General features: G+C 38.1%; 1 protein-coding gene across 5 annotated transcripts; it reads left to right on the forward strand.

Annotated features, from left to right (window-relative positions):
* Positions 1 to 70,816: 70,816 nt before the first annotated feature.
* On the forward strand, positions 70,817 to 121,645 carry cfap20dc (CFAP20 domain containing). Of its 5 annotated transcripts, XR_011991913.1 has the most exons (19): positions 70,817 to 70,901; positions 71,153 to 71,200; positions 71,332 to 71,393; positions 71,606 to 71,695; positions 75,527 to 75,620; positions 76,716 to 76,788; positions 79,672 to 79,786; positions 83,458 to 83,614; positions 85,747 to 85,893; positions 89,035 to 89,171; positions 95,610 to 95,745; positions 99,791 to 99,934; positions 102,364 to 102,677; positions 109,642 to 110,025; positions 113,083 to 113,328; positions 114,981 to 115,042; positions 119,517 to 119,611; positions 120,010 to 120,751; positions 121,262 to 121,645. XR_011991913.1 is itself a non-coding variant. In XM_023805462.2 (18 exons), the coding sequence occupies exons 3-18, from the start codon at positions 71,373 to 71,375 to the stop codon at positions 120,126 to 120,128; spliced, it is 2,334 nt and encodes a 777-aa protein (XP_023661230.2). In that variant the 5' UTR covers positions 70,817 to 70,901; positions 71,153 to 71,200; positions 71,332 to 71,372; the 3' UTR covers positions 120,129 to 121,645. The 5 variants fall into 5 exon arrangements, 4 of the variants coding, with proteins under 4 accessions (XP_023661230.2, XP_023661231.2, XP_023661234.2 ...); XM_023805462.2 differs by having other exon boundaries at positions 120,010 to 121,645; XM_023805463.2 differs by having other exon boundaries at positions 99,818 to 99,934; positions 120,010 to 121,645.
* The last annotated feature ends 251 nt before the right edge of the window (positions 121,646 to 121,896 follow it).

Genomic DNA, 121,896 nt, shown 5'->3' on the forward strand with positions numbered 1-121,896 from the left:
ATCTCTGAAACACTTAAAGATTAGACATTTAAGGAAATCTCCACAAATAAAAAAATTAACATATGCTCTGAAACCTGTTTGGTATTAATCTTTTGTAAGTTATGCATTACTTTCTTGGGATGTATTGTAAGCTTAAAATGACCAAATGAATGTATTATTTACAAATATATTTACAAATGGGCAATTAATTGCCGTCGAACTTGGATACCACAGCTGTTGTCTCAGGAGTGCACCAGGACGCAAATCCTCTTCATGTTGTGGTGGCTGAGGGGGAAGGGGGTGCATCATGTTTCATGGCAGTGTTGTACAAGACACAGCAGGCCAAGATTATCCTAAAAACCTAAAATAATGAAAAGATGGCTAAAGATTATAAAATGCAAAAAAATTATGAATGAATTTGGCTGAGGTTGTCTATAGGCTCAATGCTTTTGTGAGACTGAAACACAATTTCTCAGCTGATCTCTTCATACAGATTCTGTTCATACCTAAGAGCAAATCCTAAATGATATAACACGGGAGAATGTCAGAATCTTCATGAAAATTGCACAAGTGGGTTTTAAGAAGGAATTTCTTATTAAGAATGGTTGGTGCATGAGTCCCAATGTACCTTGTTGTCTTTCCCAATGTTAATATCACATCTGGTCCAGAATCGAGTTAACTAGCCACAGGCTATCAAATCAAATCATATAAAATCAAATCAAATCAAAATGCATTTACTACACTGGTAGTTTCTCTGATAGCTCATTATAGCAAGTGATGAGAAATAACTAAGAGAAATAGCAAAGCAGTTAAAATGTTTTAAGAAAAAATTTAAAATAACAATAAATAAAATGAAAATGTGCAAATTGACCATATTGATGGTCTGATCAGCTATTGTGGGAAGTAACTGCCACGGAGCTTGTATGTCTATGCTCCAATACTCTGGCAGAAGTGAAAACAGTTTGTGGTTGGGATGGTTAGGGTCATTGTGGATGGACCTGGCCTTCTTGAGGCACCTACTTTTGTAGATATCCTGGAGGTCAGGCAGGTTGTGGCCAGCGATGCTCCATGCTGCCTTAGTTACTCTCAACATGCCAAACCTCTTTAGTCCACAGAGGAAGAACAAATGCTGCTGTACTGTTTCTATTATTACAGAGGTATGTGTTGACCGGTAAAGGTCAATGTAAATGTTGACCGCCAGGAACCTAAAGTAGCTGACACTCTCCACTGTAGTATGGTTGAAAGGAGGGGATGGTGGTCGATACTGGTCCATTTCGAGTGGAAGACCACAACCAACATGACGAGAGAACAAAATTTTTACTTATACAACTTTATGCACATTTCTAGCATAACTTAGCTCGACTAATATTTCTTTGTATTTCTTAGAGAACATGGCCACTTCGACCCACAATCCTGGGATGTGTTAACGTTTTTGTTTTTTTTGTTTTTTGATTCAGCAGAAACGTTACTCAGTCAAAAGGTCGTCTTCTTTTTTGTTAACCTACTAAAGATGTCGCTTCTGTATTTCCACATGTTCTCTCGCTCCCACAGACGTTCAACTAAGCATGTAGTCCATGATTAATAAATTCTGAGTGGCTCTGTGTATCTATATTTTATTTCAGTATTTTATAGCAAGTGGGACTGCACTACAGATATTAAAAGGTTTCCGGTTTGTTGCTTGGCATAGTTGATCTCCTTGTTGTACTCTCTCCCACTGTATCATTAACCATAATGATAATTGGATCCTCAAGTTTAGGTTCAGACTCTTCAGTTTCATCTCTTTCCCATGGATCTTCTGTCAGGACAAGTGAGTTCTCCTCATCTCTGTAAACTGGCTCAGATCTCCTCAAGACAGGCCAAAAATTCTGCAGGTAAGTCAAGTGTATTAGTAGGACTTAATGGAATATCTGAGATATCTTCTATCTGCTCTTCACATAGGGTTTCTAGTACAGGACTGTGTCTTAGAATCTGAAGAGTACCAGATCATGGACTATGTCATGAACTACCTGCTCAACTAATAAGTTTGGATATGGAGGTGAGTGACTCACATTATAAGATCTGACATTTTCAGATGACCTTTTGTTGGTATACTGTAGGTTCTGATAGACCTTGTAGATTGTATACTCTGGGGTTCTGCATGGTGTGCAGTGTAGTCATCATCCAAACAGTTCTGAACACTTCTTGTAACTAGCATTTGTGGTCTAATGTGTTACAGGATGCTTTGGTTTAGGCTTTTCTATGGGGCTGGATGGCAAAATCCACATGATAAAAGAAGATCTTTATGTAGGACCATTCGTGCTTTCTGGTCTCACATACACACAGGCAGATCTCCTGCTCAACCGGCAACAACGTACAATACTCCCATCTGTGCGTCAATTCATTTTTCCCTCTCAGCCATATATTTCTGACCAAGACATAGTCCCCGTCATCCAGTCATGACTTTGTAACGTGCGTATCACCTGGATCACGGGTGCCCAACTCCAGTCCTGGGGGGCCAGAGCCCTGCACATTTTTGGGTTTCTCCTGATTTAACACACCTGATTCAACTCCTTGTATTAATTACCACACAGCCCTTGAGCTGAATCAATTGTGGTGGAACACAGAAAAAACTCAGCTACACAGGGTTCCGGCCCTCCAGGACTGCAATTTGACACCCCTGACCTAGATCATGAAATCCTAAAATCTGAAATGCTGTTTGTTTTAATTCTACTTCCTTATATTAAAATTCCAATTGTGATTCTGTACCCTGTTTTCAAACAATTTTATGAACTGAATTTGAATTTCAGCATCATTCTCAATTCAGTTCTCAGTAGTGCACTGTCCTGTTACAATGGGTGTTGCAATAACAAGCCCTTTTTGCATTAATTTAGTCTACATTATAGTTTTATATTGCAACATTGATCTCTTATTATATCATTGTCATTATGATGTTGCCCAAAATAGCATGTCAGTGTGTTTTTGTAATCTATTTTGAGCGATCTCTGTTTCTCTGTGACAGGACAGCAGGCAAAAGTTCAAATAAAGAAGGACATAGAAAATAATGAGTTGGTCGGAGCACTTGTAAATTTACAAGCAAGATTACGAACTACTTTCGGTGCAATGGGATTTGAGAAACACTCACCAATTAACGAATTATCTTAAGTGCTAGATAATGAACTACTTAACATTATGACGCTTTCTGGAAACCCATCACAGATTAGAGAAGACTGATTTTTGTGGCGAACACCGCTTCCTTTGGTGTGTACTTTGGGTCTTATGATTTTGCAGATGGTTTAGATGCATATAAAGCTATATAACACACTAAAGGAAAGGGGAAAAACTGGAAGACCATAATAGGACCCCTTTAAAACCACTGACAGGTGAAGTAAATAACATTGATTTTCCCATTACAGAGGTGCATATATATGATCAGTATTACAGTTCATTGTGAGGCACACATGCTATGGCAACTTAGCCTAACTGGAACTGCAAGAGGAAACTCACCTGGTATGGTGGTAACATGCAGACGTCACACACAGTGTAAAGACAGAACTTAACCCCCCCCCCCAACCCTGTATCAGCAAGGCAACACCCCTCTGAGTCATCATACATCAAAGTATCTTGCCTGTGGAACTTAACTTCAATAAACACCTACAGTATATGGTCCTGTAGCGTTATTCAACCTGCAAGTGAACTTCATCTCCCTGGGTTATTCATGCAAATAATTGAAGAGTACAACCTCTGAATATGAAAATGAAACACGAATTCAAGAAATTCAGGAGTGACACCTACAGTAGCTACATTGAGCTCTTTCAGAAAACACTTCATAAGGCGTTTTAGCCCATTAATCATCTGTAGAAATGTTATATACAATCACATTTGACATTTTGTTTTTGTTTTCCTTTCTACAGTATTTTCAGTTTCTCCATAATACTGAAATGAATTATGTAAAACTATACATTTTGCAAAGATTGACACTTCAAGCAAGGAGTAAAATGGATGTTTCAGGGAATGAGGTTGAAATTAATTGAGGACTGGCTCTGAAGAGGAATTTCTGGTGTCCCAGGGTGGATGGAGATGGCTGCCAGGTTCCTGACTCGGTTCCAGGTTCAGGAGATCATCTGTGATACCTACAGACAGTGCAGCATGTAGGACGTCAATGACCTGGCACTGTCACGCGAGCAGTTTTAAACGAAGGACAGAGGCCAGCAGAGTGGTTGCAGCTAGTGCCGAAAGTCGTCTCTAGCTGTGTGGAGTTAGAGGCTGAGCTTTGTGACCAAGCATCCTGTCCAAAACAGGAGTGTTGAATCTGACAAAAATAAGCAGCTATAAGATGCTTATCCAAGAAAGGACCCAAAAAAAGGAGATGCTAAAAATGAGATATGTTTAAAATTCCATACATTACATCAGTGTGCTTGGTAGATATTGAGTACAACAAAATCTCGGATTGCGAGCATAATTCGTTCCGGAAACGTGCTTGTAATCCGAAGCACTCGTATATCAAAGCGAATTTTCCCATTAGAAATAATGGAAACTCAGATGATTTGTTCCACAACCCAAAAATATTCATATAAAAATGATTAATACAAAGTATAAAGTAAAAATACATGAAACAAATTAACCTGCATTTTACCTTTGAAAAGCATCGTGGATGGTATGAGGGAGAGGAGAAGAGGAGGGTTATTTTGTAGGACGACTTTAACTAAAACTAAAACGGAATCACTGCTATCTGTTGACTCACTGGAATCTTTTTCTTTTTGTGCGACTTTAACAAGGAACCTATCCAATGACAGTTGCTTTTGCCTCCTTTTTGATTTCGCGGAAATGTGATATTGCATTGTCGTTAAACAGATTAATCGCTCGCACTGCTATACCCTTATTCGGGTGGTGCTTTTCTACTAAATTTTTACTATACGAGTGAGGCACGCCGACTGAGACCGAGCATGGGAGACGATTACCCACAATCCCACAACGAGAGAGAGAGAACCATCAGCTCAGTTGTGATTCCATAACGCTAGGCAGACAAAGCGTATACATAATACTCGTATTGCAAGACCTCGCTCGTTTATCAAGTTAAAATTTATTTTAAAATTTGCTCGTCTTGCAAAACACTTGCAAACCATTTCATTTCTTTGAGTAATGCAAGCAACAGCTTAACATATGCTGATTACCAGATAAATATTTTTGAAGGTCCCAGCATGCTTTTGTAACATTTATTCAATTACTCAGATACAATACTGTAGGATTTAAGTTGTTTGATGGTTCTTTTAGTTACACATACTTTCATATAATAAGCTGAACTAGTACATAAAAAAAATTACTGTACTTTACTTGAAAGTATTTAATTTTGTACTAAGGAATGTCAATGGAAAAGGACAGACTGTTTAGTCACTGAGAAAGAATATCATGCTAGCAGAGGACTCTACAGCACAAGAAGCAGATGTTACCCTAGCCCTCACTGATGCTGGTAATGTTAATATCCTCCTGAAGGAAATTCAAGATGGTAATAAAATTCTGTTGTAAAGGAGTGATATGAAATCACCCCGAACTGCAGACATGCCTTACTTGTTCGAAGTCTACTTTCAATGGCTTGTTAGTGTGAGTAGCAGGGGCTGAGCAACACTTTAGAGGATTCAGTCTGCAAGTTGAGCTGACTAAACAATTGCAACAAGAGAATGAACCCTGCGAAATGAAAACAACCTTTTTCAAAATTTCAACAGGCAAAACAATGTTAGGACATTGGGAGAGTTTTTTTTCCGCTTGTTTGTTTGTTTACTATTTCCTGTATAAGCGTCGATGAGTTTTTGCGAGGGTATCAAGAGCAGTGACTCACCCAAGCTCTTTACAGTCCGGCTACCAAATGTGTTGTGCAGAGTTATTTAAGTGAACTTTTATGTTGCTTTTTTGAGTAAAGATGGTTAAGGCCTAACAATCTTCAGATTTACTGAGTCATAGTTGACAGAATCTCCCTTTATTGGGCTATCAGTTTATTTTTGTTATGACTTTTACATGACAGATGACATGAACAGAACAGATTAAGAATTGTGCCCATATATGCCCTTAATAATTTATCTCATCATAGTGTGTATGTCCTATTATCGTATTTTATTTTATTTGAATGATAGTTGTCAGCTAAATTGATGGTCAATAGTTAAATTTATAAATAAATCGTTTTAGGTGTCTGGCTTTGTAAGTTTTGCAAGTGAGAGTTGTGTGCAATGAGAGAGAATGTGTGATTGTTTTGATTGTCCAAGGAAGGTTATCAATGAGGAGTGATGTTTACTTTTGTATTTGTACAGTGTTGTTTTCTCTTTTGAGAGGCACCCTGGTAGATATGGGAAGATGTAATGGCGGTTCCTGTGATCACTCACTAAACCAGAGAAATTCAGATGAGTGTCAGATAACTTACTGTACAGGATGATAAATCCTCTGATATTTGTCACACTTACCATCAATGATTTGCATAGCCCAGTGGAATGGAAAAACTTACAATTAAGTATAGTTTACCTGCAGGAAATGCATATGATGGGTGCCAAATACTAAAATTTGGACAGAGAATGAGTGGAACAGCTCTGTGTGTCTTCATTTACTACAAATGCTAGAGGGGTAGCAATATTGATTAATAAAAATATCCACTTTAACCTCCACAAAAATGATATCTAATCATAGTAGCTGATACAGTATGTGTGCAGGGGTGGATGTACTCAGAAAACTGGATTCTCATGTACATCCAAGCCCCTAATTTTGACGATCATCAAATTATTGTATATACTGAAACCTTTACATTGAAACACAGTGCTGAGCTGAATGCTCCTGATTCTGAAATTACTTTCCTTTTGAAAATAAACCAGAGAACCATGACTAATGGCTTATAGAGAATAATAAATTAAAATATAATATTATAAATGCATACCAAGTTGAAAAGGACGTACACCAGTAGGTCAAAATAGTGTTATCATGAACTTTGCAAAAAAAGCACGTAAATGCTTGCAAAATAGAGGAGACCAAAAGAATTATCAATGCAATAGAAATGCCTGTTGGTGAAGTACCCTTTATCCCATGTATGATATCTTTATGAAATATTATACAGACCTTTGTACTTCTCAGTCAGAAACAGGCGTTCCCAAAATTGACTCTCCTCTCCTCAGTAGACCTCCCACAGCTGATGATAAGGATAACATAGAGAATCCCTTCTCTGCCCCAGAACTATAAGAAGCTATCAACTCCTTGGCTGTCAATAAGAGTCCTGAAGAGGACAGTTTTCCCTCTGAATTTTGAGGCCTGAAATGAATGTGAATGTGAAGTCTGGCACAATCAGCAAAAGCATTAGTGGTGGAAATTGGCAGAGACCTCTCAGTTCGATATTATATCAATATTTGTGTCCCAGTTTGTTCAGTGGTGCTGATTATTGGTGATAATGCAGTGTCAGAATACTGTAGAGCAGCACGTTCATGCCAGTAGTTTTACTCAAAGAAAAACATAGTGTTATGTTAATTATCTCACAATAGCTTGAAGGCAACATTATGATTATTTTTTTCATTTTGGACAATTTGAATACGACAACCTTGATGGAGGATTTCATCAACACCACACCAGAATGAAAGTCCATTTTTGGGAGTGTACTGTGCCCATCCATGTAAACTGTCGTGCTATAAGGTGTGATCTTTGGCTTTTTGATTGAAAAACAATGCTTCCGTCACTCAGCACATGTAGTTTTGTAATTTCAAAGTATGATAGTTTGCAATCAATAGCTGGTATGTTGAGTGATCAATAAGTCTCCACTCCAAATGGTTTCAAACGTGTGGTGCCATGTTTGTCATCATTCATTCCCTTGGCAATCAGTATATCAGGCTCTGGTTCACGTTGCTGATGCAGTGAGAGTGATGGTAGCCAGCCGGTGTTTTCATGTTTTCATAGTTGACATCCTGTTGTTAGCTGTTGATAGCAACTGATGATAACAAAATAACTTCAGTAAAGTCTTTCTGACTTTCAGCAGGGCTCAAAATTTGGTCCCACACCTAACAGGATTTTTAATAGTTTTTGCTGAAGGACATTACAGGTCCTTCCAGTTACTTCATTTTCAATTTGGAACGCACAATGAAACGAATAAATACATTTCTTAACATAGGAAACGTATATTTACAGGTAGGTGCTCAGCATGGAAAACATTATGCTAATAGTGGCTGTGAGTTGATTACAGCTAGCACTGGAGTGCTAAAATACTGGCCCGTTTAATTTAAATAAGTAGTTTGGTAATGTTTTGGTTTACCAATAAATTACACCAGCATCAGAGAGAAAGTAGTTGATAAGACCAAGACTATCTGTTGACCCTGTTATAATAAAATTGGATAAGTTGCTGGAAATGCATCCAACATGCTAACTCATTTGAGACAATCATCCAAGTGTATGGCTGGAGTGCAAGGCAGTAAGGCCGGGCTGGGATGATAACAGTTTGAGTTCATAAAGAGAGCTCTCCAATTTCTCCACTGTAGATAAAAATGAGATGCAAAAGTTGAGCCTATGGGAGCCATTTTAGAGCTTGATGAAATTTTTGAAACCTAAAGGGAGGCTGATATGAGATTTTGTGTGTCTTTTTGCTGGAGAAAAATATGTGACAGGGGAAATAAGTCATAGAGCCCTTTTTCCACCTGCACAAAGTGCAATGCAAAAGTGGTTTTGCTAGTTTCATACCAGCGCATCGTTCATTTTCACGGCATGTGCGCACATCATCAAAATAGCAAATGATTTTGCGCCCGTTTTCCTCTCGTAGGAGTATTTTTTAAATAAGGCGTGGCTGAGCACATGTCGGCACTTTGCCATTTTAAGGAAGTGAAGTGACATTGCGCTTTTGACCAAAGAAAACCACGTCTAAAATAAGTGCCGCTTTGTTAAATGGTATTTAAACAGCGCGTCTTAGCCTGCATGACGCTCGTTACGGTCTCAGGTACGCCCTCAAGGTGCCCTAATGGGTTTTTGTTATTTTATTTTATTTCATTTATATACACTATTGTAGAGTACATCTGGTCCTTTCACGTAATCATACTGTTCAATGAAACAGTAAAAGAAAAACAATATTTTAAGTAAAGAACAAACCATATCATTAAAAAACCTTTCAAGTTCATTATTAGAATTAAGCACACTGCAATTGCACGGACATTTGGATTGCTGAAAACGCATTTCAGATATTTACATAAGTCAGGTGGAACATTGCAATGCAGCCATCGTAAGCTCATTGCATTCTTTGTGACATGTTGTAAGTTGTGTAAAATTGCCACGCGTGATGGATGTCTGTAGGACATAAATGAGGACACATTAGAGGACTTCAGAAGACGTGATGCTGAACTGCATGTGCTGATGCCAACAATGGAGCATTGTCCAATAATTAAGAGAGTCAGGAGAACCTTTTTGCACCTTGCCCTGGTGCAAAGTCAGTTTTTTCCAGCGTTAAAATAGCTAAATGAATTTGGACACGCCCATAAATGTTAGTTGTGCTTTGTGCTTTGCTTTAGATCATCAAAATAGTCCATAGTCTCATTTTGGCTTTAATTGTCTAGGGGAAATAAATTAAACAGTTTTTAGATCTCTTTTCTGATTTTCTCTTCCTCTGGAATATGTCTCAAATACGAGCTGGAGTATGAGTCACACAAAAATGCAACTTGAATTCGAGTCCTGGAATCAAGTGATATCAAGGAATGCTCATGAGTACATAATGTTCCAGGATAGGCTCCGGACTTCAACGGATACTTTACTTTTCATCAAAATTGGCAAGATACTTTTTCTTTAATTGGTAATACTTTACTTGAGGGGGCACTCATATTCAGTAGTGACTACTAAAGTTCATATCATGAACAAATATAGTAGCTACTTAGTTAAAGAAGTGTCATGATTCATTAATGACGAACAAACATGAGATCAGTATTTTACTTGTCATTCATTACTTGTTCCTTCAGCAGTTCCTTAGTAGTTCCTTCAGTGGTTTCTTCAGTACTCCACAAAGATTTACAGAATTAACAGATATAGCAATAAATATAGTAACTTCTTCAGATATAAGATGTGTCATGATTCAATGATGATTAACAAACATGAGATCGGTATGTAACTAATACTTAGTTTGTGGATAATTAATGCATATAAGTAATAGCTATATTATTTGTGCCCCATCAAGAAAAGTGTTAATGCTTCATCTGCCATTTTTGGTTAATTGTGAAATTGTAATTGGCGAAAATGCCCAAGCACAATACTGCTCATTCTTATGTGCTTTCATCTGGTGTTGGTTCCATTTTCCCACATTCTGGAGTTTAGTTGAATTGTTGTCTTTATGTTGCCTATGTGTGAATTTGTGTCCTGTGGTGGACTGGCATCCTGCCCTGTGCCTTCCGCAGGAGGCGTGCAAATGTGGACAGATGAATATTTTTAGAATTATTTATCTTTACAGGGTGATAATATTTGTGCCAATAAAGGTTGAAAACAAATCTGAAATTGACACATTATTTAAAAAAATGAGAAATTTATTGAAATAACTAATTCAAGAGAAAATCATCTGTTTAACTTGTACAGTGAAAGCATATTTGAGTTATGAACAATTATTGATGACTTTGTAATTTAGTCTCATTGTGTATAAATGAAAATATATATCATACTCTGCAGTGGCAGATTAACTGGTTCAAAGGTCCCTAGGTTACACTTTTCAAAGGCCCCTCTTCTGCCCCCACTCCCCAAAAAACCCAGCCATATGCAGCAACCAGAAAGAGTGCAACAGAGACCTCACTGAATAAATGAATCTCAATAGCAGTAACCTTAAAACACTACACTCTGATCCAGTGCATGCCAACTGCATCCACGATGTGCACTCAAGAAACACTTAACATAGATAACATAGACCATAGGTAACTTTACACAGAGAGGCATATTCCAAAAGAATATAAAACAAGTTCTTAGCATTAGAATGTTTTATGAGAGATATTTTTTGCAAAAAATAAAATGAAAATACACTACGGAAGCGTATTACTGCCACAACATAATAAAAAAAATATTGTAACGTGGAAACAGGGCCTCCGAGAGAAAATCCGGGGCCCGGTACGAAGAAGGTGTGTGGGCCCTTATAAAAAAAAATCCATGCACATAGAATGAACAGGTGAGAACACTCGTTGATAGTCACTTTCACAAGTTTTTGTGCATTGACCGCTGCCAAATACCCTGTGACCCACGTGCCTTTTTAATTTTGAAACTAAAAAAGACAATAAAAAATAAATTAATAAATGTTCAAATTACAGTGATCCCCGCCTATCGCGGAAGTTACGTTCCAGACCCATCAGCGAAAGGTGAAAATCCATGATATAGAAAGACCATATAAATAAACATTTATATATATATATATAAATTATGTTATATATTTAAATATATATATATTTAGTTATGTTATAGTTATTTTAAATTATAATAAACTTGTCTAGCACGCGTAGTGACAAATGAAAAGCATATGTACATTTCGTTATGAATTGCGACTCTGCATGTCTACGTATTCCTGTACATAGCAGTATGTTTTATGATTTACTAGTGTATTGCTTAAATGTTATTTATATGTTAGTTATTATAAATTATAATATTGCTCTAAAGTTTTTGTCTAGCACACTTATTGAATTTTTACTTATATTTTTATTTATATAAATTTATTCTTATACCGTACAGGTATATATATGTTATTATTACAGTAATACATTGTTGTTATTAATAGTTTAGCATAGGAAAAATGCTTATTCCAACATAAAAAACTTTCAAAAACCCATAAAAAAAGATCGCTATAAAACCGCAGATTTCCGCGATAGAAAATTACATAGGTTCCACAGAAAAATCCGCGATACAGCGGGGGCGCAATAGCTGAACCGCAGTACAGCTGGGGATCACTGTATAATAAACGCGTTGTACTTCATGGGCCCCCTTGAGCTTCACAGGCCCCGGAGTGATGTACCGGCCGCAGTCCCCTCTCCTCGGGTCTGCGTGGAAATATTACATTATAATGTGAAAACCTTACATACCCTGATCAATTTAACTTTTAATCCTATCGGGATAGGTTTTCTCATTATAACATAACATTTTCATGTTTTAACGTGATAGGGTTTCACGTTAAAATGTGATGTTTTTACGTTATAACATGATAGTGAGAATATTTTTTTATTACCTCATGGCAGTAATACGCTTCCGTAATACACATCTCCACTTTGCCATTTAATTTCACAGTCTATACACAAAAATCCTGGCAAAATGAAAATTAAAATGAAATTTTAATTTGTACAAAGGCTGGGAATAACTTAAGCTGCAAAATAAGTTGCTGCGAATAAAAAGCTAAATGAATTGGAAGCTGCAAATAAGTAGCTAATTTAGGCCATGTGTGATTTTGCCATTAGTTCAGGGAACATGGGCGGCCATGTGCAAGGAACACAACGACAACAGAATCAGCAACTGCACTGAGAAAGTGCAGCAGTGATCCATAGCTCCGCCCACCATCCACTCCAATTAACATATATTTGCATGTTATAAACTTGAAAATCAAAAAAAAAAACTAGGAAATGAAAAGTCAAATTGGAAAATGAAAAGTTAAATTGGAAAATGAAAAGACAAAAATGGTTTTTAATTTAATTTTTTAATTTTTCATATCTGACTCATACATGAGAGGAAAATTCAAATGCAAATTGTGCTATTTCATTTTAATTTTCATTTTTGCACAGACTTTGAAAACTAAATGGTAAAGTAGAGATTGTATTTTCTTTTTATCATTTTCATTTTATTTCCCATAAAAAATTGAATTTTAACCAGTCACCAACTAACAAATAAATAAATGACCAAACAATGATCATTTATTAAAAAAAAAAAAAAAAAAAAAACATGGTCATAATAATCACTCTGGGGCCCAAAGATACAACCTAGGCAAGCCTGTTCTTTGGGTGTCAGTGTGGTTCAGTGGGCTAAGCCTGTGTGCCTATAGCCAGAAGGATGCTGGTTCAAACCCACTCTCAACCCAACGCAAGGCCCTTCTCCCCCCCCCCCCCCCCCCCGATTCCTGGGTGCTGCTACAGGTGGCTGCCCTTCACAGACAACTTACTCTACAAAGAGCAAGTTGAGGGAGGCATAAAGACAATTTCCCAACAGGGATTAATAAAGTATCGGTTATTATTAATCAGCTTGGACACTCTGAATATATACTATATTATTAAAATGTTTATTATGTCACACAAGGTGAGACTACACAAGATTGATCAGGGTCTGTGAATCATATGGTTATGACCACTGGATTAACACCTTCTCTATAAAATAGGATGCCTTTTTGCATGTAGTGCTGTATGCATCATTCAATCTTTAATTTAGTTACTCTCAGCAATTTCTAATATTAAATTGCACTATATCGTATTATATTATAGTAATAAATAATAATAATAAATACTTATAATTTATTATATTATTATAATATAATACATTTAATTTATATAGCAGGTTTCAGTAATAAAGAAAGAAATATTGCATGTTAAAATAGTAGCTGAAAAAATGGAGGAGAAAATCACCAACTACAAGATATGATCAAAAGTATTGTTTTTGTGGTGCCTGGAGCATCACGTCACAGCTAATGCAGCCAACAGAGTGTCACCAACTAGCATCTGCATATATCCTGATCTTATTTGCTCCTTGGTGTGCAGACTACACGTGGGGAAATAAGAAGAGTTTGTCATATTGCCAATCAAAAAATAAATGTTTAATTTGATTATATAAAGTCAAGGAGAAAAATGCAGACCATTATCCATTCTTGATCTACAAAGGCATTTTGAGTTTAGAGACAATATGTGTTTATTACCATTTAATTTCTGATGGAAATTTTTGTGTGTGACCAAGATCTTAAAGCCCTTTTGTTCTGTCCTTCTTGGCTGGTCTATACAACTAGTGCTTTCACAGAGTTCATTATGCTTGAGTTGTATTTTGACTTCACTATGTGAGTCACACAACTTTAAAAAAGCATCAGCCCTGAGAGTCTCCTTGGTCACTAACACTGTGTGAATATAAATAGTGCATTACGACTGTAAAGTTCTACTTTCTACTCAGAGGTATATCTCTGAATAAGCAAAAGAAAATTTGTTTATGTCACAAAAAAAATATTTCAAGGTAGTTATACCAAGTTCTTGAAATTAAAGATTACTTCAGTCCAACAGCAACAGTGATAATGAATTGTTTAATTAATGCCTTCACCATCAGCATGATGTGTTCATAAGTTGAGACAATATTGATTAGATTTTCAATCTTAATACTCTATTTTGTGGAAAACTGCAATTTGTGTTTGTTTAAATGCTGAGTCTGATCATATTCAGAGTTCCTGTTTCAAGGACAAAAATTTGGTATTTGAAGGAGTGATTCTGAAAACCACTTGGCTGCATTATAAAATTCGGAAAATATGTTTCTTGTGGCAAAGATCAAGCCCTAATACTATCCTATTCCTCGGAAAAATAATGAGAAGGGCAGAAAAAGTCATGTCAGTCAGTGGTGTAGAAGCAAAAGTTTCATTTACTTTATTTAAAAGTTGTAAAAGAAACTCAGGTTCCATACCTACAGGCTCTGACTGAGGGAAATCTCTGGAGCTCAAGATGATTCTGGAATTCCTGGCAAATTTGATACCAGGGTCATGTCTCAATGGTCTTAGAATCATCTACTGACTACTATGTATTGAGATCCAAGCCTGTTTAGGTCACAGCTGTCTGATAATGAATATCTTATTCAACCCTGTCACGATTCTACCAATAAAATATTTACAATGACTGCGTGTCCACATACTGTAAGAAATAGGAATTTCCATGCATCCAATATTTAAATAACAGACAGCATTAAAAACAAGAAAAGTAGTGAGTTAAAATATTGAATTGTGTGTTTAAAAAATACAGTTATTCAAAAATATTTTTTACTGTTCATCTTGTTAGAATCAGGTCAATTGAGGTATTTAATGCGAATGTTCCTAATGGGTCGGAACCATTAAATTTGATGGCTACTGAAGGACAGCTCTGTGAACCAATAATTTAACATAATACATTACATTTGGGTAATTTATCTGATGCTTTTATCCAAAGTGACTTACAGTAGAGGGAATGGTGATTCGTATGTGTACTGTAACTTATGTGTGCTCCCTGGAATTTGAACCCACAATCTTTGCATTATTAGCACAATGCTACTGAAATAGAGAAGACCTCCAAACAATGCCAGCATCATGTCACATGCAATTTGTACATAAATTCAGAAATATCTACCAAACTATGTATTTATAGCACAATTTGGTGTCAATTGTAAATAAAGATTACAAGAATGTGGAGATCTTACTTTAAATTTTAAACACCCTAGGCTTTGTTCTCTGGAGACACATCTAGGTTGATTTTCTATTATTAGTGCATATTACAAGCATATTGTGTCCAATCAGGGCAACCTGAAATGAAAGTACTTGACAAGTTGTCAAAAAACATCCTCTGAACAACCTTAATATCTGTTTTCTCTCTGTTTTGATCAGCTGATTAAATGTTTTATAATTCTATCAGTATCCATCATGTCATGGAATTTGGGAAGAAAGGTTCTAAGTTTTAGGGATTTTTATTGCATATTGTTAAAAAAAGAAACCCCTGTTATCCCTGACAATTCAATTGGAAGTTATATATATTCAGCATCTGAGTAATATAATATTTTTAGTTTTTGACTACACCTTATCATTTCCCTCTGGTAACTTACACTCACTGTATACCACAATGTTACTATTTTACTTGCAAATTACATTTAGCTTGTTTGGGTTATGTGTTGTCTTGAAGGCAACAATGGCAGGTCATCTAAGAATAACAATATGGGTGTAATAAGAGCACTGCATCATGGCAGACGTCTTTTTAAACTCTTTAAATGTTATTGCTGGTATTAAGATAAATGCATTTATGTGGTTATTGCGCCCAAGAATTTTTTCACCAGCGACCAGCAGGCACAGCGATTCTTAAGAGGACATTCATCTTAATCACTGGGATTGCTTTACAGGCATGCAATGAAATAAACAGTTTGGTCATTGTGTTTTAAACAGGACAGTACTAGCTAAACTCTCCTGTCATATCTTACTAACATGTTATGACAAACAGATATGACAAAAAATATGAGTACCCGAGAGAGAGAAGACCATATGAGTATTTTAAAATCATCAGTATGAAAAATTAACAAATGATTGTGAATGCCTGGTTCACCTAAAGCAAGAACCTCAGACACAGTACACATAATATTATCTATGCATTCAAAGTATAGAATATGGAATCACATGCATAGTTTGTACCAGTATGGTTCAGAATAATTTGAGTCTGAATGGGAGTTTACAAGTTACAACATTTTGAAGATGAATAATATAAAATGCTGGTGCTCATTTATAAACATGGACAGAACAAATGTTTTTGATATTCTGAAATATTAAGGTGTTAGAACCAAAGCACCCAGTAAGATTGCACTTATACAGAAGATTACAAAATCAGTGCTCCCAGTTAAAGCTGACAATTACTAATAAGTAAGCTAATAAGCATTTTAATAAATGGGTGCATGTATTTGCTGTATGCTGTAGCTTGTATCACATATTGCTAGTTTTTCTACATTAAAATTTGCTCTTCCTTTTCAACCACTATCTTCTAGGGCTGTAATGATGCATACATCCATTGTGTGCCATTGGGTTACATCGTTTTCAGTTTGGAATGTACAATGAAACAAATACATGTCTTGACATGAGCAGAACCTAAAATTACAAATAGGCCTAATCGATTAACTGTGCTAATAGTGGCAGTTAGTTTATCATGGCTATTGCTGGTTAACTTGCAGAGGCTGTTTTTTGCCTTGCTCTGACCATACACACATGCGGATGATTGTCTCAAGGTGTTGCTCTGGTGCCACAAAGCTACAGAAAGCATGCAAATGAGATCCTCAGTGTTTTATGACTCTTTTTCCACAACTGGCTACCTTGGAATTGTGTGTGTGATGGAGTGTAACCATCCCAATATCCTTTTTGCAGATACAGTGTCATGTCTAGGTGTCCCATATACTATGTGAGGACAGGCATCAGGCACTCAGGCAAACAGGAGTCATTTAAATCAGAGAAATAACCTCAGTGCTGTCACACAGACCCTGGAAGAACACTTGTCTCTTGTTTGTGTTTGTGACAAGTTGTTCCTTTCAAGGAACATTAACCACATTGGCTAATTTGAATTCATTTGTAAACTGATAACAAAGTAATTTCTTCATTAAACTTCAATGTAGAACAGAGAAATACTGGTATAGTATTTGATAGACATAAAAAAAGAAACAACCATTGAGACACTGCATTCTAATTCATATGGAAAAAACAGCCTTAATGCATTAAAAAGGATTGAGATTAAAGTTATTTAAAAGTTAAATTATAACAATGACTTCATAAAGTAAAGTGCATAAAGTCCACTAATAGTTATGAACATTATAAACCATCTTTAACCATCTGGTGTGACATTATAACATATTTAAATTCTACAATTATCTGTCAAATTAGACGTGAGATCTTGCTGATGTGGGCCTCTGCAGAAAACAAATGCAAATTGTGAAATAAACATTCCCTGCCTTTGTGAATGCAGGTGTGGATTTAACAGCATCTCTGGACAATATTTCCAGCTCAATAATTATCAGTGCATCATTGTGGCAGGGAATGTTGCTAGGGCCAGTAATAATGAGAATTGTTTCCCCTTAACATATGCTGACACAGACACTATATCTAGGAGTCTGTCGCCACAGAGACAGCTTTGACAGTCACATATGTGGTTCCAAGAGTATCAAGTTGTGGCATAAATTAAATATTCCAAATAGCTGGTCCATTATTTCAGAAACAAAAATAGAACTCTTAGAGCAACTTATTGGAATAGCACAGAAGGCATATTTTTATATACAGAAATTTTGATGTATTTGGTTCCTTTGACATTAAGTTACATTTAATGTCCAATTATATTTGTTTTTCCTAAAATAAAGTGCTTTTGTCCAATGAAAGGCAAAAATTCATACACAGAATTGCATGTTAGAAAAGCTTATTTCATGACGTAAAAGATAATAAATACCCAGCTTCCTTTAACTGACCATTTTCGGTTTTTTTGAGAGAGAGAGGGAGATCACAGTGAGATGAGGATGAATGCTTGAATGGTATGTGCATGGTTGATTTCACAAAGCCTCAGAGGTGCAAGAAAAAATTTTAACAAAAAAGAAAAAAAGATTGTCTGTATTCCTATGTCATGTTGCTGGGAATGCAAGACACTGAATTATCATGCACATACAGGTCCTGCAGACACTGAATTATCCAAGTCATTATTAACTAAGAATTATCTGAATGCCTTGCCAAATTAATTAGTTACTACAAACATATGCTTGTCAATATAGTTTATGATTTTTGACTAATTGTTCTTATTACTAAGCACTGTTAGGTCAGTGTTGTGAACATTTAGTCCTAAGAATGTGTTTAGAATATTTAACATTGATGTTGAGCTGCTAGCATCCATTAATGTTTTTAACATCTGCCTCTGTTGTAGCCATCCTCTCGTCGGCTCATTTATGTGCATACCACTTAGTGAATAATGTTGATTCTGATTCTAAATTTAGAAAATAGGGACCATTCCAGGGGTATTTTTCCTGTCTTCCATGCAACATTGAAAAGATGTTTCCAACAGTATCTAATGCTTTTTACATCTCTGAACCAATTTCATCTACGCCTGCACTCTTTCCACTATAGGGGTATCAAAAAAATTGCCTAGAATGCTCTGATACCATGTGCACTTACGAACATCATGGTGTTAGAATGTAGCTATGGCAATCCATGACTTGCACAGAAGTACAAAAAAATGTTCAAGTTTCAGTTCTAGAACTAGGAGGCCATTCTTCCTAATCATGCCAAGTACCGGTACCATTGCCCATGTAAACATTTAAGTCCGCAAGTAGTACTGTACAGTACAATCTGTACACAATGCCCTTTTGAGCACCTCACCCACTTTCTCTGCCGGATACTCCAACCTGCATTTTGATGCATTCACACACACCACAGAGTCAGAGACTGCAACTCACAGATGCACAGAGGTAAAAATAATCTCCACATGCACAGAAACTCAACCCCCAATCAAGAGCTCTCTTTCCAGTAATATTCTACTGTCCCAAATACAGGGTCCATTGTCAGGGTCTAATCCATCTGTAGCCTTCCTGCCCATGTCTGCCACTCTCACTGCCCCTGACCCCCACACTTCATCGTGTGAGTGGTGAACCCACAAAATGGATACACATACAGTAGCCATTTCAGGCTAAGATGAGCTGGATTATATTTGTGGCCTGGCTCTCCATGCCTGGCTCTTGGGACAAGTCCCAGTAATTCTATTCTGGACATGGTAAGCTAGTTCTTCTTGACACCTTTCACTGGGGCTCTTACTTGTATTTGTAGTTTCTCTGGCCTCTCTCCACAGACGACCTACTTAATATTAGTTTAGCCCTCCATGCGTGGCAGTGAGTACGAGTTGCGTATGATAACAGCATTCACCTTTCTGTAGTTTGTGTTGTGTTATCACTCTTGGGTACTATAATTCATGATCAACTCCAGGAACAAAAGTTAGCTTAAGCTAACCAATGGCCAAGAAGGCAAGACACATCCTAATACATCAAAGACCTCTTAACAGGGTTGAGGTGATATACATGTTCCTCCGTAGGCCAGATCCGATTGACGTCAATGTCATTTTTCAGTAGAGTTGTCTGTCCTGTCACATCATTAACCCTATGCCGCCAGCAGTATGAATAAATTTCGCCAAACCATTTACAAATCATTTTGTCATACAAAGATTCAAAAAACACTCCCCAGAAACCTTGAACGGTCTATTTTATATATAGACAGGGACTAAATATAATTTTAGAGCTTTATAAGGAGAATAAAAATAACAACAGTGACTGACACGAGTGTCTGAGTCTTGAAGCAGTGGTGATCACCCACCCATTTGCAAATAGTGTTATTCAAATGATAATGATACAATAATCCTGCAGTTGTTACTGACTCAAGAAAACACGTGAAAACTCCCATAAACAAGAGCAGATGTCTGGGTTTTGTTTATTCTCACTGAGGAGCTGCAACCTTTTATTTTGTGATGTGAGTTTTCACTGAGGAAATGCCGTAAAAATACATAGCTTCAATTCATGGATAACTGTGAATTCGGGTATGCAGTTACTTTGAAAATTATAAAATGAGATTTCTAATTTTGACTGATACTGTAAAAACTTGTCTTTATGAATATTTGCAAACTGTTGGTAACTAAGTTGTTCTTTTAATGTTATTCACTACCTTTATGAGATTTTACTGTAAGTATAAAACATGTTTCTCAAAATACATGTCGTAAAATAGCTTAAAATAGTATTGATTGTATTTAACGTAAAATATTATCTTTTGCAGTAAAAACACTGCAATCTAGCTTCAGGTTACAATGATTTTTCAGTCGTGATGAGCAAGGCATGCTGTGTTGTGAGGGCCAAGTCATTTCATTGAGTGAGAAAAAATGACACCCCCTACAACATACATGTACTTGGGTAGTTGACCAATAAGTAGGGATAAAATGGTTACTGGTTTCATGTTAAACCACAGATTTTTGCTGTATGTTTTTTTTTTGGTTGTTTTTTTTTTGTGTATCGGGATTTGAACATTTGCACCGCATTTTAACAATACGGCGATGACCATGATAATTTAATATCACAATTATAGTGACCAACACATTAATATTATTTCATCGCTACAAATAAGTGCTCAAGTTCATCCTGTTCAGTTTGCATGACTTTGCTTGCAAAATATTATCAGCTTATCCTGCTGGACAACATACACAAGCACTATTATCCTGAGATAAGTTACAAGAGCTGGATGCGTATTACTAAATACATATGATACATTACACAATGGTCTGCACAGTTAATTGATGGGGTATGAGTATGTTTTTTAGGTCCAAGCAGAGTCAGGTACTTCACCTCAAACGGATCATGGGTTTTTACATATGAAAAGAAAATCTTCAGCACCAGCATGAGTAATTATAGCAGGAGGCTGTTTGGTTACACTGCATATCCTTACTACTGAGAATCTGTAATTCTGCAAAAGTTGTATATCAACTTTGAACTTATTTTACAAGTGTCCGGGTTACTCAGAAATCAATGGAAAGACAAGTCTTGATCACAGGCTCATTTTTGATAAGATGTGCAGTCTGGTACGCAAAAATATACTATACTAGCATCAACAAATTTTGCAGAATTCGCCCCACCTTTGCCTCATTTTTGTGCTCATAATGGGGACCGGGATGAAATAAGCAAATTGCAAAAAAAAAAAACACAAAGATGTACCAGTTTCCCCATCTTTATAATTTTCCGGGCAATAGGTACACAGCATGGACTTAAGCGTCTGATACAATCTTTCCAAAGCCCTTGCAATTCTGGGTGATAAGCACTTGAAATTTTGTGTTTGACTAAGAGTCTTTGCATAAACACTTTAAACATAAAATTCATGCATTGATCAGACTGCATCATCCTAGGTAAATTTAATAAGGAGAAAAATAGCATGAATACGCACACGAAGGCAGGGGCCATAAGTTAATGCATGGGGAAAGCTTTTGCATTGTGGAACACAACATGTTCAGGGTATCAAACTGATAAGGGCATTTAGAGTCTTCTCAATTTATAGTAAACACGATGTTAATTGTCATAGAGGCTGGGTTTCTAAATTATCAGGAAGTTCATGATACCTGGTTAATCAGTTGAACATTGCAGACTAAATGCAGCTTCAAAAATGAATTGTGTTGACAATGGAATTTGACCCTCAGGGGGCCCCGGTTCTACTGGATCCTACAGATAAAAGGTTTGATTTAATGGCTGCTGCAACATCTATCATGGACCCAAGTGTCTACCAAGCTCTTAGTTTTCAAGTCATAATGCATTATTATTCCTTTGATCGCAATAACACATGCGATATTTTAACGAACTAGGAGAATAGCATGAACAAATGTTTTTGATAGAGACCTATAGTATTCTGTCCTGGTTATGATCAAGGTGACAGTTTAGGTTTTAATGTCACACAAAACCTCAGAATTCCCAGGTAACTTCAAAACATTCAATTAGCATCTCACGGGGAATTTGATATTACCTGGTTTATTTAGCTTATTTCAAGTACAAAAACAACACTAGCTCAATTAGTAAAATTATTGCATGTCAGACTACAAAAAAAAGCCAAATTATATTGCATATTCATCTCTCGGTAGAGGTATGTAGACTAAAAATGATCTGGGGTGATGACATATGCAGGGTCTTCTTGGCCAATCCGAGTGTCAGACTTGTCCTAGGCAGTGGCGGTTCTACACGGAGGCCTAGGGAGGCCCGTGCCTCTGTAGACATGTCCCTGGCCACCCCTGTGGCCCCCCTGTGCTGACCAAATAAAAAAGTATGAATTTATTATGATTTTACACACGAGCGCCAAAAGCGGAACTAATGCGACGCATCGTTCTACACGGGTAAATTAGAGCGGCGCACCTAAACACTGTGGTGCTGCTCGGTGAATGAGAGCGCAGCAACAGCTAGAACCACTCTTGGATAGTGGAGCTACGATTAATTTCTTCTGTAGCAAGAGTCGAAGGAAAGCAAAACAATTTCATCTCGTGAGTGACTTGTTGTTCTTGCACATAACCGTGTTACTTTTGTTTTTCACACTGATAATGATATCAAGTTTGGAAATGGCTGGTCTCGAGATGTTTAAAAACTTGGTAACACTTTTATATTTGTTACTGTATTTGTTAATCTTTGTTAACGTTAGTTAATAAAAATATACAGCTGTTCATTGTTAGTTCATGTTAGTTCACAGTGCATTAACTGATGAGAGACTCAGTGATCTTGGTGTCCTGAGCATAGAGTCCAGAAGGGCCAAGGCTCTGGATCTTGATGTATTTGTGGACCGTTTTTCCAGACAGCACAACCGCCGTATCCTGTTGCTCTAGTGTAACGTGTATATATTTTATTAAAATTCAATTGATCCAGCATTGTTGTGCTAATTCAAATACATATGTGTGGACTCAACTGTCCACAGTAGTGGGGCTTCCATAAATAGGAAATGGCACATAGTTGTACCCTTTGTTGTACCCTGGAGTTTTGTTCACATTGAATTGACACACTGCAGGGTTCCCGCTGCCGCTCGTCACTCTCGTCATTGACGAAAACGGAACCCATGGTGACGAAGAAAAACGGCATCAAATCGTCACTCTGGCGAATTCAATTTTCAAATGATGAATTTTTAATTTTTGAAAAGTCGAATTTCATTTTTTCCCAATTTTCAACCGTAGCACCCGTAGCGCCTAATCAAAACTGGCCCGGCGCCCCGGACACACGATCGTCGATCATCCATGTCAAATGAGCATGGGCTGTTCTAAAAGTAGCAAATGTTATCGATCGGTGTGGGGACATTCTAAAACGCTTAATGTGGTTTAATGTACCAAAATAGCGACCAAAAAGTACCAAGACAGCCACCAAAAATCACTATATTTCTCACACATATATCTGGTCAGAAACACTTTCACTTGACAAGAAATCTAAACCGAAATGCTAAGAATAAGGACTTTATACTACGTTAAGCGTTTTCCCCTCCATTGACGCCCATTATAAGGAAAAGGCTTAATGTAAAATAAAGTCCATATTCATTGTATTTCGGTTTAGATTTTTTGTCAGGTGAAAGTGTTTATGACCAGATATATATGTGAGAAATTTGGTGATTTTTGGTGGCTGTCTTGGTACTTTAAGTTACATTAAGCCTTTTCCTTATAATCATAATAATGGGCGTCAATGGAGGGGAAAACGCTTAGGGTAAAATAAAGTCCATATTCCTTGTATTTCTGTTTTGATTTTTTGTCAGGTGAAAGTCTTTATGACGACCAGATGTGTGTGTGCGAAATTTGGTGATTATTGGTCGCTATTTTGGTACATTAAACCACATTAGCCGTTTTCACATTAAGCGTTTTAGAATGTCCCTCTCAAAGGTACTATGAAACACCGGGAAAGTATTAGCTTACCTTATATATATAGTAATTAGAACATTATTTCCGAAATGCGTACTATACATCATGTTTTCAGCACGCAAATTTTTACACAGTATTCACGATTCTCCCAACCTTATCAAGTAGACTCGTGACTCGCCCATGCCGTTAGTTGACCAATCACAGTGTGATTGTCAGAAGAGATGTATATTCAGTAAGTTTAATGATTAATTTATTAAGAAACGGCGAGAGAGTGACTAAAAAAAACGGATGCTGAAAAAAAGTGAAGAATTTGATTAGTAGAATCAAAAATACAAAGAAAAGTGAAGAATTGAAATCAAACTCCAGGGGAACCCTGACACTGTATTTGTACCCTTATCATTTTTTATGGCCCTACCTCTTTTGCACCTGCACTTACTCTTGTACAAAATAAATGTTTGTATGATTTTAAAGTAAAATAAAGTTTATAATCTTTAAATATCATTTGTTGTCATTTTTTAATGTGCCCCTCTGGTTAAACACTGGCCCCTTCTTGGCCCCCCTAGTAAAATTTGTCTAGAACCGCCACTGGTCCTAGGTAGTCAATAAACTTTGAAATGTTTGATCAATTGGTATTCACCATTAGGCTCTCCATATTCCAGGCTGAAAAAACTGACGAGGTTTAATGCACTTTTTTTCTCAACTCACCCCTCTTCACCAAAGCTTCTTAATGGAGACTGAAAATAATATGAGGATACAAGAAACTTAAAAGGCCCTGTTTACACCTGGTATTTACATGCGCCCTATGTGATCCAATCGCAAGTGGACAACATTAAATACGTCCGTTCACACCTGGCATTAACATGCATCTCTGCATGCGTCTTGACTGACCGCCTTTAATCGGATCTCATTTTCCCTCAACTTATTTAAAATAAGTACGTAAATCACTTCCTTATGCAGAATCTTCCAAATACTAAAAGAAGAAGATGGAAGCCCATTTCCATCAGTAAAAGAAAAAAAATTAAATAGAAAGTCAAAATTACGAGATAGAAAGTCAAAATTACGAGATAGAAAGTCAAAATTACGAGATAGAAAGTCAAAATTACGAGATAGAAAGTCAAAATTACGAGATAGAAAGTCAAAATTACGAGATAGAAAGTCAAAATTACGAGATAGAAAGTCAAAATTACGAGATAGAAAGTCAAAATTACGAGATAGAAAGTCAAAATTACGAGATAGAAAGTCAAAATTACGAGATAGAAAGTCAAAATTACGAGATAGAAAGTCAAAATTACGAGATAGAAAGTCAAAATTACGAGATAGAAAGTCGAAATTATGAGGTTAAAAAGTTGAAATTATGAGATACAACGTCATAATTATGAGATACAACGTCATAATTATGAGATACAACGTCATAATTATGAGATACAACGTCATAATTATGAGATCAAAAGTCAAAATTACGAGATAGAAAGTCAAAATTACGAGATAGAAAGTCATAATTACGAGATAGAAAGTCATAATTACGAGATAGAAAGTCGAAACTATGAGATAGTCATAATTACAAGATAGAAAGTTATAATTATGAGATTAAAAAAAATCGAAATTATGAGATACAAAGTCAAAATTACAAGAAAGTCATAATTGCGAGACAGTCATAATTACGATTAAAAAAGTCAAAATTATGAGATAGAAAGTCATAATTACGAGATGGAAAGTCGAAATTATGAGATCAAATGTCATAATTACGAGATAAAAAAAGTCAAAATTATGAGATAGAAAGTCATAATTACGAGATAGAAAGTTGAAATTATGAGATAAAATGTCATAATTACGAGATAAAAAAAGTCAAAATTATGAGATAGAAAGTCATAATTACGAGATACAAAGTTGATATTATGAGATACATCATAATTATGAGATCAAAAGTCAAAATTATGAGATGGAAAGTCAAAATTACGAGATTAAAAAAGTCAAAATTATGAGACAAAAAGTCATAATTACGAGACAAAAAGACAAAATTACAAGATAAAAAGCCAAAATTACGAGATAAAAAGTCATATGCTTTCACACATCAGTCCAAATATCTTTAGCTTGAGGTCTCATTCAGTTTGACATAAGAATGGATGACTACATTGAGGATTACTTTAAACGTGGCTTTACAACTGTCACGGTTCGCGGGTGAGCGAGTAGGGAAGCAGGCGAATGGAGCCGGACTGACGGGCAAACGGGGTTTATTAAAGGCTGACAGACGAGGAAACGGGACCAACGCATGACACTACAATGACAAGTCTGGGGAAGACTGACTCAGACGAGGACTAAATACAAAAGACAAGCTAGACTTAACAGGACACAGGCGATCACAATTAGGGCTGAACACGAGGTAACGAGGTGGGCGTGGCACACATCAGGAGCGGACGGAGCGGATCATGACAGAACCCCCCCCAAAGGCGCGCACACCGGGCGCGCCCGAGAGGAGGCGACGGACGGGACGAGACCGGGGGAACAGGACCTGGAAGACAAAAACCAAAAACCATCAACGAAGAACAGGGAACAAGACAGACACACAAAACAAGAACAAGGACGAAAAGAAAGACAGGACCTGACACAGAACAGGGAAGGCAGACAGGCAGACAAGGAAGGGAGACACAGAAGGGGAGAAAGGCGGAACAAAAGGGCCAGGAGTGAACGAAGGAGACAGAGAGGGACGAGGAGCAGAGACAGGTGGGACAAAGGGAAAGGGAGGAGGAAAAAGGGGAGCACAAGGGAGCCCAGGCGGGCGACGGGCAGCGGCCGGAGGGGCCGCAGGGGAGAGGGAGAAGGGAGCAGGAGGGGACCACCCAGGGGCCAAGGGAACGGGACGAGGGAGTGACGGAGGGGACACGGAGGGAGCAGGAGGGAACACCAGGGAAGGCAGGCAGGAGGGGGAAGCCGCGGCAGGCAGAGGTGGAGCCGGCGAAGGCGCCGTCCGACGCCCAGCCGGAGCAGGGGGGCCCGGAGGCGACCGACAAGGACCCGGAGGCGGGACCGAGGATCCAGGGGGGGACCCGGAGGGGACCGCCGACCCCGAGCCGGAGGACCCGCAGGCAGCCACCGAGCCACAGCCAGGGGCCGAACGGGCGAGCCAGGGGGCAGGGCGGGCGGGACCCGGGCCCTACGCCTATGTCCCCGTCCCTTGCTGGAGACGGAGAGGCGGGGTCCTGGGGGGTGTCGGCCTTGCCGGGGTACTGGCGAGGGTGTCAGGGCCTCAGGCAGGACCGCGGGCAGGACGGGAGAGGCAGCCTCAGGCAGGGCCGCGGGCAGGACGGGAGAGGCGGCCTCGGATGGGGCCGTGGGCAGGACGGGAGAGGCGGCCTCGGACGGGGCCGTGGGCGTGTGGCCAGCAGGAGGCGCCTCGGCGGGCACCACAGGAAGAGCGGAGGCTGCTGCAGGCGTGCGACCAGCAGGGGCCGCCTGGGCAGGCGCCTCGGGCGTCCGGTCAGCAGGGGGCGCCTCGGCGGGCGCCGCCAGCACGCGACTAGCAGGGAGCGCCACAGCGTGCGCCGCCATCACACGGCCAGCAGGGGGCACAACCGCAGCCACCTCAGGCAGTTCAGGCGCCGGCAGGACCGGCAGTTCAGGCGAGACGGGCAGGTCAAGAGCCGGCAGGACAGGCGAGACGGGCAGGTCAAGAGCCGGCAGGACAGGCGAGATGGGCAGTTCAGGTGCCGGCAGGACAGGCGAGACGGGCAGTTCAGGTGCCGGCAGGACAGGCGAGACGGGCAGGTCAAGAGCCGGCAGGATGGGCACCGCCATCACGTGGCCAGCAGGGGGCGCCGTCGCGGGCGCCGCCATCACGCGGCCAGCAGGGGGCGCCGTTGCGGGCGCCGCCATCACGTGGCCAACAGGGGGCGCAACCGCAGCCACCTCAGGCAGTTCGGGTGCCGGCAGGACGGGCGCCGCCGTCACGTGGCCAGCAAGAGGCACCTCGGAGGGCGCGGCCAGCAGGGGGCGCCTCGTCGGGCGCTGCAGTCACTAGGCCAGCAGGGGGCACCGCGGCGGGTGCCGCCATCACGCGGCCCGCAGGGGGCACCGCGGCGGGTGCCGCCCTCACGCGGCCCGCAGGGGGCACCGCGGCGGGTGCCGCAGCCAGAGTGGTGGCAGCTGCAGGGACTGCAGGCAGAGCAGGCAAGACAAGCGGGTCAGGCAGGACAGGCGGGTCAGGCGGTGCTGCTGGCATCGCGGCAGCAGCAACAGGCGGTGCCGCGGGCAGAGCGGCGGCAACAGCAACAGGCGGTGCCGCGGGCAGAGCGGCGGCAACAGCAACAGGCGGTGCCGCGGGCAGAGCGGCGGCAACAGCAACAGGCGGTGCCGCGGGCAGAGCGGCGGCGGCAGCAGGCAGCGCAGCCGCGGGCAGAGCGGCGGCGGCAGCAGGCAGCGCAGCCACGGGCAGATCGGCGGCGACAGCAGCAGGCAGCGCAGCCGGCAGGTCCGGGTCGGACTGGTCCGGTGCAGGAAGGAGGGGTGCTGAGCACGTAGGCGCCTTCCCTTTAAGGGCTCTCGGGACCCGGGGAATAGCGTCCCTAACAGCGCGTATTCCACCCTGACCCAGGCGCGCCGGCCGGTAATTATACGCCTCCAATGGAGGCGGCTTCTGCTCATCACGAGGCTTACCAGCAGGGCTGAACGGGTAGGTGGCAGCGGTGTTCTCCCTGGCGGGGAGCAGAGAGCAGGCTCCTAGGTAGAGCGTCGGGGCTGCTTCCGCCAGCTCTCTGCTCCGCCTCTCCCGGCTGCTCGTGAGGCGCTGGCTCAGGCGGCGAAGGCATTTCCGTGCCCTCGTCAGCGGGTATTCCTGCCCGGCCGGGCGTTCCAACCCGAGCAGGTCCGCACCCTGGTTAGCCAGCTGCAGGGCCACTGGGTCCTCCTGGACCTTGGGCTGGGACCTCCAAAACACAAATTCTTGCAGGAGACCGAGCCGGTGGTGATCGGTCTCCCGCGTTGTGTTGTTTGAGAGACTTGTCATTCTGTCACGGTTCGCGGGTGAGCGAGTAGGGAAGCAGGCGAATGGAGCCGGACTGACGGGCAAACGGGGTTTATTAAAGGCTGACAGACGAGGAAACGGGACCAACGCATGACACTACAATGACAAGTCTGGGGAAGACTGACTCAGACGAGGACTAAATACAAAAGACAAGCTAGACTTAACAGGACACAGGCGATCACAATTAGGGCTGAACACGAGGTAACGAGGTGGGCGTGGCACACATCAGGAGCGGACGGAGCGGATCATGACAACAACAAATTAAATACTTAATTTGCTTGTTAAATTGCATGTCATTGTATTAAGCAAACGCACCTTTGAGAGGATTTTAAGCAAGAAGCAACTCTTGTGACGGGAGAATAAAACCGGTGTGGCTGAGGTGGCAACCTTTATTGAACAGCAGTTGTAAATGTCTGGTCAAGACACTCAGTCCAACAAGACTAACAATAATGTAGTGAAACGAGGGATTCAGAGTCTGGCAGTTGTATCTAATATTTAAAAGCATCACTTTTAATGGCTTAATTACATTTGAACTGCATCTCTTCACATTGACTAAAATGAGGCGCTGAAAGGCCTTCAGCTGGACTGGAGCGCATGCGTACTTCTTATCTTGTAATTTCGACTTTCTCATAATTGTGACTTTGTATCTCATAATAGTATTTCGTAATAACGTTGTGATTTTCATTTAAGTCATTATTATAGAATATTATTACATATAATGCAAATGTGATTTCTTAAACAATTCAAAATTTTTTCACAATATAGTTCAACTTTTCATGTTGTAGGCATGCATGTTTATACCGCGTCAACATGATACAAATGTACGTGTTGGTTGCCATATAGTAATATTTCGGCTTTTAATCATAACCAATGAAGCGCAAAATTTGTGGAAATTTCAACGAAGAGGTTCACTGTTTTGTTTGATATGCTGACTTGGACCAAGTTAAGTAAATGTTCAAGCCCCCGGACAGCCCAATATAAAACTATATAAAAAGCCACACTTTACAGTTTCTCAGGCGCTTAAATACTTTTTTCAGAACAATAACCACATTCTCAAATCAGCCAATGCAGCCTGCACAAACACTAACAAATCTGGCAGAACTCCCCATTTTCCCTGCAAAACCCTCTACGTGAATCAAAACACTAAATAGCTATTGCAAAATTGCATAACTCACTCAAACAGTAACAAACATTAGTCAAACAGGAGACACATACAAGCAATCAGTGAACACTCTCAGACAAAATACTCACTGCAGTAAAATCAGTACACACACACACACACACACAGAGGGAGCAACAACGTACAAAAATGAGAATGCATCTTCTCTGCAGGTAAAGTGGGTTTATTGACTGTTTATGCAAACACGAATATCAAGAAAATACATTTGCCACATGAAAAAAAAAAGCCATGTGATTTACTCTGCCTGATCTCTTCGATCCGACATCAGGCCACATGTTCTCGTCAACATCACAAACAATATTTTCCCTGGCAATACACCCGTGGGAAAAACCTCCGAGAATGTCTGATCCAGCCTTGGCAGTCTGCCTTTGTGACCGCTCCACATGCCTCCGTCATGGCATCTAAAAGTGGCCGTTCCTCATATGGATGCTGGTCATAGACTTTTCATCGCCATGCAGAAAAGAATTCTTCAATTGGATTGAGGAATGGAGAATATGGGGGTAGGAATTCCATTGCAATGTGTGGATGAGCGACAAACCAGTCCCTCACAGCAGCTGTGTGATGGAAAGGAACATTGTCCCATATGACAGCTTAATGCTGAGCTGTGACTGTAACATCTTCTCTCCCTTCAGACTCCAGAAGTGCTCTGTAAAGCTCATCAAGGAACGCAATAAGCTTCTCAGAGTTATATGGCCCAACTGTTGGGATGTATACCACTGGACCAGTCTCTGATATACCTGTGCACATTGTAATGTCCTCACCTCTCTGCCCTGGTATCTGCACTGTTGCTCGTTGCCCAATGATATTCCTCCCACGCCTCCTGGTCTTAGCCAGATTGAAATCAGCTTCATCCACATACAAGAATATAGGAGGTTCAGCACTGGACTCGAGCTCCACGATCCACTGAAATCACAACATCCATCCCAAAGGGAACACATGAATGCATATGACATTTCACAGGTCCTGCACAGACTTACAGTAAACATAGTGACTTTTTACCTGTACATACTGGCATGGGCGACATTTGACTCTTGAGTCAGGGGGGGCAAGAAAAACATTTTAACGAGTAGGCATCAAAACAACATCCTACCATAGTGAAGGGCTAAACGTCGTCCACCAGGCGCGGCATCAAAGCGATTAACGGTCTTATCCAAATCTACGTGAATGGTCCGTTCAATGTTAAGTACTGCAATGTCCGAGAGTCTTTCCTGGCACATTGTGTTTCTCATATAAGTTTTCAGTCGGCGCAAGCAAGAAAAATTTCTTTCGCACGATGCGCTGTTCATCGGCACAGTTAAGAAGAGCTTAAAGAGATTGCCAACGTTGACAAGACTGTGGACTAGCTTTGACTCTTTGAACAGTGACAATCGTTCATCAAAACTCGCTTGTCCTGTTGACATAGCGTTGAAAAGTGAAAGTTCTGCACTCGCCATTTTGGCACTTAGCCATTTTGCCCGATCGATTGTCTAGTTTTCTCTAATTTTCATACCAACAACAAACTAACTTAAAAAATAAAGACGCAACCTATTGCTTAATTTGCTGTGTCGCCCCCTATCAACACGGAGACCTACAACACATAAAATACATATTCTGAAACAGTATTTTAACAGTGAATTCTAAAATTCCATGATCGGGATATAGGGGGGGCACATGCCCCCCCTTGCCCCCCCCTAATGTCGCCCATGCATACTGGTATCTCAGCTCCTTCACCTGGTCACTGTTCCTTTCAAATGGTACCCTGTAGGTTTGCTTCATGCTCAGGTGGTGACGTTTCAAGACCCTGTCAATGGTTGATAAGCTGACTGAATCAATGTTATGGAATGTTGTGTGGTCTGCAGTTACAGCAGCCTGTATTTCCCGTAAATGGACTGTATTGGTCCTCAGCACCATCTGAACAATTGCTGCTTCCTGCTCTGCAGTGAACAGCCTGCCGTGCCAGCCAGCTGCAGGTCTTCTGTCAATTCTATAGAAACATATATTTAATGTAGAATACTGCAGTAAATATAGATCTGCTAATGCAAGAGCAGTGGTCTTTATTTGAATTACAACATGTGAATAGTACATACCTATTGTGCCTTTTGAATATTCGAATTATTGATGCAACACATGACCGGGAAATATTAGGCTGCACCCTTTGACCAGCTTCACGTAAGGACAGCCCATGATTAATGACATGGTCAATGACGGTGGCTCTAATTTCATGGCTGACCACTGTTCTTGGTTGTCTCTGATGTTGCAGAGACAACCAAATGATCACTGTGACTAGTGTTTTGCAAAAATCCTTTAGCAATGAAAAATGATGTGCAAGCAATGATAACGTGGTTTCTGTTGTGCAAAACACTTTGCTGATTTGCTTATATTTATTTGGAAATGACAACTTGGACTAATGGCATGGTCAATGTAGTTAAGTGCCTGAGAAAAACTGTATTACATGTTTCTATTAACGTATCCATTATCTAGGCTATTGAACGCACATTTTGTCACCTACACGCTTTAATTTTGCATTCATGTAACTTTTACCAGCATGTTTCACCAATATTAATAAAGCTTACTGCAACAAAGGAATGTTCTTTATCTTGTGTTGCAGGTCACACTGGGGTTCATTATTTTGCAATAACCCGTTTAAGTCTGCATTACTACTATATCTTTCAACAACAACCTGTTGACCATAATGTGTCAATATATGTCAGTGTGATTGCTAAATGATGACCTGTATGGCAGGAATGACAGCTGTGCCTTCAGATCAGAATACTGTGCTGCCTGAGGATTTATCAGCATGCACAGTGCGGCTCCTGAGGCAATATTTCTGTCAAGATAGCAACACAGTATCAATATGCTACTATGTATCCAAAAACATATAAAGGACATTATGAAATGGTTGAAAGTGGTATTTGTTGTACAACAAATCATACATTGGGATAATTTCAGTATATGAATGCAAACTAAATTCACAATCTCTCATTTGTGATGTGTGGCAAGTGTTTGAATGTCTAAACAAGATTCAGAGATCAGATTATTCTTTTTGTTTCTGACAAGATGGATGGGGAAGGTGAAATGCCCACATAGGCTCTTGTCGAAGTCTATTTGTGTAAAAGGAGGATGAGTTGAAAATGGTCGACGCCATTGTCATAGTTACCTTGAAAATTGTTTGAATCTTGTACAAGCAGTCATTAGTTTTCAATATTGTTATCTATTAATCTCATTTTATAGCGGTACAAAATACATTTACATATAACTCAATTAATCATTTGCATGTTTTTTGCATGATTGTTTTTTTTTTTTTTTTACTATTTTAAAGTTCAGCCAAAACTGATTACATAAACCACAATTTATTGCTTACATCAGATAGGAATCACCTTATGGCCCCCTGTGAAAATGAATAATTCCTTTACACCAGTGGTAATGACTGCCACCAAAATCTCCTTCTAGTTATTGATCAATCCCTGAGAATAGTGTGTAGAATTTTCTTGGCTCTCCACTCTATGCAAAAATGCTTCAACTTGGTGACATTTTTGGGACTGCAAGCATGGACTGCTCATTTAAAGTCTTCTTATCAAAAAGTCATATCATCTCTGTGGGGTTTAGCACACTTTGGCAGTTCAAAACTTAAATGTTCTTTATTCAAGCATTCTGTTGTAGACTCTGTGTGCGGAATCATTACCTTGCTGTATCAACCAGCTAATTTTTTTTGCTTCTGTTCACAGACATATAGCTTGACATTTCTCTGTAGAATTCTCTGATACTAAGTAGAATTTATGGTTTCTTTATGACAGCAAGTCATCCAGTCCTCACATTACATCCCCAGCATATGATATTGCCACCATCATAATGGATCTTTCCTAGTTCCTTATTGTGACTTGCAATGTTTTCTTAGATATATCAGGGTCCAAGTTGGCCAGACCTTTGTTATGACTATCCATTCAACCTCGTTCCAGTATCCTGGACCATGAAGGTGGTTTTTGGAAAGACATTTTCCAAGATTTTGTGTTATTCTTAATGAGCTGTGGTTTCCAGCTTGCTTCCCTGCCATGTATCTCATGTTGGATTCATGCTGAGTTGAGATACGTCAGCCCTACAGAGGGCTAGATGCTATTCTAGGGTTATTCTTGTCTACCTGGATGATTTTGCACCTTACTCTTAGAGACATTATTTTCTGCAGGATGCCCACTCCTGAGAAGATCCACCACTAACCCATTACAAAAATATGGCTCTTACTGTGGCTTGCTAAAGCCCTAAATCTTTAGAAATTGCTTTGTAATAAGCAGTATGGATGAATGGATAAATCTATCCATCTTCTGACCATTTATCTTGGTCAGGGTAGTTAAGGGGCCTGGAATGATCAATAATGATCCAAAAAGCTTGTCATTGGTGTTGATTATAAAGTAGGCTGTTGTATCTATAAAAAATGTCTGGACTCACTTAAAAAGGTGTGAAATACACATGTATATAAGTGAAAATTCATCTGTTACAGCTGTACAGGTAAAGCCATCTTAATAATTTTTTTCTGTAGGATTTCAGAATTTTTTGAGTGTAGCCCCTGGTTACATCGTGAGGTAATTAAAATTCAGCTTACTCAGGGATTTAAATGTACTTTACTTTAACTGGAATATATTATATTAAATATCCATAATAGAAATGACCAGGAGTTTCTAAGAAATTGTGAAACCTTTTAACAAGATACTAACTCAATGGGGGGCCACTAAGGTAATAGATTATATGATAGATGTAAAATTATATTGCAAATTTGAGGAGGAAATTGAACAGCAACTTTGACCATACAAATAATGAATTCCATCAAATATAGCTTAATTACTCTTACTGCTGTACAATATGTTGCAGAGACAAGCCTTCATAGCCCTTTCTAATACCCAACACACATTTATCTCGTTTCCCCTTGTGATGATTTTGGCTGTTTTTTAATTCCTCCTTACCAGTTCCCTTCTTCCTGATTTAATTTACATTTGCACATTTTTTCTGTACTCTCCTCAATCCAGAATAGTGTCTGTGGTGCTTGTATCAATTTTCTTTATACTCTATAACCACCACCACAATTTTATGTCATCAGCCCCCTTTGACATCTACAAATAAGATGATTAGATATATCCACATGCAATCTAAGTTAAAGGAATTTTAATCTGCAGCTGCATAATGCACTAAGACCTCTGTGTATAACCTTGATCAAAAAGTGCATGTGTACTTTACTGTGAAGACAATGGATTACTCTTCATTGCCACTGATTACTCTTAAAAGCCTACCAAACTATTCACAATTGACTATACACAATTGAGCTTCAGAACAAGGAAAACATCCATTTCTACTGTAATTATTCTAATTCTTGTTAGTGTCTTGAGTGCACCAAACAAGATGGGCATCAGCTCTCCCAGAAATGTGGCAACATAACCCTGACCACTAAACCTCATCCTCTCCAGACCCCTTCTGAGGTACATACATAATTATTAACTACAGAGGCAGGCATTAATACCAAAACTGTTTTCTTTCTCTTGCCAATTTGTTCTGTTTTTGCTAGCATTCTAATTTTATAGTCACAGACTCTTGCTCTCGCTGTAACATCACAAACACCACTGAGGAAAAGCTGTAGGATAAGTTTGTGCAATGCTAGTATTCTGAAATGGATTCTAATTACAGTGGTACCTGGTTATACGTCTGCTTTTGAAGAAGTCCAACTTGGTATACGTCCTGTTTGGACGCGAAAAAATTTTGCTTGGTATACGACCTTTGTTTGGAATATGACTCACGTGCTAGAACTTGTATGGGTCAAAATGAGTCACGACACCACGCGCTGCCCTTGTTTACCTCTTGAGACAAAGCCAGGACTGCTACCATTTGCTACCCTGCTAAGCCAGTTGCTACCATTCAGTGAACAACCCACGCTATAACCCTCATTTCATTTATTTCATCTAATTGCTTTTGTATTTATGTATTTTAGTATTAAGCAGTGTTTAACTCATTTTATACAACCCCATCAATGTATAATATGCCAATAACAACAGGATTTTTTTCATGGGAACGGATTAATCATTTTCCCTTTATTTACTTATGGGAAAAATTAATTTGGTATACATCCTGTTTGGTATAAGTCCAAGGATCTGGAACGGATTAAGGACGTATACCGAGGTACCATTGTATTGCGTTTTCTCCACAGGAATTTAATTCTGACTGTTTTTTTTCTCCAACACATCTAAGACCAGCATTTTTCAATTTCACAGTGTACACTAGTTGTACAATGCACCTGAGCTCAATTCATCAGATATGACACAAATTAGCATAATGAACAATTAAATTCACATTATGGCATATATTCATGGATTTTTAAACTACATTAAATGAAAAAAAATCAAATTTGTGTGCTTCACACGAACCACAGTGCCAAATAAGTGCAAATAAAATGATAAAATACAACAAATAACAGAAAATAACACATCCATAGACAAAGTCTATAGACAAATACTTCCTTTAATATACAGTCTTCAGGTAAGTATTAAGGATCAAAAGTAAAAGGATAAGCCTTCACACATGTTTATTTGCAAGATTCTAAGAAGGTAAAAATTGTTCGCTCTTTATGCTCAGGAATATCTGGCCATTACTGCCCCACAAATAGAATTTGTGCATTTTACTTTAACTTTTTACAGCAGTTCCCCCATTTGTATAACTGTACATTTTCTCTTACATTGCAGGATAAATGCAAGCTGAAAAGAATGATAGCTGGTCACCTTGTGTGATGTGACCAAGCAATCTTCAGAGAATAAAGCACTGCTTTATGTGTAAAATTATATATATAGTTCTTCCCTGTTTCTCATTAATGAAGGGCTTCTTCTTTGCTTTATTGGACTTCAGTCCAGCTTCTAGGAGCCTGATACACACTGTCCTAGCAGTGCACTTCACACCTGCACTTAATGTTTCCCATTCCTTTTGAAGGTCACTTGATGTCATCCTTCGATTCATGAGAAACTGTCAGATAAGTTAACGGTCATCTCTGCCATTAGAAAGTCACTTCCGCCATTTACCTGGCTGGTTTCTGGTCGTTCCCTGTATCTCCTGCTTCACCTTATTCTTATGTACTGCTGTCTTAGAAATTTTGAACCTGGAAGCATCCTGCTGCTCAGTGTAGCCTTCTGCCAGCAGAACCAGGGTTAAACCAGGATTTAAAAAATGCAGATTTGTTTAATATGGAGTGGTCTCTTAATTTTTTATGGGGCTTTATATATATATATATAGACAGAATTAATAGAGATTCTGTAAATGCAAAAAGAATCTAGGGCTATGTAACATAAATTTTACACACTACATATACATATTATCTAATTATTATACACTAAATTCCTGAATATGCATGTCTGGGCATGTTTTATGCCCATTTACCCATGTCAGCCACTTTTTGATAAACATAAGATCAATTTTGTTCTAGATTAAATAAGCATGAAAAAATGCCTTGTATTTTTATATCCGATGCATATAATTGTGGGACGTGGATTTTTAATTAACCAGACTAATTTGTTAGCGTAAAATACATGCTAGGCAATGGGCCTAAAACCGCTTCCGTATTTAATGGATATGACAGGAATTGAATAAAACCCTGTTTTCTGGTTCTTTTTCTCTGAATAATTGCCCTTTGGCATTACTAGCAGCCCTAAGAGCAATACTCAGCATGAATTCCAAATGTTAAAAGCACATTCTGCATAGAATTTGGAAGCTTTCAGACAATGGACTGGGTGTGCCATAACCAGTTAGCTTTTCATTAGTGCCATAAACAGTTAGCTTTTCATGTGACATCTCTATAGCCATGGATGCCTAGAGCCCATAAAAGAAGCCGTGAGAAGACATACATTTCCCTAAGGCATTTTGGCAATAAAGAAAGCAGCTGTGATTTCGTTGCGATAGATAGCAAGTTGTATTAGGTCTTGTGTCTGGCTCACTGTTTGTCAAGAGGGAAAAGACCTTAGCTGATCTTTGCAGCCTGTCTGGGATTCTGAGTCCATTCCTGAAGCAGGACCATGCATTTCATTACCCTGCTAGTTTTGTTTATGTGTGGATAGTTTATTTCCTTTGGGAAATAGTTTTTTCAAAAAAATAAAACAGGTAGAACATGTAGAAAATACATGTTATCTGTTTTTGAAGACTTGGCCAAAGATTGTACACTGTCAGAAAAAAGGGTACCGCCCAGGTACACTGTTGTTCTCCAAGGTACAAACAGTAACATCCCCCAATGGTACAAAAATGTTCCTAAGAGTCCAATGGTACCTATAGTATAGCTAGGGTATTCTCCCCATATTACATTTTCTGTAAAATGGGAGTGGGGGTGTTCAACATTTATTTTAATGGAAAGGGAGACTCTAAACAACAGAGTTGTTTTTTTACTCCAAAATGACCTAGTCATAGAATCGTAAAATTTAGTGATTGTAAAAGGTATCATGCATCTGATAAATGCAACTCCTGAGTGTTTGTGTGAAACAGATTACAAGTTTTTTTTCAGATAATTTGATTTCAGATAAGGCTGATAAGTGAAGTCATGCAGTTAACTGACACAAAGACAATTTTTCATTCCAAAATCCTGTTTTCATGATAAATACAGAAGAAGGTACAAACACAAGCAGTTGCACATTGCCTGCCGTCTTCCTGTTAGAGTCTAACTCCAAGACTCTATTGTTTTATTTCTTTACAATTGCCCATAGTTTAAAAGTTCTGCAGGCCCAGTAATCCATTCTTCTTTGTAAAGCTCAATTTGTGTCAAGTTAAAGTCACTGAATGACAAGAATTATGACTCCATCATCTCTTCCATCTTGTTCGGCCAACTTCCAGCTGCCTGGGAATATTTTTAATGGCAGTTTCAAATCATACTGAAAGCTAACAAGAGTAGTTACATCCTGCTTTATCCAGTTATAGCTCCATAAGAAAGGCCTGCAAAGAACATCTCTAATATTTATAAAATAAAGGTGTATTCTGTGCGTATCATGCCACAGCCATCTTAGAGCTCTAGCAGAATACACAGAACTGGGTATGGTGTTATGGTGTTTTCTTTTGTAGTCGAATAGGATGGAGGAGTTTGGGCAGCATTGGACAGACTTTCCTATATGAGATGCATTTTCATAGCAAACCACATACACTTCATCAATATGATGGTAAATAAAGGTCATTTTAATTATCTGAAAACAAAAACAAGATCCCTGATTAATGTTTCTCTATATATTGATTTTCTGGTGCCCTTTAGTTTGTACATTTTATCAACATATAAGACATGTTCTCGCACTGGTCCATTAATGCTCTAACTGTATATCACTGTTGCCCTTCTGAAACAATAAATGTGTACATGCCGTCATCCATATATTTTCTTATTTGGCCGTTACTAGGCACCCAGCCTGTCACTGTGCCTCTTCCCCTAATTTATTTGCCATGGAATTTAAATCAAATTAAAATCAGTAGTGAACAGTAGCTCCTTAGTCTCAAATAGTACTATGGCTTGAATTATCAAGTATTACCACGCCCTGCATTCCTGCCCCCTTCTTTCCCCAGTGTGGCCACACCTGTTACTAATTTGTCTTACCTCTTGTTTCCGCCCTCATGTGATTTACACCAGATGCCTCTCGTTTGTTCCTCATCAGTGGTGTATAAGAGTGCCTCCCATCCCTGTGCTCCCCAGTCTGGTCATTGATGTCACCCCCAGTGTGTGATACAGTGGTTTCCCTACTTGCCAGTTTGGTCTTGTGTTTGACCCCATATGGTTCCTATTCCTTGATAAACTCCCCTTCATTGTTTGAGCGTGACAAGTATGCCTTAGGCTGGAATATCAATTAACATGTATCAAAGAAAGGGTTCTACTGCTGTAACATAATGACACAAAATCATTCTTGACTTCTTTAAATTGTATTGTATTATGTTGATTTGGATCTTCCCCTGCTCTTCCACTTGCCCTATTTCCACAAGAGTGATATGAAGATTCATGCTTTCTAATATTTATTTGACTGCTTATTTTATTTTAATATTATATAACAAGAATTGACAGATGTCACAGGTAAGAATAAAGGGACAAAGACTTTTGTGCTACACCAGATTGGATATTTTTATGTTTAAAAATGCCTATGGACCTTTTGTGATATACAGACTTTTTTGTCTGAAATGTCTTCTGAAATCTGGTTCCCCCAGTTTTAAGATTGTAGGTGTGATTGTCTCAGTAGACACGCAATTCCAGATCAAGGGTGCAATATAAAAATAAATGTAATTATGTGAGAGGTCTGGCTTGGCTGGATTTTGCTTATTTACTCAGCTGTAACACCTACAGTAATGATGCATCAACATACTGAACTTCTGCATCTGTTCTTAAGTATGTGACATACTGTAATAAATGGTTTGTCCTTCTGTACTGCATATGTGTTCCACTGCCTATGATCTGCAGAGTGAACCCACCGCTAGTTATATATATTTGTCTGTAAACTTATATATAGGATATATGAAGATGAACGGTCTTTTGCAGATGCTTGTTCATGAAGGATAAACGAACAGGAACAGTCCTTCACAGATGCTTGTTTCATAAAGGATATACGGATATGAATGGTGTTTCACAGGTGCTTATTTCATGAAGGATATACGAACAGGAACGGTCCTTCGTAGATGCTTGTTTCATGAAGGATATACGAACAGGAACGGTCCTACGCAGATGCTTGTTTCATGAAGGATATACCAACAGGAACGGTCCTTCGCAGATGCTTGTTTCATGAAGGATATATGAAGATGGATGGTCTTTCGCAGATGCTTGATTCATGAAGGATATATGAACAGGAACAGTCTTTCACAGGTGCTTGTTTCATGAAGGATATACAAACAGGAATGATGTTTCACAGGTGCTTGTTTCATGAAGGATATATGAACAGGAACAGTCTTTCACAGATGCTTGTTTCATGAAGGGTATATGAGCATCAGCAATGTTTTGTAGGTGCTTGTTTCATGAAGGATATACGAACAGGAATGGTGTTTGCAGATGCTTGTTTCATGAAGGATATATGAACATCAGCGGTGTTTCGTAGGTGCTTGTTTCATGAAGGATATACAGATAGTAACGCTGTTTGCAGCTGCTTGTTTCATGAAGGATCGGCGGTGTTTCGTAGGTGCTTGTCTCATGAAGGATATACTGTATGAACATGAACGCTCATTCACAGATGCTTGTCTCATAAAGATGCAGCAGTTTTTTTGTAACACTTAACTTGAGGGGGCACATTCTTTCCATGCCATCAATTTTGATGCTTATGACCTCTTTAGGTTTCAGTTTTATTTGTAATTTTATTTGACACTAGTAGAGCAAGATTAATGTTCTGATTAGTGCACCTACATCCAAATTAATTGGCCATTTCCAGAGCAAATTATTCCTGCCAGCTAGGGAATTATTAAAATGGAAAATTTGAGGTAGGTACAAGGTTGGCCAAAGCATGTATGATGAATTAACTATGGAATCAAGCTATAGAATCAAATGTATATACATGTGTATGTTTAAGAAAAATAGTATCTTTAAAATTCTAAGATTGTTGTTTATTGAAATAAAATGCATGTCTTAAATTACCTGGTATTCATACATTTCAGAAAGCTGTCACATCACAATACCCTGATAATGCATTCCATAAACTATATTTTTTTTAAATGTGTAGATTTTGAAGAAATATTTACACCCCCAAAATACAGTGACCAGATAAATCTTGAACTGTCTTTCCAAGAATGGGCTGATATTTTATGATATACACTTCCAAAGCTGGAGCAGATACCAAGGGACTCGCATATTTGTTACACTAAATGTTACATCAAGGACATGAATATTTAACTAAGATTTTTTTTCACATTTTATAGTAACTGTTGCTTTAATTATAAATGTGCATTTGAAGCTCTGAATAGGTTCCCAGGAAATATCTGGACATCAAACATTGACCAAGCTTTTTGTGAAATATAGCTCTTCACATAAAATCAGTTTTGTATCCCGGAATACAACTTTACTACAGTAATTCAACTGCTTTTTATTCATGGACTGGCTAATAATTAGTAGCTCGACCATGGACTTACACTGCTTAAATGCAGCTGAGGTTTATTTATCACTGAGTTTGTTTTAAAAGTTTCTTTTCTGTTGTTAAATAAAGTAAATGTGGGAAACTTTCAGTTCTGAATAAGAGAATTACTTTTGGTGAGTGTGATGTCCCATTGACCTCATACTACAAGTATACTAGTTATTCTGGAGACCTAAAAATAGACTGTACCCAAGGAAGTTGCATCTTGTCCTTGTGTCAGGGCAGCTTGTCAGTGCAGGATGGAAAACTCCTGAAAGCTGGAGCTGAAAAAAAGCATTGGTTTGCAATTGGAGGCAGTTTTGTTTTCTGTCAGACAATTTAAGTGAAAGCGATGTATGAAGTGCTGTAGCCCCTGTGTGATTGTTTTTGGACTGTTGGACTATATCAAGGACATTTTAGCTCATGATGGACCGAACAAACTTGCTGCTATTCACAGCTGCATTTGTTTTCTGAGGAAGATAAAGGAAACTTGCAGAATATCCCTCCAGAAAAGTCAATATGCCGTATAGCTGTTGTCTTTCCTTTTTTCATAGCTTGATATTTTTGAGCAGCAGTCCTGTTTAAGCACCTTAAAGGGGTTATATATTATATAATTAAAAAAACAAAGGACCACTTATCCTGTATCTTTGATAGATGAATTTTACTGTGGATGGAGAAATCTCACTTACAAGAATCAATCACCAAGGGCAAACACATATAAAACATGTTTCCCCACAGCAAATTGGGAAAATAATTTTTAAAAAGTAATTAAAACGGTAATAAAATTTGCCGAAACAGGGCTCTGATGGTAACAGCTATGTAATGTGGTTCTCCTGATTGAGAGAGCGAGGACAGAGAAGAATAATGGCAGAGGTAATTTAACATATTTAGTGTGAATTTGTTGTGGTTCACACTCCATGGTCTCCCCATTGACATTGGATGCACATCTGCATTATTATCAAACTGCCTTACATTAACCTTCAAACTTCTCTGCATCTCGAGATAGTTTCCGATTGGATGCTCTGAGGCATAATTTAATACTTGTAATAATATAAATACCCTACCTCAAACAAATTGAATTATATAGTACCTGAAAGAAACAAGAGGTTTAAAATAATTTTGAATTTCTTTATTTCTTATATTATTAATATAATCGGAGTAGTTGTTGTTTTATTTACTTTTTCCATTTTAGGTTTTTATTTTAAAATTATGTATGAAAAATATTTTTAAAAGATTGTAAAAATCGAATTAATAAAAACTGTAAATATAATAGTTTTTCTATTTCTTGCATCCCTTCCCAGGAAAGGGGAAATGCTTGCACCAAATCTTTTTACTGAGTATATATACGCCACACGCTTCTGCCACTATTTCAAAACACTTCTCCAATTCCAGGTTATATCCATTCACACAGTACTCAACAATTCTCCAGCTCATGCTAATATCCCCACACCCACTGTTGGATTTCCCCCTCATGTAATATTTCAGGATTCAGAAGTGATTTTGCAATAAAAATTAGCATAAGTTGATTTTACCATAAAAATGTGCATTATTAAAATTGTAAGAAAAAAGCAGAGATTACAATCAATTTATGACCTCCATCCTGGGCTGTACGGCGGCATAATGGCCAGCACTTCTGTCTCGAACCTCTGTGACCAATCTCTACCCCAGTTTGCATGTCCTCTTCATCTCATTGTTAAGGGTTCCTTTAAGTTCTTTTCTTTCCCCCCATAATGCAAAAACAGAATTTCTATTCTGTTTCCATTTGAAGAAAATAGGAGCCAATACAAACTGTAACTGTTAGCTCTCAGATGTCCAGCTGTGTAACAGATATCCACAATAGGGTTTTGATTTTTTTTTTTTTGGTGAGTTTCTTTCTGACAAGTGTAGTCTTGCCATGAAATATATTTTATATATCTCACTGCACTATGGTAACAAGAAAAGTAGATGAAATTCCCACACATTTTACTAAAAAAATTCCTTGGGTTTTTTTGTCATTAGGAACAGCCTGACTCTGCACTCTGTGATTTCTGCAGTAGGGCATCTGAGAGGTTGACACTACTGCTACTGAGTATGTGATTGCAAATGAAAAAGCTCAGGGTGAAAGTTCTTGTTACTCCTTCCATATGCCTACTGCACGATAACTACTCTGGTCTGTATCCTTAAATGGCAGTCGACCTATGAGAAATTCAAGTTCAGTATGTTTTAGTCACTGGTAACCACCCCAAAAGAGATGTGCTTTTCTCAAATGCAGCCTGAAACTGGAAATCTCTTTAAAACAACCTGGGTGTATTATGACCCCTGATGCTTTCTTGTGGTGCTATAGGATTAATATTGTTATGGATGAATCGTTACGTAAAACATCGCTTGGTTGATCAGTATACTGGTAAGTTTGACGTATGACTTTTCACTGTGTCTACACACAATTGATGGATTTAAGGTTTTTTTTAAACAATATTATCAACCTGTTTATGATGCACATATGCATTGAGGAATGAATATGTGCATCCTGAGTGCGCCATCTACTGGTGAAGTGAAAGAGTGTGTGGAAAATCTCAAAGAAGGAAAATATGCAAATGTTAATATGGAGTTAATTTGCAGCATTAAGAGCAGAGAATTGTATTATACGCTTTCTTTTATTGGATGTTACACATCTGACAAACACAATTTATCAGTAATTTCATTGTTTGTCTTAGAAATAAACTTGTGAGTGGAAATATAGAAGTGAATCTATAAAAATCCATATCTAAAATATATTTGGCAAAAACAGAAGCTAGAAAACCACTGAAAGTGAACTTAATGACTGGAAAGATCCTCATTGTACGGTATTAGCCTTTAATAAAATAAAACTAATATAGAAAATTGTGCTATTTTTGTCTGCTAAGCCGTTTGTTAATTTTTTTTAAACAAGATTAAATGGATAACAAGGTTTTCTCACCTTTCCCCTGCACCAGCTTCCCCATGAAATACTGTTTGTTTTTAGCTGTGAATTCTGGGATTTTGTGTAATGTCACAACTGAAGCTCTCACATTCTTTACGCCAATGAAGAAATACTCTCTTAAAAATATTTTTAAAAATTGTCTCAAAATACCCTGTTTTAACACAATCAAATAAATAATAACCTGTTAACTTATACATAGTCTGAAAAGTGTCATTTGTTAAAATGCACATTAAAAAATCATACAAACAATGATTACAAAAAAAAACTAATTATAATGGCACTGAAATGAAAAAATAAAAACTAATTCCAACTAAGTGGATTGTCCCTTATATGTAAAGAAAATGCATGAAAAAAATATATTAATATTATTTTATTTGGGTGGTGGGTGGCTCATTGGGTTAGAATATGTAGTATATGTAAGTAAGTCATGTAGCATGTATATAGAAAACTAGTGGATTAATTCAAAAGAAACTAAAAATATACTATTTAAAAGTAGTACAGTGGTACTATGGCTTCCAGTCACGTTAAAAGATTAAATTGTAAAGTGTGTTTTTAACTGCAGGACGTAATATAATTTTGAATGCTGACTCCAAAAATGATTCTGAAATGCTCTGAAAAACTGGGTGAATAAATATTACTTTGGGTAATTGAATGCTGAGAAATCGCTACTTCAGATATTCCAACAATCAGCTTGTAGTTGGATGCGCTGAGGTAAAATGTAAGGGTCAATAAATTGCATATTGCGAGACCTGTGCACTAGCAGATCTGCCAGACACTTTGTTCTTTTGATGAATGATGCAAGAGAAAACATATTCCACATTCTGGTGCTTTGAGTGGTGAGCAAATAGATGAGGTGAATCTACACCTAGGACAGCAATTTTATCTATGTTTATTTTATTTGCACTTTGAATTTCAAACCATGCTTTGATATTTACTGTTCATTACCCTCACCTGTTTTCTGACTAAAGTTATTAAAGCATAATCTTTAAAAAAAAATTATTGTATTTTATTGAGGCTATGTGTTATGCTATTTCACTGGAATAATATAATATTTTGTTAATGACATGTTGCAAAAATACCATTCTAAATATGTTAACATACTAAATTTGTTTATTATGTAATCTTCATGGGACATTTACCTCTTATAATACAATATGCATACAATATCACTTGGGTTCCTTGGCATTTACAGTGGAGCCCAGGAAATATTAACTTGTATCAAACACTTTTATCACCTTTCTCTGTTACCATCGCTGCAGCAATACCCCCTACTCCTAGGATGAGACCACCACCACCAGCCCAGATATTCTTCTCTTTCGACCCCCTTTCTTCCCTCGACTGTCCAACTCCCCCTCCACCCACAAATCTCAATGCTGATAATTTTGCCACTATCTTCCAGGAGGAAAAGGCAGCTGTTGGCAGCCAGTTCTCTGTACCCTCTCCTTACATATTACCCCCTTCTGCATGTGGCCCAGCAGCCCCCGTGATTCACCCCCCCCTCACAGACTCCAAGCTTCTCACTAACAGACCCACTCCCTCTACACTAAACTCCATCCCCATGCATCTCCTCCAAGTCATCACTCCTACGATCACCCCTGCACTCACTCAGTTAATCAGCACCTCATTCACAATCGGTACATTCCTTTACATTTAAGCAGGCTCAAGTATCCTTAAACACACACACACACACACACATACTTGATCCAACAAAAGTTAAAAACTATAAAACAGTCCTCTCTTTTCTATCTAAAAATCTCATCATTTGAAAATATTGTCCTCATTCAAGTTTTTGATCTCGTGCAGAACAACCTTTTGGATCCACTCCAGTGAGTGTTCCAGCTGGATGCTTGCCAGAGACTGCCCTACTGACTGTAGCAGATGACTTGAGAGTTGCGTCTTGGCCATCCATTCTCATCCTGCCTTCCATGGCTTTGACACAGTGAACCACCAGATCCTCCTGTCCACACTTCCTCAACTTGATATCACAGGGACAGTTCTGAGATGGTTTGACATATCAGGCAGATCATTCCCAATGTCATGGGGTACAGAGGCATCCTTGTAGCAATTGGTGTTTTGCATTTTGTATTTTTTGGGGAGAAAAACATTACATCTGAACCAATGCTCCCCATAACACCAATGGGTTACATCCACCCATCCATTTTCCGTAACCATTTCACCTACTGTATTCATGGTCACATGGTCACATGAGAGACAGTTACAGACCGGGAGGCGTTTCTACCAATCTGATCCATGAGGTTCAATGCAGGATATCCATCCACTTTTCCAGGGGAATCCTATGGATCTTTCAAACACTTAGAAAATGTGTGCATCTGAAAAATCAGAGCTCAGCATAGTGCTTCAATATCGCCTACAGAATTGTGTGAAAGTTAATCTTCATCTCTGCTTTCTCCATTTCCTTCCTGACATTCTGCATGGTGCTGTTCAATTACTCAAAGGTTTTTCTTTGGATGTCAGTGTTTGAACAATTATTAGCCATACCCCAAAAATAGTTGTACTGTATATCTTTACACTATAAAGATCAATGAGAAGAAGCCATACTATAAAAGATGCAAAAAATAATTTGAAATAAGAAAGGACAAGATTCTCAGGAATATTAGACTGGTGCCTCAGAGAGGTGAACATCAGTCTCTTGTGCAACTTTTTTTTTCATTATTCTTTCATTATTTTCATGTATTTACCCTTTCCCTAAAGATATACTGTATGAAAAGAACAACTGTGTTCACGTTTATTTAAAATCAGCTAAAATCATTATATGAAGATGACCACAATATAATGGGGAGATACAGTGAGAAAGATGATCTCTTCATTTTATATTTTTACTTTTACAAGGTAACCATGGATTTATAGAACCAGAAAATTCAAAAAATGAAAAACTATTCTAGGTATTTGATTAATTAAGGAATCAAGAAAACTGTACACCAAACTATACTAAATATTCCACAGGGATAAATAAAGACTTATCAAAAGGGATAATTAAAAAAACACAACTTTAAACAAATCCCAGAACTGATACAAGCAAGCAGCCACGCACCAATCTGAATACACCCACATAGGGCCATAGCAAGGAATTCTGGGCCCCCTGACAAACTGCCCCCTTGGGCCCCCTTGGGCTCGGTACATTCTGCTGATAAAATACACATTTGCTGAGAAATATTATTCACTTGTGAAAATTATAGAAAACTATAAAACTTCAACTGTCACTGGATTTACATGTAACTCCATCACATGTGGAGAATTTGTGGCCACTTGAGAAAGGAAATGAGAAGGAGTGTGCAGGGGAAAAAAACTTTGGACTGAGTCACTCACAATAAGCCAAGGACTGTTTTCTAAAACAAAATTGAATAAAATGTTTAGTAAATGAAAGACACACATTCAACAAAAATAATGGCATGATTATTAAGGGAGAGGGAGATTCTGTCAGTTTGATATGTTGTAGGGGAACACATGCCACCCCGCACCCCCCGCTATGTTCTCAGTGTGAATTATTGCTGGGCCACATTAAATGTGCCCCTATCTCAGCCTCTTTCGGGTCTTTAGTCTTGTCAACATGAAAATGCTGAAAATCAGCGCAATAATAACAGTGAAGACAGTAATGGTGACGGCTCACTCTAATACATGATAATACCATAAAATTAACAACACGGACACATTTGAATTGGTGTGAAAAGCAAAAAATAATTGCAGATTAACCCCCCCCCCCTCCTCCCAGTGCATCTCCTACACTGGGCCCAGACCTAATTTCCTAGCTGGTGTAGGCAGGTGATTTGGTGCATGCAAATCCTTGATGTGATGTCAGCACTGTCACTAATTCCATAGCTGGACCAAAAGTTTGGACATGCCTACACAAAGTTTATTTTGTCGTACTTAATCACTCATCCTATATCAACTACACCTAACAGTATATTAATGGGGTTTATTCCATGTAGGGCAGTTGCTTAATTAAATGCTAAAATATTTATAAGACTGTGTAGCAAGGATTTGGCTGAATGCTGACTCTACTGCTCAATCTCAAAGGACTAAGGGAGGCATGTTGTGTGATGAATGTGAGTATAAAACTGGATCTATATGGCTGGTTAGTGTGGAACAGGTGGTACAACTGATGTGTTCACATCTGGTGAATGAACGGATGAAGGGCAATATTCCCAATAATCCCAATTTATCTAATTAGGGAACCAAGAAATATCTCTGTTCTGAATTCCTCGTTGCCCACTGTTGGGACAAAGCTGCCCACAAATTATAATTTGTTCTGATGCTCACTTACAAAATAGATTATGCTGTGGACCAAACCGTCTGCTAAATAAAATGTATGTAAATGAATGAAGTAAGCTGTCTTCCAAATTGTGATTTTCATAAGTTAATTATGTAGTTCCAGCATACTGGACCCAATGCAATTATATTAATATACAGTGCCTACTTTTTATGATTATGCATGTAAAATATTAACAAAAAAGGACATATTAACTTCCCAGTTATGTTGAATGCTGCATGGCTCAATTTATATATTAAGTAAAATGTATTTTTTTGGTTTTGGTTGAGGGATGACAACTGAGGCAATTTTGGAGCCATTTTTTGTTACCTCCATGAAAACCGTCATTAAGAAAAGGCTGCCAAAATGCATTGTTTTAATCCAATCAACACTTTTCACTTCCTAAGCAACACTGGCTTTTTAATTAGAACTGTGTGCTACTGACCAATGAGGCAAAATTGCTTTTTGGACATGCAGACCAGTGTAGTAGCGACTTTCATTGTTATGTTAATTACAAACCAATCAAGTTATCCCTAGAAATTAACACATGCCTATAATCTAGTAAACTCAATCTTTTAATGAAATAAAAAAATATATATATTAAAATCATTATTATTCCCAGAAATTATTCCAGCAACTTATTGATTTTTGTTGTTTCTTTTACAAAAAGATACAATACTATTAATGCAGAGCTAACTAAATCAAACTATGGTATGTGAGCGCCCCTCTAATAGGGATCAGTATACAGTATTTAAGCATTGCTCATCAAGGTGGAACGTGGCAAGAGTATGAAAACTTTCACCATCGCCATTGATGACTCGTAAAAGTGTAAGAACCTTGGGAGCAACTGGAGTATATTAATGCAGTAATATTTTTGAGTCTGAGTCCCACCCATTGCGTTTTTCAGGAAATGCGAAATTCTTCAGGAAGGACTATTACAGCACAAAAAATATCTTGTAATTTCCGAAAGAAATAAAACAGTGTTGGCCAGCTGAGTTAGTGGGTCCCCACAGAAAAGCATGGAAGAGACTTCCTGCCAATGAGAAAACGTCTTTTCAGTCTTAGCACTAAAATCTATATTGAAGACACGCTATTTTCATCTAGCTTACCTAGTTACTGCTCTTCAGCTGCACCCATTCAATATGTCTGTCACATTCAAAGTTTTAACATTTTATTCCTTTATTTCTCCTCCTACTTTCATACTTCCTGCTTTCATCCTCCTATAGATACCTCCTCAGACCGATGGTGTGGCATCTGTAAAGCCTTGTCATCAGGCTGCAGAGGTAGTGTTGCTAGAGAATGCACCCAAGGCCATAATCCTTGAGTGTTCTAGTGAATAACCACTGTTCACTTCTTGTAATTTGATTTGTGCAATACTCAATTTTTAGCGAACTTTTCTAATTTGGAATTTGTTTGCATTTACAGTGAATTATTTTCCCTCCTGAATTCACCTCAGTTTTTGTCACTGCTCTTCTGATACCTTGTAGCTTTTCCGTCCGCAATATTTTGCTATGAAGCTTTCTTCATTTTGTCTATTCATATAACATTTTTTATCAGACATTATTATTTTCAAACAAAATAGGTGCCACTGCCCAGGCGAATTGATGTTTCCCACCAGGCAATTTTTATTTAACAGATAAGAAAAAATATGGAATGTATAATAATGTTCCAAATTTTAATAGAAAATATAGTTGTATAGTAAATACAGAAGTAGAAAATATAGTAGTAGTTATATTGTTCATTTTATAAATTTATAAACTTTTATTCAGTGGCGGGAATAAAACAGACATCAATGTAAATGTCATCTGTAAATGATAAGGGGGCAGTGCCTGTGATCAGAAGCTCACCAATTCACATCTTGGCCTCAGCGGAACAGTCACATGTCTGTGGACCCTTGAGCGAGGCCCTTAACCCCCAGTTCCGCGGGTGCCGCACATCAGCTGACCCTGCAAGGTGACCCCCAAGCTATGGAGAGCAAGATGGGGCAGGCGAACAGAAGCATTCCAGTGTGCCTGTACTTGTGCAAATGGCAAATAAAGCATGTTGACAAGATATTTAACACCTGCAACACATGAAAAAATTACATTTAAAATCCTGTTATTGCATTTTTCCTGCTAAGTGTTCAGAGTTAAGGTCCTCCCATTGTTATTGCGATTTGGTGAGAAGTTTGCTAATTGATACGGATGCTCTGCATTAGCATTATATGCATATATTAGTATTTCCTGAATTATCCTGAAAAACCAACAGTAAAATCTCATTCGTCTGTGAAGATCTTATTTTAGACGCATGTGTTACAGTTTAACATAAACAGATTGAGCATTACTTTTAATGTCTATTAAAACGATACAGTCTGGGTTCATTGACAGCCTACAAAATTTCTTCAGTCACCCATAATAACAAGGCATATTATGTGTAGAACTTTGTGGCACTTAAGGGCAAATTCGATCATTATAGATCAAAATATTTCATAGAATAAAATTCGAGCCTGCACAGTAATTGGGGATTTTTAATATCCATCCATCCATTTTCTGTAACAGCGTGTCCTATTCAGAGTTGCTGTTATTTGAAATATTAATGGAAAAATTATTTTAAACCTGATAAGTGCTGCTTTTATTTAAGTCCTTGAATTTCCTGTAGGATGAACCAGATATTCATTTTGGATTATTTTATATCAAAATGGTTTTATTACTTAAGAAAGTATTTCTGGAATGTAATTCTCTGTGGGGGAACTCTGTTTTATACAAAATGAATAAGTAACATATTAGTAGTAAAATATATATTTCAGAGTATGCATCTTGTCTGAGTAGATTATAACACAAATATCACAATATACACTGAACACATTTTGTATGGTCATAATGTCTTTACAATACCTTATCCTATGTGCATGATCAAGAAGTATGGAGAGTCCAGTGATTTCTGGGGACCTTGCCATTCCTCCTGAATAACATGACGATCCTAAGGTAATCAAAAAGAAGAAAGTCACTTGTCTATCACTGCACTGACCCTAAGATTGAAACCTACCTGGAGCCACTCAAGCTTGTGAAACTTTAGATCAGCAAGTTATCTGGCCATTTATCAGCAGCCAGCTTCTTCATTGAGAAGAAGGATGGGGGTCTTTCACCATTCATTGATTCTATGGTTCAGATTTAGTGATGGTTAAGTATCCTACCCTTTACATCTATTCTCTGCTGCTCTGTCACAATTATGGGAAGCAAAGAATTTGTATCATTTATTTAAGAAACCCCCTGCTAACACCTTTGTTAAGGTAGAACAGAAACCTGGGATAGAGTGCTATTGATCTCAACTGGGCATATAGTCAGGTGGCGGGAGGAGTACTTTGAGGACCTCCTGAATCCTGCTGACATGCCCTCCTTAGAGGAAGGACTCAGAGTCGGAGGACTCAGAAGAGGACTTGTCCATCACCGTGGCCAAGGACACAACCCTCAGCTCCCCTTCAAAGGCCTACTAAAGGGTACTGGAGAGGTGGGTCCATCTGTTGGTCAAACCTTGGATCCTAGGGGAGCAGTGCGAATTCCATTTTAGTCGTGGAACACTGGCTCAGCTCTTTACCCTTAAAAGGATACTGGAGGGTTCATGGTGTGTGTCCCCTGCAATGGTTTGGCACTGGACATCCTAGGTCATTCCCCGGCTTACGCCCATTGTTTCTGGGATAGGCTCTGGTTTGCCACAACCCTGCATAGGACAAGCGGTACCCAAAACCAATAAATAATTTTAGTAGTATTGATTTCAAATGAAGATAGATTTTTATAACAGTAAAAATGTTATTTACTTGAATATTAAAGCAATTGAACTGAAAAGCTATACATGAATGACCCTACCTTTCAGAGACCATCTGAGTATAACTCTGAATACAGTATGTGTTCATTGCAACAATGTGAATAACTCAAAATTGAACTGTTAGCAATCAAGTACAAGAAGCTTTGACCTGCAGCAACAAAAAGGGGAAGCCAGATTACATTTAAAGACTGTCACAGTTTAACAAATATTTTGGAGAGAAAAAATGGATTAAAACAAACATATCCATTATAAGAGTGGCTTTAATTAATTTCTCCAAGGGGGCAAAAATTTGTGAACTTTCATATTTGCAATTCAAATTAGTTTTTAACAGTGCATATTTCACACTTTATTAAGAGATAAAAAAAAAAAAACAAAGTAGGTCCCTCTCATACATCTCAACTCTCACAAACCCACAGCAAAAATGTACAGGCACAAAGACAAACCAGCAGAAGAACACTCATGGACAGAAGCTGTGAAAATTCACAGCTTTCTTGTTGTGAAAAGAATCATCTCACACATTCAAAATACCTGCGATTTCCACAATACATCGGTAAAGTCTTTCTCAAACACCTTGGCTGGAAGAGACATGACATTAGATGGTGGCAGTCGGTCAATCAGTCACTGGTGTCTTTGCTTTATAACGGAAGTTAAGGTTGCTTTAGAGAAAGGCTGGGCAAATGGCGGCTGGGGGGGGGGGGGGGCGCATCCGGCCCCCTCCACTGTCTTCTTCCAGCCTGCTCACTATGCACAAATATTAACCATATGTTTTATAAATGAACAAAATAAAAACACTTTGAAATAAATACTAGCACATCATTCTGCCTGACCACTTGGAGGATGTAGAAACAGTTACCAGGAGATATGTACAACATCAGGGGGGAGCCGGATATCGGGTTGAAATGAGAATTCAGCATAAATAATGTGTTCTTTCTGAAGCCAACTGCCATTCGATCATTACTGATAATATCCAGAGATGGAAAGTTCAAGTTCAGAAAATACAAGTCCAGCCCAAGATTTTGTTTCAACCAACGAGCAGAGTATAAAGCATCACATTCACAGAGTACTTTCTGGACCTGAACTTTCCACCTCTGCAAATACCCATGTCTGTCTTCAGGTTGTCTTGTGTTGCCTGAGGGATTTGTGTTACCTGCATAAGGGACAGAAAGAGTTTCAGAAGGCATTGTTCTGAATAGACCATAAAGCCTGATAGTGTATAACTCAATCAATAAATCTTCCTGGTAATGTGTCATCTTCACTGAATTGCCCAATAGAACAAGGTCCATGTGAATAAAAACTCTTATTAAGTAGTTAGATGACATATGAATGCAGCTTCTTTGCACCAGTCTCAAGAGACACAGTATAATGATATGTACTGTACTCCAAAACTAAGAATAAAATACACATCTTATTATTGATTGACTATTGCCTTCCCACTGAGTCCCAAAAGGCTTACAAAACATTATTGATAGCAAACAAAATGAAACCCTGGAAATTCTATGTTCTGTTTTGCACCATAGAATTTGAAAACGTATGTATGATAAATGCATAAAAATGCATCATTTGCCTGTGCTAAAACAATCATGATTGGTGGTAAGGACTGTCAGTATTAATACATTTTGAACTGCTAGGACATACTTTCCCAATTTACTAAATATTAATATATTAGAGGGCTCCTGTGTGTCTCAGACATTAATTGTGTGGAGCTAGCCTAGCTAACGATGGGTAGGGCAGGAACTTTGATGGGGTCCACCTGCAATTTGCTCGTTCATGGCCTAGGAATGTGGTGACACTGTATCTCTGAGGAGGATTTGGGTCCTTATTTGACCTGTATACCTTTTAAGATAGAAATGCCTGATAAATAAACTTCACTATATGGAATATAGCAAATAGCAATAATGAATATTCATCACAGCAGACCTAAAATATATATTGTATGTCATGGAAAACACAGGACCAGGATGAAATATATAAACTATAAAGGATCCTGTCGGAAGGACAGCAATGTATTCCCCAGACTTATTTCTCATTTGCACCAACAATGACCAACATGACCAACATTTTCCATGACCTAAAAGTAAGAACTATAACAGATACTTCACTCATATATATGCCTGGAGGAGCCATGGACAGTTTTTTCTTTTCTTTTCCGTGTACATGATCATGTACTTAATCGTGCACACAATTAGTTTAAAACACTTTTGAGAGTGAAGCTTGGGGGTCCAAGTGCAAGGCCAGGCCATTTATCCATTGGCCCTGAAGCACGTCATGTGACTTATTTTAATATGACTGGGCTCACCAGATCAATGCCTGTTCTTTCATGTGTTACCACTGACCTGGACTAGAACTAAGTGACAGGGTTAAATTCCACCACAATAGATTACACTGAGTTGCCCACAATAAACTTTTTGGGCAAAAGAAAAAAAATCTTTTAGTCTTTCAGTCATCATTTGCTTTGCGAACAGAAATTTCATAAGGGACAGTCCAGAGTGTGCATTGTCACTTACAGTGTTTTTTTTAACAATTGCTGACAAACATTTCTGCATTACCAACATGCAACTTGGCCCAACAGTTAATCTCACCTCCAAAATGCACTAAAACCACCGGAAACCTTTATGCATGTCTCAAAATCAACTCATGTTAGCAAACACTGGCAGAAATTCTCACTGACAACAGTGCTGGCCACAGCCTTTTCGAGGGGCAGGTGCTCCAGGGGAGGTGACTTACGGTAAATTTTGCCAACAAAGAGCAAGGGTGTTACCATCTGTAACGTTTGTGTGATCAGAATGGGGCATTTAGAACCTCAAAAGGGGGGCTTTTTCAATCGTTCCGACAAGAGGGCCAGATGCTCAAGCCCCTCCCCACGTGCCTTCCTGACAAACATACTTTGTCACACAACAACCTGAAAAAACTCTAACAAAAAAGTAGCATTGAATGATGCATCGCTTTGCCTTTCTAATGTTTCATCTTTCATGTGAATCAATGTTCCATTGGAATAACACCTATTCACTGTATAGAATATACTAAAATACATGTATTTACACACTGCGTGTACCCTTGGCATTTAGACCTGTTATTATTTACTTACAGTAATGTTACTTTTATTTTTTGCCTCATTTAGTCTGAAACAGAAAGGTAAAAAGAGGAGTAGGGGTGGATTCTTGAACAATATATCTCTATTATTTTGCATTCCATATTGTCCTTATGAAGATGGAATATACGTTATGTAGAGATACACAAGATATTGTGTTACAATTATTGGACACAACTTCTAAAATAATGGAGATGATTAGTTTGGTCGATCAGCCATTTTCCGTAGTGGAGGGTGAAGGGTTTCTTTGGCTCATTTACCATGTATAACCGCTCTCAAAATACCGACCTACAATGTTTATAATAAGGGGGCTTGCTTGAGGGCCCATGAATATGTGACTTATTTTGCCAAGGCCAGAGCTCAAACACAGGTACAGAGGCTTAGCCTGCTGCATCACACACCAACCCACTGGAAGGGGGAGTATGGTAGCAGGGAAATGAGGACATCTTAGAATGTGCAGAGAGGTGAAATAGTGCATTATCCCACACAACATTACAGACAGACATTCCATCTTTTGTACCCGTCTTTCTCTGCTGGCACAAGTATCCATATGGATCTAGGAACTAGGTGTCATGACTCAGAGCACACCAGCTGTGGAATGCTGACTACTTGGGATGATGAATCTCTAAACCAGAAACTGGCTATTCCGAAACCCACAGCTAGATGCTGGTCAACAAGAACCCTGACCCCCCCAAGCCACCCAAACCACCAGGCTAGTACCTGCTGGCAACTGACAGGAACAAGTTTTTTCTGCATCTAACACCATAAAACAAACCTCTAACTGAGAACCAACTGAGATCTATGCTCTAAGAGCAATAGCAATGACTGAGCAGTGAGAATTGCTCACTGATTTGCTTAAATAAGCTTTGGATCTAATTGGCATCTGTGAAACTAAGTTGCATTGACCAATGACTGGTTCATACAACACAAAACGTTCATAGGATAAAGCTGAACATAATGTGATATTGGCTCTTCCTTGGCCTGGCAGATCTACTGCTGCTTTATTTCCAATTACATTTCTTCCTCTCCTGGTTCTACCGAGCACTGACGGAGGTTCTCTGATGTAGTGGGTTTATTTTTCTTCTAAAAGGACTGAGAATCTTCCTTGGAATCATGGCCTCATGGCCTCCAACCTGCCTCTGCCAGGTTAAGATTGGGTCGTTTGGATCTCCCAGCAGGACAATGTTCCAAAGCATACCTCCTACACCACTGCATGATTCTCAACCCATGGTCTCGACCTAAATTTGGGTCACAGCAAGTTCTGAAAGAGTCGTGAGACAGAGTTGGAAATGTAAGTATTTTAAAAACAAGCTCCTGTGCTGATCCACGATCAGATTTCCCAGCACCAGTCCTAGAATTAACTTATATAAATGGGTCTTGGGTCTGCAAATGCTTAGCGCAAAACTAGTGAACAAGCCAAACCACAGATGCTTAATTTAAAATTCACTGGCAGATCCAATCAGATTTGCGCAAAAAGGCACTGATTGGCATAAATTTCAGAGCGTAGTTTGTGCCTGATCATAGCATAAGGTTAAACCTACAGTATACTTGATGTAGGGTCGGGACTGAGCAAAAAAGCTTGAGAACCACAGTCTTGCACCATACACTGACCACAGACCAAGGCCCTCCCAATCCCATAGACCCCATTCAAAGCTTGTGGGGTGAGCTTTAGTAGAGAGTCTGGAAGCAGGATCCAGGACCCTGAAGGGTCTGGAGAGATTTAATAAGGATAAATGATTTCAGATCCCTTCAGATACGTTCTCCCACCTCATCCAGCATTATAAGAAAAGACTGCTTGCTGCTAGTGGCAAAGGGTTGAATGCAGGGGGGGGGATAATTTTGCCAGGTATAATTTTGACTGGGAAGAAAAGTTAGATTTTTCCTTATTTTCAATAAATTTTCCTCTGTGAAAGGTTTGATTTCTCTCATAAGTTGAGTGTAAGATAAAGGTAGTGGACGATACGCTATAAGCGATGCATCGTCATTTTTACCTAGGATGACAATGTTGGAGGCCAGGACATGCTCAGCTAATTTCCAAATTGTGTGAATTTGTGATACTCTTATTTACTCTTGTTGAAGGTCTTATATATTGCCAACACCAAATCGCCTTTCTGAGGTTTATCCTTCATTTTCATATTAAAGGCACTGTCATAGCCCCGGGAGTGTGAGCAATTGCGAAGTGGCCGACACCTGCAACTTTACAGCAAATTCAATAGTTTATGTGCTTTACTGTCAGGGTCAGCATCCGTCTGTCCGAGTCTTTCGTGTTTCCTCCCCGTTTAGCCAGCAGATGTCGCTGGCCATCCTGTCCTCCCCGTTGTCAAAGTCTTCAGTGTGTTTCCCCTGATCCCCAGATGGCCGAATGGCTCAATGAGCTGAGCATGTGGCTACCTGCTAACTCAGTGTTTCCCAACCCAGTCCTCAGGGACCCCAGACGGTCCATATTTTTGTTTTCTCCCGGCTCCAAACATACCCATGCCAGGTATTCTGAGTTCTTGATTGGTTGGAAGCTGGGAAGGAGAAAAAATGTGGACTGTCTGAGGACTGGGTTGGGAAACACTGTGTTAACTCCTCAGTCATGTGTTCAAATTATGCCTCCTCTGTTTTTGTATTTTTGTAGATCTTCTTCCCTAATGTTTCATTTTGTATTACTTTTTCTAGTTCCTGTGTTTTGTGATTTGTATTCAGATTTGGTTTTTGCTTTGTGCCAGTGGTTGTGTTTTACCTGTCTGTTAGATTCTGTTTCCTAGTTTTAGTTTCATGATTTCGTTTTATTAGTTTTGCCTGTTTTACCAGCCCTTGTTAATCATTTTCACCTGTCCTGCTTTACTCTTGTATTTAAGTTCCCTATCCTGTTCTGTTCCTGGTGTACTGTAGTCATTGCTATTTTTGATCCCGTTTGTTCTTTGCTGTAACCAGTTCCCTTGTAGATAATTTTTATTTTGTTAGTTTACTTCATACCCATTTTTAGATTTGATCCTTCGTGGTCTGTTTGTTTTGTAGTATTCCCAGTGTTTTCTGTTCCTGTGATACACCCTTTTGTTCCTGTGGAGCCGCCAGTGGATCATCCACCTTCTTTCCTGCCTGCACCATGACCCGTCCCCATGTCAGAGACTCCCGAGATTGTGGCACTTTACTAATTTATTCTAATATTTTATTAGCCATTTTAGAGATATTGGTTGTGATGTGGCAACCCATTGAAAATTCTGCACAATCAAGCAGTGACTTAGATCCATGACAGTGGCCAGCAGCAATGGGCTTTTCATGTTCAGTCTGGAAACCACATGTCAGGAGAGCTCAAACGATGCAGCTGGTGACTGATAATTATCTCAGCAAGGGACGGGGCTTGTCTCCCCCAGCAAAGCTTAAAGCCCATGCTGGGGTGAAGCTTCTTTACCTTGTTCAGCAGACAGTACAGAAAACATCCCATGTCCCCCAGTTGCCCACTGGGCGGAAGACCTGCCTCCTCCTGAATCAGTGTCCACAGACATTCCTTCCCATAAAGTCTTTTCTGTATTCCTCCTTCAGCTTCCCACACATCCACTTCTCTCATGTTTTCTTGCCTGCTACATGTAAAAGTGATAATGAAATTCATTAAGGCGCTTGGAAGTACCCACTCATCTGTTTCATCCAGTAAAGGGCAGCAGTGAGTGTGGAGCTCGTTCCTCTAAGCATAGGGGAGTGATACCAGTTTACCACGAGGCGCGCACCAACAATGATGAAACTTTATTGATCCCTGTGCGGAAGTTCTCTTTTTGCCTACTTCATATTTTCTCCATGACTCACAGCAGGTGAAAGCAAGCTGGGTCGGCTACCTGTAGTGGCACCAATGGAGCTGTGAGTTATGGGCCTTGCTCAAGGGCCCACAGGCCTATGACTGTTCTGCTGAAGCTGAGCTCACAGACAGCCTTCCAATCACAGGCACAGAGGCTTACAGTATCCCACTGAGCCACACACAGATACTCACACACTCTGGGTCATTTTTTGCCCACTCATTCACACAAACGACATGCAAACTCCACACATGGATGAGGAGACTAAACCACAGCCCTGGAGGTACAGTATGAGTCCTATGCCAAGCAACTGTCCCTTCAAAAATCTCATTATTCCCTCTATTATTCACAAAGTTTAATTTAGCTCTTTAATTTTACCCTTGTTCCAAAGACGTGTATTTATATCACACAGACATGTATATCTCAATGACCCAAAATGTGTTATGTCTCTGCCATAGTACATGACTGCACATGGACTGTGATGGACTGCTATTCTGTTCAAGCTGCTTCTCAGTTAGCAGCTACAAGCTCACCTCAAGCCACAGCGGATAAACAATACTGCAAAAATGAGTGGATGGGCATGCAAGGCCAAATTTCTATAATGTCTAGATATGATAGTTACAATAATTTTATTTAAGAAAAAAAATGATACTCACAAAGGTTTTGTAAAAGAGCAGCAGTACTACAGTGCTGTACCAGAGTAATGATTTTTGGCAATATAAACCCATATACCTCAGGATTAATTACTAGTTACATTTTTATGTGTGTAGGTGTATTTGTTTTCTATGTGTGATAATTCAGGTTTTGCACTGAATATTACAGAAGGTAGTTTAATGAATGGAGTTATACTTCATTTATTTCATCTACTGTTTATACAGTACTATACTGTATAATGTATACAGTCAGTTGGAAGTTAACCTTGGGTTTCTCTGTTTTCTATATTCTACATGGAGAGCATTTTCTGTAGTATAAAGAATTCCATGCTTGTATTTAATACTTGCAGAAGAGTGGTGGCAAAGGATTTTCTTAGCATTTTAAATCATTGAGCAATTTTTTATCTATAGAGATTTAATGCAATTTTCTCTACATATTTTTTCCCCAGTAGTTACAATAAATATTGTGCTTTATGTAGCATTTAAGAGGAGCAACTTTCATATATTGACACTTTTATTAGGCAATACTTGTATAAATTAATAAGCCATGCTTTGTGATTTTTCTTAAATTTTATTTTTCAATTATAATGGCATGTGCAAGGTTTCTGCTGATTTCCATGTGTTTTACATGTGTTACATTTAAAGATATGAAAAATACTTAAGGTTTAATATTCAGCTACAGCTAAGGGACAGTTCTGTCAATCACTCTTTGGCCAAAACATGCGTGACGAAATTTAAAACATTTTAAAACAAATTTGAGGAAGCACTTCTTTACACAGCGTGTAGTTAGAGTATGGAATAGTCTTCCTGCTAGTGTAGCGGAAGCTAAAACCCTGGGTTCCTTTAAATTAGAGCTAGATAAGATTTTAACAACTCTGAGCTATTAGTTAAAGTTCTCACCAAACTAGCTTAATGGGCCAAATGGCCTCCTCTCGTTTGTAAATTTCTTATGTTCTTAAATGAATCACTGTTACATTTCTCATTGTTACTGGTGGTGAAATTCCTTTAGAATTGACCATAACTTGACTTGATTAGCTTAATTCTAAAAAACATGAAATGAGATTTGACCCAAAACTTGATGCTCCAAGGGTGGCAGTTCGAGTCCCAGCTCTGCTTACTGCCTATAGGGTGTTTCACATGTTCTCTCCCTGTTATATGGATACTCTTGTTTCCCCCCACAGTTCAGTGTCATACAGTTGCTTGGCATTTTAAAATTCCCTCTGGAGTGTGTTTGTATGGACTAGCCTCCCAACCACATACTTCCACCCCCGCAACATTGTCCATAGTGTGTTTAGGCAGTGGATAGAAGATGCTGGAAGTGCTCGGACACTGGATAGAAGATGCTGGAAGTGCTCGGACACTGGATAGAAGATGCTGGAAGTGCTCGGACACTGGATAGAAGATGCTGGAAGTGCTCGGACACTGGATAGAAGATGCTGGATGTGTTCGGACACTGGATAGAAAAACTTGCAAATGTTCCAGCATCAGTATGTTTATGCCAAAATGTTCATCCATCCATTCATCCATTTTCTATACCTGCTTGTCCTATGCAGAGGATCACATGGTTGCTGAACCTATTCTGGAAGCTACAAGGAATAACAGAACAGGGGAACCAACACATGTAAGAAGTGACACATTTAAATGTCTTTAACATTTATTAACATTTAAATCTGTAAAAATTCTATGTTAAAGAAGACTTTGATTTTAGAAATACGCTAATGTGGTAATATGAACGCTGAAGATTTAGATAGCATTAATTTTGTAATGTACAAAATAAAACTAGATTTTGTCTGCTTCAGTGAGTGAACACAGTAAATTATCATAAGGCATTAAAGTTACAAATGGCAGATGGTGTAAAAGAATTTACATGTATTTCCACTCACATAAAGTAGCAACTAAATCACCACTATATTATATCTATGAACGTAGATCATAAAAAGTTTACTTCAAAAAAGGTCACCGAAGTCAAATCTTCACAGCACTTAATGTATAATGATTTGCAATCTCTACAGAACATCTCAGAATAGACACAATGATACATTTACATACAAAAAATATGTGGCATCTTTTTATTGTTTAATAAAACATCAATTGGCCAGTCAACATGTTTGGGGTATTTTTTCCGGGGATGTGTTTAACATTGAGTGTGTCACTAATTAAATGTTAATCTATTGCGGTCTTCTTTTATAATGGCAGCAGGATGAGTCACATATAATTTAGCATTTTGCGTAATTCAAAAAACCTTTGTAATTATACTGTACATCAAGCCATTACCACAGTAATTACTGGAGTGAAATATTACACAAATGAACTCCTGGTGTATTTACATAAATACTAATGTAATATAATTGGTGTTTGGTAATTACCTCAACAATAGGGTTTAAAGTAGGTCAAAGTGAAAAACATCAGACAAGAGTAATGGCCTTAGGGGTCCTGAAAGACATTTGTTTGCATGAACTGTAAACGCTAACAAGGCTATCTATCAGTATTGGTTTGAGGCTGTGATTTATTTTTTTCCACATGAACTTGACAATTTACACACACAAGGCTTCCAGAGCTACCGGTTTCCTTTCAGATACTGTTTCGTCACCATAAAAAAGTCAAGGTGAATGTTTCATAACAATGTCCATGTTTGAAAGCCTTGAAACCATGCTGTCACAGCCTTCAGCAACAGTCTGATTTATATGCTCTTTCATCGATGTATGACACAGACCACAGATCCAATTTGTTCAGTTGAAACTACATTCATGTACTCAGATTTATCAATATTTTATACCTGAAATGACTGTTCTCTTTCAGCTGAGAGCTGCATACTTCTGTCTAGTCACTTGATTCTACAGCATGTTCTATTAAGAGTGACAGGCACCTAAATCCCTGATTTTTTAACACTTTTGAAAATTACAAATCCTGAAAAATTCACTTTCATAATTTTACGATTTAAAAAAACTTTTATATAGAAAAAAACATCACTAGTAACAAATTAAAATTGTTATTGGTCACATCAGTTCATTAAAACATGTATAAGTATACAAAATTCTACAAGTAAATATTATTTTACCACGGTGCCCATGTTTTTGGTCAGTCCTGTCATGATTACATTAGAACGTGTGTGATATGCCTTTAAGGTTATGACCCAAAGGAAGTGAAATTATTTGACTGAAGTGATGCTGATACTCATCGGAGGTGAGTTCTGTAATTGAATTGTATGATTTTTAAGCTTTTATTTTCCTTTGAGGAGGGCGAGGTAAAGGGACAGGCCCTGTCACACTAAAATATCCCAGAAGAAATTAAATTATTGTAAATCCATAACATGTCTGAAAAGGTTACTGAAATTCCCTGCTTGCAAGCTAAAGGTTTTAGCACTACCATGCTAACAAGCACGGCACTGGCAGTTAAACTGGCCGCCCATCAGACCAGGCTGTGTAACAGCGCCTTACATTATGAATGGCATAATGTAATGTTCTTTATAATACCTTTATTGCATATAATATGTATTAAACACATGCCATAGTAAAGCATTATTTGAATTAATAGACATTACACTGCAGATTTGAAGCTTTTTATGCCCATTGGATTTGGTCCCTTTGTTACCTAGGTAACACTGCTTTTTATATAATTTATATTTCAATTTATATCTAGATAAAATTGTGGTTTATATTAGCTTTGAGTAATAATGACTGTAATTATGTCAGTGAATTGTTAAATGAATTTTTAAATGATGTTTTTATATTGAATTATTGTGAGATTAGTTTATGTTTGAACTATATCAGATGTAACTAATATGAATTATGTCCTTGTTATATGTCCTTGGCTGAACTTCACCATATTAGTCTAATATTGTATTGACATTTTAATCATAATCATTAATTAACTAGGAATGCTTACCATAACTTAGGGAACACAAAACATAATTTGCCTGCATCAACAACATCCATAAAGTCAGTCCTGTCACGCCGTGGTCAGGTCTGTCATACAGAACATTATAATATAAAAATAGACTAGTAAATAAAATATTGATAAATTAATCCCTTTAACTGTGTAATTGAAGGTGGACAATATATCCACCAAGGCCGTAGCCATGGAGTCAACAAGGCAGTAATTTTAATATACACTTCTACATTTCTACATTTCACTTCTACAAGTTCTACATGTGCATGTCAATCACATAACATTTACTAAAAATACACTCAATATTCTTTGCTAACAAATAAATTTACAGTATGTTCACCATCTAAGTACCTTTATTAGCAAGAAAATCCCATATCTTTGATTCATCAAAGTAACCTCCTCTAGCAGTTATAATAGCAGAGAAAATTTTAGGTCCAGCCTTTTTCCCCAGCTGTGGTTAGAATGGTTTTCATCCCCACCAGTTCCTCCTGTAAGACGTATTATGTCAGTATATATGTTCCTACTTGTGTCTCACCCCTTAGTCCGATGATTGTAGACACTGGTGTTAGTTTGTGCTGCTCTCTTCCCCTTGAGCCTTCAGTTGTGACCCCCCGCAGTCCCCTTTGCTACTTTGTATCTTGTCCCCCAAATAAGCCTGTTTTAGTCTCCCCCTAAGCTGCCTCTGGGTTTTTCCTTGATTCCATTTGTGACAGTTCTAATATATACACGTTTGTCCGTGGCCAGGCCTGACACTGCAGGGGTGAAATCCGTATAATACTGCACTTTAATCAAGAATAAAACATTTTGAGATGGCATGATATGTGTTTCTCCTAATTTAACATGTCCTCCATTTGACTCAATGGTCAGATTCAAAAATATTTTTCCCCCAAGACTTCTGAAGCAGAAATGTCATTGTTAATGAATTAAGTTTTTAATTACACATATTAAACTTATTTGAGCACCGTTGTACTACTTGATTAGATCATAGCCATATATATAAATCATTCATGAAAGAAAAGTACGGCAGTCCTAGCAACAAGGACATAGCTTGATACTCTGGGTGTCCAAGAGGAATGTCACAGCAGCCAGGAGCAGAATGTCGGGTGGGAGGGGCAATGTCAAATAGGAGGGGTAATGTGGAGTAGGAGGCTAAGTGTGGGAGGGGTTTATAACAAGTGGCCTGTAATCATACTCTAACCCAGGGGTTCCCAAACTTTTCAGCTCACGACCCCCAAAATAACCGTGCCAGTGACTCGTGACCCCCACTATCCTCGGAAGTGGTTAAAATATACAAATGTTGCGCGCAACGGTGCACATGCGCCAATAGGCCTATCCAAACATGAGCATGACAACACAAAAGAACACAATGGTCTAACAACAATATAATTTTTTTTATAGTAATTTACTCATTTGTTTAATTTCAACAAAATATCCTATCCAAACAAGAGCATGACAACACAAAAGAACACAACGCTCTAACAACCATATAACTTTTTTAAAATAATAAACCCTTCCTACTTGACATTGTCCCGCCCACTCGACATTGCCCCTCCCACTCGACACATGGCTCTCAGCTGCAGCGATATACAGTATACAGTGGTTCCTCGGTTCTCAAACTCACTAGAACTCGAATTTCTTGAAAGTCGAACAAACAAGTTTGACCTAGAACTCGATCTGAATATCAGAAGTGGAACCATGAACGCTGATCTAATATAAATTGTACGTGCCAGGAAATGAGTCATACTACAATGCAATTCTTACTTGAATGCCTTCTTCACAGACTGGACAATTAACCAAATAAAGCAGCGCAACATTACAGTAACTAAACCAGAATAGCGAGCAGCGATCTCAAATCCGCGAAATCTGCACGGAAACGGATGTTTACCAATTTAAGGTAGTTAACTATTGACTTCCACTCGTACATTTCTGTTATTCAACATGATATTCAACATTTTTTTATAAATTTGAATTTGTGTTAATGATTTAGCCCAACTGTAGGCTAATGTATGTGTTCTAAAAGCATTTTTAAGGTAGGTTATAGGCTAGGCTATAATGTATGTTAGGTTAGGGGCACTGTATTAGAATGCATTTTCATCTTACGATATTTTAGCCTTACAATAGGTTTTGTCAGAACGTAACCCCATCATAACCCGGGGAGAGGTTATATTAATATCTCGTATGACATTGCATATTATACACAGGTACATGTTATACTCACTGCACAATAAATCACCTATTGTCTCTAAGACCTGTTGCAGATGTAACTTCAGGTTTACTTCCATGATCATTACTCCATCTCCTACACATAAAAATAGATCATTATCAGTTTGATATATAAGGGTCCCCTTATCATTTACAGCGCACGTTAATCACAAGGGCCCCTGACATAGAGAGCATAAGCTGAGGGCCCCCAGGGCCTTTTCCTTGCAGTGAGAATTAATTACCAGGGCTCCCATGCTCTCCGACATATACTGTACGTTGTGAACTGACCACCTAGAGCACTTGGCACATAATGCTATGCTCCTTGGTGCGTGCAGTGCAAGCTTAAGACAAGTGCACTTCAGAAATTAAGTTGTGAGCTGAGGACCCCTGGGTCCTCTGCATGGACTGTGGCACAAGCTGAACATCAGGGTCAAGCTTAATATCAAGGACAAGACATGACAATTTAGGATAGCAGGGGACTATGCTGCTTATATCACGTCTACTACTACTCTACTACATGTGGTAATTCAAAAGCTCACATTGTTTTCACGTTTGTGTCCAAGACAAATTTTTTTCATCTCCTTCTGTCACATAGAGTACACCCTCACTAGGCGATCCATACCGTGCCCAAACACCCCGAAAATCAAGTTTGTTTGACTTCTGTGATCGCTCCCTGCAGTGCCCCAGGCACCGTATGCTGAATAGTGGCCAGGTCCACTTGATGAGATGGGCCAGGTCACGATTCAGTTATACTCATGCACAGTATGCATCTAGTGTGATCACTAACCATGCCCAACCACGGAACGTAAACATGACATCTATAATGCAACTGACACATGCATGTGCACGTTCACTATACAAGGACCCGACCCAGAAAAAATGGATCGGGTAAATTCTGATTTTTGCTAGTGATAATCTGATTGTTTTATTTCTTATTCTTTAGTCATTATTTGTTATTTTTTTGTTGTTTTTTAATGTGCACTGATGTTTTTTTTGCTGCTATAACACCCGAATTTCCCCATTGGGGATCAATAATGTGTTATGTCGTATATATCCTGTGAAGTCATTTTCACATTTTAATTAAATATTATATATAGTAATTATAGAATGGTGTGTGAGTGTGCCCTGCGATGGATTGGCGCCCCATGCTGGGTTGTTCCCTGCCCTGCACCCATCACCCATAGCCTCTGGGATTGGCTTCTCACCCCCTGCAACCCTGAATAGGGCAAGCAGTTTCAGAAAATGGATGGATAGATGGATGGATATAATAATTATTATAACAATTGAATAGTTATTACTATCATTACTATTATACTTCTAGAGTAGCTGTGGTCTCACAAATGCGTTGTCTAAATATGACTTGCAGTCCAAATTGGGCAGCAACAGTTCTCACGTGAAGTAAACAAATCACTGTCACATACTCAATAAATGTATATGTGGGCCATGTGTCATCACATCCAAAATGACTCCAAATAAGCCCAAAATATGGACATTAATCTTGCTTCATTGTGCTGTGCGATAGCGCTTTTCTCCCATGTTTTCTTCAACATAAAAACTTGCACGGTTATGACACAAGCATGCTTGGCCCTTAATGTTATGCGCCGCGTAAGAGCAGACCAGTGGCAAAGTGTCGGCCCTGTGTCATGGTCTCGCATATATTAAACAGTAAGCTAATATTTGGTACTTGTAGTTAACATGTTGAATATTGAAAGATTGGCCAGAAGTAAAGACTTGGGGGAGATCAGGCCAAATTTGTTAAGATTTGATGGGTCAGAGCATTTTTGAAACAGTAAGACTTATGGAATGTTTATAGTCATCCATGGTGAGCACCTACTGAGAGTGGTTTGAGGACGGAAAACAACATCATCTGCTATCAGGGTGTTAGGCTACCCCATCTCATACAAACCAACAGATGGGCTACTGTGGCACAAATGGCAGATAATTTTGATGATGGTCACGGAAGTAACGTGTCATGACACATAGTCCATCTCACCCTGCTGCGTCTGAAGCCACATAACCAGTCATAGGGCACGTGCTAGCCCCTACCCACTGTCAAAAGCCCCTACAATGGGCGTGCAACCAGTGGGACTTCACCTCAGAACAATGGAAGAAGGTCAATTAGGCTAATAAATGTGATTTCCTGCTGCATCATGTGGATAGCAAGATACATGTCATGCATCTGTGGGATGCATTGGACTGACATCTCTGATCCATGGCTACATGGCTGCATACACAGCAGGACTCTTTGCACTGTGTCATGACCCATGACTCCCATGACTATAACCCTCCTGTTGCTTTATTCCAGACAGGATAACCTTCATTCACATCTTGCATTGACAAGTCTTGGTCACCCAACATCCTGTCAGCAGATCATGGATTTTCCATCCATAGACCGCAGACTCACCACAGCTGACTCTGAGCTTTTCACAAGCCTTGCAGTTTTGGAGATGCTTTGACCTACTTATCTATTCCTAACAGTCTGACTCTTAGCAAAGTCACTCATGTCTTCACCTCTGCCCATTTCTTCTACATTCAACATGTCAACTAAGAGCACCAAATGTTGGCAAACCATGTAGTATATCCCAGGCCGAAACATGCACCTTTTTAAAAAAAGAAAAATCACATTGTATAGGGGTGGTCTTAATGTTTTGGCTCATCTTTTGTTATGGATTTCTACTACAAGTACTTTTGTTGTTGCTAATCTGGATGCAATATTTAATTATCTCCATTCCCCAAACACTTTATCGCAGCACGTGTGCCTAAACAAAGCCATGGTTACCAGCTGTGCTTGGCTGAGGATTTTAGCCATACAAAAAAACAACAGACTGTTTTTTTAGACTTGGAATATTTTTCTTTTCACCTAACTAAATAATGTAATGTTCTGTGTAGAAGCACAGAACGATGTGCGCTTTTGCAGTAAGTGCTAAATTCCTTTCAGACTCATTTCAAAACTGTGAACATAAGAGAATTCATGGCATTGCTCATTTAAAAAATAAATATTAAGTGATTTTTTTCATTATATACGAACTCTTGGTTGTTGCCAGTAATAAAAAAAGAATGATTTATTGAGCGCACATAATTTTGTACATGATTGTCTTTTTCTACAAGTATGAGGAAAAAATGACCTTTTGAGATTACAAAGGCTGTCAGAAAAATTAAATGATTTCCATTTGGCAGTAATGAGAACACAGGAAAATGTGTCTCGCTTTGAATAATTACATTTTTTTACACTTATAAGGAGAGAAATAATAAAAGTCATCTTCCCCTTTATATCGAGTCTGCTATCTTGAGTATATGTATTTTTCCAAGCGAATAAGTTACATCCCTGTACAATACAAACTGAATGATGAATGTCAGCCATTTTAATGTAAATACACAGAACCTCAATGCTTAGTAAAGATACTGACATATTGTAAATGTTCCACATTTCAGGGGAAGGTTACAAACTGGGCTTTTCTAGTGTTAGAAGAATGGTCTGGGGATTGATTAATGAACCATCCTGTATATCATGTACTGCCTTGGAAACATGGACATTTCTGATAGTGAATTACAGTATCCACAGTGTATGATTATGTATGTTTATGTGCCCCAACCTTATGCTTTATTCTGCCTGGGGTCCCCCCTGTGACCCTACCAGGTAGAGGATGGATGGAATTTATCTATCTGTTCATTATTGATATCTAACCCATTCGTCTTAGATGGTTGTCATAATGGGGCCAGTGTGTAATTTATCTTGTTTGATAATTAATTTGAATCTATTCATTAGCCTACAATGTTTTTTTTTTTTTTTTTGTAATTCTAGAAAGGAACTTAATATTTTAATGTTCACACACCCAGTCCATTGGGACCTTTAGCAATATCATTGACATCAGAATATTCGTTCCCTGGTATCTACTATTCGTCTATCCCTGCATCAATAGCCTGCTTTACCAACGGCGCATTCAAAGGGCTTGTAGCGTCCTGTGACCATGGAAACAGGCCGCGCGGCCCCGGGTGGGGAGGCGAGCCTTTGCATTTTCTAACGTTTACCAGCCGATTTTTCCCCCGTCAGCAGGTAAACCCGTTTTCCAAATAGTGAACCTTACTTGACACGCTTATAACAATTAATAAAACGCCTATAAAAGGCTCAGCGTCATGACATATTAGTGGTTTGTTCGGGATCATGTTACCATGTACGGCATTATTTAGCTGTTTGCTATAGGCCTGGTTGTCAGGCTTTTGGTTACTGCAGCTTTGTGTGGCAGTAATGTTGCTGGCAATACTTTTTATAAGACTTGACTTGTTTTCTGTTTATTTTCTTTACAGGGTGGACAAAAGTGTTGAAACACAGTATTATGTAAACGATAAGTGCAGGTATGTAACAGAAGTTATTAGTTAACATACAGAGTGAATTTTCTGTTAATTAATTATACTTTATTAAAACATACACGGATATTTTGACGGTATGAAATTTGTAATGTAAATGCGTCGGACTCTTTCTTTAGCCGCTTACCTGATATTAAAAAGTGAAAAGTCAAAATAAGGAATGTTCAAAAACGAATATCAGGTAAGTCTGAATGTTTTAATAATAATAATAATAATAATAATAAAATTATGAGTATTTATTTATTTATTTTTAAAAAGAAGAGGTCTTTGCAACCTGCCTCTTTATCGTTTTAGCATTTCAAAAAAATATATACGTAATGTTTCATAAGACTGGTCTACAGAATCATTTAGATATGTATGTTGTGTAAGATTTTGTACCGTTTTGCTTCGCAGGGCGGTGCGGTTGTCGACATCTTCAGTGCTCAGGGAAAAGATCCCGTGGCCAAATGGAAACTTCATGGAGGGCAGTCAGCGATAAGCAAAGTGAGGTTTTATTTTAGCATACATTAATTATATTCGTCGTATGACTTCATAAAATAGACTAGGATCGAGACTAGCTTGGTTAAATAGCTCACGCCTACCTGACCCCAGATGCACGTCAGGCAAATTTTCTCATAGTTACATAGTATGAGAGCGTATAAGAGATAATTAAAGGGAAATGTATGTTTTGATGGTGAATATGAGTTCATATAGAAAGTATTTTAATTAAGTGAGAGTTGCTGCCTTTGGTGTATAAGAGCAGATTTTGATTTGCTTGTTTGATGTATATTGTCACTTTAACTTAAGATGTGTTGTGTAACAATATACCCAATTGTTGTTATTCAGTAAATGGGGAAACATTTTAGGCTTAACAGTGTTTTATATAAACTATTTGATTAAGTGATGTATACATTTGTTAAGATCAATGAAAGGCAAACATGAAGAAAAGATAGTCCTATATAATTTTGTGTTCTTGTAAATGCTGTCTATGCTGTTTTGTGCATATTTAAAGGTTTTGCTTGTCCTCTCTTGTAAAATATCAGTTTTTCTCCTTATGACCTCAGCCCTGATCATGATAGTATTATGATGCTGCTTTTTTGTGCTTCAGTACCTCCATTTGTTTAGAAAAGTGATATAAAGCTAGACTAGGAAGATAGAGAGAGTATAGACCAGGGCTGTACATCGGGGATGATTAGTGCAGTGCAAGAAGTGGGAACAGTTTACAAGCACTGTGTATATACTGTATATGGAGAGCACCACAGGGGTTAGGTGGGTAGCAATGTTGCCTCATACCTCCAGGTGGGGGTGAATCCTGCCCCTACTGCAAGGGTGTGGAGTTTGCATGCTGTCTCTGTGCTGCATGGACATCTTCCATCTTCCATGGACATGCAGGCTGGCTGGCTGCCGTCTCTAAATTACCCCTAGTATGTTTATCTTGTAGTCCTGTATAGTGTGTTACTCAACCTTTTGTGAAATGGACTGTCCTCCCTGGTATTCGCTGACAGGAAACGTCAGATAGCCATCAGTCTTAACACAATGCACAGGTTGGGAAATGTCTACTGCAATCCAGAATCGTGCATTTTTTCCCCACAAGTTTCAATGGAGGCATGTTCAGTTCATTGGGCCCAAAGAATGATCCGAAGTGAATCAGTTCACTGGAAAGATGGTTTGCTTTGTCAGTTATTTCTCTGGATGCTGAAAAACATTGTAGGTTTGGGAGTGGAAATTTGCGCTGATTCTCTGGGTATGAATTTCCTGCCAGGCTGAATTCACAGAGGGTGAATAAGAAGTAGGTGAGATATAATAAATATATTTCTGTTCACAGCAACCCATTAACTCTTCTAACACTTGAATATTATATCCTAAATTAAGAATTGATTCTTTTAGGTTATTTGGTTTTTACAGACACATTCTGGCACTAGCCCATCTTCAATGCTGTAAAATGCTAGAGATAGCTTAGTGCTGAAATGTATCCATCATTCGACATACTACAAATAAATCAATAAGAGAGTACACACTTGAGAGTTTGTTTTTTCTGTATTATGTATACTGTATACTATATTATAAGTCTTTATTTAACTCGCACCCAAAGATCCAGATGAAATGAAGCTGACTGATTGCTGTCCTGTAGCTGACTGGTATTCACTGCCTCCCCTATTGAAGACAAATCAGAAAGCCTGTAACACAAAGCTGTTTTCATGCAACGTTTCTGTACGTTATTTATAATTCAGTTATAATGTTGCTTTGTCACTGACCCAACATGCCCATACTTGCTATATTTTCTGGTAAGCTGAGCAGAACCTGCCCGACCCACGGGGTCAACCCATGCATCACTAAAACCCATATCTTCTGACGTCCAACTTCATGATGACCCTGGTACATGGACGCAGTCTACTTTACAGTAGTAAATTCCCCATTGCATCATTTAACAATTTATGTAAATATGAAATATGTTAACATGTACCTGAGGTGTGTCTTTAATTTGTGAAAAATAAAAATTCACCAAGTCATACCCATATGAATGAATGAATGTTACATTTATGTAGCACTTTTCAAGACACCCAAATCAGAATCAATGTGGAGCAACTTCAACCACCACTGTGTAGCCCCCACCTGGATGATGCAGCAGCAGCTATTCTGCACCAGTACGCTCACCAGACAGTAGCAAAGGTGGTGAAGGGGCAGGAGAGAATGTACCAATTAGATCAAGATTCTTTAATTGTCACATACATAGTTATACAAAGTACAATACGCAGTGAAATGCATCCAGAACCGCTCTTTTGTAGACTGTGCAAGTTAAAATCCAATTATGCTAAGGTTAAAGTGCAAGATACTGGGGATGATTAGGAGGTCAGATTTTATAGGGCCACAGTGGGTAATTTTAGCCAGGACATTGGGGTACCAGCCCTGCTCTTTTGAAAACTACCCAGGGATGTTTTATGACCTCAGACAGTCAGCACCTCAGTTTTATATCTCATCCAAAGGACGGCACCATTTGTGCAGCACAGTGTCCCCATCACTGCACTGGGGCACTGGGATCCACACAGACCACTAGGTGGGCTAACTTCAAAAATTTAAAGAGGCTCTTCACTTTAATTATTTAGTTGCTTCACTGACAATTAGCCAAGCTCACTTTTAAGTATTTTCAGTGGAATCTTTTTTGGAGAAATTTAGGTGAAGTACCCTGTGAAGAACAGTTGATCCTCTGAGATAACCTTTGTGTTACAGATCTGTGATCTTTCCACTATGTTATTTGTTGGCCTATGCAATTTATCCGCAACTATCATTTTCAAAGATGTTGTCATGAATAACTACATGTGCAGCTGAGTGCCAGGAAATGCAGTTCATATTTGAAATATTTAGCACTTATTTGAAACCTAGGCAGCGCTTTTAATTTCTGTTCATTATTATACATGCAAGACAATTGCATGTATAATTGCTATATTTCCACTGAAATGAAAGATATTTATAATCAAAAAAGGGTTATTATAACACTGGAACAGACAATGTAGAATGGTTTGGGTAAAGCTGTTTTTGAAGTGGTTCTGTTGGTGTTATTATTGTTAAGATAAAATAGATCTATTTATCCATCTGGTCCGGCACCTATCCAAGGCAGCATAGGGCAAAGGCTGGGCTGCACACTGGACTTGATGCCAGTTCATCATAAGGCACATGCGCACACGCAGTCTTACACTGTGGGCAATTTAGAGATTCCAGTCATCCTAAATGCATGTCTTTAGACATGGACAGAATATGTACATACTACACATACTGATTTGAACCCCCAAAGCTGCAGTTCAGAGTAACTGTGCTACCCATATACTATGTGATAGAATTATTTACAGGAAATATGTATTTAACATATAAGCGTAATTAATATTCTACATGCGATATACTGTAGTCCAGGGGTCTCCAACTCCGGTCCTGGAGAGCTACTACCCAGTCGGTTTTCAATCCTACCTGGCTTCTGATGAGCCACACCTGTTCTCAGGTAAATACCAGGAGCAGGTGTGGCTCATCAGAAGCCGGGTAGGATAGAAAACTTACTGGATAGTAGCTCTCCAGGACCGGAGTTGGAGAGCCCTGCTGTAGTCTATTTATGGTGTACCTAATATATTTTTTAAATATATTGTAAGTGCTAAGTTTGAATGACCGTTCCAAATTTAAATGAAAATGAATAATTTTATGATGCTTTGTATTATAAATAGTGCTGAATTTAAAAGGTACAATATATTAATAAAGATGTTTAAGGCATTGTTTTGTACAGGCATTGCCTAGGAATATATGTATGTGTATTTTTTGTATTAATACATGTATTTTCTCTGTTATCTTCAGGTTTTTGACAAAGAGATGAAAGGCTTTGTTTATATTCTGGAAGGCAGCAGCCAAGCAAACAAAATGCAGATGCCGAAGGATAACAAAATAATGCGTAAGTTTTGAAATTCCCTTCAAGCAGTTTTCAAGGCAGTTCTAAATGGTGTGTTGTTAGGGTCACTTAGAAATGTCCTTATTTTTGAAAGAAAAGTAAGTGTTTGTTCTTTAAAATGACATGAAATTGATCAGAAATACAGGGTAGACATTGACCATGTTGTAAATGAGTGTCATAGCTGGGTGTTTATTAATGGAATATCTACATAGAGTAAGTGGATTTGTTGAGTTCCTTGATGGCAACGGGAGAGAATGTTCAGCAGAATGTGTCGCAACTTGTTGAGCTTCCTGAGATATCATAGGAAAAACAGTCTCTGCTGATCTTAGCTGATGCTGTATTCATCCATTTCAAGATATTGATAATGGTGGTCCCTTGGAATTTGAATGACGTGATGACAGAAATGGCCTATGGGATCGGTGTCTGGTTGTCTGTGGAAGTCAAGCAACATTTGCACTGTTTTGACAGCATTGAGTCACACAATGTTTGGAGCACACCACATTGCACGATGGTTCACCTCTCCGGTTTCATCATTAAATGAGCTCACTGTCAGTATGGTTGTCGTCCCTAAGGGATTTGGTAGATTTGTTTGTGAAGGTACAGTTTTTTGTGTAGAGTGGGAATATGTGGGCTGAGGAATCACAGCTGTGGAGTACATTTAGCTGGGTTAGCTTACTGTGGAGCAAATCTGGAACAATTCAGTTCATAGTCCATAAAAAGACCCTGAAATAGGTGTTGGGAGTCAAACATAATGGAGTGAAGTGGAGGGTTAGTAATGGACCAATGGTGAACCAGCATAAAACATTCTGCCTAAAAATTTGATGATAATTTTGTACAGGCACTCTAAAATGCTCTAAACTGGGTGTGTATACTTTTTTAGACATTTATCTGCTCATATGTGTGCTATGAACATGGGTTAGCTGTGCAAGAAGTGGAAAAAAACATAGGGCTTTAGGGGCTTGGCAAAGTGATTTTAGATAAAAAAAAATGAATGAATTGATTTTTAAATATAAAAAGACAAGGCATGTAGTCAAGTTATCTAAGGTAAAAAAATGAGATGAAGGATCATTAAAGACATGTATATGCTGTTTATTTCAGTGGGGCTTAGCCAGAGGTTCCTTGTCCTTCAAGTGTACCTACCCCTGGGAAAAGACTTCTCCACTGAACTCATGTAAGAACCTCCATAGCAAAGCACGGATTTTTACACACAATCACAGCAGGTACTCCATTATAGAATGAAGCTAAGAAGTGCTTAATGAGAAATCTAGGTTACGCAGTTTTCTAGGAGTTAAATCATTAATTTTTCTCATGCCTATGTGAACTGATGAGTAATGTAGTGCTACCTTAAATTTATCATTGCATACTTATACAGTGCTTGCACTATGAAAAAAACACTCATTTATTGATTAATTAAAAGGCCAGGTATCTAATACATGCTTGATGAGTAATACCCTTATTGTTTCGTTGTTGATGTTTAATAAGACAAGCAGGAAGAGTTATGTAAATCATCTAAAATACAGAAGTTCCAAATCTGTAACCTTTAAGATAAGCATTTAAATATATAAAATGTTCGCAACTTTATAGCAGTAACGTGAAATTATTTCAGGCAGATATTTTATACAATACTGAAATATCCTGGGTGGTATGGTCTGGGTAAATCTGAGTAAAGTTTGAGGTGGTTCTGTCTGTCCTGTCAGATGATTGCTAATGTATAAGTTATCAGTGACTGATGACTGCTCAAAAACGCAGTGGTGAGTGGTCTAGATTAAGCCCCACAGAGTCTGCTGTATTACCAAAACAAACCAAATAAAAAAAAATTCAAGGATGGGGAAAGGAGTGGTGGAATCCTGAGGCAGCAGGAGAAGTTGAGGATCTCAGTCCATGCCAGATTCTTCTACACTAGGCAATTTGAACAGGATTTTAAGGAGGAAAAGCATCTGTACTGGGGAGATAAAAGTGAAGAAAAAACAAATAAAACAGAGATTATTAAAAAAAAAAAAGCACAAACTTTTTGAATCACTGTAGGATAGCACAACAATTATTGCCGGTTAGTCATGCTTCAAGCATTGTCCCAGACATGGTAAAGGTAGTTATTGTATAGAAGAAGACAGGAATCACGGGATTGTGGTGGCAGCAGATATAATCTGCTTCCAGGCACCCCGTTCTGGATGCTGGTCAATGCACATGGTCTCCTGTCCACCATTCATTTGTAGGTAATTTGATTTTTTTTCATGTTTATAAGTACACTTACTAGCAATATTCCATGTATCTACTTATATTATTATTAATGGTGAACAAAAACTTTTTTATACGTCTTTTATGTGGCCCATCATTCAGACCATAGACTTGGTTTTGCATTAGAAATCAGATTAAGTTCCCTGCTCAATTTAAGTAAGGCATACTACATATTACCTCAGCATGCTTGAACAGGCAACCTTCCCTTATGTGTTCATGTCCATAACGATAAGCTATGATGCAAAATTAGACTTTTTCATTCAAATCGGATGTACAAAAAATTGAATGTAGTCTTCCTAATGATCATCAACCTAAACCCTAACGAGCTGAGATATATTAGCATGATCAGTGCTTGTCCATGCAGTCATTTTTAAATTAGAACCATAAAGGGATCCTCTCTTAGTGACAAAAGAGTACAAAAGTAGTCACAAAGTTAGACACATTTAAAACATGTATTATAAATAAGCAACATTTTAGTCAAGATTCTGTTTTGCATGTCCCCAAAAGCTTCAGTTGTGCATTTTCATGTAGGCCCTTAATTGGTCTTTCTTCAGTATTAATTTATTCATATCCATACACTGGCAGAGCATGTTAATCCTTTGTATCCTGGTGCTACTTCAACTGAAAATGTGAAGACAGTTTTAACAAAGGATCCCTAAAGAGAAAAACTGAAAAGATAAATGCACCTGTCAAAAGTAATCTGTTATTTTAGTGATTGGGTACCGCTGCAATTTATTGTGTGCTTCTGTAGTAAATTTGTGCAATGCTGTTATGCCAGTGAAATTGCTGCATTAAGTTAACAATAGTGATAACAATGATTAATATATTAATGGGTAAAGGAAACCATATTATCGATACAAAATTGCAAGGATGGGATCAAAGTAAGATATTCATATAATGTAGTTGTATACAAAATTATTTTTCTGTTTCAACAAAAAGACAAGTGCATGCACATCTATGACATTATGTTGTCATTTTATTGCAGCTCGTCTCTCTGAGTTCTACTCATTTCTCCTAGTTGTGGAATTAGTAAACAGCATGCAACATTATTTTGGTCAGATTGTTGGCATGTAATTATGCAAAGAACAACGCTTGTCATCCACAAATATTTCAGTTCTTGTCAAGCATTGGTCATGCTAAATCATATGATCTTTCTTAATTAATTGATAATTGCAGCAGGAAGTGCTTTGGAATCAGCAGCTGAGGATACCAAATTATTTTGTGTTTGGTAGGTGCATTTGGTAGGTGCTTTAAAAGTTGGATCACAGTTTTTCTGTGCAATGAATCTGACAATTATTTATTTTATTTTTTTATCTCTGCTGACTATAATTATCTATACCGAACCATATTATACCAATTAGTTAAATAAGTGATAGCATACTAATCACAGATGGAAATTTCTGATTAGTGCAAGGCATGTTTTTGGAAAGTGGAATGACATGATAATACTGTCATGTATCTGACAGGGATTAGACTTATTACATATCTGTCACTTGGATTTTTTCTTTTCTTTTCGATTTTAGTAGCTGCCAGCTACTGCGTGTTGTAACATAAAAGTAAGGGATTTTGGACCAATTTAATTATTTCAGCCCTTTGCCATCTTGTGGAACAACCTTGCTGGTGGATGAAGAATTATATGAGCATGTAAAGCAAATTCTCCTGCTGCCTGTCTCCATCTTAATGTTTAGGGGGAATTTTTTACTGCTGATTTTATCTAGAAAAGTACATTTTGTGGTTTTGCCATTGAAAAGGGTGAAGTATTGTATGTACTCAATCTGTGGCAATTCACTTTTACTTTTACCCATCCGATGCTTTGCAGAGTTACAGATTTAGAAAGTCTTAAAAGAAGATTGTATCTCTCCACCGTTCATAAGGAATTCACTGCAACCCCGCTGCATGCTAGAATACCTCTCTCCAGTCTCAAGCGTAGCATTGTGAGTATTACTTTGAAAAATTCATTTTCTTACATTTTCCTATCAATTTATGAAGTATACACAGAATGGATAAGGTACAAATAAAGTAAGCATATATTCTAGAAAGATTATAAAAAGTTTAGTCTAATCATTTGGTAGGGAAGTTTTCCTAGCTAGGCAAGTTTGAATCAGGGTTGCCAACTTTGATTTTCAATTTGAGACAAGTCATTGACATGTATGTAACAGTTTTATTATTTTGTAAATAGTTTGCAGGGTTTGCAAACTACCACAGTGCTTTTGATGTAGCTAGTTTTAGGTTTATAATGGAATAATATAGATTTGCCGTACGATTTCTTGCGTGAACGTTAGAGTCTGAAAGCGTGAGTGTCATGCCAGATGCATGTGTCTTGGCAATCCTGTTTGAATTGAGCCTTGAGCTAGCTTTCAGGATGGGAACAAAGTAATATATTCATATAATGTAATACAGCTTGAAATGTGTTTATATTGTAAAAACATTTCTAACTATTTCATTCAAATGAGGAGCAACAGTGATTCATTTAGTGAATCCTTCTATAGCAACGATATTGTCTGTTGTACTTAATTTTATCCAAAATAGCTATGCATGGGCTAGCAGTTGTTTTTTTTTTTAATTGTGGAAATCCAACCTATATCTTTTGTCACTGCTCTGTGTTTAAGAAATTAATTATTGCATATCGTGTGGCAAGCTAGCAATGTCACTTTACAGCTCCAAGGTTGAGATTTTGAATCCCACCCTCACTATTTGCTCCGTGTTTACACATCCCTCACGTTTGGCTGATTTTCTCTGGGTACTCCTGCAGTCTAGAGACATGGTTAGCTAAATTAGCAACTCTAAATTCCATGTTTGATTGTGTATTAGTGTGCCTACTGCAATGATCTACTGTTTGCTGCCCTTTCTTTCCAGAGTCTCTGTGATCCTGTACTGAACAAGTGATTGGAATATGGATGGTTGGATGGAAGGAAGGAAATACTAAGTTATTGTATTACATAGTTTATAAGACTTAATTAAGATACAAATACAGATACATTCCATAATAAACATAACGTGTTAGTGTGTTTATAAGCTCACCAGAGGCCCCTGAATAACATTTTGATTGAGGTGGCCTTCAGGGACCAGTTATACTTTTGGTGTTAGCCATGCCGCACCGTGTCTCTTCTATGGTTCTGCTTAGAAAATGTGTAATTTTTATTATGGATAATAATCCATAAGGGGTGACCAAGTTTTTCCTACAATTACTGCACATTTACTACAATTACTACACCCCTTAGACGCTGTTGGGTATTTTATGTCCAGAAGCTACAAATTCCGACCAAGATTTTGTTCATACCAACCAGCTGAGGATGAAGTCACAGTCACAGAATACACAGCTGGTTGGTAGAAACAAAATCTTGGTCTGGATTTGCAGCTTCTGGACCTGAAATGCACAGCACAGCCGTTAGATCCAGCTCTGAAGCTCACATTCAGTAAAGACTGACACTATCTGGTATAGCAACTTTTCTGTTAACAAAAACACAAATTAATTTTTGGACTATTCCCCCTTCTGGCTCAGTGGCTGCGCATGTTTTTTTTGTCAAACACAGTGTTAGTTGGCGATCTATAGAAGTCAGTTAGTGCAGGACATTATTTTAAAAATAATGTACAGTTATTCTGTTTGGAAAATAGAATGGGACACCCTACATAATACATCAAAAGTTGCCAAACAAACTTATTTTAACAGTAGGCAATTTTAGCGTCTTACTTCTGTAGTTACTGTGCTTGATCACACTAGGCAAAAATCTGCGTAGTAAATATGACATAAGAACATGACATATGAAGTAAAATGGCTATAGAGATATTAACAATTTCAATATCCATGAATTTATGAAGCTGGTCACATTGGCTCTTCCTATCGTTAGATGTATAACGATAAACTCATCTGGGTCCTGACATTATTTTAAGCACGCATGCAAAGCCTACAAATGTGGTATCAACAGCAGTCCACAGCTTTACTCCCCTGAGTTAGTAATAGAAATGTATTATTAAAATTATATATTGGTTCATGGTGCTAAATTGACTTAATTATAACTTAATTATAAATTCTTATGAGGGTGTTTTCTACTTTGAATCTATCCACTACCTTACAGGGGACTCTGGCCCTTACCTCACTGGGGCTTTTAGCCCCTACCTCACCAGGGAATCTAGCTCCTACCTCAAAGAGGACTCTAGCCCAGGGGTGGCCAATCTTATCCGTAAAGGGCCGGTGTGTATGCTGGGTTTTCGCTGCAACTCCCTAATTAGATTACTAATTAGAGGACTGATTGGCTGAAAAGTCCTCACACCTGGGTTTGAACAGCTGACCTACAGGTTATCCCAAAAAGCTGCATACACACCGGCCCTTTGCGGATAAGATTGGCCACCCCTGCTCTAGCCCTTACCTCACAGGGGCTTCTAGCCCCTACCTCACCAGGGAATCTAGCCCCTACCTCAAAGTGGACTCTAGCCCTTACCTCACAGGGGCTTCTAGCCCCTACCTCACCAGGGAATCTAGCTCCTACCTCAAAGAGGACTCTAGCCCTTACCTCACAGGGGCTTCTAGCCCCTACCTCACCAGGGAATCTAGCTCCTACCTCAAAGAGGACTCTAGCCCTTACCTCACAGGGGCTTCTAGCCCCTACCTCACCAGGGAATCTAGCTCCTACCTCAAAGAGGACTCTAGCCCTTACCTCACAGGGGCTTCTAGCCCCTACAGTACCTCACCAGGGAATCTAGCTCCTACCTCAATGAGGACTGTAGCCCTTACCTCACAGAGGGCTCTGGCCCCTACCTCACCAGGGAATCTAGCACCTACCTCACCAGGGAATCTAGCTCCTACCTCAATTAGGACTGTAGCCCTTACCTCACAGAGGGCTCTGGCCCCTACCTCACCTGGGAATCTAGCACCTACCTCACCAGGGAATCTAGCTCCTACCTCAATGAGGACTGTAGCCCTTACCTCACAGAGGGCTCTGGCCCCTATCTCACCAGGGAATCTAGCACCTACCTCACAAGTGACTCTACCCCCTACCTCACAGGGGCCTCTACAAAGTTGCTCTCCTGCAATGTTATAGTAAAACTAAATATTTTTTAAATTAAATTTTAATTGTAACTGGGTATTATTATTTTGCGGTTATGCAAAATTTAGTCATATAAGTGACGTCACTCAAGTTTATTTTGATTATTGTCTTTGCAAAGTGATGTAAGTATTCATCCATCATCTAAAAGCCTTATGAAATGAGCTTCGACCCTATCGCAGTAAGCACAGGACACAAGGCAGGGGAGCACCTTGGATGGGATGCTAGTCTACCACTGGGACTGACAGTCACACAATGGGCAATTTAGGGATGCCATTTTGGACTGTCAGAAGAAACTAAAAAACTTGAAGGAAACATACTTACATGGGAAGACCATTCAAACCTCACATACACAGAAGGTGGTTACAGAACTCCTCAACTCATAAGATATCCATATCAAAGTATCTTCATGGACTACACTGTATTCTGTCCATCTATCCATCCATTTTGGACTGAGAAAAGTTTATGATAATACAAATCTATGGGAAAATTTTAAGATCACAGAGCCCAATAAAAGCATTTGAAATTGCTCTCAATTGACTTTTATTTCTTATGATTTTCAGTGGAGCAATATGTGCATCGACCTCATGTCTTTAACGGGTGAGATATTCAAGGGTGCTTCATTCCTTTCACTGGATGGCATTACTGTGTCTGCCACTTGCCGACTCAGGAGAGTCTTTACAATGAAAGTGCAGCCAACGGATGCCTTCAGCCATGCCAGTATGTATTGTACATAATATTTAAATCTGTTTAAAGTGTAAAAAGTGTACATTTATTCTCCCTTTAGTCATTGTGTTTTTTAGACAGTTAGACAAAATAACCACAAAGTTATTTTGCTTTATCTATACCCATATAAAGAAAGCAATTTGATGAATACTGCAAGCAACAGGTGACGGTCACATTCCTACCTGCTTCATCTGTTCAACCCTCTTGTTTTCCCTCATGTGTGGCCTCCAGAAAGCCCCGCCCAGTGCTTGTTAGCCTTACCTCTCCTTCCAGCCCCCATATGTATCATTCCCATCTGTGTCTTGTTAGTCCCAATCGGTAATTGTATTTAAGTGCCTTGTAGTCAAGTAGTCCCTAGTTCCGTCATTGTTTAGCTGTACCCTGTTTTTTTTTTGTCTCTCTACCAGCTAAATAAAAGCCCCGTCTAGGGGTTTTGCCACATCAGCTGCATTCTGGGTTGTGCTTCTCCCCGCCAATGTGACAGTGACATTTGGGATGACCCTGCCAAACATAAATCTCAAGTTATCAGCACACGTAACACCACCATCAAAACTTGTTGGAAAATCTTTGATGCCCAACAGGGTTACTAAGTAATTTTCATGGTTAAGGAACATATTGTCACACTATAACAGCATTTGTATGGGGGTGTTTTGTGACAGTGTTCAATGAATAAGCATCTCATTTTAATTATTATTTAAATTATAATTTAAATTGTCATTTAAATGAGTATATATAAATATGCTATTAAAATTATTATTTAAATTGTTTTTTAAAAGGTTTATTTAAATTACTATTTAAATGATACCAACAACCATTAAAATGATCTGTCAAAGTCACCCAGTCACCCATCAAACTCAGTGGGTGGACTCTAAACAAAACCTAATATCTGATTGGTTGCAATAAGTCACAACAGATCGACTCACCTAGTCAATTTAATTCTTATTTATAACCACATTTTGTCTGTTCAGTCCTGGTGCTGTACTGTATGTCCTAACTTCCCGAAGTCTTAAATAAGTTCTCTTAACTTTAGGATAACAGTTAAGCTGTCCTCCCTTTCACTGGCCACCACATAGGGTTAGCTATAGATAAACATATTTTATTCATATGGTCTGGTAATTTTAATGGTGTCATTTAAATTTTAATTTAAACAATAATTTAAACAGCAGTTTAATTATATAGATGATAATTTAAATGACAATATAGAATTCTAATAATAACTTAAATGACATTTTCATGTATTGAATATTGTCACAAAATGCCCTCCATATATTTGAAGTTAAAACAATAATGCTAGAAATTTGTCCTTCTTCAATAACTTTTCAAGACATTGACCATGTTTTATTTATAGACATATATTTGGATTGAAATAAATCTCAGTGTAACTACTGTAATTTTGTGGTAGAGATTTCCATAAAATTAAAACTGATGCTTGCCCATATTTTTTCCCCAGTCAAAATGACAGCTGACATTTAGGTTATCCCATTAAGGGTTTCTAAAAATCTGTAAATGAGGGTACAAACCAGTAAATGGAAACCTACAGATTATGATCTACTCAAAGATTGCTGACATTCAGAGATGTCCTAATAATAATCATACAGTGGTCATAAAAATCCACCCCCTTTTGTCTTTTAAATTTTATTGTGCTTCAACTAGGAAACAAAAGACAGTTTCAGAAGAATTTTTCTAGGTGTATCATAGAATATAAAATGCTTATGCAAGTTTTTTTTCAGTTTAGAAAAAGGTTTAGTTTTCATTTTCATGTTACATAGTATTTTATGTTTATCAGGAGGAAGTAATCACAAAGCATGAAATTTTGATTTTAGCACAATAATATTTGTCCAAATCCAGTGACAGCTTTTTAATTCTTATTATAATTGGCTTTCAGTGAATATTAATGTTCCCTCTGTCTGTAAAACATGCTGCAAAGATGAATGATCTAGCTTGAAACATGTTATTTTCTATTAATATAGTTTTACTTATAAGTAAATCTAATATAACTGTCTGTTTTTTTCTTGAGTTATTTAAAAAAAAAATTTGTCCCACACAAAATATGCGTACAATATAAATAACATTTATTTACAAGAAAAGGTTTTGGTTTCTGAACACTGTGTTTTTTCATCCTCTAGCTCCTAATAATTGTGGTCATAATTCTGTGGATGTGACACCACGAAGTTTTCAGTTTCCAGCAGATGTCCAGCATATTACTCAAGTAGTGAACATGGACATGCTGAGAGTTGAAATTTCGTCCAGTATCTCTTCCACAACAGAATCTGGTAAGTCAGAAAAATGAGCTAGCATTTATAAATTACTGATTAACTTTTCTCTTTGTTTTAACTTTGCAATTGGTTTATTGTTAAGATGAGAGATAATGTGCACAGTTCTGTAGCCCAGTTGCTCATCCTTTATCTTGATAGCGATCAGAGGTCTGTGGACATTAACACATTTGGTTCAAGACTGGGCAATCAGGTGTCAGGTTTTAGCTCAGTGCTCCATAAAAGCAGCTCCCTTTGTTTTTATCACAGGTCTGCAATGATTTAAGATATAGGTGATTTGGTGCTTTATTCACCCTTTATTCTTGGGGCAGGATAGATAAGGTAGATGATCAGCTAGGGAATGCTGTCCTCCATTGCAGAAACAGTGAATCACAAGTAATACATAGAGGATGAAACAAAGAAATGATTGTAGTGCTTTATTTTCATAAATGTCTAGCCATGCCATGCATTTGAACTGGAAAGTATGTCAGTATAAAACTGCTGTAATGTGTTATGCTAATTTCAATTGAGATTAGCCTTAGACTTTCAGTTTATGAGGTGGGGGTTTGGCTACATTTAGTGCACTTATAATTGCACAAAACGTTTTGACATAACATTTTTACATCAACTTATACTTTTGTTACATAGAGATTAAAACAAAATTCTGATTGAGATATTAGCAAAAGCAGAATAAAAGAAAAAATACCGGACTTCTGTTGGTAATTAATTTAATGGAACGATAAGATTTAATTTCTGAGGATATGATTATACTTTTTCAGGAACCGACAAATCTTTTTTAATGGAAGTTGTAACTTTGCATTAGATCAAAGTGATAAGTATGCCGGCTATATATACTGGCTGAAGTGGCAAAAAAAACAACAAATGCATGTACTGTATACAAATTTTATGGACACTTCCGTCTATGGCAGTTTTGCACAGCACACAAAAAATGTTGTTTCACCAAAATGAACCTTAATAGCAAGATAACCAAAAAGTTAAAAATTCATAATCATTTAGTGAGATCGATTTTTGTAGTGGTAAATAGATTTATAGGACACGGGCAATATCCCTTGACCTGCATTTCCCCCCTAAACATCTGTACCTTCCTAGCAACTCACACATATCATTGGTAATTAGTGAGGCATTGATGTAAACCAGTAATGTTGATTTTGTAGTCCCAGTTCTGCATAATCTCATATATAATTTAAAATCTTGTAGCTGGGAAAACGCAAGTATGAGAAACAACAATATTTTGATATTTAGGTAATGGATGAATCTTTCACCATGAAACAACCCTTGAACAGGGGCTGTTCTGTATCTAAAATCTGCTTAATACACATAATGTCCCACTTGTGGTGGCTAGAACATCTACTTTGGTCTAGCCAAGTGTAATCAGAAATATTGTGCTTGTGCATGAATAAACTTTAGTATTCCGGTTTGTTATGAAAATGATTAAAGGTGCTTAAAAATAAGCAGATAAAAAACTGAAGATTTAAACAGCAATTAGGTTCACCAAATGCCAGGAATATATTCAGCAAATAGCAGCATAAGATGAAAACATCATTTTTATGTGCAGAGATTGAATTTGGGTTCATTTCATTGAAATGAATTTATATCAATGAAATATTTATTAAAATACAAAGTCTTTAATTTGAGTAATTTTTTGTAGGTGAGTTTGATGTTTAAACCACTGCCTCAAGGAAACCACACTAATGTGTTGAGCAAAAACTTGCTTTTTGAAGGACTTTTTTTTTTTTTTTTGCTAAAAGCTCTACCTCTGTTGATTGAATGATGCTGCTTTGAAATCCAAGTGCCCTTGGATCAGAATCCCATACCTAGAGACTGCAATTATCTTTTCTTATGACAAATATAAATGCACCAGTAACTCATTATAATTCGTTTCCCCTCCAATAGCATTTTTTCAGTCTTTTCATTTTTATTCATTTTGACAGCTGTCTCGTTCATGTTGATTTATCCAGTCATGCCATTAGAAATAAATTGCAGTCACACTGAGGGGATTGTGATGTAAATGAGCTCTTATAATTGGTCCCCATGTTATTAGCATAACAAGCCTAATAATGGTTAAAGAAGATTGATATTAAATCTGGTGTTCAGTGTAATAATATAGAGGCATTCACAAATTATTATTACAGTAGCTTATTTAGGATGAAAACAGCCTATCCAATTCAATTATTCACAAGTTTACTCTGGGAAAAGGTCCCCCTTTTCAGTGTTATTTAATTTCTCTACATGTGTCAGGTATGGTTTGTTGAGGCATTTCAGCTAATCTTTGTTGTTAGACCTCTGCAGTTTTATAATTACCATACCTTATTGTACTCATCTGCTATATAAGTTGTATTTTTTCTACATGAAAACAGCCAAATAAGGTTAGACACATATTTGTCTTGTTAAAGGGTACAATAAATATAAGATGATGTATGTTCATTATACAGTAAATATTATACTAACCCATACCACAGACATGAATAAAAAGTTGATCATGTCGGTTCATTACTTATCTTGGTGAGTTCTACAATTTAGATATGCAATTATATTTATCCTGAAGTTACTCTGAAGATGAGGCCATATTCAAATGAGACAAGACACTCTCATTTAAGGATACATCGTCTTCTTACTCTGAATTCTAATCAGTCATCTGACCTTAAAGTCCAGGCTCCAGGATTGTAAGTGCACCACATTATGTTTCACTCCCCTGCTCTCACAGATTAGGCATCTGAATGTACACTATAAGGGTAAATGTCAGAAGTGTTAAAACAATGAATGCAAAGTAATAAATGGACAGGCAGGGATTAAAAATCTGCAGACACATTGCTCATCAAGTTTTGAGATTTGTCCCTGTTGTTGCAAGTTCTCTTCAGTAAGCAATTTTTAAATATGTCTTACTCTTAAGAGACAAACAACAAACTAGAAATTACTGAAGGATTTATTACTTTATTCCTAAAAGTATAATTTTCATTAATGTTAGAATGTGCTTCTAAATGATTATGTAATATTTGTTTTCTTCTGTTGTCAAAATGTCAGTCACATGTGAACAGCCCCTTTCACAATGGATATGGAACATTATTAAAAATACTCTGTCCTTCAGATGTTAGTGGTGGGAGAAGAAAGGACCAACACCCATTATCTTCTTATGCCTCACAGAACAGAAAAACAGTCCAAGCTTAGCCAGTGTACGTGGGACAAGGAGCCATTTTGTGTCCCACATTGCTTTTGGATCAAAGGTACCGGGGCCTCCTCCAGCTACAGGAAGGAAGACCAGTGCATCCAGTTGTCCGGAGGTATGAACTGGCTTATAAACTGAACTGTACAAACATAACCTCAATAATTCTAACACACATAGGTATTTCAGAATAGTTTACCTCACAGCTATGTAAGATCCGTTTAGATAAATGTACAAACTGAAGATACTGCAGTACTAAAAATGACATTGCAGGTTCTTCCTGTTTTCACGTGGTTGAAATGAGCCCCAGTCCGATTGCCATGCATTCAAAAACCGTGAAACTTCTTAGAGGTTGTTACATACTGCTGTGACATAACCTCATTGTTAAAAAGGTGGGATTCCTGTGCACATCAAATTTTACAGTTCTACAGCTCCTGTTAAGATGTTTCAGCTTCACCTTGCAGGTCTGCGAGGAAGTTGTTAAATTTCTTTCAGCTCTACCTTTACCTTCTATGTCACACTTTCTCCTTGTACTGCTCAACAAACAGTAGCCATTCTTACATGGGTGGTTACATGGGTGGTTTAAGATGAATTTGAAGAGCTTACAGTTTTCTTCACAGGTCTTACAGGATTTGTGGTTATAGAGCAAGATGACACATTTTAAATGGTAGTTCTATCCATTCACTGATTTCACTTTCTGGGTTTAGGAAGAGTTTCCTCCGGGTACTCCGGTTTCCCCCCCACACTCCAAAGACATGCTGAGACTAATTGGAGCTGCTAAATTGCACATAGGTGTGCATGTGTGTGTAAATGGTGTGTGAGTGAATGGTGTGTGAGTGTGCCCTGTGATGGGCTGGCCCCCCGTCCAGGGTTGTTCCCTGCCTCATGCCCATTGCTTCCGGGATAGGCTCCGGACCCCCCGCGACCCAGTTGGGTAAGCGGGTTGGACAATGAATGGATGGATGGGTTTAGGAAGATTAGTGACCATAGATTTGTCAGGGTCAGTGCTAGTTTGTCCCTGCCTTATGTGTCTTGTCCCTTGTTGGCCAGCAGATGTTGTTGGTCACCCTGCTTCCCCCCTCTATCTTGTAGCCCTAGCCCCCATAGGGCTGCTGTTTAGCTCAGTGCGTTGAGTGAACTACTCTGAGCCTGATCCCCTCCAGTCAGAAGTTTGAGGCCTGGGGGCTGTTCCACGAAGCAGGATTTCACGCTTAGCCTAACTTGTCGGATTTAAGGTAGTCTGGGCTAAATGTAGGGGAATGAAAATAAAGTCCATTTAGCCCAGACTACCTTAAATCCAAGAAGTTATCTGGCTAAGCAAGAAATCCTCCTTCATGGAATACCCCCCTGGCCAGAGGCCAGTCTCACCTTTTGGTTAATATATATTGGTTTTATTTTTCTTAGTGTTTGTTATTGTTTTCTTCGTCTTTGCTTTGTGCTCCTGTTTTTGGTCTTTCTGAGCATGCCTGGGTTAACTGTGTTCTGCTACTTGTTCCTAGTTTTTTTTCTAGCGTAGTCAGTCCTTTGTGTTATGTTCCCTAGTTTCTACTGCTGTGTATTGGTAATTTGTTTTACCTGTTGCTTGTTGTCCTGCACCTTGGTTGATTGGATAATTTTTGTGATGGTCCACACCTACCATTTCTCTTTTTGTGCCTACGTAAGTGCCTGCTTTTGTTTTGTTCCTTGTTGGTGTTTTGTGGCTGTTTCCCTGTCTGGTTGATTTCCTATGTTGCTTTGCATTTGTTAGTTATATCTCTTGGATTATTATTCCTTGTTAGATTGTAGGTTTCCCTGTATTACTCCCTGCCTAGATTGCTGTTTTATTAGTTTTGTTTTGACCACTTGCAGTCCTGTGGGCAGTGGTACCCTAATGGTTAGGGAAGTGTGCTTGTAATCAAAAATTTGCTGGTTTGAATCTCTGACCAAAAAGGTACAGCCCCTAAGCACTGCTCCCCTGGTGCTGAATTAGCTGTTCCCTGTTATGTCACAATATCACACATGGGTTCAATGCAGACTAAGGCTACACGATTTTGAAAAACATTTGAATTGTAATTCTTTTGTTTAGAATTTATTCTAAACCTGATGTATTTTTGATGTTATTCTTTTGTTTATTAAATATAATTTTTTTTTGGACTCACTAAACTGCCAAAGGAAACAAAACAAAAAATGACTGTGCCAAATATATGATTGATCCAGGACCTACATATCAACTTCTAAACTTCTAACAACAGAAAAGAAACCCTCAATTGGCCATTCAGTTAGGGTAACCAAAACAGCCGTACCAAATGTTCCAGTACCTAAAGTGCCAGTGGAATACTTTTTGGTACTTCGGTACTTGGGGTGATGAGACTTGGGGTGATGAGACTCTTTGTGGAAAGTTGATGCAAATTGCCTGCCTCTGAAACGCAATCCAACAGTTGAAAACAACAATAAACAAGGTAGAAAGAATAAGAAAAATAATAATAATGGATGCATGGACAAATTAAGTGACCCAAGAGATAATGACAGAATAAAAAGAAATAAAGTATTTTGTATAATATACTAGGACAACACAGGAAAATGTACTGGAAAAATTACTGGAAAATGTACTGGAAAACAGCAAGGATGAAAATGATTATGATTGTCTCAGAGAAAGCATGCAGCACTCATGCAAAAGCAGGTGAACTTTAAAATGATTTTTAAACATATGCTAAATAATCTTGAAAAGGAATAATCATTAAAATTGCAAAACAATATTTTTTTTTCCTATGAAAAAGTACAAATATTTTAGCGGAACCTAAACTCCCTACACTACAATGTCCATTTACAGAACTGAACTAGCTGACTGGCGAAGTGAGAATTGCATGTGTATAACATGTGATGTTGGTATTAATATTGCACATTGACCAGCCCTATAATATACTACAGCCATTTTTTCAAACTTAGTTCAAACTCCCCTGCCTCACGCTGTGATGTCCTTCAGTGCTGGTGCCGTTTTTACGCCAGTGGAAAACCACCTTGAAGTACTGTAATTTTGGTACCTTCTTGAAGTATGGATGCGGTGGAAAAATGCCCTGTAGGGAGAATGCAGAATTAAGGAATGCTTGAGACTCTCTGGGTAAAAGTCGGAGTGCTTGTTTTGGTCCAGCTGATGTAATATAACGCAGAAGAACCGTTGTAATTTAGAAATGAGATCGCATAGAGGTGTGAGTCGAGATCGTGTTTTTTTTAGATTAATTGTGCAAGCCTAAGGAAGAGGGCACATTTTGTTGTTGTGCAGTGTGCACGGTGTGTTAACAATAACTAATCACTTCACCTACACCTTTGTTTCTCTGTTTTCTGTTCTGTTCTGCTAAATAAAACACAGTTTTTCTTTGGAGCCACTACTTGACTCATTCCTCCTTTGACATGCCTCGCTGTAACAAGATTAAAGACAAAGACTGTGTAGTACGTTAACTGCATGTAAAGCCAGCAACCCTGACCAGCGTAGTTAGAAGATTGATGCATATAAAGAAAATAATTTAAAGCACCATTCTGTTTATGTAACAGTCGTCAAAGGTGAACAATATTGATGTAAAATACAAATATGTTTCAATAAATGAAACTTGTGGTTTTCTTTATCATTCAAGTAATCTGATTGTACACTTGTGTCGAGTCTGCAAAACAGCACCTGTAAGACAAAACTCTCTGTTTAAATACCATTTCTACATCAACAGTCCATTATTAATAAACTTCTAAAAATTCTACAAATTAGTATTTTAAAATTTTATTAACAGATTCATTGCATAAGTACTAAGAATAATATTTAACTTAATAGGGGTGTGTTTCCCAAAAGCTTTGTAACACTAAGTATTTTGTTATCTTGTACTTACGATCATTTGTTAATTAGCAATTGTTTCTCTTCATAACTAAAATACTATGTAATCTTGTTTGTAAATTAATGAGTGATCTGACCCATTTCTTATTTTGTCCATTGTTTTTTTATTTGAACTTTTGAGTGCTATTCTGTTACAGAGATTGCCCGAAATAGATTATAAAAACATATTGATGCTCTTTGAACAAGGTACTGTATTAGTAGTAGTAGTAATAATAATACATCAAGGTCTGTAAAGTGCATAAAATTGTAACATAAGGCTCTTTGTTTTAACACGTGTATATAAATCTGAGTACATAAGAGAGGTGTGCACCTATTAGAACTGAATTGAGAATGGCTCTGAAATTCTAATTCAGTTCATGAAATTAGTTGAAAACAGGATGCAGATTTGCAATCGAAGGATTTAGGATTAAAACATAATGGAACTGAATGCATATAAAGTCATATGCATAGTATAAGTGCAACTGTTACAATACAGTTTAATATTTAAATATGAATTGTATATAAACATGTTGACATACATAGCATATGCTGTATATTATTCAGAATGAAAGAATGGAAAATGCAACATTTGTTATGTCACCTATAGAATAAAAAATGTAACCTGTAATTTTGTATACCACAATGGAAGCCCACATAATACAGTCACACAAGTCACCCTATCACAACCCAATCCATCTGACAACCCACAGACACTCACAAGTAAAGCTGCTGCTGAATCCTTAAAAATGTTAACAAGCATAAACAGTTTAATATGCAAAACAGTAAATATTAGCCCATAGAAAAATACTTTTTTTGACTGTTTTTGTTAAAATAGACTAAAACTGTTACACAGGTTTTCAATTAAAACCATGCAAATAAAAAGTACACTTCACTCACTAGTACATACATAAGGTCCATCTATATATCTACCATCTAGAAAGTAAATTTATTACATCTTATTTTCCAGGTTAAATGACATTTCTGCATTGTGTGATTGCATTGAATTTCTTTGAACTGAAATGGATCAAATTCTTCTGAATTTTGATTCATGAGTAGAGTAGGGCACAATTCATACATTTTCAATTTTGCACAACCCAGGTACACAATAAGCTAACCAGTGAAACTTGCTATGTATTCAAACACATATGTATTCAACTGGGAAAGTAAATGACCCCTTGCTTACCACCAGGAATGACAATGGCAGCTTTTCAGAAAATTGCACAACTCAGCTGGAGACAGTGTTTGAGACAGCGCCATCCAAGAAGCCGGGTTCCTGGTCTAAATGCTGTTTTGTGGCCAGACATGAACCCCTTGGAACATCCCATTAAAAAAAAATTAACAGAGAAACACAGGGTGGCCTGGGGTGCAATAATGAGCCTCCTTGGTGTGGTGCAGGATACATTAAAAAGCAGAACACACTGGGATTTTGCCCTCAGTTCCACTGAGCAGCTTCTGACAGCTCTGTTTCTAAGCCACCAGTGGATTCTTGTAGACTGTTGGTGATACACATGGGCTCAGCACGGCTGCTGTGTCCAAATCTGTGCACGCAATAACCACATTACTGTTGTGCCATGCGCACAACTCCATTTAATGTCCAGCAGGAGGGGGATGCCTTTCATGATACTAAAATTGGTTTTCATGCCATTGCAGATATACCTGAAATTTTAGGTGTAGTGGATGGAACCCTCAACCCTTTTCATGCTCCCAGCATCTTGAATCCCATCTGCACCTTTCCAAAACGGTTCTTGGCACCAGACGTAAATGTCCAGGTGATACACAATCATCCAAGACGTTTTACAGACATTGTGGCCAAGTGGTTTGGGAGTACACATGTTTCTTATATCTGGTCCAGCTTTACAGTCTGACCGATGGCAAAGGATGGTGTGTTAGCCTGTGGCTAATTATTAATTGACAACAGGTATAATCTTTGCGAATGGCTGCCGACTTGTTTGTTGTACCCCCAATCCGTGGCTTAGGAAACATGTAATACTGCACACTGAACAACACACTGCTGCAGATCGTGCTCTGGGCATATAGTAGATGCAATTCTGGTGCCTGCATAAATCCTCAGGGGGTCTAAGATTTTCCTCTGAGTGCTGCTGTGCTATTTTTGATGTGTGTGCTGTGCCGCACGCCACTGCAGTAATTATTTTATTAAAAATTATTTTTGCCCATGTCCTCAGTAAGGCTGCTTCCTTTTCAAATTGAAGCTCACCACTGTTCTTTTTTACACAAAAACAGCATCACATTTTGAGCCCAGTTGTATATTTTCGACTAATTTAGGTTAATTTTGTTTGGTCTTAATTAGTCGTGCTTTTGCATGTGTTCTTATTGTTTTTTTGTTTTTTTTTACCTTTTCTTATGTCTAATGTGACAATAATTTAACATATATTTCAGTGCTGAAATACATGAGATGCATGATGCTGCTATTGACAGTCTGCTTTTTTCACATGGAGGCTGGGGAGGAGCCGGCAAAGATCCGCTTTAAGTTTGTTCATTAGATCTGAAATGACGGAGGGTTTTGGGAAACACACACCTCACTCATTCTTTATATGTGTCATGCGTTATCTTGTTTGTTATTCACTATGATCAATTGTTCATTATTCACTGAGATCTGTTTCCTGATTTAGTATGTTTTATATAAAAAAAGCAAAATCTGCAGTGCACCCAGTTCTTTTGTGTTACTTATCCTGGTATAATGACTGGGTTTGTGTTTTACAGGCATGTAGCTCTGCAACTAGAACAGCCGTGGCTACAAAGATCAATGAAGACTGGCCAAAAAAACACACAGATCAGTGTGAACAGATTCTCAATTCCCCACAAGACTTCACATTGCAACAAAAATGTCCAGGCAAGGGTATGCATATTATATATTATATTTACACACACACACACACACACACACACAGGTTTGTAATTATATCTTTGCTATGGGGAAAACTCTGACCCCAACATGACGACCTTAACCCCTACCCAGCCCTAACCTCAACCATAAGTAAACAAACAAAATACAAGACTTTTGCAGACTTTTACAGTTAAAAATACAAGAATTTTCAGTTTTTTGATTGCATCCACAGGTCTTTGTGGGGACCTGAAAATGTCAAAATAACAGGTTTTTATTACATTCTGGGGAACATCTGGTTTCCGTAATGTAATATAAACATAATCCAAACACACACACACAGAGTATATCTAAAAGGTCTACACACCTCTGTTTTTGTAATGTAAATGAAACCAGTATAAAGTCCCATTACCAAGAACAGGGTGTCCCTTCAAAACTAATGGAAAATGAAAGCTGATCAGAGAGGCTACCAAGAGGCCCATAACCACACTGAAGGAGCTGCAGGATCTCGTAGCAAGTGCTGGTTATTCCCTGCATGTGACAACCATCTCCCATATTCCTCACGACGGGGCAGTGGAGAAGTATGGCGAAAATAATGCCATTTCTCATGAGAAAAAAAACACACCACCTATAATTTTCTATAACACACATCAAACCAGCTAAAACCATGTAGCAAAATCTGCTATGGTCTGATGAAACTAAGGTGGAACTTTTCGGCCATAATTACAAGAAAAACTTTTGGTGCAAAGCCAAAGCAACTCATCACCCAGACAGCAACCCCACCCACAGTGAAGGACGATGGTGGCAGCAACATGCTATGGGGCTGCTTCTCTTCAGGTGGGACTGGGGCTCTAGGCAAGACCAGAGGGAATCATATGCTGGCTCCAAATACCAGTCTACACTCAGCAACGCAAAAAGTTAAGCACCCAGAAGTAATGAGTAATGGACTAATTAGGATGTAATTTGGTACACGTGCAGACTAGCGATGGGTATGTAAATGAATCGATTTGCAAGGACCTGGCAGGTCTAGTCAGCAGACACAGGATGCCTCACAGGTGCATTAGACAGCATTACCAGCACTTGACGGAGTTTGATAGGGGTCGCATTGCATTGTGGGTTTGCATGAGGCCAGGTGGTTGTATCGTGCAGTTGCCCAGCATGTGGGGCATGCAGATGTCACAGTCGCCCCATGTTGGAACTAATGGGTACGTGAGGACAGCCACACACGTCGTGAAGGTTCCGGTCTCCCAAGACAGACAACCTGCATCTGCATCTGCATGTCTTACCCCTCCTGAGACAGCACCCTGGTACAGTCTTTCAACAAGACAACGCCCATCCACACACGTCTATGGACTGCCTGCGTCATGTTGAGGTCCTCCCGTGGCCAGCCAGGTCCCCTGATCTTTCCCCAATTGAACGTGTGGGATCAGCTCAGACATCAACTCAGACCCAGTGCCAATCTGCAGGATCTCGAGGGCCAGTTACAACAGCTGTGGGCCGACTTGCCACAGGAGAGGATACAACGGCTGTACGACTCCCTTCCTCACCGTATCATCACATGTATCCAGGCCCGGAGGGGGGATAGTGCCACACCCTACTGACATGGGGCCAGCAGTGTGCCCGTACTGCCAACTCTGTTGTCCATTTGATCTCATATTATGATTATTGTGATACAGTCACGTGACCTTTCACCACATGCAGATTCATTTCATTTTCACCACTCCGTCTGGGTGTATTTTGGCACCTAACCTGCCAGCACATGTTAGAAAGATGAAGAAGAAATTCACCTTCCAGCATGATAACATCCAAAAGCACACATCCAAGTCAATAAAAGGACTGGCTTAAGAAGAAGAATATTAAGGACCAGTCAGAGCCCAGACCTAAATCCGATTGAAGACCAGTGGAATGAATTGAAGAGGGCTGTCTACAGGAGATTTCCTTTGCAGTTTAATGGATCAGGAGCTTTTTTGAATGGAAGCGTAGAATAATATAGCCAATTGAAGATGTGCTAAGTTAATATACGTTTACTGAAATGCTGTATTACTAAAAGGTGCTTCAACAAAGAAATAGTTAAGGGATGTACACACTTATGCACCTAAGTTATTTTACGTTTGTAATTTTACCAGGGGTGTGTAGACTTTTTATAATCACTGTACAAGCACTCAGTGGCCAGTTTGCTGCTTTATCTCTCACAACAGCAGATAATTTGACTGCAACTTAATATATGTAGCATGCAGACAGGATCAATAGCTTTATTTGGAGGCTGGCTTGGGGTGACTATATTTATTTGAATAAGCATTAGAATGGTTAAAACAACAGATCTAAGTGATTTCTGATATATATACTTCCTAGGCACTTTATTAGGTATACCTGTTTAACTGCTTGTTGAAACAAATATCTAATCAGCCAGTCATACACTATGTCAGCAGCAAAATGTATAAAATCATGCAGATACAGATCAGGAGCTACAGTTCAGGTTAACATCAAACACCAGAATGGGGAAGAAAGGTGATTGTGGCATGGTTGTTGGTGCCAGACGGGCTCGTATGAGTATTTCAGAAACTGATGATCTGCTGGGACTTTCACACACAACCATCTCTAGGGTTTACAGAAAATAGGCTGAACAAAAAAACATCCAGTTAGCAGCAGTTCTCTGGGTGGAAATGCCATGTTGATGGCAGAGGACAAAGAAAAATGGCCAGGCTGGTTCAAACTGATAGAAAGGCAACAGCAACTCAAATAACCACTCGTTACAACCAAGGTATGCAGAAGAGCATCTCTGGATGCACAACACATTGAACCTTGCAGCAGATGGGCTTCAGCAGCAGAAGACCACACCAGGTGCCACTCCTGTCAGCTAAGAACAGGAAACTGAGGCTACAGTGGGCACAGGCTCACCAAAATTGGACAATAGAAGATGGAAAAACATTGCCTGGTCGGATAAGTCTCAATTTCTTCTGTGACATTCGCATTGTAGAGTCAGAATTTGTTGTAAGCAACATGAAAGCATAGATCCATTCTGTCTTGGATCCTTGTTCATCCTGGCAGTGGTGGCCTAATGGTTAGCACTTGTAATTGAAAGGTTGCTGGTTCAAATCCCCAACCAGCAAAGTACCACTGAGGTACCTTGAGCAAGGTACTGCTCCCCAGGTGCTAAATTAGCTGCACCCTGCTGTTTCATGATATGCCGTATGGGTTAAATGCAGAGGACACTTTTTGTTGTTGTGATATGGTGTCTCAACAATGACAACTAATCATTTTCCCCTTCTCCTTGTATTAATAATTCCGGCTGGTGGTGTAATGGTGTGGGGGATATTTTCTTGGCACAATTTGGGCCCCTTATGACCAATTGATCATCATATAAATGCCACAGCCTACCTTAGTATCGTTGCTGACCATGTCCATCCCTTTATGACCACAGTGTACCCAGTTCCTAATGGCTACTCCAGCAGGATAATGCAGAATGTCATAAAGGTCATATAATCTCAGGCTGGTTTCTTGAACATGAGTTCACTGTACTCAAATGGCCTCCGCAGTCATCAAATCTCAATCCGACATCACACCTATGGGATGTGGTGGAACAGGAGATTCACATCATGACATTTCAGCTGACAAATCATGTCAGCATGAACCAAAGTGTCTGAGGAATGTTTGAAGCGCTGTGTTGAATCTATGGGTGTAACCCAAGGTGTACCTAATACAGTCTAGATAGATAGATAGATAGATAGATAGATAGATAGATAGATAGATAGATAGATAGATAGATAGATAGATAGATAGATAGATAGATAGATAGATAGATAGAAGCTTATCTTAGTGTGTTGTATTAATCTTGTATGTTTTTCGTTTTTTTCTTTTTGATTTTCTGTGGTTTTATGATGAATTTCATATTATATGAAAATGACATTCCTTGAAACTGACACTTAATTCCATCTAGATAGGTTCCACTTCATAATGATACTTCAAATTGGTTTGTGTGTTCACCATATTATGTAGTTTCTCTGCATTGTGTAGTACTTAATGAAGTGTTCTTCATCTTTCTTTTGTCCTTCGTGAGAAGCTATACCAAGTAAATGTCTGAATGTAGATCAAGGTCCCGAGGAGTCAGCTGATGGCACCTCAAGCACAGTGAACAGTGCAGGCCATCAGAGCACCGGGCAAATGAAAAAGAATTCAAGAAATTACAGAGATGATGCAAGACAAGGTGAGAGGTCCTTGTAACAGATAGACCCTTAAGGTCGAGCATGGCTATGATGAGTGCTGTAGCACTCCCATTAAACAGATAATACAGGATAAAATCTAATCTTATCGCCACCCTCCTCCTGACAATACCATGTTAGCATCTGCCCTCCCAGTTCCATTGTAAGTACAGAGTTCATTTAATTAATGGGCCATTACATAAAAGTCAGAAGGAATCAACCAGCATTATTGTAGCATTGGCGGAATCTGTCAGGCAGTCTGATGTGTTGGGCCAGTGCCAGTCCTGTAATTAATGAAAATAGCTTTGTGTAGTCACCATCTATTGTGTTGTCATTGTTGTTGTAAAGTAACGTCACCTAAAGTGTTTAACTTTAAGTCTTGTAAGTAGTGGTGTTCACCACAACTACCCACACCATGCACGGTGGGCCCACGCACACCACTACTATGTGTGTGTCAGATGTTAGAGTGAATAGTACGGGTGCAGTAACTTGTGGCTGATTTATACGGCCTCCTGCCTTATCGCTACACGATACGACGCCATGGCCAATCTGTACGCAGTGCTGGGGAAGTTACTCACAAAAGTAATCCATTAAAAACAGAGGTGGAAAGTTCAGGTCCTGTTTTAACCAACCAAACGAGTATTCCATGGCTGTGACTCTTTGTTCTCAATGGTCTCAGTCCGGCTTGGTCTGAGTGGCTCTTTGTTAACTTCTTCCAGAACAGCACATAACACACATGTGGCTGCTGCATTGAATCCACCTGGGCAACTGCCATGCACATCAGGTCGCACTTAATTGATACTATGACATCTAAGTCATCAAGGAGAAGATGTTTTATAAAGTTTTCTATCAGAAGTGTCTATGAAAACCGCATATCTCGCACCCCTTGTTTGGAAGAGCGTCAACTAGGGCTGCACGATTCTGGGTAAAATATGAATCATGATTTTCTTTTTCTTCAGTTTTTTTCCACAATTCTTAAGCTCTCCACTGCCACGCCTCCTCATCCGGTCACATTCACCAGAGTACTGACAGCTGTCCAATCACTGAGCATTACTCTGCCCGGTTTTTCCCTGACTGCTTGATTTCCCTCTTGTGTGGTTACATGCAATTGTATGTCCTGATACCCAGCCCAATGAGAGTGTGTCCCCATCCCCTTCTGAGTGGTTGTGCTTGTTCCGATATCCCCACTTCTGCACAAAAGCCTGCCGCTCCCTTTACTCTTCAGGATCCAGCTTTTCAACCGTAGCATCTGCCCCCAGCTATCGTTGGTTTAGATTCTTGTTTAGAGTTTTGGCTACCTGTTTGTTCTGCATTTGGGTCCCTGCTTCTGATCTTCCCCTTGGCATAAAAACACATTAAGTTTCACTGCTGCCAACCGTGTATATACAGTGCTCACAGAAAGTCTTGAGATGCTTGCTTAATTCTGTAGTAATGTTTCTAATTCATTGGTTGTATAACGAAAGTCCATTGACAAGCAGTGTTTAACATATCTGTACATATCTTCTGCACAGACATTATTTTTTTATTAAGTGTCATTTTTTTTGACTGACTCATTCAGTTCTGTTCTTGCCATTTTGGTATTAATTGCAATTGTATCCACTGGCTGCCAAATTAATACTAAATACAAATGTTTGGTGTTTTATGTTATGGCAAAGGTGTTACTAATTAAAAAGCAGCCAATGAGACTGCCTGTCAATTTTTTAACTCAGAACAGCTGTTTTAGAATAATAATTTGAGTTTCAATTTATTACTACTTGAAACGACTGTTTTACTTAAAACTACTGGTTATTTTTAATGTGATATACATTTTTTGTAAACAAATAACGGTTTTTGTTACACAACCAATACATTTGCGTATTTTTATTTAATTAAAATGAAATAGTAAATCAAAATGCTAGTTTGATAAAATAACGCAAGTTTGGTATTGGTAAATTATTAGACATCTTTGCTGAATTCTTAAATGCTCAGAATACCCTGTAATATCACAATGTAACGCTTCATCAACCCAAAATTTTATAATTTCATAATTGTTTTAACATAATTGTTTTAACAGTTATTGAATTTTGAGGAATGGAAGAACATATCATTTAATTTAAATTATTGATCCCCATGGGTAAATTTTCTTTATGCTTGCTCCAACTTTGCTCTTTGTAAGTGAGAGCAAGCTGGCTACAAAGAGGGGCCACCCAGGAAGCTGGACCACTGAACATTTATATTGGTTTATAACTTGTATTTCCAAAAGAAAGATCTTTGTATATTCCTGTATTTGCTACATGTTCCAAGATACAGCAGTATTGTTAAAATAATAAGGGAAAACTTCCAAGAAATCCATAGAAATGTGATGCTTGAAAACTTCTCAATGTGGTTAATTAAAAGTTTTACTGTGTTTTAAAGACGAAATGTAGTTATAGTAATAGTTTTTTCTTCTTTTCAGACAGCTGGAGTTTTCCTTTCAATTTGAAGGACTTTGATGGATTCGATTTGGATCCAGAATCTCAGGTCCATCAACGATCCCCTGGCGCCTTGCTTTCCTGGGAGGGTGATGAAAAAGATGAGATGGTTGAGCCTCAGCTAACTCTGAAAGAAGATTTCAACTTCTCATCACGTCCTCGCTATGCAAGGCGATTTCAAGGTCACACATCCACCCCTGAGGTCACTGTGTCTTCCCCTGACTGGAGGGGCAACTGGCATGGAGCCGATAGAGGGCCAAGGATGGAAGATGATTTCATTGGCAGTGAAAGTGATGAGGTTGGCAACTTCTAGTCAAATTTTGGAATTTTATGCCTTATACTATTACATTTTCTGATGCTTTAAAAGAATTTCTCTCAACCCTTTGCAATACAAAGGAGCATGTTCTAAAGAAATTTCATAAACATTCATTTTTCCTCAATCCTAACCCTAGAGTAGTAGTAGTTTGTAGTTCGGACAGTTTTGTAAGGATCACCAAATTATTCTTCTATAGAGTTTGAAAAAGAACTAACTATTTTGGAATTGATGCAACCATTTAAAAATCTACCTATTGTAAATGTTAGTTGCCAATTTTCCATTTTCTGCTCATGCACAACCCAGTGCACCCAAAAACTTCAACTTATTTTTGCCAGCCTATAAGGCTCAGAGGGTAACACTGTGGCCTCACAACTAGGCCTGTTGGTTTGATTTCTGTACTGGCCTAGTGAGACTGAAGTTGTCGTGTTCTTCTTGTGTTGAATGGATTTCCTTCAGGTGCTGTGGTTTCTTCCTCCAGTCCAGATACATATGGTTTCTGGATTGGCAACTATGAATTGCTCACAGTGTGTAACTGTGTGTTAGTGTATGACATGTAATAAATAGATTGGTATCCTATCCAGGGTATCTGCATTATAGTATTTACATATTACAGTACTGTATATAAAACAAGACATAAGGAGTACCAAGTTAAATTGAAAATTCTCTTTAAATCTTGGTTCTTTTTAAATAGCCTCTTTTTGCACTGATAATAGCTTCCCAAGCACAAGGTATTCATGTAAGAAATTTCAGCAGGAAAACATTAAATACATCTGTCCAGATCTTGTGCTGTAATTCTCTGATATTTAACGTGTTTGTGAGGTGCTTTTCTTTAACTCCTCTTTCCAGTTTTTCTCAGCCCATTTAATGTTATTATATCTTACTGCAGCAGGTTGTCTCTGTCAGGCCTCATATATTGGGTATTGGAATATAAACTGTTTTAACATCATGAAATATATCTCAGTTGTTGATGTAATTTCTGGGTCTTCTGTGTATTCCTTCCATTTCCATCTCTACTTTATCATTGTTCTACCAGTAATTTTGGATTATTGCCGCCTTAAGGCTGAAATTTTGTTGTAATCTTATACTCTTGTTCTTTCATGCTTATTTCCTTCTTTGGCTTTGCAGATGTTGTCATATTATACATTCTCTTTCTTTGTAGCTTTCTGGAATTTGTGATTCATGATATTAAAGTCTATTCTTCCCAGTTTTCACTGTACCCTCTCTCATCCACTTTGATTTTCTTTGGCTCTTTCATTGTTACCAGTGTTCCTCTTGGATGGCTTTGAACTATGTCGACAGTTCCTCTGGATCTCTATCAAACAGGTCCAGCGATTCAAATCGGTTTTCTTCTTTATTGTGAAGATAACAGGTATATTGTGCAATTAATTTCAAGGAAATTGGATCATCTTCCTTCTCAACCTCACTTGGAGCTTACCCAAATGTAGTTCACGATCCTTCCTGCAGTCTGTGTCTTAGTTATTTTAATTGAGCTCATCCATCATTTGGCACTGAGTATTTAGTTTGATTCTTGTGAACTCCATCTGGTAATATACATGCATGAAGGCACTTTGGTTGCTTGAAGAATTTATTGGCAGTGAAGATGTTGTTGGATTTGGAGATTTGGAGAACCTGACTAGTGACCATGCAGTTTAATTTCTGCTTCCTAGTTCATATTAGTCAACTTCATTTTCCCATTTTCCATTTTGTCATTTCTAGCTTTGATAGTCCGGTCTACACTATTGTATGTTTTGTTTGCATGTCCTGTCTGTTTCAGCCTGAACCTGGTCATAAAACTTTTCAAATTCTTCTTCATCAGTTGTTGCAGCAAAAGCCTGGGCAATTTTCATACTGAAAGGGTGCCCATGAAAAAAATCTAATATTGGTGGAATTTAACAGCTTTTTTTGCAGTTACAGTCCTTCCAATTTCCGTATTGACTATGAAAACCACAACATATCTTCTTTCTTGTCTAGTACTAAATTATATGTTTGCCTGACTCCATTTAAGTTTACTGGTGCTGAAGATGTTGACTTGTATGGGATCCTTTTCATCTTTACAACATAAAGCTTTTTTTGATTCATTCTGAATATGTTCCATATTTTCTTTTCAGACTTGGCACATTGGTAGTTAGCCATCCCAAAGACTTTTATTCCACAGCATCCTACCAGCCATACTCCAAAGAATCCTTAGCTCCTCCACAGTAGCATGTTGAGTGCCTCCTTCCTTACTTTGTTTTTATGTTTTCACATGGTTTTTTGGTAATATGCAGATGTTCAATTTCTTTCTTCCACACAATTGGAAATAGTATTTTTCCCACATTTCCACTGTGATCATCCACTTCCAAATCAGTCCTATATTCCTGCTGCTTAAGATATGTGGTAGATTACACCAGCAACTCTGCTATTACATTTTTTCCATGGGTGACTATGACAAGTTAGTCTAAGTCTAGCAACATAGCTCTTACTTTCGTTGATGCATGCACTTTTTGTTTATGCATTACTAATCTGTTATTTATCTGTATTACATTCTATATCCCTAATAGATCCCTAACATTATATAAAGTGCTCATAGGTTTACATACCCTGGCAGAATTTATAAAATGCATTTTTAAGAAAACATGAGTGATCAGACCAAACACATTTCTAATGGGATTCCAGTTAAGCTATAAACTATAGAATAGTACAATCATTAAACAAACCACAGCAATAAAGGAAGTAATAGGATGGTCCAGTTCAAAAGTTTGCATACCATTATTTCTTAATACTGTGTATTGCCCCCTTTATCACGAGTAATGTCTTGCGGTCTTTTGTGACAGTTGTGAATGAAGCCCTTTATTTTCTCAGGTGAAGCTGGCCATTCTTCTCAGCAAAAAGCCTCCATTTCTCAAAAATTCTTGGGTTGTCTTACATGAATGAGAAATTTACGATCTCCCCAAAGTGGCTCAATGATGTTGAGTTTAGGGGACTGTGGTGACCACCTCAGAACCTTCACTTTTTTCTGCTACAGCCACTGAAGGGTTGACTTTGTCTTGTTTCAAACCATTGTCCTTTTGAAAAGTGTGTCCCATGTGCAACTTCTGGTCTGATAAATGCAAATATTCCTCCAGTATTTTCTGATATCATTCTGCATTCATCTTGCCCTCAGTTTTGCTTTGTGGTAGGGATGGTATGCTTCTCTTCATGGGCCTTGCTGAGTGCTCTCCAAAAATGGAGTTTATGGTTGTCACCATCAAGTTCAATTTTGGTCTCATCTCTGCTTAGACTGCTGTCCCTGCGACCTGACCCCAGATAAGTGTCAGACAATAGATGGATGGATGACACTACAAATGATTTTGTTCCAGTAGTTTTGAGGTCTCTCTAGTTGCTCTTTATCATATTAGCAGCAGCCTGTTTTATGGTGTTGGTGCAACAGCCGTTTTTGTTCTAGCATCTTCTTATTGTGCATGCTGAAAAAGCCCACCACTTTGTTTCAGCCTGTATTTCAGTTGAAGTTGCTTATGGGTTTTTCTTTGCATCCTGAAATTTCCCTGATGGTTTTGTCTGAAATCTTTCTTGATCTGATTTTCCATTTCTTGACCAGAGTTTGAACAGTACTTACTGGATTTTTTCTAATCTTTTTATATCCTTTTTTCTGATTTATAAGGTTGAACTATTCTTACCCAGTAAAATCAGTCGAGCCCTGGATTAAGTGGGCAATGGTTCTCAAGAGCTAATAAACTGATTGATGATTTATACACAGACACTAATTACAATCAAACAAGATACAAGTGTGGACACCCACCCTTCTCTCACCTTGTGTGTGTCAACTTTTGTGTATATTTTGCACATTCAAGGGTATTAACTTCTCATCAGGGCAATCTGTATATTTAATTATGATTTAAAAAGGACACACATAATTCTGTCGTGATAAATAGCTTCACATGACCACCATTCCTAAACAAAAGAATACAATCACTCAATTTTTCCAAAAATAGCAAACATTTTACAAATTCTGCCAGGGGTATGTAAACTTATGAGCAGGACGGTATAATAGATCCCTAAATAATGTATTGTTTAGGCAAACATAGAACCATTAATGGTTACTTAGTGAGCTGTGATTTCTTCCTGTTTCTCTGCTATGTGTCTTATTTTATCCCTGTAGTAGAATTATGGATTATCTTGTCAGTCATGGCAGGACCGTACATTTCATTGCTGGCTTCAATGCATTCCTCTACTTCTTTAAATCATTCACAATTTTTAATTGCTAATTACTTTTTGTGACTTCAGTGTTATGCAGTACTTTAAACAATTCCCTTGAGTATTATGGTATTTAATTGCAATAGAACCTATTTCCTTATTAATTATTATTATTATTATTATTAGTATTATTATCATCATCATCATTATCATTACTATTTTGAATATTCTAAAAACTTTTCATGCATGTGAATTTTGCCAGTGTGCCAGCAGCTGCTGGTGGATAAAAACAATTGAAGAGGTAAGAAGATACATTTTACAATATTACAATAGTGATTTTGTCCAAAAAAGAGGAAAATTGGTTTTTAAATGACAATAAAATTTTAGTAGCAGGTACAATGGACCAGCCACCTGTGCAATTCAGAAATAATGGTCACTCTGACAGCCGGTGAGGAGATATTTTTAAGATAGTCTTGTTGGCTTGGCTATAGGCTATCTTGTCGAAGCAAACAGTACAGCTTCCTTTAAAAGCAGAATGCCACACATCAGCAGAGCATGAAGGTAGTATGAATCTGCATTAGTGCTTGAAGTCAGTGCTGTGTACTTGTGTATTGCACAGCAGTAGAACTTTGATATCACAATTTGCCAAGAACAACAAAGCATCTGTCAGGAACAACTTCTGATGACCAACCCTTACCATAACCCAGCAGGAGTAGTACCTGCTAGATTAATATTTTTCAGTTGTTTTTTCCTACTGTGCAACTTCAAGCTTCTCTAGTGTTAACTCTTGGGGGAAATCATTTTCATTTTTTGCTGTACACATGTTATGCTACAGTTAATTAGGCTGGTTTGATTGATTCCTGTGGCACATCATTTGGATTTCAGCAGTTTCCTTCATCAGGAAGAATGCACTTCTTTCCCCTCTGGGGTTTTATCTGGTCTTTTTAAATTGTATCCCATAATGTTTTCTTTCTTCCAGACAATAATCTTAGTTTAATTATATGGGACAAGGCAGAAATTTTCAAATGTAATATATGTCATTTACGAATGGAAAAATACTGCAAGCTAAAACACATCTAATGCAAAATTCAAATATTCTGGTTTTTTTTTCCAGTGGAGACCGTAGGTTTGTGATATAACCATAATTATTGGCATACTTTGAAATACACCAAATAGCTATGTACTTAGTTATATAAAGTATTTTATTATATTGTTTGAGATGGAACAAAGAAACCTAGGCGTCTACTCTCCCATCAAACATTTAAGTTACTAAAGCACTTAAAAAATGACACCCGTTTGAGCTGCACGTATTCTTCCTTCAACGCGGTCACACCCCCCGCACTTAACCCAGGAAAGAAGGTGTGGCTGTGCGAGAAGTATAATTAATTCATCAAGCAAGCAAAGGGGGTCATTCCCTGAATGATTTAGGTAACAAGCCAAATGTGGGACTGTTTCATTTGCATTTTGAAACCAGTTGAAATCCACAGAGACCCTTCTGAAAATGTTATATATATATGTATTATATATATATATAGGCCTATATATATATAGGTCATTCATGAAATTCCTTCAACAAAAGAGAAAAATACAGTGTTTCAATTTTGTGCAGTTCACATTACCTTAATATATCCAATAAGTTAAAATTATGTAATTTATGGCTCTGATTTAATGATCCCTCAACCATTTTCCCCAAATAGGTTGCAGTTGAAAAAACTAGACAAAATGTTTTTAAATCTTTCAGTTTTACTGTACGTGACTAACAATAGACAGTCAATTAGTATAGTAAGATGTACATTCATTTCTTCAATCGTTTTGTATTCTCAATTGTGTTAGGTTGAATAACTCACAAAGTGTCTGTTTTAACACATTCCTCTCACACTAAGCTAAAGGCCAAGCACATACACACAGGTGTGGCTGTCATTTTGGATTTAGCTCGATATTTTGAGCAGGTTGAAAACTTTTTGGTCATGAAAAATTTTGAAATGCTTAATACATTTACAGTAAGCTGCTTGCCTTGCATATATCATAATCTGCATTTATGATATATTCAGAATTCTCGGTCATTAGAATTATCAGTCACTCAAGTACCTATTTGAGGTAATTCATAACTAGCATAACTTTAGTCATGCTGTTGTATCCATTTTAGAAAGCATTTATTAATATGTTTGTGGCTTTTTTATGAGTTTCTAAAATCAGTTTCAACTATTTGTCAAAGTTAGTTGGTACCTTAAGTCTAGAGCATGCTCAAACAATAAGCAGTTTCATATGTTAGACATTGTATATTTATCCAGTAGGCTGAATTTATTAGAAAAACATTTAATATGGATATATGCAACTTGTAAGAATGGTTGCCATTTTGGTTAGAATTTTGGGGAAGAATTTTCAAACTTTCAGAAGTTGATCATAAAGCCTTACTGATTTCTTTAGAATACAAGAGTCAAAATGCAATTTAAAATCAAAAATTGATACATGATCATATACATCTGTCTTTCACAGTAATGTATAGAGCACTGTGTCTGGATCACAACATGCAACAGCCTGACTGGGATCTCAGTCTATTGTAGTAAACACAATTTTGAGACACCAATTTTTGGCTTACAGGAGGAAAACAGTGTATCTGAAATAGACTCACATGACATGAAATACACATTTTATACACACAGAGAACGGGGGCCAGATTACAACTCCTGGCTCAGCAGGTGTGAGCCATTAGTAATACCCACTGAGCCACTATAGGCTATGTTATATGATTTTTTTTTTCCCTCTGACTTAGGGTGAAGCTAGCCTAACAATTCTTATTCAGAAGCCCAATTTCCAGTCCTGCTTAAATGACTCAGTTTCACAGAGTCTTGATGGGGATGACGAATGGAACATATCCCGCTTGGAAGAATCTGATAGTCAAAAGGAGCTGATACAGCCCAGCACCACAATGGCGTCCTTGAGCACTGACTCAGGATATAAGAAAGCCACCTTGGATTTGGCCCATTGGACTGATATGGTGCCAGTGCGTAGTCTCTCCCCAAGTGGAACTGGACAAGGACCCAACTCATTTGGAGCTCAAAAGGCTTGTCAGCAGCATTGGCCCAGGACCTCGTTCAGCAGGCGGTCACTCAGAGAGATTCCAAGAGGGGCTGGGAGGATGCATGTGGAACGTACAGTGAGTAACACGTGCAATGTTTCATCACAACTGAATCGCAAATGAAAGCGAAATCAGGTCTAAATACAGAAATCTTGCTTGGCATATATTTTAGTATTAAAGTAAGATGAATTGTCTGCAGGTGGTAACAGTACAAACAGAAAAGCAAGACGTAATCTGAATTTTCCATGAAATCACAGTCAATTTCTAAAGATAATGGTTGTGTTTAGTTGATAGTCATGTAATCAAAATCAAGGTTTCATTTTGCATTGAGATGTATGATTTTAAACTTAACACACTATATGAGCAAATAAAGTATTTTCTGTTCCATTGTTTATTTTATAACAAACCATTAAGTCAACCATTAGACTTGTTAAGCTTTTGTAATACTTGTTATTGCATTTAGACCTTCAGAATATACACCGATCAGCCATATCATTAAAACCACATGCCTAATATGGTGTGAGCCCCCTTCGTGCCACTAAAACAGCTCTGATCCATCCAGATATGGACCACTGGGGGTCCTGTGGTATCTGACACCAAAATGTTAGTAGCAGATCCTTTAAGTCCTGCAAGATCTGGGATTGAGATCTGAGGAATTTGGAGGCCAAGTCCATACCTTGACCTCTTCTTCATGTTTTTCAAACCATTCCTAAGCACTTTTTGCAGTGCACATAATCCTACTGAAAGAGACTACCGCCATCAGGGTAAACCATTGCCGTGAAGGAGTGCAACTTGGTCTGTAACAATGTTTGGGTAGGTGGTACATGTTAAAATAGCATCCACATGAATGCCAGACCCAATGTTTCCCAACAGAACATTGCCCAAAGCATCACACTGCCTCTGTCGGCTTGACTTCTTCCTATAGTGCATCCTGGTGCCATCTCTTACCCAGACACACGTGCACCTGGCTATCCACATGATTTAACAGAATACATGACTCATCAGACCACGCCACCATATTCCAATGCTCAACTTCAAGAACTGATTATTCATTTGCCTAATATTTAATGCCACCCTTGACAGATGCCATTATAACAAGATAACCAATGATACTCACCTGTCTGTGGCTTTAATGTTATGGCCGATCGGTGTATGTAGGAATTTCTACAGAGGAACTTCGAAATATTACTGGAGCTATCAAGTCTTAGCATTAACAAGTAGCTTGTAATGTCCTGTAGTAATTTTATTGAGCATTCAGATACATGGGGAATAATGTTTCCTTTTCTGTGAAAATTCTAATGAATATTAACTTTGTGAAACATGTATTAAATCCATCTGTGTTACACGATGGGGAATCGCAGTTGGGACTGGAAAGCGTGTTTATGCAGATCTGGCATCTGGGGTAATGAGTACTCCTTCATAGCACAGATAGATGTCACTGCAGACACCCCAAAGTACACAGCATTTATTGTGAACCCCCGGCTGTGTTTACAAGCCATTTATCATCACCCAAGTAACTGTCAGCTGGGCAGCACTAAGATAAACATTTATCACAAAGTATATGTTCGACATTTTCTTGTGATTGTCAATGGGATTATTTTGTGGGGTTTAAATTCCGGAAAACATCTGTCAGAAAACATAGGAGGAAGGAAACGAAGATTAATGTTTGGTAAAATTGCTGTAATTTCATCACATTTTTAACAACTTGCCATAAAAGGGGGGAAAGCATACAATACAACTATTTTGCCAATTTGTTTTATTAACTTGGAAGTGGAACAAGTTACTCTTTTAGATCTCCAGATCTTACTGGCGGTATTTGCAAATAACCTTATAAGAATCACACAGTGTGCCAAATCAAAGTCCCCTTTTCAAATTAAAGCTCTTCTCTTCCGTTTTAAAATAGAAAGTAAAATATTTAATTACATTGCTGCTCATGGATTATATTTCAATGAAAGCCAAGTGAAAAATTGTGCTGTCATACAGTGTTTCTTCTATTAATCACAGGTACCGAAGACGTTGATGCAAATGTGTTCCAGTTAAAACTGTGGTAGTCAAGTCGTAAGGTGCAACAAAGTTATGACATGTAATCTCATCAGCATAGGTTATACAAATTATTTATGTGCATTTATCTTAATATAGTGCTGCATACATAATAAGAGTGCATAGTCTAGGCTTTCCTGATGTTGTCCAATCACATATTGAAAGTTTTAATCAGAGAGATTGCATAATTCAGTATATTAAAAAGTTATAAACAGTCACGATACATCTTTCATGCTAAACTGTCCCTACAAGCATTGAACATGTGAAAAACACAGAAACGGTATCTTCCAGCGGAGCCTAGGGTTAATATTTATGTAAGAATAATATTTCCATCTTATTATCATGGTTGATGTTATCTTCCAGTCAAGTAGATGCCCAGAAATAGATTTTTTATTTTCTCAATTTTCCTGACAAGGTAGAGAACTGTGCCATACATAGAGCACTAGAGCAGATACAACCTAAATCTTAACTTGACTATAAGATGTTTAACGTTTGCCCAGCATCCAAAGTTAAAAACATAGAAGACCACTACTTAAAGAAAAGAACACTAAAGCTGGCTTTCGTGTTGTAGAGAATTTATTATCGGGGTGATCATTTTTATGGAACTTTCTCAAAAGACAGAAAAAAAATCCAGCAGACTGTTTCCCTCTTGAAATAATTAGGAATGTGATAGAATAGAAGCTGTCAAAAACACTGTCCAGCTCACAGAAGAAGACAGTTTTGAGCTCAACTTAATCAATTCCTATTCCCAAACTGGGTCATCACTCCTATAATCCTAGTCAGGCCATAGACCTGCTCTACCCACGTCGGTTTGCTGAAAAATGTATAGACATTTCTGTCCATATGAACAAGAGCAGGCAAGTTGTATGTGTCAGGTTGGCTAAGGTCATCATTCTTAAGCAAAAATTAAGTAAAAGAAACCCAAAGGAAACTTCTAAATATGAAAACAACTAAACCATAAGGATATATTCAATGTTAGCCTGTATATGCCATGGGTGTTTTGATTAAATGGTTCCGCTCTTCAAGTAATTGATGATGCATCAAGATATGAATGATTTGATTTTTTTTCTTTTTAAATTTTTTTTTGTTTCTAAGGCAGAAGACGGAAGGGAAAATTATTCTGTAAAAAACAGCTCTGAGGTGTCCATGTTGTTTAGTCTTGGAATGCAAGAAGAGGAGGAGTTGCATATGTTAGCTAGTCTCTGCCGGCAGAAAGAGGAGGATTCACAGGAAGGAGCCAGCTGGCCTACAGGCCTCAGTGCTTCTCAGATCCACAACTGCACAGTGAGCATTAGCAGCTGCAGCGATGAAACCTCTACCTGGACGCCCCGTCTCCACATGGTGAGTCCAGTGCTGTTAGTTCCTCTTCCAGTTACCCTGAAAAGTTAGCTTTCACTTTGCTTAGATTTGTAGGACCTCACCCAGTTTAACAGACTATTTTTCATTTTGAGTTTTATATGTCACACCCAAAAAAGGTCCCCGCAAAGATCTGTGAATGCAATCAAAAAAACTAAAAATGCCAAATGACTTGTTTTTAGTTTGGTTACTGAGGGTTTGGACTTTGTAGGGGTTACGGTCGTCATGTTGGGATTAGAGTTTTCTCCACAGAAATGAATGGAGAGTCCCCTCAAAGATATAATGTCTGTGTGTGTGTGTGTGTGTGTGTGTGTGTGTGTCTGGGTGCGTATGTGTGTTCATGCACACATGTGCCCTCTGATCTTGTTCAGGGTGTTGTTTTGCCATGTGTCCTTTGGTGCCTGGTATACACTACAGACCACCCTATGACCTTGTACTGGATAAGCAATTAAAAACAGATGAATGTGTGTAACTTTCAATGACATTGAAAAGCATGATCACAGTTGTCCGTTTGTCTTAATGTTTCAAATGTTAGCCTATTTCATTTTTTCGCAGCAGCTGCACTTTATAACAACATTTTCAATCATTTATCCCAGTCCTTTTTATATTTACCTATAAACAACTTTCACATCTTACTTTCACCTCATAGGTATTTTTTATGTCCCCTCTAAGATTTCGTCTCACGGGGTATTTCTCCTTGTACCTGATTACGAGTCCCTGGCTGACGCAGTAAAAAAAAAAAAAAAAAAACCATGTTCCTCAGGCTACTACTGTACATTTTTAATCAGTGAAGCAACATATAAAATTAATTAAATGTTTGAATTTGTTCACAAATTCGAGAAGCTTTACCGATTTGATGTATCAGCCCATGACTATGATTATGTTCAATAGTGCGAGATGAAAGGACCTGAATACCATCACGATCAGCCGCGGCAGCTTTACCAGCAGAAAACAAAAAGTAAATAAATAATGGCATTGATTTTGTAATGTATTGAATGAATGGAAGAGATAAAATAGTTAAAATATTAGCCATCAGTTATATTTAATACATAAATTGGACATACATTATACAGCATTACATGTGTGCTGACTGAAACAAACAAATTTCCCTGCCAGAGGAGTCATTCAAAAGAGTACAATGCAGCAACAGTGCCACCATTAGACAGCAGGAAACTACCTCAGAACGACCCCTTTGTCTATGTCTCCTGTCACTGTGGGTGCTTTGTTTTTTTCTTTTGCAGATTTGCCCATAGCATATTCTGATTGAAGCTTTTTCCATTACATACGCATTAAGCATTTGAACAGTGTATATGTTCAATCAGATGGAAAGGCAAAAACATATTGAGAAAGTTTGTGTCAGGGTAACTGACACAAATTACATTGATATATTCATACATTTAGGTAACCAATTCCTTCCTTCTTACCATGTATCAATTGATCTAAAATTCACTGTACTATTGAATGTTTTGGATACATTTTATTTCTTTCATTGTTATTGTAGAAATGGAGGTTATTAAATATAATCACAGCGTCATGGTAAGTACAAAGATGAAGGACACATATGAAGTGAGTGTTAAAAGGAGCCTTAACTGCTCTTCTCTATGGAAGGTAAAATAGTCTGTCTTTCTTGTTTGCAGCCAGCTAATCAGGGACATCATTACCAAACAGAAATTCATCCTCTTCTTCATTCCAATCCACGGTAAGAAGCAGGTTTGCGTATATGTTGGCTTGTTTGTTTTTTTTTCCTTATTGTATCTTCGAAGATACAGTGCTCACATGGCTACCATAAATTTTTATTATGATACTGGTCAAAAAATTAGTGTAGGAAAATAACTGCAAAAAATATGCTAAGTACGATTTTAAAATAACATTAAGGGGGAAAACAGTACATAATAAAACACTAAGTTTAATAATAATAATGAACACTTTATTAATCCCTGTGGGGAAATTCTTTACGCCTCCCTTTATTGGGGAGTTTTGTAAATGCAAATAATACAAATCAATGAATAAAAATAGAATTTAGATAAATGCTGGACTGATTTATTTACATGGTGAGTTACTTCTGCTCATAATATCAGTGAAACAGAAAAGATGAAATGTGCTTATCCGCTGGAACATGGAAATACAGGGCTTGCAGTTATTGTTTCATCAATTATTTAAGCTATGAACAGACAATTTTGTTTTGGATAAGTGCTTTGAGTACAAAGTACATAGTTCTGTCTTAGTGATGAGCCCTCTGCCCTATCTGGTCAGCTAAACTGCATTGTGTGTTTTAGGTAAATTAGAATCCCAAAATAATTATATCCAGGTCCTGGCAAACCACGCTGTCTCCTTTTCACTGAGCCCTGGGACCACTGGTTCCCCCACTCACAGTGACAAATGGATCCCAGGAGAACAGGACATCTGAACCTGTAATAGCAGCATTTTTTCTTCCAACAAAAATGATTGCCATGGTTGAAGAATGAGTTTTTAAACCCATGGTCAGTTTTCCTGGGCTATTTATGAAAAGAGTTATCTGAACATACAGAATGTTCTGGCTCAATCTTTTATTTAAAAAAAAGTACATATCAGGTACTGAATGCACAGCATTATAAGGTGTGTTCTCTACATCTGACCAAGCAAAAATCAGACAGTGGTCACAGTAGGTGTGCCTGTACAGAGGGTATCACCAGCATGGACAAAGGATGTTGACAGCACTACACTAACCCCTTTAACTCAAATGTCAGTCTCTTCCTTGTTAGCCTGCTTCTGATTATTTTTACCATGCTGTGATTGACCTGGTTTTCAAAATGTATTTTATGCTGAATGGAGAAAGGAACAGAGAATTTTGCATTTAGGACCAGGCAGGAAAATAGTTTCTCCATATATTTGTTTTTATTATGTCTGCAAATAAAACAACGACGACAAAGTATTTGATAATGTTTTGCAGCTGATGTGAGCATATGCCCAGTACCATCATTCTAATACCTTAACTGGAGAACTTAGTTAAGCTTCTCAATTAATATCATATAACCTCACCAACCTCAATGTCAAAAGACAGAGGCGTGATACAATTTGCATATATGCCATTATTCGTTTTTCGTTATGCCTACGGCATTTGTTTCTTTAACTTTAGACATCAGGTAACAACCAGAAATGACATCAGGTAAATACTGCTTCCTCGAAAATATACTGTATTTCACCTAACAAATTGAAAATGAAGTGGGGCCTGTGTGTGTGTGTGTGTGTGTGTGTGTGTGTGTGTGCATGTGTGCATGTGTGTGTGTGCGAGTGTGTGTGTGTACGTACATGTGTGTGTGTGCGTGTGTGCATGTGTGTGTGCGCGTGCGTGTATGTGTGTGCATGTGTGCGAGCGGGTTTACCTATCCTTATGGGGACATAATGTCCCCATAATGTGATAAATATCCGTTTTTTTCCCTTATGGGGACCAGTTTCCTGGTCCCCATAAGGGAAAACTCTATTTTATAAAAATCGGTGACTGCTATGAAAAAACTAAAAATGCTAAAATTCTTGTATTTTGTTAGATTACTTATGGTTATGGTTAGGGCAGGGTAAGGGTTAAGGTTGTCATAGTTAGCGTTAGCATTTTTCCCATTGAAATGAATGAGCGGTCCCCATAAGGATATGTTTACCCTACAGATGCGTGTGTGTGTGTGTTCTCACCAGCACTTGATTGGTTGTATTCATTACCAGTTTTTTTTATCTTCTATATGTGCAGGCTCCTCTATATGAATTTATAAAATAAATTCTGAAACCTACATAAACAGTGAAATTGAACTACATGTTCCCTCCATAATGCAAGAATATGACATATTATAGAAGAAAATGTAAGAAATTAAAATTAAATAAATATTTATATTGTTGGTTTATGGCAAGTTAGGATGCAGAGAACTTCTACAATTTGCATAATACATTTTTTATATTTTGTTAAACTGCTAACTTCTTTGTATTTTATAAACAGGTGGGATCGACACTAAAGGGACCTTGCTCAATGGGATTGTAAAATGGGAATATTTTTCTGCTAAAATTAAATACATTTTTGTGTTTGTCTTCCCCTTGTTAATTGGTGTGAGGTTATTTGCATAGCTCGTGTTATTTATTTATTTTGTAATTTCTCTGTGGCATGCCCAATTACAGCATGAGAAGTTTCTTTTATATTTTAAGACCGACAGGTTCAAAATGGTCCACATTAGGTATTAATTTGACGTTTTTCATATTAATTTGATGCCAGGTATCAATAGTTGTGCTTTGAAGAGAGAAAACTATTTGTGAGCTATTTGTGAGTTATATTTCATTCTGCTGAAATGTTCTGATTCTTGTTGTGTGATCATTTTCAGAAAGGCTCTCTGGGGCCACCATCTGGTCAGTTTTAAATTAACTATCATGCAGGTGCCGCTATAGCAAGAGTGATGGAATTAACACTAAGTAAATGACTTGTATAAACTGTTTTAAATTCTCAAAACATGTATTGAATAATATGGTCTCAGGCAGTCTATTCTGAGCAAGGATATTTATCTGCCATAAAGGTAAAGCTTAATTTAAATTAAAGACGTGAATCGTGGAATTGCTTATGAAGGAAAACGCACTGTTTTTCTTCATGAAAGAATCATCATACGGTTCATTACTAGATTAACTAGTGTGTCAAATGTACCAAGGCAATAAAATCGCAGTTAGTTCTATTGTGTGTTCTTACCGGTCCATGCATTCTTAGGATTCCGCATATTGCTTGTAAAATAGAGGCAATGAGATATGCACAATGATTTTTTTAAGTACTCTAGATATGCCTATAGCAGTTTGGGGAATGACATTCGGGTGACCAAAATTATTTTCATATATCTTCTGTCTCTCATACTTAGCTGAATGTATGAATTTTCTGTTTTCTGTTTTTTATTGGTGCAATTTTTGCGGGATCTATTTAGATGCTAGTCGTTAAAATCATAACACATCAGTTTTGGTAGAGAATCTAGTAATTGCCGCAGGTATCTTTCAAAGTTAAAAGACAAACATGTGTTTCCAGTTGCCTCTCAGTTGACTTTGTAGACATTGAAATGTCTAAACAAATGCAAACCAAAAGCAGTTGTTCTTTTTATAAATCTTCAAATATTTGCTCCACAGTATGTGGAACAGAATTATGGGAAACATCAATGAAAGAAATGGGACTTTGGGGAGAAGATTTCAAGCAAAAGAGACAGGGATGGAAGAAAGCAAAAGATGGCTGTTGTGGCATCAGTAGGAGAAACACAAAATGAAATGGACATTGGGTCCCAGTGGAATCAGGCGATAGGCATTTACTGGTATTTACATAAAACTCATTGATTTATAATGACTGGGTGGACTTGTCACCTGACTTCAACCCATCACAGAAAGTCGACAGTACTGCTCCATTTTGGAAAGTCACAGGATGCTGCTTTCATCAGTGGCCCTTCTATCCATTTCCTGGATCACAGAAAGAGTGCAAATTTACATTCTCTCTGAATATGAAGGCATGAGAGAAAAATACATTTATTTTAGATTTCAAGCTGGATTAAAAATTTGTTTAGCATTTTTGCACAGTTATTCTTTTGCACATTATTATTATTATTATTATTATTATTATTATTACTACTACTACTACTACTACTACTACTACTACTACTAGATCAAGACTTTATTACATTTCCTACCATTTTCATCTAACCACCCATAAATAATTATATCCATCAAACTCCTTTTTGGGACAGGGAGAAACATTAAACTTAAGTAAGGTAAGATTTATATCCTAACATTCCCCTAGTCATTTTCTGCTTCAGAGGAGAGGTGTTGCAATAAGCCAAGTTGAGAATAATTATGGCCGCAGCAATTAATCCTTATTAGAGTCCAAGGCCAGCAGACTTGTGATCAAAATTACATAACCATTTTCATCTGTTTTCAGTGTAAGAATACAAAGGTAGAAAAACCTCATTTTAAAACTGCTATTAGCCAGTAACTGTTTACTTCAGGCCCATCTCCACAAAGGGGAGTCAACCAATCATGGGCATGGCCTAAGACTCAGCCAATCACAGACTTTTTCCTGATTATCATAATAGGAAGAGAGCCCCTCAGGATGGTTCCATGGTCCGCCTTACATCTTACACCTGTTATACTGACACTACGTGATGCTGATGTTGATAATGACTTTGACTGATATTTTGCAGGGAATGGTTAGGTGTTTTCAGCCCACCTATAATCCCTCCCAGTGAGCACACGAGTGGGACAGGCAACAGTGATCATCGCAGGGACATCATGAAAGGTGCACTCATTCAGAGTTGAATTAAGGCTTTTCACTTGAGATTATTTGCTATTTGTATCTCATGTCAATGCTATGACAAAAACACTGGTTCCTTTATACAGTGTTTCATGTTTGAAAAGTTCCTGCTGCCACAGCATCTGTATTTAAAGAAGAAAAACTATTTAAGTTTATTATTTATAATAAATAGATGATATTGTAGAATTACAAATGCATTAATTGAAGGTAGGTACTTGTATAATAAAGATTTCATTAAGGTTAAGCAGCAGTATGTGCATTCATTGCATAACATCGAGTTGTTATACAATTGTATAATTATTGTAGCAATCGAGATTATCTGTAATAGAAATGCCACATTTACAGTAGTAGATGCTGATTGTGTGTGACTTGGTGTTCTGCAGGCAGAGCCGTGTCAATGAGTGAAGCAGACGCGGAAGATGAGTTTCTCACTGTACTCTATGATCCCTGCTTGAATTGCTACTTTGATCCTGAGTCAGGAAAGTATTACGAGTTAGTCTGATGAAAATAAATGTCCCACTTTACAGTCTACCTTTTAAACTCATTTAAAGGCAATGTAAACGAAATAACTTAGTTACACATTAGTCAGTGAAATGTGTTATGATTTATGTATTCATTTTCTGACATTTTAAATGATTTAATGCTAAAAATGCTTGCAGATCTATTTCAAACTAGGTGTTTATTGCTTTACTAAGCATTTCAAGTGCAATTTCAATTTTATATAGAAATAACTGAATGAAATATAATGTGTTAAAAGTAATTATTTTGCATATTTAATCTTTTCATACAAATAAAAATCTGCAGGTTTAAAATCTGTGTCTTTCTTCTATATGTAAGCACACAGAGAGCTAAATGCTGTAGTGTACTTATGTTGCATAGCAGCAAACATAATGCCACATTTTATTAGTTCATTTTATTAGTTCATTTCTACATTCGTTTTTTCCTACTACACAGTTAGTCCGTGTACAACGCGTGATATCACGCCACAAAATCTGTTCTAACACGATTGATATATTAATACCCATGTCCAATAGAATGCGGAATCGCATTTGTATGTGCAATTTTCAGTTGGAGAGAAAAGCACTACAAAAAGACTGGGTCAGCACTACTTGCACGCAAAAACAGGTATCCAAGTGAACGATAACGATGTCCAAGTTTTGCACACATTGTTCTTTTGAACCGGTTCTTTTCTGTGAATCGGTTGAACCAGATTTCAAATCTAAAAAAACTGAACTCTTGGTACATTCATGCATTGCATAGGTCAAAGTCTTAGATTGTAAAAATCTAAAATGACAAATTATATAAAAACACAAAGCAACATTTTAAAATAACTCTGCATATTATGATATAATTTATGAATGTATTTTTGTTGATTTTTATTTAAAATGCATAAAATTACATTATTGGCCACTGTTGTCATTGTTTTTTATTATTTGCTTTATTTTTTTTGGCAGAAGTTACTAAGTTTTGGAGTCTCGTTCCCCTAACCTGATATTTCCCATTGGATATGTGTATTTTGGTATGCAATTTTAGCAAACGTGAGGCTTTTCAGGAGTGCGTTGGTCACGTTGTTACATGACTGATTGAACTTTTATATTGTAGTGATGGTTTGTTGATTCTCATCCACCTCTATAGTAACTATGCTGGGGCTGCTGTATTCCAAGCCGTGAAAACCTTGGCAAATCAAGGGCGATGATGCAAGCAGAAAAATTACTGCTGACCCCTCTCACCCTGGTTACCCTCTCTTCCAAAAACTTGAAGACTGTTCGGCACCAAAATATCTTCTTTCCTAGATTAGGGGAATTATTCAACCAGCCTGCATAATGCCTATATGTTTTCTGTGTTGTCTGCACTTGGGTTATACAGTATGTTGTTACTCAGTCTGTGCTTAGAGTTGTACTTATGATAAATATCTGTGCAAGATATGTATTAATATATGCAATATGTACTCACCAGATACGCAAAAAAAAAATTCTTGTACATACTAAAACTGGCCAAATAAAGTTGATTCTGATTTGATGACCTGTATGACATGTGGAGTATGTCTTAGGACAATAATATCATTGCTCCCCTTTTTGTGGTGCCCAGTCTTGATATGGAGCCCAAGCTTGCGACAGAAGTGGCAGAAGTGGGGTTAGGACAGCAAAAAATGACTTCCTCAAAAACATGTAATGATCAGCAATGAAATGTCTGGGATAATGAGGGGGACAAGCGTCACACCTACCCTACTTCCCGAGGCAGCCTGGCTGGAAAAAAGATTATGCTCCTAG

This window comes from Paramormyrops kingsleyae, chromosome 6 (assembly GCF_048594095.1).
Source record: "Paramormyrops kingsleyae isolate MSU_618 chromosome 6, PKINGS_0.4, whole genome shotgun sequence".
NCBI lineage: Eukaryota > Metazoa > Chordata > Actinopteri > Osteoglossiformes > Mormyridae > Paramormyrops > Paramormyrops kingsleyae.

Bases quoted from the DNA above. Each gene is read 5' to 3' on its own strand.
- cfap20dc (XM_023805462.2), top strand. From the start codon at position 71,373: ATGTTCAAAAACGAATATCAG. The intron at 71,394-71,605 runs GTAAGTCTGAAT...TTTGCTTCGCAG, and splicing joins TGTTCAAAAACGAATATCAG to GGCGGTGCGGTTGTCGACAT. The intron at 99,935-102,363 runs GTGAGAGGTCCT...TCTTCTTTTCAG, and splicing joins CAGAGATGATGCAAGACAAG to ACAGCTGGAGTTTTCCTTTC.